Source organism: Scophthalmus maximus, chromosome 15 (assembly GCF_022379125.1).
Source record: "Scophthalmus maximus strain ysfricsl-2021 chromosome 15, ASM2237912v1, whole genome shotgun sequence".
NCBI lineage: Eukaryota > Metazoa > Chordata > Actinopteri > Pleuronectiformes > Scophthalmidae > Scophthalmus > Scophthalmus maximus.
This window is the reverse complement of record NC_061529.1, coordinates 19,050,843-19,165,068: the sequence shown is the minus strand read 5'-3', so window position 1 is coordinate 19,165,068 and position 114,226 is coordinate 19,050,843. Positions and strand designations below refer to the sequence as shown.

General features: G+C 41.5%; 6 protein-coding genes across 15 annotated transcripts; 3 read left to right on the top strand and 3 right to left on the bottom strand.

The window, feature by feature from the left end:
* Positions 1-4,386: 4,386 nt before the first annotated feature.
* ccr6b (chemokine (C-C motif) receptor 6b) lies at positions 4,387-12,018 on the bottom strand. Of its 6 annotated transcripts, XM_035609444.2 has the most exons (5): positions 9,444-9,970; positions 9,198-9,309; positions 8,999-9,091; positions 8,470-8,548; positions 4,387-6,480 (listed from the first exon to the last, which is right to left on the bottom strand). In XM_035609444.2, exons 4-5 carry the CDS (start codon positions 8,500-8,502, stop codon positions 5,383-5,385), a joined length of 1,131 nt encoding a protein of 376 aa, XP_035465337.1. In that variant the 5' UTR covers positions 8,503-8,548; positions 8,999-9,091; positions 9,198-9,309; positions 9,444-9,970; the 3' UTR covers positions 4,387-5,382. The 6 variants fall into 6 exon arrangements, with proteins under 6 accessions (XP_035465337.1, XP_035465336.1, XP_035465338.1 ...); XM_035609443.2 differs by lacking the exons at positions 9,198-9,309; positions 9,444-9,970 and adding an exon at positions 11,879-12,018; XM_035609445.2 differs by lacking the exon at positions 9,198-9,309.
* Positions 11,873-57,966, top strand: crybg1a (crystallin beta-gamma domain containing 1a). 3 transcript variants are annotated; one of them, XM_035609437.2, is made up of 23 exons: positions 11,873-12,332; positions 34,698-34,839; positions 38,039-39,408; positions 40,949-42,057; positions 42,452-46,818; positions 47,591-47,629; positions 47,736-47,854; positions 48,195-48,372; positions 48,871-49,010; positions 49,432-49,558; positions 49,645-49,680; positions 50,327-50,484; positions 50,593-50,719; positions 50,967-51,112; positions 52,164-52,290; positions 52,676-52,705; positions 52,828-52,940; positions 53,778-53,910; positions 54,005-54,144; positions 55,202-55,325; positions 55,637-55,795; positions 56,622-56,784; positions 57,146-57,966. In XM_035609437.2, the coding sequence occupies exons 1-23, from the start codon at positions 12,004-12,006 to the stop codon at positions 57,232-57,234; spliced, it is 9,465 nt and encodes a 3,154-aa protein (XP_035465330.2). In that variant the 5' UTR covers positions 11,873-12,003; the 3' UTR covers positions 57,235-57,966. The 3 variants fall into 3 exon arrangements, with proteins under 3 accessions (XP_035465330.2, XP_035465332.2, XP_035465331.2); XM_035609439.2 differs by lacking the exons at positions 11,873-12,332; positions 34,698-34,839 and adding an exon at positions 35,932-36,084; XM_035609438.2 differs by lacking the exons at positions 11,873-12,332; positions 34,698-34,839 and adding an exon at positions 36,813-37,027.
* A 632-nt stretch (positions 57,967-58,598) lies between these two features.
* Positions 58,599-68,986, bottom strand: rtn4ip1 (reticulon 4 interacting protein 1). Its single transcript, XM_035609441.2, has 9 exons — positions 68,440-68,986; positions 66,983-67,134; positions 65,536-65,604; positions 65,311-65,435; positions 64,861-64,909; positions 64,366-64,502; positions 63,823-64,006; positions 59,329-59,421; positions 58,599-58,852 (listed from the first exon to the last, which is right to left on the bottom strand). Exons 1-9 carry the CDS (start codon positions 68,711-68,713, stop codon positions 58,727-58,729), a joined length of 1,209 nt encoding a protein of 402 aa, XP_035465334.2. The 5' UTR covers positions 68,714-68,986; the 3' UTR covers positions 58,599-58,726.
* A 28-nt stretch (positions 68,987-69,014) lies between these two features.
* qrsl1 (glutaminyl-tRNA amidotransferase subunit QRSL1) lies at positions 69,015-74,462 on the top strand. The gene is made up of 11 exons (XM_035609440.2): positions 69,015-69,186; positions 69,912-70,071; positions 70,147-70,245; positions 70,341-70,437; positions 70,649-70,810; positions 70,899-71,074; positions 72,045-72,157; positions 72,647-72,839; positions 72,950-73,067; positions 73,317-73,522; positions 73,656-74,462. Exons 1-11 carry the CDS (start codon positions 69,163-69,165, stop codon positions 73,850-73,852), a joined length of 1,545 nt encoding a protein of 514 aa, XP_035465333.1. The 5' UTR covers positions 69,015-69,162; the 3' UTR covers positions 73,853-74,462.
* A 6,890-nt stretch (positions 74,463-81,352) lies between these two features.
* Positions 81,353-96,472, top strand: iars2 (isoleucyl-tRNA synthetase 2, mitochondrial). 2 transcript variants are annotated; one of them, XM_035610022.2, is made up of 23 exons: positions 81,353-81,844; positions 82,227-82,349; positions 82,496-82,649; positions 82,733-82,881; positions 83,068-83,117; positions 83,218-83,412; positions 84,435-84,550; positions 84,668-84,837; positions 85,292-85,382; positions 85,547-85,698; positions 85,909-86,069; positions 86,258-86,360; positions 86,900-86,993; positions 89,147-89,227; positions 89,896-90,004; positions 92,392-92,494; positions 92,592-92,708; positions 93,209-93,340; positions 93,422-93,528; positions 93,623-93,768; positions 93,891-94,081; positions 94,614-94,758; positions 95,787-96,472. In XM_035610022.2, the coding sequence occupies exons 1-23, from the start codon at positions 81,368-81,370 to the stop codon at positions 95,930-95,932; spliced, it is 3,312 nt and encodes a 1,103-aa protein (XP_035465915.2). In that variant the 5' UTR covers positions 81,353-81,367; the 3' UTR covers positions 95,933-96,472. The 2 variants fall into 2 exon arrangements, with proteins under 2 accessions (XP_035465915.2, XP_035465916.2); XM_035610023.2 differs by lacking the exon at positions 89,147-89,227.
* A 41-nt stretch (positions 96,473-96,513) lies between these two features.
* Positions 96,514-113,913, bottom strand: rab3gap2 (RAB3 GTPase activating protein subunit 2 (non-catalytic)). 2 transcript variants are annotated; one of them, XM_035610021.2, is made up of 35 exons: positions 113,520-113,913; positions 112,333-112,421; positions 111,911-112,028; positions 111,601-111,682; positions 111,304-111,351; positions 111,129-111,204; positions 110,893-110,994; positions 110,223-110,322; positions 109,681-109,779; positions 109,108-109,256; positions 108,921-109,000; positions 108,340-108,432; positions 108,074-108,213; positions 106,219-106,414; positions 105,866-106,009; positions 105,079-105,161; positions 104,925-104,989; positions 104,744-104,834; positions 104,463-104,584; positions 103,000-103,213; positions 102,739-102,836; positions 102,167-102,275; positions 101,802-101,962; positions 101,372-101,546; positions 100,861-101,040; positions 100,532-100,638; positions 100,330-100,396; positions 100,083-100,153; positions 99,955-99,990; positions 99,726-99,800; positions 98,618-98,833; positions 98,247-98,336; positions 97,765-97,989; positions 97,513-97,677; positions 96,514-97,198 (listed from the first exon to the last, which is right to left on the bottom strand). In XM_035610021.2, exons 1-35 carry the CDS (start codon positions 113,626-113,628, stop codon positions 97,046-97,048), a joined length of 4,128 nt encoding a protein of 1,375 aa, XP_035465914.2. In that variant the 5' UTR covers positions 113,629-113,913; the 3' UTR covers positions 96,514-97,045. The 2 variants fall into 2 exon arrangements, with proteins under 2 accessions (XP_035465914.2, XP_047193560.1); XM_047337604.1 differs by having other exon boundaries at positions 103,000-103,210.
* Between the last annotated feature and the right edge of the window lie 313 nt (positions 113,914-114,226).

Sequence of the window (114,226 nt, the reverse complement as noted above, 5' to 3'; positions counted from 1 at the left end):
GAAATTCAGCCCTGGACTTATCTGCAGAGTTGGGTTGTTCGGTTTAGTGAAATGAGCCCTGTCCCGGGACAAATACACACACGCTGTTAGACTACACTCTTGTATCACCTTCAACAGTTCGTCGGTAAAGATCGAAGAGACAGGAGGAAGTAAGTTATTCTCAGGTACTCGTTCACCAAATATACTTAAACACCCATTTGTCTTCATCCCTGTCATATCTGAATGTTTGTCAAAATTAAATGTAGAACTGCAAAAAAGGTATAGTCACAACTACACAAAAAACTACAGTAAACACAGACAGACAGACAGACACACACACACACACACACACACAACCACACACACACACACACACACACACACACACACACACACACATTTAGCAGGGATCCTTACCCAGGCTAGATTATCAAGCATGCAGGTCTCCCAAAATATACCACGCCGCTATAATAAAAACCTTTCAACGGCGATGGGAGAATAAATCACAAGCTGATTGCGGTACAAGAGTTTAAGGAGTGAATTCACTGTCAAATACCAGATGTTTAGCCCAACATACACAAGGGTGGTAAAAGAGAAAAGAACCTTCATGAACGGCGCCAGGGATCCACTTTGAGGGAATTTATCCCGTAAGGAGGACCGCTCTTAGTCACTGCGGCGCCAAAGAATAGTACCCAGTGTTATCTTGTTTTAGCGTGTCCATAACGTGTGAAACTGACAGGGTTGTTTGGAGTGAGCCTGGTGCAAAGGGGTCTCCATATCACCACAGTGAACTTGTCTGTCACGAGGTGTTTTTCTGAAGGTAAATGGACAGCAGTATATTACCTGATGCTATAGATTCTGACCAGACTGGTTCAAATCAGCAGAGAAGCTACTGGCATCTAGGTGAGACATTTGAATGTAGTGCGTAATGCTCCCGCATCCCTCCACAACTACCACCAAAGTGACCTCGAGTGCCCAAACCTTTGCCCCCATTTCCCAGTGTTTCTTGGGCTTGCTGCACTAGTCATTATTTTCATATTGACTTTGGATTAAATCCCCTTGTATAGTGAAAAACCCACAAGGAAGATCAACCAACTCGGCAGCTCTCCTCAGCTCTATGGAACTTTTAAGTGTCTTTCAGCCCAGTATTTTGGGTTTTAACACTTATAACTTGCTTGCAGTGTTTTGGTTCAGTCTTACTGCTTAGGGATCTGTAGACACAAAAAACAGAGCTCAAAGGGGAGTGGAATGGACTAAAGGTGTTTCATTGTCACTTATGACGTGCATGCATATATATATATATATATATTGAGCAAAGCGTTAGTTCAGCACATCTATGCAGCACATCAGCTGACAGTAGAGATCTCTATGCCAGCACACATTAGTTGACCGCTCAGCTGTTTCCTTCTACACATCCAATTGGCAAAACTCATATTGCACTCACTATTTAAGAAGCTTTAACCTGCCTACTCGTCTTGCTTGCTGCACGCCACTTCGCAACCCGCCTCCACCCCAACATCTCCTTTTCATACTGTCTCCGACTTAATCATTGTCATTGATGACTGCTCCGTTCTGCACTGGTGTTTTTTTTTTTTTGGCTTCTGCCCTCCCTGCCTCACATTCCATGATGGCTCATGGAATGGTAGGGAGATGTGCTCTCCCTATCTCAGGCTTTCCATGTAGGCATGTGGAAGGGCAGGGGTGGTCCCCAGAACAGAGCCATACCACCAAATATAACCATTCACTAGTATTGAAATGAATCTATTTTGACTATAGTGGTCCTGACTGAAATATATATATATTGCAAGATGAATGCAAATTAGCAATATTAGATCATTTGGAAAGAACACTAATCTGACATGTGAGGGAAGCTGTCACTTCCACTTTGGTATTGTTCTAGCCCTGCTTGTCCTGACTGCACGCCACAGTTCACCGCTGAAAGGCGACTACATGTCAGTTGTGTTGACACCTTGTTCTGCTACCCCAAGAGTCCAAAACAAAATCAAAAACAAGCAAAAAGCAGAAGAAGAAAAAACCCAGCTGACGCAGGTTAAAATTAGATTTTTGCCACCAATCACGAAAGTAGACACATTAATCACTTTTCAAATTCTAGGTTTTAGGAAACGTTTGAGTCTGCGACATTTCACTTGGCAAACATGCGCAACTAGCAACATTGCAAATGGTTCAAATTCCATTTGTACACCAGGGCTCTGGTGTCGTGCATGTTCAAACACCATGGTTTCTGAGTTCTGCAGTGTTCTGTGAGAGAGACACACGTGCACGGAGATCATGTATTGGTCGATTCAGATTTTGTTTGCTTGTCTATATCTATCATTCCTGCCAATAAGCAAATAAGGAACAGCTGAAGAGGGAAGTCATGGCTCTTAAACAAGGCCGGGTGGGGTGTTGAGACAGTAAACCCTCTGAGGACACCTAGTGGGCAAGTGGTATAACAACAGACCTGACAAATGGCTACATAACCGTGAGAAGGTGTGTAGGTGTTGGCCTGACACCTTTTGGGTATATTGTTTTTTCCTGTATCTGGGAAAAAAACAAGATAATTCCTAAAATCATAAAGGTTTTTGAATTGAACACCATGAAATGACGGTGCGTGGTGGATCCTATCCTACCCCACAGCTGAGGCCCTGTTCAGACCTGCAATCTTGTGTCCAGATGTATCCAAGGTATATGCCTGATCTAGGATCCAGCTGAGTTTAACTGCAGCTCACATCTGGCATTTCGATATGTCCAACGTGTGTCTCCAGTGAAATATCATTTGAGACACACGTTACAATCGACATTGTACTGTATTTTTTACATTGTCCTCCATCAAAATGTTGCTAAAGAGGCCCAATAGGTTTAGTGGATTATTAAATGTCTTACAGCTGCCAGCTGTGAGCACAAGACATTCAACTAGATTAAATCATAACAGTAATCACTTGTTTTTGAGATGAAGAACATGAAATTGGTTTGTACATATCTTTGTACAATCTTCAAGTACACTCATTTTTTGTATTGCAGAAAGGAAACACAACAGAATCAGGTCAGGGTTGAAATCACCTGAGCTCTTTTGACCAAAATACACTAATATCTAATGACTAATATCTTTCTTATAATAGCAAATTCATATCTGCAGCCCAAAATCAACAAAAGAAGAGCAACAGGATGCGGGGGAGCCATACACACAAAGATTATATTGTATATTTACTATGTGAAGAATCTAAATTACTTTTTTTTTTCTTGGCGCTTAAAGCTGGAGCATGAAAGCCATGCTGCCAGCTGGCCTGTGCTCTTTGCTCTTTCCTGACTGACACCTGCAAGCAGGTAGTGGTTCAAAATAACTGTCCAGGAAAGAGAAATGCTATGCTTAAAAAGAAAAAAGGATCTAAAACAACAACCAGACTGTGAACAATGTTGGTTTCTCAGGAATAGAACAGAACTCCACCGGGTTATCTTTGATAGCCTGTCAGGTTATGACAAAGCAATCCGCCCTTGCATTTACCGCTTCTGCTTGCAAAACTGAAGATTTTACACTTTCACTCTAGTAACATGTGGTGGCACTTATCAGATCTGATCTGAACTGACATGAGAACAAAACCGACTACAGGATGTGACCTCAAAGTGTATTGGCATACACAGGTCAATTTCACAGTCTTTCAAATCTGTATTATGTCCCACAGAGAAGATTTTTACGGAATGCAGTGAAGTTAATCATCTTCTTTTAAAGCAGATTCAATTCGTCATGTGCATTCTTAAAAATGTCACAGGAAAGAGGACGTATGTATCTGGCGTCTTTTGCGTTGTCCAACTGGATGAATTGAAGCCAACGGAGAGAGGACTGTCAGAGTTATTTGCAGATCAACTAGAAGTACATTTAAATCTAAATTATCTGAAGGTAAAATTGCTCCCTAGCTAAACAACATCATACCGTTTTTAAAAATGCCTCTCTGGAGGGCATCGTCCAACAAGGCAACTTTGGCTCAGTTGCTCTGTGCTGAAAATGAAAACCAGATCAGGCATCTGGGAACGAAACAGAAAGGGAATGGCTGATGATGAAAATGCTAACATGCTGATATTTGGCAGGTTCATTGTGCACGATTGTCACCAGCTTAGTGTAGCATGTTAGTATGCTAACGTCTCCTAATTGGCACTTGGCAAACAAAGTGTACGGCTTAGGCTGTTAAGCTTACTTTTTAGTTTTAGTTTATGTGGTTATTCACTTTACAATAAAGTTCAAATATCACATTGTGGATGTTTTATGTGCAGTTAAATCATACAAAATCTATTTTACAGCATTATTTGTGTCATGAGTAAAATATGATGAAACTAAACAATTAGGTACAATCTGCTAACATCTGATTCCCAGGAAATTTCTGCTGCAATTTTCTGATTGATCTGATGATGATACATTTTCCAGACAGACTGTTTATTAAGACAATATGGCAGACAAATAAAATCTGATTTACATTATACACACTGTCAAAACGTTATAAATGCTTAATACAACAGGATATATGGTTCTAGGAAATTAAAGTGACAGAATTGTAAGATCAGAAATAAGAGGAAGCTTCTTCTCTGTAAAAAAAAGTAGCAGACTCAGTCAACAGCATATAAATAGGAATACTAGAAAAGAAGATGCTGTCACTATGGTAACATGAGTACAACATCAAAGTAACCAAATGTGTTGCAGTCATCAGCAGTCTCTCCACTTTTATTATTTAAGCCTCAACTAGAGAGAATAATGTCATCAGCAGAAATATTGACTCCAACATTTGGATATGCTGAAATCTATAACCAATTCAACAATGGGAACAAAGAAGAGAATTGTAATTCCACAAACCAAGACATGTGTTCTTATTAATGTATGGGTGTCATTATAGGTTGTACCAGGTTTTTTATCGCTAGGGTTTAGCAGACATCCGTTCTGTGGTCAATTACTTAATCGTCATATGTAAAATGCTTTTTAAATTCCACCATATTTTTTCAGTTACAATACATTCTGCATTTCTTTTTCTGGTTGTTTTTTACACATGCAAATAAATGCCACTTTATCATGAGAATATAAAATATTTATATATAAAAATATATATTTAAAACATATAGAGTTTGCCTCACAGTGTGTGTCTTATAAAAATGTCCTATTGGTTGCATTATATGAAATTAGCATATCCAGCATTTTCTCAGCTTGACCCATTTTTTGTATGAAAGTCAGTCTCTTTTTCTTCGATTTCTACCTTTTCTTTAACCTTATTTCGAGGTCACTTTATCTTCTTTACTGAAGTACAATAATTATTCACCAAAGGAACCCATTTCAGTATTTTTTTAAGCCAACAACGTTTAACCCTACTCACTTGGGAGAATAAGAGAGTCCAGGAGCATTAGCATTTTTTCCCTGCTGCAGCATCATGCACTGAAGGATGACATGTTGTTGGAGCCATCTGCAGATTTGAAGCCCGAAATGCAAATATCAGACGTCCCACGTGACGAACGAGCAGAGTAGATGTACTTTTTGCTGAAGCACCAAAGATCCACGATTATTTGCCGGAAGTGGCCCCTGAACTTCACGCCGATGAAGGCGTAGAGAATAGGATTCAGACAGCAGTGGAGGTAGGCTACGCCTCTGGAAATGGCCAGAACTTGGAGCTTGATCTTCTCTGACTCACAACTCCGCTCCTTAAAAAGAGACACGGTGTGTTTCAGCAGAGTCATGTTGTAGGGAAGGTGGCACATAATGAAAACCACAACGATTGCCAAGACCACACGGACAGCCTTGTGCCTCTGGCTGCTCTGCGCTCTCAGCAAGGTGCACATGATGCTGGAGTAGCAGAACACCATCACCACCAGAGGCAGCAGGAAGCCAATGGCCATTTGCAGGCTGGGAACCAGTACCTTCATCAGCTTCGCTGTCTCGTTCTTGCTAAAAGACAGCTGACACGTCACAGTGGCGGTCTCAGACCCCAGATTCTGCTCTTCAGAGCGCTCAGTGTGAATGAGCGTGGGCAGAGTTAAAGCCACTGCAAACACCCACACAGCAGCGCAGATGAGGCGGCTGTAGATCAGGGTGTGTGAGCGAGTGCCAAAGGATCTTCTAGCCTGAACTATAGCGATGTACCGATCACCACTAATGCACGCTAGCAGCAGCATGCCACTGTAGAGGTTGATGCTGTAGGCCGAACTCAACATCTTGCACGCCACAGGACCCATTAACCAGTTGTGCTGCTCATTGTATATGATAAATGGCAGGGCCACCACAAAGATCAGGTCAGCCACAGCCACGTTGTACAGATAGACATCCGTCATCGTCTTAGTCCTCTTGTAGAATAAGTAGGTGATGATGACAAGAGTGTTGCCGATCAGGCCGAGGGCACAGATGATGGAGTGGACGTAAGTTTGGGTGATGACCTCCGAGGGACTAGGGTCAAGGTCGCAGAGCTCGTCATCGAAGATGTCTTCCGTTGTGTTGAATTCATAGTCTGAAGTCGTCAATTCCATGTTTATAATCTTGATGAGAAAAGACAAACATCAAATAATTCATTTGACAGCTACAGTAGATTCTGCTTAATTTACACATTGGGATATTACTACAAAATAAAGTAATAATAGCCTATATTACTGTTTTTGGTTAATGTAATGTTGTTATAATGTTGTTGTTATTTTGTGAAAATATAATATAGAATATGTGTCTGCAAAATGGTATCATACCAACAATACATTTTTGCTTATATTTACATTACTTTTAGTAAATATTTATATTATTATAACTATATTCTGGAAAATGTACACATTATTACATGTAAATATTTCTTCAAAACTTACAGAATATGATGCAGTTTTAAAGCATCATATAATAATAGTGAATATATAATATACAGTATAAATATACAAAATAAAGTATTAAAATCCATAATTACCATGAATTTGTGAAAATGTAAGCCTCTGAGTATTTCTGCATGATGAGATTACTACTGATACCAAAAATACATTTAAATGATAATACGTCTGTATATTTACTTGTCTAATTGTACATTATTTGTATCAAGATATACTAAGTAAGTACGTATACTAAATAGCAAGAATAAAAGTACAGCATGCTCCACCTCACACTAAAACATATGATTATTTCTTTTTCGGTAAAATTGTGAATACCGTTAAACTGATAAATGAATTATAAATTGATTTATCAATGGCAAATTCCCGAGAGCACACCTCACAAGCACATGCTGCATTTCTGTTAAAACAAAAACCCAGTCGGTTCGTTTCAATCCAGACATAATGTTTGGTAACGCTGTGCAGCTGCCAAACCGGAAAAACAAATCTAGTACACAGTCTAGGCAGTTCAGTGAAAACCACACAGGGCTGAGTAAAGTTCACTCACAATTAGAGCTAGTGTTCTAGTTCAGCTCTTCCTCTGGTTCAAAATGACCCAATTTCAGCCACATTTGACATTAAGCATATGCACGCAAAGGTATGTAGGCTGCAGATGGGCTGCACTCTGTGCCTTGACTGATCTCAAGAGGTGATAAGATCCTCATCAGCGAGGATCTTTGATGTATCACTGAGAGTCAGCATGAAGGTCACTGACATGTTACAATGTCTGTCAACACCAACAAAGTCACTTGTAAGATAAAAACAAATGAGGAAATTATCAGTGTACCTCTGCGTGACACTAGATCATTAGACTGTTTTTTTCTGTTCTGTTACTTCCGTAACTGATGAATATAATTTACACTAATTGTAACTTGTAGCATCGTGTAAACGATATTTCATATGTGCAAATAATAGCATGTGAGAAACTTTTACTTCTTCAAAACCCTGATTTAAGGAACCAAACCTGATAATGGGACGTATCTCTTGCTTCAGCAGTTTCACTTCTCACATGATCACTATGTTTAGATTCTACATAGTATAGTGCAGTAGCGTGAGTTGATAAGGAATACAATACAGTTGGTCATGCACACACAGACTCTTTTGGGAAACAAAAGGGACGTGCGTATCGGGTAAAAACATTTTGAGAACTAGTGCTCCGCAAATATTGTTTTCCATAGCTTTACTTTTCTGTTAAACCGTTCAGTCTCTGTCATTTTATCTTTGGTAATTTAAACTTTTGTTTAAACCTAAGCTGTGATTTTAACGGTTCAAAGCGGATCACTCATATTAAAACTTTAAAACTGATCATTATCAAAAAGTATTATAGTATTTTTATTTACATAGCACCCATATGCTATGCCATGTTTTATGTAAATCACTTTGAATTGCCTTGTTGTTGAAAAGTGCTATAAAAATAAACTTGCCTTGCCTTGCCATATGACTCAAAGGATTTTACTGTAAAAAAATAAAAGCTTAATAAACTTTTAATGACAATGCAATGAAAATGAACATTGATCAAAAGAGAGAATATTAAATAGTAAAAATGGTAATAGAAAAAGTTTAAGATAGATTAAATATATATATTTATATATTTTTTTAATGTCACTGGACAGGTAAACCCACAGTCTTGGAGCAAACTGAGAGCATTCCCCACATTTCCTTCTGCCAGACGCCCTAATGTCTCTCAATGGTTGACAAGTAGCTGTAAGAAGGAAATACATCATTAGTAGCTTTGTATGTGAGCACAATGATGTAAAAATGAATTCCAAAAGAAGAATCTGTGAGTAACGAAAGCATTAGACAGTTTCTCTGCATCCTGCTTGGCTAGAAACGGCTTATATGGTGGAAGAACACTTTTCCTATCGGGTTGGAAATGTTATCTTCAAACATTAAAAATGGCATCAGGATATTTCACTTCTGATTTGGTCTGCTGGCCCAGGAACCTTTTAATTGTCTCTCTCTCTATCACATGCACTATGTCAAAGAAATATTAGGATTTAATTATTGCTAAATGAATATTGCAGATTCTGTAGAGACATCAAAATACATAATAAATAATGCAATAACCAAACTAACTAAACAATTTAATTAACAATTTGATACATTTAAAGCTTATGTGCATTTGCATTTTTACAGGACATACAGTACATACCTTGTGTTGCTATTAATTTCTGTGTTTTCTGGATATGATGTTGCCAGGTGAAAAGAAAGTACCAGAGGTGCCAGAACTTCACCAGTCTCAAAGCTGCATATAAAGAAAAGAGCTCAGTGTAGGGGCTTTATGTCACAAAAAGAAGAAAAGAAAAAAAAATCAAAAGAAGAACAAGATAAAGCCAAAACCGCATTCTCACTTGTTCTGCCACTGCTTGAGGACAATGTATCACTGAGCTTCTTGCTTTTGATCTCAGACTCATCCATGTCGTCTACCCACATTTGAACACACATCTCCCTTATCTGATGGTTCTACAAAGAAAATAACAGCTAGGATAATTTTTCTTGCAGGAACACCCCCGCCTGCATGCTCAGTGCACACTTGGGGGTTTCTTTTGCGCTCCAGGAATGCTTTGATTTAAAGCCAACTTGACGAATTTGCTTACCTCCTTAAAGGTGTCTCAACAAAAAAGGATTTTTTTTTCGAGATCAACTTCTTAATATGCCATCAACAATTCTGCCGATTTCAATTCAACATCATCAAGGACATTTGCAATATCTCGCAAAATGGTGCTATTGTTGCATTATGTGAAATCGTATAAAGAGGGGTAAGAAGCAGCTCCTTGGTTCCGCTTTGCTGTCTCAGCCTCCAGATTCTGCTCTTCAAAGCGTTCGGTGAAGGTGAGCGTGCGCAGGGTTAAAACACCCAGACAGAAGCGCAGATAAGGAGACTGCACGGGCTGATGCTGTAGGCTGACTGTATTTCGCTTATCTAGTCTCATCAACCAATCGAAGCGCTTTACAGTACAAGTCACAATCATCGCTTCACACACTATGTCTGTCACTCTGATACACTGACGGAAGAACCATCAGAGGCTATTAAGGGGTTAAATGTCTCAACCCAAGCCCCCAACCCCTCACAAGTACTTTACTATGGTTAAATGAGGTTTGGTAAGATGATCATGCTTAAGAGAATATTATTTTCTTCATGTTTATGTAAGTATTCCTGGAGTATTATTATTATAATCATTACAAAAAACAGGTCAGCCAGAGCCACATCGTAGAGATCGACATCCGTCACCTTCAGGGCTTCTCTTGCTTTCTGTCTTTGAAACCCCCCACAGAGAAACCCTTTTTTTCTGTTAAGACCCAAAATCTAAAATCAAAGTCTTCCTTATCATATAAAGATCTTGTCTTTTCTCCCCTTTGTTTTCTCTTTCTTTTTCTCTCATTTACATTCGCCCATACACTCTTTCTTTTTAGTTTTAGTTTAGCTTTTGAGTTTTAGTTTGTGTCAGGCCAGTGGTTTAACTGACAGAAAAATGGGTAATCAGGAACCTGACTGCAAACGATTTGATAATGTAGACTGTTGCTGCTTTTCCCTAACGCGACCAGCAGATAGAGCTGTGATTCCAGTGGAAACATGATAATGAGTGGAGTTTCTGAAGTGAAAGACACGTGGGACATGTTGATTTTCGAATAATCATTTGCAAGGATATAGTAGAGGGTTAAACCATCTCAGCTCAGCTTTTACTTCATGAAACATCCATCCTTTGCATCTGAAAGCTTATTAACATACAGTGCATTCAAAATCTACACCACAGCAAACTGATGTAAGTCACATAAATAAAGAATCTTTTGTAGGAGAAAAAATATGTTAATGTTAAATAAATAACTGGTAAGTAATTAGTAAGTAATTTAAAACAAAAGTATAGGAGCTTATATGTAGAAGAAACACATTGTTAAAATATTTGAAATTAAGAACCAGACCCTAATTATCATGATTTTCTACACAAATGATTTCTTTGAATGTCATGCAAGGGAAACTTTTATAGACTTTTGTCGATAATCATACTTTTTCTTTTAAAGTAAAAGCTGTTTTAGAGCTGCATTCTCAACCACTTTGGTTACATGGACATTCAGGTTAGGGTAAATCTGTTCCCATCACCCCCAGGGACTGGTGGATCAGAGGACCAAGAGATAGTGATGGTAAGTCGAATCAGTGGTGACCTGTGTGCATTCCATAGACAGTCACCCTTGTGGGTCGGACAGGCCATGCCAATTTCCTTCAGCTTAGACATCTGCATATTTTTAACCACATTATGCCTGCAGCTAACACTCCACTCACTTCACAGCACTTCACCTGGTACATGCAGTGAACTGGGTCTGTTGTCATGTGTAATACATTCCATGTTAAATGATTTGTGACCTTTGGCAAATTCTTCCAATTGAATATTTTGGATTGCATGCATTTGTATCAGTAGAACATTTTGACATATACCGGGACACTGCTGCCATGACCTTTTAATGTTTAAGCAACCTGGAAGGAGCTGAGTAAAAACAAAGATTCCTTCAATTAAAATGTCCACATTTTCCAGGTCGATACATCTCAAACTTAACAAATTAATGATTTTCTTCTTCCACATACATGAGAGTGAATTGAGTGTCTTTGGATTTTTGTCAAATTTTTAAAAAGCTATTTGAGCGTGTCACCTTGGACATTTGAAACTTGAAATGGTCTAAGGACTTGGTGATGAATCAAGAAAATATGAATTGGAAGTAAATACAGCAAATGAACTGTTGGTTACTGTAATCATTAGTTGATGCCGTACATTATACAAAAACAAACAACTTGGGTATGTAACTGTGAGACTGAATTGTTTAGACTCAATTATTAGACACGGTAATTTTGGTGTGAAATAGGTATAAGTCAATTTTGTACATTTCATAGCTGGTGTCGTTTGTGAGACTAGATCTCACTGACAGCCACCTCAGGATAGTCATTGTACTGTAGCTTCATGGGTGGTTTTATTTTGAAAGGTCACAGTCGGAAGTGCGGCAACTGCTGGTGTCTGACTTTACACAGCTGCACCTTTCTCACCTGGCGGAGCGCGCGATGTGTGTGGACAGCTCCGCCAGTCCCGCGGCCGCAGCAGCAGCAGCAGCAGCAGCAGCAGCTCTCCTCATGGTCCCCACCTTTTTGCTCTTCTTTTTTTTCGAAATACCATGAGTAAGTCCGGCACTCTCAAAGTCAAGTCTCTGTTCAAGTTGAAGTCGCCCGACAAGGAGAACAAGGAGCTGAAGCGGTCGGCGACCCTGCGAGATGGAGCCGCCACCAGCCCCATCGACGGGCCGGGGTCGTTACCCACGAGTCCCGAGCCTCTCAGCCCGCGGGACGGCGCCACGCCGCCCGCCGACGCCTCGGCCGCGCACCCGAAAGAAAAGAAGGGACGGCGGCTGCTGTCGTTCAGGCTGAAGCGGAAGAAGTCCAAGCGCAAGACAGAGGACGTGTTCTTCCCCGACACCGACGAACTGGACAGCTTCAGCAGCCACCTGTAAGACGCAGACGAGGTCATTTGTTCATCCCGTTGTTTTCTACTCTTGAAGGGCCACGTGTGGTCTGAAGGTGTCACGTGTAGTCCGACGACGTCACTAGAGTGTGAAAACACTGCTCTTCAAAAGCCTTTGCAGACAATATCCCACCAGTAGCCTACATTAAATCCATTTCTCCTATACGCTATAAGTTATTGAATGAGGAAAGTCTCCTTGCAGTCCCCGGATCCCTCCACTCCTCATCCCCGGAGTTCACAGGCAGGGTTGTAGTACTCTGGTTGGTATCCAGTTTGAAAAAAAAAAAAATATGCTGAGAGGTTAACGTACAGTGAGATCCAGGACTTCACCAGATTTTTTAAAAGAAATCATTAAAATGCTATTGAAATAATATCTATAGGAATTTTAAAAATATATAAATGATTCTAATAACGTTACCAGTCAAACTTATCTGTAACCTTTTTTTTGCAAGTAGATTCTACCCAAAATACTGCAAAACAATTACACCTACTGTATTTACGGACATGTTTTTCAGATCTTCTTATTTGTTTATTTTTTTTCTTCATTTTTTAAATGTCAGTTATCAAGGCCGGCACATTCCAACACCCCTAGTCACAACCGAGTGCAGGTTAATTGGTGTCACACGAGACATGTGAGGTTGTTGTGTTGCATTCAGTTCAAAAAATTATAATTTTGCAAATAAGCCCCCCACTCTGTTGGGAGTTGTGGAAAGTCAATGTGAGGCGCAGTCTGACCCCATTCTGTTAAGGTGCACTTAAGCAATATACTATCATATTTATTCATTTATTTTTGTATTCATAGCACTTCACAAGAAGAAAAAACATTAGATGTTTGACCCAATGTAGTTACGAATAAAACTGTGGAACATAAGTAAAGAATACAGATATAGTCATGAGTCAATGAATTAATAAATAAAAAATATGGTTGTCAATGTAAAAAAGCCAATGTCAATCATGAAAAAGGGATTTAAAAGAAGCAGGATACGTTTTCTATCCAAGGCTACATCCACTTTACTATGTTTTCATTTAAAAACACGTCTCTTCTGCTACATTTACGCCTGCTGTACGCACTGCTCCAGAGGTTCCGAGCGCCTAGAATGGATTTTAGGCCAGATTTTAGTTTGACATCTCCAGGGCTGCGTTGTAGCAATATAAGGTGAGACCTGGGAGTTACTAGCAGGACTCCATGGATCCGCTGAAATTATGAATGACCTGGCCAAGAGGCGGCATGTGAAGCACTGAGCACAGCACCCTTATCCCGTCTATGTTGCTGCTCACTGACTTGCAGTGCGAGGCCATGCTCGCTCTGGATAGCTCCCTGATGGGAACTGTGTGTGAATGTGAAGCAGAAAATATCCACACTGAGTCACTCTACCCTGGATGAATTAAAGATTCAAAAGGAAGGTGGTGAACCTCAGGCGGTCACGATAATGACAGAGACATTTCCAGTGGCTTTCCTTTTTATTCCAAAAATTTCCAGTCGTCTTTTTATTTTTGTTCAAGCGGTGCTCAGATCCACATTGTCCTTTCTCCAAAACCAATCAGAAGCTGGGTTGAGACCTAATGTCTCTGGCACAGGTGTTGTTGTCACACATTGTCAGGTTAACCTACATTGACAATGTTGTTGTGATGAGGAAGGCAGGCATGGTGTAACATGTAAGGCTGGAATTGGAAAAACCGGCCGTGCAGGTATGACACATTTACCTGCTCAGTCGAATTATGTGTGGCTCAATCAAGCTGATATTGTTTTGAACTGGTCTGGATCTCAGTAAATGTGACTCGTACAAAAGACGGAGTGACTAAGTGTTAATTTTGTCAGCTATTATTAGTCTTACTCTTAGATAAAATTCTTAGATGTCACTTGTCCTTTTCCTTTTTAGTCAGCTTTTAGTCGACTTAAACTTGGGACGTTTTAGTCTTGTCTTAGTGAAACCAAAAGGTCTGGACAGATGCCACACAACACAACACAATATCAGTCGATCAAAAGGAAACCGGGAAAAAGAAACCTGTACAACGGCCCTGCAATAAATTATCCTCTTATAATGTTGAGTTGTGTCAGGACTGTGCCAGGAAGGTGTTGATTTTGTTCTGATATTTTGTCTGCCTGTGTTAGTGTTAGTCATACTGTACAGTAAGTGTTTTTATTAGGTGGTACACTTACCATTTGAATACATTTGTTAAGAACATTTTTGGAAGCTCTTTGCACATGAAGCAAGCATTGTAACACACACCTGCTGCCCAACATCATCTACAATAACCAGCTGTACATGTTGCATGGCCATGTTTGTAGAAATATTAATGGAAACCTTCAGTTGGCTGCATGTACATACATACAGTGTATCATGAGATGATATATAAATGTGCCTAGTGTCAAAGATTGAGCCTTTTACTGTAAATGCTGCAGAAACTCAGACTGCATGAAATAGCGCACTGTATGTTTTGTTGCATTAGACCACTGTAGGGAAATTTGCAGATAGATGAGAGGGAATTTCCTTATGGTAATATTGGATTTTTGCTATATCATGAAACATATTGGTACCACAGTTTAAAATTACAATTCTTTTATCACCCAGAAAGTATTCAAACTCTTGGCTCCTGCTAAGAAGACAACCAATGTGGTTTATTGTGAAACAACTCTATGAGGGGGTTTTTTCAGTCTGTGCACTAATAGATGTGGTAGCCCTCTATGATGATTCATTTTGCACAAACATAAAAGGTGTGTCTGCTTTGGCAGATTTCAGTAAGTTCTTATTCTTTCACTGGTTAAGGGGGTAAAGGATATTATAACCTATATTGCTGTAAGGAGACAACTATGAGTGTGTTGTTTTGTCAGTGACAGACTAGATTAAACTATCTTTAACCTGTGGTAATCGTTGATAACGATATCAGTATTTTCAGTAACATAAACTCGACTGCACATGATATACACAAACTCATATTGGTTTTCAGTTTAGTCAGTGCCAAACTTTGTGTAACTGCACTCTCAATAATACTGTTTGTTTTCGATAACGGTGTGAAAGCACGCGGTCCATTCCAGCAGGTGCTCCATATTGTTTACCTATGGTACAGAAACAGATCCTGATGACGAAGCTTATTAGTGGAAAGACTGTTTTGTAAGAGGATGAGATCCCTTGAGTTCGAGGCATGTTTGCTCTGTCAGAGGCGACTGAAGTGAGGTTTCAAATGACGTAGGTGAATTCTGTCAAAATTCTTTTGGATTTCCAGGCTTGTGACTTGAAGGAATCTGACCTGGATGGCACTTGAAATGTTTCATGTGCTGAGCGAGCAGGGAGAGTACAGCCTTTTCAAACGTACTGATAACGCTGAAGTTTGGAGAAGGTTCCAGTGTTTGTGTGTGACGGCTTGTCTGAATGCTGAGGTGTTAGGATACATGCTTGGGCGTGTGTTCGGGATGTGACTCCACCAATAGAAAAAGGTCTGTCAGGTTCATTAAAAATAAGCTATCCGTTTTACTGAAATGCGTTGACCAAAGTAGTGGAGAGTACAGCATCTGAAAACAAATCCAAAACAATCTGATCTTGCCGACTAGATCGGCCCGTCACACCCTCCAAAGGAGGCAGTGGATTCCTGCGCTTACAATTTCTAGACAATCCCTGAGGTGAGGGTGTGGACACTGAAAACCAAAATGAACAAGTCAACATTTTTTAAGAGTCTGGTCGCATAGCACTGCAGGAATTAACAAGTAAATCACCTTTAATGCAATCACTCACAACAGGCCTTTATTCAGCAACAATGATTAATTGATCACACGTTTTAGGGTCGCAAGTTTGGGGGGGGGGGACATCCCATAGTCAGGATGGGTATACCACAGGGCTGACACAAAGCTGCTGATTTTCCTGAACTTTTCTGGAAGGGCTGTATGTGAGAACGCAAATGTTGCTCTTGGCATTTCTTGGAACTTTTGAAAATTTCAGGAAAATGTTCGAGTGAGCCCATGTGCAAATGCAGCAGCAGGAAACAAATTTCCGGAAGATTCACATAGAGCGATTGAGTGGGCGCTCTACCCAGGCTTCACCCCTAGACTAAATGTTCAGGAAACTTTCCTGCTGTTGTGAAAGTGTCTGACACGGACAATCTCCCGCTGCCTCCTCAAAGAACAAATTGGGTCTGGAAAATGTCCCGACTTCATGTCTAAAAAACAGCTGTAGACAACCAACCATTCATACTCACATTCACATCTACAGGCAATCTAGTCTCCACTCAATCTGCATGTTTGTGGACCCTCACGTACAGAAAGCCCCCGGCCCAATCAGATCAAAACCCAGCACCTTCTTGCTGTGAGTCATTTGATCATGACTCAGGGTCATGTGGTACTGTAGGTATGGTTAAGCTTCAAGATTGTCTTGTTATTTTTTGTTTCTTTAACAAAGAATGAGTCATTTCTGTTTTTTTGGTGCCTGTTATGCTCCCTGACATCTAAAGGTCATCAATATGTCATGTGAGGTTCATATTGTCAAATATTCAAGAAACAAACCTGCAGGAACCACAATATTCTACTTGAACACAGTTTTCTACTTCAGAAGTTTCTGTAGATGGGATTTAGTTCTAGTTACCTTTGTCAGAAGATTGTAACACGCAGCAGCACCAAGATCCCTGAAAGTTAAAGTTTTCCTGTTCGTGACAATGTTTAATGATAGACATGGGAACATGTGAAGCAAGTTTTATCAGTTGTGCGACAATGAGGGTTTTGTGATGTGATGACAATGGAGATAAAATTCACCAAATGCTTATTGTGATCAAAAGTTCTTATCACAGTAATGGCCAGGCTGTTGAGCAGATTCACCGAGAGATAAAGTCTCACAACAAGCCAGATGCTCCAGACAGGTGTTGTCAGCTCTGAATGCTCAGACTGTCTGTGAAAGTGAAAGTGTTTGTGAGCACAACATGGAATGAGGAGCTGTTGATCGGCTGTTATGAGCTGTGGCCCAACCATATACACACAGCTGCTCATTCATATGCAGACATGTACGAGACTGGTGCCCATAGGAAGATGCACTGCATCAGACTCATTCTCAAGCAATCAAAGATACTTCCAGATGTTTATATATTCAAAAGTAGATATTCAAGATTGAGCATAAACGTACTCACTTTGGACCCTACTGTAAATATTCTGTATATGTGAAATGAGACACTAGCTGCAAGGAAAAAAAACATTGTGGAATTATATATACATTTGTTAAATAAAATATGGTAACATGGTCTTCAACTAAGCTAAACTAATGGACAATCTTTTTTTAATTAATAGCAAACTTATCATTGTACTGTTCTTGTTCCTATTGTCAGTTCAGCTTCCGTTGGAAAAATTAAGATGATAGATTGAGCTGCAACAGTTAATCCATTAATCGATTAATAATCAAGTACTAAATTAATCGTCAACAATTTTTTAAAATCTAAATGTTTTTTATTATTAATTAATTAATTTATAATAATAAAAAAATGTAAACAGACAAATGCACAAACAAACAAACAGCAGCGCTACAAGACTGGTCTGTGTAGTAAACAGAAATGTGTCAATTGTCCATCATATTATCTATCCATTCAATTCCAGATTATAGTCCATTCCCAAAAGTTCCAGTGGCCTCTTCCACTTGCGCAGAAAAACATGAGTCCTTTTCTTGATGTAGTGTCCAAGTTTTTCCAAAGTCACAACTAGGGCTGGGCGATATGGCTGAAAACTGTATCACGATATAAGTGTTTCATATCGGTCGATATCGATAATTATTGATAATTTTTATGACCTAAGAAACACAAACACGAGCCAATGAGACGGCGCAACCAAACGTGATACTGTTACATGATTGGCTATTAGGCGTGTCACTCCATACGTTGCTAGGTACCAGAGGACGAGTGCCGGCGTATCTAGCGGCCGGCGAAGCTAGCGGCGTAGCTAGACTCTTTTCTCCGATTTCTTCCAACGAGGAAAAAAAAATTATCGAAAGGTTCTATTGAACTAATTTTCTATTGATATTGATTACGTGTATATCGCAATACATATCGTTATCGTTTTATTGCCCAGCCCTAGTAACAACCTCTGAAATAAGAGATTTCCACATGGAAACAGTGGGAGGGTCATCACCGACCCACCTGATCATTATGGCTTTCCTGGCTAGTATCAAAAGTGACTGAATCACATCTCCATCTTTTTTAAGAGAGACAGGAAGCTTCCCAAACAAGCAAAGAAGTGGTTGTACTGATACCCGCTGACCTATTGCTGTACTGACATCTGTGCATACCGCCCTCCAAAACATTAGTATTTTGTTGCATTCCCACAATGCAGCCTGGTACCTACATGAGATTTACATTTGGGACAATTTGGTGAGGCACCATTTGTATACTTACTATAAGTATATGGTGATATGTAGACCTGGTGCAAAATATTATATTGCAACTCTTTATATTTGTTGCAAATCGAAATTCTGGAGGGCAATCGCACTATCTCATCCCACTCATCATTATCTATTACACAGTTCAGCAAGGTACACCATGATGTTCTTAGGCATGTAAGTTTATCTAGGTTAAAGCTTAACATCTCCTAATAGAACTTAGATAGAAAATGCTTGTGCTGCTTATAGTTAAGCAGAAATCTGTCTACTGGATGATAATCATGTGGGGTTTCCAGCGAGTTGTTCTTCTTATACACAAAGTGTCTGACCTGTAAATATTTGTAGAAATCTTTGTTTGATATATGGTACTGAGCTTTCAGTGATTCAAATGTTTTGAATCTTCCATTCTCAAAGAGGTCAAAGATTCTGACAACACCTGCTTTTTGCCAAGGTGTCTAATTTGGACCCATTCCATGTGGGGAAAGCTCAGGATTATCCTTCAGTGTCGTGATAAGATTGAAAGGCTGAGTATTATGGAATATTTTCGTAAGTTTTCTCCAAGCCCACACAATACATTTGTTATCAAAAGGTTGTTTTTAGCACTGTGTGGCAGTTCTTTCTGCCACACAGTGCCTTTACCCAGCAGGTTCACAGGAGAAAAGGGTTTACAAACCCTCCATATCAAGCCAAGGGGAGTCTGAGCACTCATTCACCCACGAAGAGATAAGCCTGGCTTGTATGGATAGTATATAGTATTCTATATTTGGTAAGCCCCATCCACATTGGTCTTTTTGAAGCTGTAATACCACTAATTTGATTTTAGGCTTCCTGCCATTCCAAATAAAGTCTGACATTGCTTTATTTATAGTTTTAATGTCATTTGTAGTTAGAATCATAAACAGCATGGATGTGGGATATAGTATTTTTGGGAGGACTGTCATCTTGATAAGGTTGATTCTGTCAAGAAATGATACAGGGGGACTCTTCCATCTTATTAGCATTTCTTTGAGACTTTTAACCAAGGGATTCATATTAGCTGCATTTAGTTGGGTAATTTGGGGGGTGACCTTAATTCCTAAATACTTGAACCCAGACGGAGCCCAACGGAAGGGCTGAATGTAGTCTGGTTCAGTATTTATGTCATTGTCCAGGATCAATATTTCTGACTTATCAAAATTTACTTTATACCCAGATATTGGGCCAAATTCTTTAATACATTTAGTCACGGCTGCTAATGATTTAGAAGGGTTTGTTAGTGTCATAAGGATATCATCAGCATACAACAGAATTTTATGTTGTTTCGAAGCAAACGTCACACCTTGAATATCTGGGTTTTGCCTGATAGCCAACGCCAGTGGCTCTATCGCCAGAGCAAACAGAACAGGAGACAGCGGGCTTCCTTGAGCCTAGCCCCTTGTCACTTTAAAGGGAGTGGACAGCAGACCATTAGTCAGAACTGAAGCTTTAGTTTCCTTATATAACAGTCTGATCCAGCCCAGAAAACCTGAGCCAAAACCAAATCTCTTCATTACATCAAACACATATTCCCATTCAATTCTATCAAACGCCTTTCCAGCGTCCATAGAAACAATAGCACTCGGCGTCTTCGAAGTATTAAGATAATGAATAATATGGAATAGACCCTTGTGTTGTGGTAGGAGTTTCGACTCTTAATAAATCCAGTCTGGTCTGCATCCACAATTGAGGTTACAACCTTCTATAACCTGAGAGCCAGTATCTTAAAAAGTATTTTGTTATCCACATTGAGGAGGCTAATGGGTCTATAGGAGGAGCATAACTCTGGGTTTCTATTTTTCTTTGCTAATAATATTATATTGGCTCAATACATAGATTCAGGAAGTTTGGAGTCCTCAAATGATTTATTAAAAACTCTTAAGAGCAGGTTATCAATTTTACCTTTCATCATTTTAAAAAACCATCCTCTCCGGGACATTTGCCTGATTGAAGTGAGGAGATAGCTTTGTTTATTTCCAACAAGGAAACAGGAGATTCCAAAAAGTTTGACTGTTCCTCATATGATTGTGGAATACATAAATGATCTAAAAAAATCCCCTGCCCTGAGCCTCTTCATATCAATCTCTGAACCATATACATTTGCATAGAATCTTTTAATGTTATCATTAATTAATTAATTAATAATTAATTTCATTAATTAAAAACGAGAATATAATCAATCCGCGAAGCTGACGAATGGGGCTGAGAGTCAAATGTGTATTGTTTTGAAAGTGGGTTACAGTGCCTCCATATGTCTAAAAGATCAAATTCCTTATTTAAATTTAAAACAGCCTTGGCATTTTAAGATGTGTTTGTCTGCGGGCGGGGGGGGGGAGTCTATCGTTCATTGGGCATAACGCACAATTGAAGTCCACCCCAATTATCATGTTGGGATAGTCCATGTCAGCTAATTGGTTAAGTAAAGATGCATAAATGGACTCATCCTGGGAATTAGGGCCATATACATTACCTAGTAGAACATTTTCACAATGTAATACCCCTTTAACTAAAACATATCTGCCTTCAGTGTCTTTAAAAGAATCTGTGACAGTAAATGAAAGATTTTTATGCAGCAAAATTATAACACCTCTCCTATTTGTTGAGTATGATGAGAAGAAAATTTGACCTACCCATTCCCTGCGGTATTTTTTGTACTCTTCATCGTTTAAATGCGTTTCTTGGAGAAAGGCTATTTGAATCTTGTCTTTTTTTAGAGTTTAGAACGGATTTCCCTTTTTACCACATTATTAGAGCCCCGAATATTCCATGTGCATATCTTAATAGTCATCAACACCAAATTATGTAATGTCACAGCTAACTTTAAGTATTGTATGTGAAGTGGACCATTCTGTAGCCTTAACTGGAAAATAAGTTCTGTTGAACACAGAAATGTTTTCCGAGCAAAAACTGACCATTAACACACGGGGAAGGTGCATTATGAGCACTCACACCAAAATTTTGTCCGGACATTATTACTACGTTAGCGATTATACCTGTCAGCAGGCTATTTTGATGCAGTCGGTTTGCCGATGTATTCATTAACTTCTTTGATGGTGGAGAACGAGGAGCTGGTGCCATTGGGATGGAAAACTTTGATGACAGCAGGGTACAGAAAAGAGTACCTTATCCCAGCTTCTCTCAGTTGTTTACGGGCATTTGCATACTCCTTTCTCTTCCTCACGACCTCCGTGGAGAAATCCTGGTAGAATGAGACGATGATGCCGTCGATGTTTGATGTGCCTTTGTTTCTGGCTGCTTGCAGGATTTCCTGTTTGTCAGTGTAGTCGTGCAGCCTTACCGGGACCGCTCTCGGCCGCTCTTTACCGGCGAATCTTGTCGTCGGGCCCATGCGGTGGGCTCTCTCAAGCTTAATGCTTAATGCATGTTTGCATATTCAACACATGTGGTATCCACTTTACAAAAAGGTCGACCGATGTTTTGCCCTCCATACCTTCCTTCAGGCCAATGATTCTCACATTTTGACGTCGACTTTGGTTTTCATAACTTTCCAGGCGATCTAATGCCTTCTGGAGTTGAACTTCCACAGCTGTCACCCGGGGTGCTGTTGCCGTCGACAGGTCCTCGAGGTCTGAGACCTGCTGTTCGACAGTTCCCATCCTCTGTATTAGGCTGTCAAGCTTCTCCGAGACTTCACTTACTGGTTTAAATATGTGAGCTAGTTTGCGGTCTAGCATCTTCTCTACATTTGCAGTAACACAGTCCACGATGGCTTTGTCTCGTTGTTCACTTAGCTCTTCGTTGTGGGTGGGGCTGGTCCCGTACTCTGCCTCATCCTCCGGTTCCAGATCATTGTTTTGGCTAGCGTTAGCACGTGCAGCATTAGCTTTAACGTGAGCTTCCCTTTTACGTCCTGGTCTCTTCTTTCTGCCCAACTCAGGGTGTGCAGAAAATGTGTCAAGTGACATTATGAAACGAACGTACACCCGACAGAACTGTCCACTGGTAGGAAAATTAGTTGAAAAATAGAGTTTAAGGCAATTCAGTTGGGAACCGATAACTTTACGTCTATTCGGGTCTGTGCATCACGTGATCCCCCAAAAAGTAGTTTTTATGAAAAACAAAGTAAATATTCTCAGATTTCAGCTTCTTAAATGTGAATATTTTCTGCTTTCTTTGCTCCTCTCTGACAGTAAACTGAATATCTTTGGTGTGTGGACAAAACAAAACATCATCTTGGGGTTTGGGAAACACAATGGACATTTTTCACCTTTTTATGACATTTTATGGACCAAACAACTAATCGATTAATTGAGAAAATAATTAGCAGATTAATCGAGAATGAAAATAATTGCTATTTGTAGCCCTTGATGGATTTCCTATTTATAATAGCATATTTCAAGTTGTCTTGCTTGTTTTATCAAAAAAAAAAATTCAGATTAAGATATTGCTCTGCAATGACAATGATGGAGAGAGTGAAAAGTTCAAAAGTGTGGTTCCACACTGCTGACAAGACTCTTTGGCAAAAGTGGATCAAGTCTTTTGCATGTAAAGACAAGACATATGAGCAAACGGTGGAAACATCAAGTGAAAGTCCATCACATACATACAGGCAGAGAAATGTGATGTGCTCATAGATTCAGTCAGAAATCGTCAGAGTATCATCTGAACTGTGGTTCAGAAATTCACTGTAAAGCTAGGCTAATTCTGTTGTTATTATTTTTTCTCTTTAAAAAAAAAAAGATGTAATAAGTACTGTTTAAATACTGCATCAATAATCAGTATCAGTGAGAGTACCAGGTGTAATTTGACAGTTACCGATCAATCGTAAAGGGAAAAGATGCATATCGGTGAGGATCCTGGTGTGTGACAATAAGAATATGACAGGGAAGGGGAGCAGGGCTTTTATTGTTTTTAGAGTGAGGTTGCAAACTATTGTTTATAACTGGTTATTATTAGAAAGTAGAAAAGGAAGACACCGTGTAGTAGACAAAACCTGTGTATGAGTTCCCGCTGTGCTCCAGGATATTCATGCGCACAGAGTAATAATGATGTAGTGCTGATTGATTCATTACTGTTGTCAAACCTTAAACAGACATTGTCTCGTGTTACTCAAACAGGAATGGCTTTGAAACTGTTTGTTTTTTTGTCACATGGTCAACCAGCCAGCAACAGTTATAGACGTATCTTTAGAGTAATCATATCTACTGTTGTATTGATTATGGCACTGTTACTGTGAGTGCTGACTGTCTACCCAGCAGGACTTTTGAATTATAGCTATTGCAGAGTGATTTGGAGGGGCAGTTTTATGTTTTAACCATTGAAAGGGTTTTATTTTCTGAAGCTTGAAAAAGGAGTTTGGAGGTTGAGAAGTTATTATCTTTTCACACATCTGCATCTGTGATGTCCACATAGAGCTGTTCATTCCTATGATGTTATGTACAACATAAGATTCTTATCTTTGTTATGAATTATTGAAGCATACTGTATGTTTCATTTTATGAGGAATGCCACCCAGCATTGTGACTGAGAGGTGCAGTCAAATATTCTCTGGCTTTGTGTCTTGTTCCTTCTAAGTGACTTTAGTTGAAAGAAATGCCTACAGATAAATCAGGAGGTTGCATAAAAGGCATTTAAAACGCACAGCACTTGGGTTTTTTACTGATTCTTTCAGCCTCGGTTGAAGTATTTTAAGTATTTGCTAGTATTTGTACACGCTAGCACTGTTTATATAAGAAAGAAACAACCTTACTTGGTTGGTGAGTCAACAAATTGAGCTCAGAATGAAATATCTCATCAAATAGATGATTTTGGTGATCCTCTGACTTTTCCTATCGCATCTCAATGAGGTAGACATTTTCGGTTTGCAGGGAAATGTTTTCTCAATAACAATTGGGTTTACAGGCCTAAAATTGCATTAGGCATTTGTGGCCCCCAGAGGATGAACACAAAAGAATATATTCAAGCAGCTACAATGCACTTTAAACGGTGAGAATTCTGCGGTTTCAGCCCGGCCAAAATGGTTTAGTGTCAGTCCTAAGAGAAGAAATCTTTATATCAAAGATGCAGAGACACAACTTTTTCCTCCAAGTTGCAATGCACCAAAAAAGTTTCAGTAGGGCAAGTCCCCTTTTGTCAGCTGGAAAAAAAGTAAAGCTCTCTTTGTGTGTGGTTTTGCCAGTACATGTAAAATCCACAGCTGTATACAGCACTAGAAATTACAGTCCTTTCATTCTGGTTATAGCCTGTGGTGTAAAGTCATTTTGGAAAGGGCAGGAAATCAGTGGTGAATCAATACAAACTTTTTTTTTTATTTATAGCTGCAGAAATTGAAAACCATTTTTTTTTTTTAATACAGTAGGTTAGAAGCGGGCTCTGTCCAAGAGCAGTGTTTATTTTCTCGACCAATGCTAGTTTACTGTTGGTGACAGATATAGTAATAACTGAATCTCATCACCCCACCTTCAGTTTACGGCTACAATTAAACGGAGCACAAGTAAAAGCTACTTTTTTTCCTATCAACATTGTTCGGCCTGTGCTGAAAAGGGGTAAAATAATAATTGGAGGGTTGTGAGGCGGTGATTTAATGAGCTCAAGAAGCTGAAATCTGTTGATCAGAGGGAGTGATATTGCATGTGGGGAAGGAATGTAGTTTGGTTGTTTGGCTGCAGATTTAGTTGCTTGTCTGTGGTCAGCCGTTGGAGCTGCAGCAGTGGCTTTGTCACATTCGCTCAGCTCACTGAGACCATTAAGCTGCTTCAAAACACTCGCCATCCAATTGTCAAAAATTGTACTCCACAGATATCAGTATAATTATAGCTATTGCTAAATCTGCTCAGAAATAATATGAAAAAAAATCTGTGTGTTCCTTGTACAGTAACTCCAGAGCTTTTACTGAGAAACGTCTAGTTCTCCTCAGTGTCAAAGTGGTTGTTTGTGCATCACTGGGTTCTTTCCAAAACAGGAAATTGCTACTTATAGCTAATTCATGAAACGTTTAATGGTGCCAACTTGCAAAATTATAACCATGTAAAAAAAAATCTGTGTTAAGTTGCGGCCAAAGACTGTATATAAAAATGGACATAGTCACTGGGTCCTAGTGCTAGCAGAGGGCCCCCCCCTGTAGTCTCCCCTGAAGTCTGTTTCTATAGAAGTCTATGGGAAAATGACTCTACTTCTCACGTGATTTATAACGTCAGTTATATTTTCCTGAGGAGTTTATGGTCTCAGTCGCTAGTTTCAAGTCTTCTTCAATACAGCATGATGTTCATTTTGTAAATGATGGTCTCATTTAGAGTAAAATAGACGATAAAGCACCGTAGCCTGGATACAGTGTGATTGACACCTGGTCCGTCCAGTCGGTGCATGGTTGCAGGTGAAGGTGGGCCCGCAGTGGACGAGCTCTAAGTCAGACCACTTCCCCTAATCTACATCCGGTTTCAAAAAACCCAACGATAGCGCTGGTCAAAATGTGAAACTCAAGGCTTAAAAAACAGCAGTTCACAATGGCAGCCCACAGCTAAGTAGCTGACTTCATGGACACATGATACATTTGGTTTACATCCCCCACCTCGCCCCTTCTTTAGATGTTACTGCACATGCTGCTATCTGCTATGCCGGTTGGCTGAAAATACAAACAATAGATCAGCCTTCATTTTAGACAGGGTCCAGCTGGATTTTAAATAATGTGATGATAGGTCTGTGTATTTTGTAATAACAGCTACTGTAGTTAGTACTATTATTCCTGCCTTGGTCTTGTATGTGGCCTGATATACTGCTGGATAAATTGGGGTGATTAGTCGCCTTGATTGGTCATTTGACTGAAGAAATGTCAAGTTTATAAGAAGGGTTGAGGTGGTCCTGTGCTCCTAGATCCACAGTGTGTGTGTGTGTGTGTGTGTGTGTGTGTGTGTGTGTGTGTGTGTGTGTGTGTGTGTGTGTGTGTGTGTGTGTGTGTGTGTGTGTGTGTGTGTGTGTGTGTGTGTGTGTGTGTGTGTGTGTGTGTGTGTGTGTGTGTGTGTGTGTGTGTGTGTGTGTGTGTGCGTGCGTGCGTGCGCGCGTGTGTGTGGGAGCGCGCGTGGTTTTGTTTAATTCATTATTTTGACTTAGTGATTAATTTTATACAGTGTTTGTATGCCATCATTCTGTAGAAGGACATACAGACCCTTTCATTATTACTGCAGTTATAAGGACAGTTGCAGAAGCTGAATAATGTAGCCTAGTATGCAATATGTGCATATTTGTTTTTGTTTTTGTGTCAGATAGTATTTGCATGACCGACACATTTTTGAGTTTAGATGATGGGATTGCAGTGAGGAGTGATGCCTGATAACTCCAACATATGTGCTGTGCCTCATTGTTGACCTTTTGTGTTATCATCATTAAAATCAAGGTGAGGGAGCAGCAAACAGGCTGGATCGACTAAAGTAAACATGACCTCACTTTTGGTCCTCAACAACAAAGTGCTGCTGTGCTGTTTGCATTAATTCAATGGTGGATTTTAAACTCAAAAGCTAATATATACAGTGCAGCATACTGCAAACATTCATGCAGTTGTGACAGAAACACACCTCGAGGACTGGAAAATAAGTTGTTAGGATTAGACAAGCACGGCTGACTCAGGTTTTTACTTGTTGTTAAGGAACATTCACCACCATTACTGCAACACATTGAGGACAGGAGCCAGCTTTGGGAAGACATTCAGTTTTTACTGCCACACTCATCTTCGAACTTCTTCTCTTCTTGCCTCTTTGCATTTTTATTTTTGCAAGAAGAAACCAGGTAGTTTTATTAATTGGTGAGAATATTGTCTTACACGTACTGTAGAAACGGAGAATGCTTTCTCTACATACAGGAAACGGAGCTGTTTAGAATTTCATGGTAACATATATATGGAATCCCATCACTGTCAGGAAGATTAAATGCAAGGAATGAAAAAATAAATTTTTTGAAATTGCAGGTTTTAATTTTATATACCAAATCAAACATAATGCGAATTAATAAGTCAAAAAAGACATGACATTTTATCCTAGTGAAATTATTGTATGTACTAAAATTGGAAGTTAATGCAGCTATATTTCCATTTCCGTCTCCCCTTCCAAAGTCAACATATCAGCATTATGAGATGTCATCATCACATTGTCATCCACATGTCTTTGTGTTGACATCACATCACACATGTCTTTGTTCCTGTTGCTGACTTTGACAGTGATATACTGTACTGTGTGCATTTTATTATCACTACCCTTTGCTTGCTGCAGGTCTGAGCACACACACGCACTTGGCTCTGAACTGCAAGTACAATATTGGCTGTGGTTTTTCAAACAATGTATCATGGATGCACTCCTCAGTTTAGGAAAATGCTAGGAAGTATTCCCAAAGTTGTTGGCTTGGTTTTCATCGTACTGGTTATTGGTCCAAGTGGAAATGTAGGGGCTGCAGCCTACTGGTTGTTTCAGACCCGCCCAGCATCTGGCAAACACTCGGCCCTGCAGCAGTTGTTCAGGGACTCGCAGTGCCTCTTACAATCCACTGCTGTTTTGGATTCACAGTGCGACGCTAAGTCAGACCCCATTTAAATCTTCCCATTATCACTTCAGCTTATTATAGTTTTGTTTTATGAATGCAGTATTTGTTGCACATCAGGGTGGTTTCAGCCCCAAAGGTATCTGCTGTGTTGTCTAAACATGAAACTGTAACATGAACAATTACAACCATAGAGTGTGACAACTTTTTGTCTGCTCAGCTGCAGGTTCCAAGTTTCTTATTGGGCAATATGACCCCAGAACACACACTTGCATCAGGCAAATATATGAACAAGATCTCTTCCATCAACAGCCTCTAGTGACTCAATATATCCCTCATATAGCCAACAGAGGATGAGTCAGTGTTTGAAACCATTCCATCCCTTGTTTAAGTTTATCCAGTAGCTCCACACAGGGCTGCAGCTTTGCTGAGCTAACTGAAATGTGTTTGTTTTATTTGCTGTGTTGAGAAATGAAAGATGAGTGTGTGTTCATAACCCTTTTCCTGGCACCAGCATATAATGTCAAAGTGGTGCTAATCTCTGGGTTGCATGAAAACTTACCCTGGTTTAGGTCTGGTAGTTTGGTGTATGTTTCAGAATGAATATGCCTGTATAACATACCCCTACTTAATAGTTGACATGGTTTGCATACATGCATGTGTGCAGCACTTAGACTGGAGTTTTACTTTTCTTGGAGACAGAGTCTCTGGCTAAATGATGTTAGAATGCAGCCCAGTGAAAAGACAAGTGAGTTTACCACTCTTGTTTTCTTGGTTAGTTTATCTTTGCTGACCTCCAATGTTCAGATTATCTGTCAAGGGGGAAAAAAGTCCTTCAATCAAGAGAAAAACAACTCATATAATTGTTTGCCAGCTCACCCAGAATTCAGAACTTTTCCTAGTTCATGTGGAGTTTTTTGGGGGGGAAAAACTTTAAAAACTTTATTTCATTGGACACTGCAAAACACTACAGCTCTACTCTTAACATAGACTGTACATAAAGAGGTACTTCATTTGGAGCCAGTCATAAGAGGAGAAATATGTATCTTTAAAAAAAAGGTATTAACGTGTACTTTGACATTTTAGTTTGGTCCATGTCCCATCTGGAGGGGGGTCCCATCTAGGGGCGTCATAGTCGCAGAATTTAGGTCACATATTGCAAGAAGCACAGCGGTAATTAGGCGTGGGCGATCTGGCCAAAACATAATTTCACGATTTTCTCACCATCTAGGCAATCCCCCTAAAAAACAAGTGAGCAAAAAATAAAAAAAATAAAACAACAAGTGAGTTACTTATGTCAGAAAAAGACAAATAACAATAACATGTATTTAAAAAATACCAGCAGTAGTAGAGGGTACTTTCACTTTCACCTAATGCTTCGTCAAATCGCTCATGTTACCAACTTAACTTGCAAAACATTTGCTACACATGATATTACACACAATTGTCTCTTTTGACTGGTTCACACCTAGCCGGTCTGTCTCTGTATCTCTCCATGCTGCGTGTCGGGTCGGGCAGTGAGAGCTAGACACGCCCCCTGCAGCAGGCAAGCTCCAAGGCACAGACACAGAGCGCTCAGGATTGGAGAAGATTCATCATAGACGAATACGTTAATTTCTTCAATACCATTAGCAGCGCCAATATGATAATACATAATAAAAAATTAATATGTCCAATGGATGTATGTGCAGTTTTCTGTAACAAAAAAAAAGCAACTTCCTGTGTGCGATCTGTACGATTCCTCTGAGTAGCAGATCATATGCCAAATGATGATCGTCCACAGTATAAAATCGTCAGATCGCACACCCCTACGGTAAATAAAGAACATAGTCAGACAGAGACAGTGTTACTATGGAGATAGCCATTCTGTTTGTGAGATGACAACATTATTCTGAGAGATCCAAATATACTCACAGGGACCGGGGTTAGACAAGGGTTTTTTGGGACGCCATGCACTGACCACCTGTTGATCTGAGTAACTAACCTGAAGTCTCCTCAACGTTTAGCTTCTTGGAAAAAACACTTCTGCTTGAAACATCCACGGTCTCTGTCTTCCTGATTCAACTGTCAATATTTCCATTACACTCTGTATGTGTATCTTGAGCCTCACCTACTGATTATTTCTCACTGGATTGTGTTAAAATTTCCACCCAACATCCAAGAAAGCCCAAGGAGAATTTGCAATGGTTGTTGAATGCTTGACGATAATAAAATATATAATTTTTTAAATCTGAACCAACAATCTTTAATTTTAAAACTGATTGTGTGCACTAGGGCTGCACGGTGGTGTAGTGGTTAGGACTTTCGCCTCACAGCAAGAAGGTTCTGGGTTCTGCCCCCCCCCCCCCCCCCCGCGACCCTCAAATGGATAAAGCAGTAGACGATGAATGAATGAATGTCTCCACTAGTTTTCACATTTTTGCAACATGTTAATTTCTGTATAGTATAGATATAGCTCTATGAACACCAAAAGTTATTTGGTCCTTCATTAAAGTTAGTGTGGATTTGGAGCTGAAAAGAAATCACTTTTTAAGATATTTTGTCTGTATATTTTTTCTTAGGTTTATTTCAATTTCCTTGAAACTTTATTTAGATTTTTATTTGCAAATATAAACAAATTTAAAGAGGTTACAGTACTCCATCCTTTATAATTTCTTCGCACTTTTAACTGGCTGTAGTACTACATTTTGTAGATTTGTGCTATGTTGGCTTAAAGCTTTTTTATCTCTGTGTGATACCTTTTGAGCCTATTTTTCATTGGCTTCAGGAATTTTACAAGTTACGGCTTGTACTGGCTCAGTTTGTTGCAGACCAGATGATGTCATATGTGTGTCAGGTCATATGTGGAAGCCTGTTAGACATAGTATAGAATAGAAGAGAAAAGAATAGAAGCCCGTTATACAGAGAGAAAATAAGGAGAAAGCGAGTGAGAGGGGTTTAAATGTGAGAAATCTCACTGGTCGAATTTGAACAGGAGACTTGGTAGTGTGCTCTAATATTTTGGGAGTAAATCTAATTCTCTTACTTGCAGAGAATAGAAGAAGAGAAAATTCGATAACTCTCCATGTTTGTATGTCAAATGTGAAGCTAACCATGGCGGCATCTTGGCTTAGGATAAAAACTCTTTTGTTCTAAACTAAGAGAATATGCCTAGGAACACCTTTTTAGCTCACTAACTAATGTCATGTCTCTTTTGTTTAATCCTTAAAAAACGAAATATACAATCAAGTTGTCGCTCTGTGCGTGGGCCATTTGCTGAACAGTTGCTGGAGTCCTTAACCTCACAGTAACAACACTCCATAGGAATAATAAGCCAATAATAATGAGCCTACCACTTCAGGACTTCAAACCTGTTGCTGTGGTATTGTTACTGTAAGGCAACTGCAGTTTTAAGCAGACCAAAGTCGGCTCCTTCAAGGAGTCGGCTTTCTGAGGGGCCGTTGGAAAGATTCTTTATTCTTTTCTTTTTATTGCTGGAGCACAACAGCTGTAGAGGTCAGTCTCCAACCTGACCTTCCCACATCAGAAATACAGAAATGAATTCATGAAAAAAGTAATTTTCACTTGTTGAGTGATTTGACAATATGTGATATAAAGCTGACTGAATAGGTCCTTTAATATATCTGTCTATATTCAACATTGTGAGTAATGTTGTTAGAAAATGTCTTGGTTATATTTCAACCCAAATTTCCTTACATGGGGATTAATAAATTATTATTTTACCATATCTTATCACTAGAAATCAACTGATAGCATGGTTGATCATAATGGTCAATGTTTAAAACCTCTATCCTCGGCTGCTTTTCATTATTTCAGAAACTGATAGCCTACGGTTTGCAGAGTGGAGATATAAAATCACTGAGGGGACTGGTGTTGAGAATGTAGACTTGCAACATTGCAACACTGATACAACCTTTATCCATCATCCCTGAACTGAAATTGAAGGATTAGATAAGAGGCCTGAAACAGTGAGTTCAAGAGCAGCGTATCAAAACTTACACTAAACTTTGCCATGGTGCCTCACAGACAAAACAGCAAATGTTCCTCATTAAACTCTCACAAATGGTGTGCTCTCATGAGTAGAGCTTTTGTCTTTGTGCAACAAAGACGTGGTTCAGGCAAGTTCCAGCTGGTTGGTGCCTGCGTGTTGAAAGAGTGTGAGAAAGACACACCGCACATAAGTGACTCTGTAACTTTTCTTTACCAAGGTCAGGGGATATTTCTCCAGTACTCTTTGGATGCGTAGTTTGCATTTTCCTCTTACAATTAGCTTTCGTTAGTTGTTTTGAAAATGGCACCTAGCCTATAACTGCTTCCAAAATCTTATTAAACTCAGCCTAAGGGCTGTGCCAGGGTCAAAGGTTGCAGAATGCATCGGCCACTTTTTTTCTCCTCACACTAAGCGTCCACTGAATTCAAAGCTGCCCAACCCTAATCCCCAGCCCTGACTCGCAGTGTTTGTATTCATTTCATTTTTTTGTTGACCTTTACTTCAGGTTTTACTTTTGAAGTTGAGATGGTTACAAGGCAGTGCAGCACGATCTTGGGCAAAAACAACTTGACAGGAAGCATCAGCCGTTTACCTCTCTCCACCGACATGTACCAGCATGATCACACTCTGGCGTCATTTGTATTCCTATATATGGATTTGATTTAAAGCAACAAGTCGTTGCTTGCTTTTGAGGGGTATTTTGGGGAAATTTGTCATCCGTTCCCACCATTTTCCCCTCCTCCTTTCAACTGCCACTCTCCTTCCAAATTTCAGTTTAACGGCAGGTTGAGGATCAGTCGGCTGATCCTCTTTCCTACTTCTAAAGTCCTCTCCCTCCTCCACACATAGACCATCTCTGTCTACCTGTTCTACCTCGTGGTTTTGCATTATAATACAGCAAATCTTCAAAACGCCTGTATTCTGTCCTGACAAAGTGCCCATCTTATGCTCTATCCTCTATTTATTACAATGCTTTCTGAGTGCACGTTAAGTCAATGTTAAATCTTGCTTTTCTGATGAAATTATTTTTTGAACGACATGTAGCAAAAGAAAACATTTGCTCTGTCTGTAACTGTGACTGTGCTACACACACCTGTGTTAGGTCATGTAAAAACCCCATTTGAGTTTTTAATACCTACAGCAGAGTCTCCCAACCACACACGCCCACTCAGGTGATCAGCCTGTTTTATAAAGCATGGAGCTAAACCTAATAAGGCTTCATATCAGATGAGGCGTGGTTGGTTCATCCCGCAGCTCAGCCTGCACAAAGAATTTAAACAGGAAGGATGAGATTTTCCTCACAAAACAAACTTCTGAATCTTTATTACCTAGCCCCCTGCTGTGCAAAGGAGAAAGAAAGACACCAAAGAGTAATTCATGTCAACTGACTTTCTGTTAGTGATCCTGGAAAACCAATCTTACTCTGCCCCCCTGTGGGCAAACACAGTATTGCAAAGTGGCTGGCAACATGGTGCTACCATGGGGAGGTTGCGTAAAAGTTACTGACACAGATGCCAACAATAAAGTTTTGTAATAAAAACTTTGTCTTGTCGAACAACGTCCCGGTAAAGTTATTTTCTATCTCAGCTGCTCCCAGAAAATGAACATGATATGTGCACTACTCCTGCAGAGGCAAATTGGACGTGCTGCACGTGCTGGAGAATTAATAACATTACAGCTGGAGGCTGTCTTTGTGCACTTTGTTAACACCAGCTGTCAGAAGCCCTGATTGTATGTCGCATGACGTGACACTACCTCGCATGTGTTGTTCAGGTGAGGCGGAGAGCGCCGTCTGTCACTCTGCCATTGTGCTTGACTGCTCACTACGCAGAAGAGGATTGTTTGGTTCCAGACTGGGTGTGATTCGTCTGTGAAATCCTCGAGGCGACAGAACTAACTTTGGCAGCGTAAGGAAACCACTCCTCCGCTCCGAGCAGACGCACCTCCTCATGCCTCACACGTGCTCGAGAATCCTCGCTTGCCCTCTAATTGGTCAGTGTGCGCGGCTCGCCGTTCTCCCTCAGGTGTCATACTCGCCGCCCGCTTGTTTTTCCAACTCAACGCAGCATCACAATGAGAAAAACAACATCGCTGCGTTTAAGAACAATTAGAGGTGTCAACATCTAAGAGCACAAACTTCCCTCTCTTTAAATGGCTGAGTCAGCATCTGAGGTTATATTTGTATATTGATCAGGATATTGCTCAGCCCATGATGCTATATGCAACTTTTTGACTCAAACCAAAACAGCAACTTATGTTGCAGCTAAACCTTTAACGTGTTGGGGTCCATGTGCTCGTGTTTGTAATCAGAAGCGTCTATTCCTACTCAAAGACATATCAATCCAAATAGTTGTGAATTGCAGTTGAAAGGTTTAATGAGCAGCTGTTTGGTGAATTCATGATGAAAACATGAGCCTTGTACAGTGAGAAGTGAAACAATAGCTGCTAACATAACATCCTCTCTGTCCCTCTCCCCCCCTCGTCTCCCCCTCTGTGTTTCCTGCCTCTCTTTGCCAGGAGCTATGACCAGATGAGCATTTCCACAGAGTGCAGTTTCCGCACAGAATCGGACTGGGACCCTCATTGCGAGTCCACCTCCATGATCAACTTCGACATGACTCAGCCAAACACCCTTGCTTCACCCTCCAGATTCTTCAAGGTTGGTTTTACTCACATAGATTTTTCATCGTCAGAGTGATTTGCGCTTTTTTACTTTTACTTGTACTTAACTTGAGTATTTGCATTTTGTGCTGCATTATACTTGTACTATTTTGCAGAGGGATATACCTAACAGCTACGGTAAGACTTAACTTTTTTTTTCAGGCTAAGAACTAACATCAGGACATTATAAAAAATGTGATGCACTGATTGAGATTCGACATGACAGAAAATAATTTGAAATAGCTCTACCTCAACCAGCAAAAAACAGTAAAATGCTTCTTACACATTCATGCATCAGCAGGTATAATCTAGTGATGAGATTTTGTGTGCTTCGTACTTTGTACTTTTAGTTTGATTAGTAAATGAGAAAAAACAAATCTGGATTATAATCCAATTAGAAATCCCGGAAATACCCATTGTTCTTACAGTGAGCGACTAACAATAAGTGAAATCAACCATGAATGTATTAACCAAAAAGTGCAAGACTAATGCAAGTACAGAAAAAATTATGCGACGGGCCAAACGGCTTCAAGTGCTCCATTTTAGAATTTTATTTCATTCGATTTTTTCTCTCTCCCTGAAGTCGCCGCTGCTGTGTCTAATATAGTCAGCTGACCAAGGGCATAAGAGCTTTATACCATGGCTCGATGATAAAAGAGAGCTATCAGGTCACAGAGGAAAGAAAGAGTGACAGCGTACAGTAAATGGGTACATTTTACATACCTACATATGGATACAAAATCCAGCTCAGGTGATCACTGTACTCTTTTCCATAAGCTGTCAAACCTGCTCGCCTTGATATTTTTGTTTTATACACATTAAGTTTGTCGCTGACATGAACTCCGTTTGTTTGCATTTCGGCTCGCAGGCTAAAAGACGGCAGTGCCCTGCAGCGTTTGACAGTAATTAGGACAACATCATTATCCCTGTTTCTACCTCCATTATTATCTGCTGCTGATACGAGAGAATGAAGCAGAGCTTTGGCCGACAGATAAGGAAGTGGGCCAACATGCTGCACAAATACGGTGTGATATCTCCACCTACCTGACATTTGACATTGCTATGAGTAAATACAGCCCAGCAGAGAGCTACATGCGCATGTAGTGGCTTTGCCTAGAGGGACGACAAGTAGCCATTCCAGAGTTGAACACACACCGGACACAGGATATTTAATTCATGCTTTCTTTTATGTACTCTTCGCCTCAACACGTTGGATTTGTGAATGAGTCAACAGAGCCAGGAGGTACTGTACAGTGTCACAGCTTTGATCACATGATAATGACGGAACAATGTTCGATCCGAGCGAGGGCTTCCAGTCGGGTTTTTGTGTGTTTCATTCTGTTTAGACACGAACTGGAAAACCCGGCCACACGCCGCCTTCGCCCTCTGTTTGCTCAGTGAAATTACGTGAATGTTTGAGAACGCCCGAGAGTGTGTTGACTGGCTTTTCTAAGAGAAAGAAAACTTCAGCCCTGAAGGAACTCTGGAAATACTCCAGTTTAACTCTTACACCAGTTAAGACAAATACAAATTGGATTGCAAATGTATTTTCTTACTCTTGCTACACCGGGTCGTGGGAACCTTTGACCCATGTCACTGTGCCGTCCCTATCTGAGTGATAGGTTTCATCTAGTGATCTTTACTGAAACAAAGTGAATTCCTCTTTAATAAAAGGCTCAGTAGATAACAGACGTCCTATTGATTTTCTCAGCTTCAGAATTTGAAAGGGTGGGGTTGTCGCCAGCACTCCTATCCACTCCCCACCCTTTCAGTTTCCCTGGACTGAGTGAATTTCTTTGGCTCGTTTGCCATGTGATCTGCGTTTCACAATTTTTTTTTTTTTCTTCCACACTGTTGCTCTGATGCAAATGGCCATGCCCTCAAGTCAGGCACTTTGTTCAGAGCTGGGACGCTTTAACTGTAGTAACTCACAAGCAAGTACTGCTCATAAGAGAGAGCTTTTTTTTTTTATATAGCTCACTTAAGAAAGTAGGACACTGGCTTTTATATTGAACTTTACAAGCACCTTTGTGACTTCCTAGTTTAAGGATCTTTCTTAAGATCATTATGTCTCCTAAAAGACGTCAATTTAAGCTTCTTTAGTCTGCTATTTTTACAATCCTAGGCATTAATCAAACACCAACTCCTAAGGAATGCGACAGGTTAGACTCCTGGAAGTCCAAATGGTATGTAACTGTTTTTTATCTTACAGGGGGATTTTTGCCTCTTGTCTTAACATGTGCCCTTGATGCTGTGACTCATTTTGCCAGGTTTTTCAAGGTGTGTCACGGCGGCATGGTGTCTTTTCCTTTGCGTCAGCTCTTCTTGAACTGATTTAAATCCTGTTAAAAAAGTCTCATGGAAACTAAGATGTGGTTTATATTTGACTGCAGAAGTATTTTGAAGTCACAGCTGCTGTTTCAAACTCTATCCTACTTGTTGGACTGTTTATGCAAAGTTAGTAGCGCTGGTGAGTGACCCTTGAGCTAAGCATCGAAGAAGTTATGCATCTGTGTAGTTAGTCATTAGTGTGTGTTCTTATTTACGCCAGGTTCTCTGGATTTTTAAGATTAGAATATTGAATTTTGCAGAAAAGTAATTTATGGTAAAAATGTGTATATGTGCTTTTTACTGTCATCTTGGGAAAAAACACTAATCTACAAACACAATATTTTGACAGTATAAGCAAGTTCAAAGAAGAAGAAGAAGACATAAAACTTAAGTATTTGAAAAAAACAAAACTGATCATTCAATCATCATTTACATTCTTACATAATTCATCTGTTACAAAAGTTCAGAAAACACTTCCATCAATTTTTTTCATATATACATTTTTTCTAGATCCATCTCTTCCTTACATGTACATCTTTATATTGTTTTTTTTGCAATGGATTTATTTCTGTTTTTACATAAGTTAATGTATACATTTTACAGTTGAATAGGACGGCGCAGGACATTTATTGACTGTGCTTGTTAATTATTGACTGTGAGCTTAAAATGTGTTAATCCTCATTTGTGTGGTAAATTAAATTAGGTATTGTTTGTCCCTTTGGGTCTCGGCTGTGTATCTGGTGAAGAGCATACTTTTAAATTTCATTTACTTTTTTCCTTTGATATGAGAGCCAGAGACAAAATTGTGTGCTGGCTGCTGTCCCCACCAAAACATTTGTCTTTCTGTCTGCTTCTTCTGCTTTCAGAATTCAGAGGAGAAGAGGGGAGTGTTAGATCGCCTCAGCAGCTTCTTCAACCCCAAGAGAAAGAAGAGCATTCGCAGGCAGCAGTCAGACTCCTCCAACGATGCACTTTCCCCAACATCCCCTCTGTCTCCACGTTCACCCCAGTCTGAGGAGGAGGAGGAGGAGGACGGGCTGAAGACTCCGACTCCTTCTCGAAAAGGCAGTGAGCTGACACTTTACGGTGAGGCCAGGACAGGAGCAGAGCGGGGCGACGCCCTCAGCCAGTGCTCCAGTCCCTCAAGCATAGTTTCCCTGTCAACAGATGAGCTCCCATTCGCAGACAGCAGCAGCAGTGGTCGGAGCAGCATGAGGGAGACCTATGTGTGCAGGGTCAGCACAGCCAGCGTTGAGAGGAATTCTGGGAATGTGACTCCCACATCTCTGAACCTTGCTACTACCGCTCATCCAGGCCCGGAATTAGACCTTGTAGAGTCAGTATACAAGGAGCCGCAGGTAAATTCAGACAAAGGCGTCCGGACAAATGCAGAGGTTTCCACTGAGGGCACTACAGTCAGCCCGGCCACGCTGTCGTCATTTAAAATCCCCCTTTCAGCTGAGATTCCAAAGTCACCTAACCTAATTTCTATAAGCTTAGCATCGAAGAAAACCTCTGTGAAAGTTGGAAAGAAGGGGCACAGCACTGCTCTGACAGGGATAAGATTAGGCTCCCAGTCGTCCACCTCACAACTCACCAAGACTCAACAGGAAGATGAAAAGCCCGTAGATGAAGAGAAAGGAAACGCCGAGGCCAAAAGGAGAGCTAGGTTATTCTCTGGGGAAGCTACACATATGGCATGGGGCCCTTCACCTGATAGAGGGGAAATAGCCAGAGGTGATTCGCCTGTCCAACTCCACAAAGCCATATGGATGGAAACACACCTGGGAGAGGAGTGGGAAGGGGAGAAGGAAGGGGATGTAATGGAAGAAGGGGAGGAGGGCTTCAGAGCAGACTCGCCTCCGGTGTTGGCTATACCTGTCACAGTAATTCCTGAGGATGACTCTGCCCCCTCAGAGACTTTGCCGCCCAGTGGCAGCTCGCCAGTAACAGCCATCTCCCTGGTGCTGACGGCAGGGGAGGGCCAAACAAACTTACCGCAGTCGGAGGAACCTGAGACTGGCACCGACTCACAGAAAAGTCCCCCTCGGGAGAAACGCAGATCGAGAGAAAGTCGCGTGACACGCAAGACTGTGAATCTGCCTTCGAAGCACAAGGTTTTTGCCCATAAGGTGTACGTGAGCCCAGAGCCGGGTTTGGAGGGGAGTGGCCCGGCAGGAGAGGAGCACAGCGGGGATTCAACTTCAAAGATTTCAGATCCAACAGAAATCAAACAGTGAGTATCTGTTTATTTTACTCTTCTGCGGTCGTTGTTTAATAGTCCCTTTTGATCCGGGGAAAAGCAGAAAGCAGGGGAGCTAGAGAAAGCCAAGCTGACATGCAACCTGAGATCTGAGTTCCCATGCTCCATTGTACCGGAGGAGAACAATACGGGCTAAACCTGCACTTAGGCACTGAAATATTCATACACAGCCCATCTCATCATCCTAAAAACACTGACTCTGTTCCATGAAACCCTGAAGATTCTGCTCAAAAGCCCTAAAAAGTAATTGTCACTTAAGAAACAATAAAGGTTAGAAGAGTAGATCACCTTCGCTGTGTTTACCTGTGGTGTATATTCACTACCTGAATAAGTTAGTCATTGCAGAACTTGACGAGCAACCGGCGACTACTGCCGGCACACTTGTGTTTGAGTTAAGGATTACGTACGTACATGGCTACATGAAAAAGGCATGGAGCATACACAGACGCAGCTCTCAAAAAGAATAAGCAGTGAGTAATCTGTTGACCATGGGAATGCCCTGTGAATGTTTCGAGTTTCTGTGCCCCTCCAGGCTACAGATGTTCATGCATGCCTGAAACATTCCAGAATACTGGAACTAAGTTATGATTTCAGAAACTACTCCAGGGTAGTAAAGTTTAAACTCCAGAGCTAAAGTTTAAACACAGAATCTTAACTTTTGTTCTGTAACTCTGCCTTCGAGTTTGGTCTGAAATAGAAATACCAATCCGAAGTTTAAACTTCACCAGAGACTTCCACATGTTACAATAAAAACATAAAGAGACAATTGCTGCCAGTTAGATGAGAAGATTGATACCACTTTCATATCTGCATAAGTATGGAACTACAGCCAGCAGTTGGTTAGCATAGCTTAGCATATAAACAGGAACGGGGGAAAACAGCGGACCTGGCTCAGCCCAACGCTTAAAATACTTTTTTGAAAATAATAAAAAATCCACCAACCACCACAGTGGAAACGTTTATAATTAACCTGATATATTTTTGTTTTTTCATCTTACAATAACTACAGTGTAAAAGTGGTTTTGATCTTATGGCAAGAATAATAAAACCCAAACTTGGAGCTTCTTGCTTAGAACAGATTAGTAGTTGCCCTGTATCCAGTTAAATGCAAATCATTCGTTAAGTGTAGCATCATTCTTCTCATCTAACTCTGCCAGAAATCAAAGGAAGTCAGAGTAGCAAAACTACGCCATGAATATACTCCATTGCAAGTAGAAGACCTTACCTTTACTTACTATTTACTGCTGCTTTGTTATGCAGAATAGAAAGCAACTATTATCTACAGCAATCAAATGAATGTAGTTGAGTACTAGTGCAATATTTCTGTCTGAAATAGTACAAGTAAGTGGTATAAAATTGAAATACTTAAAGTACCTATTACTTGTGCTCAAGTGCAGTACTTTATTAAATGTTATTATCTAATTTACACCACTCATTGTTTCTTATTGTGCTTATAAAGTATTTTTTTTAAATTTCTATTAATGCTTAACTTTCTCTGTCTCTCCTCTGACAGACTGCCAAGCCTCCAAAGCAACAACCATGCAGAACTCAAGGAAGCTAACCGTGAGCCATTCACAACAACAGATGAGACGCTCACTGACTCAAATACTCCTGGGCTTCTAGGTGAAGAAAAAGCAGACTCTGAGGCGTCTGACTTTGATGATACCTCTGCACCCTCGGACATGTACAAAGCAAAGTCAAAAGACTTGGGGTCTGGGATAAGAGGCAAAGAGACCAACAAGACTATATCTTCTAAACCAGGGCCTAAAGCAGCGACAGAGAGTCGGCATACCACAGCAAGTGAAGCAAAGACCCCATCCTCAGCAGCTGGAAGCAAGGCCAAAAATGTCACAACGAAGGCAAAGGGCTCCACAGAGGGCACAAAAGTGGGAGCTTCCGGTGATATTCCACAACAGAGGGAACAACGTAGTGAGAAAACTGTTTCTGTGTTACCAACATTAAAAGACCAAAGCACCAGCGCTTCCTCAAGTGCAGAGAGTTCAAAGTCTAAAATTCCCAAAAGGACAACATCAGATGTTGATGTGAAATCCCCAGGGACACCAGATAAAAAATCAGTGTCTGATGCCTCAGACAAACTGCAAAAGCATCCTAGAACCAAAGAAAATTCTAAATCTGCTGTCAGCACATCCAAAGTTGGCAGGAAACCAAGTTTTGAGGAAGCTAAGGGAGGGAAATCAGAGACACGAGACATTTCGCCTACAAAAACCCCACACAAGACAGGAACAAAGCTTATTAAAGAAAAGTCAAATGAGGATGTTGGCTCTAATAACCTGGTAAATGGCAAGGAGAAAGATTACAAGGAGGGAAGTGTTAAAACGGAACACACACTTGAAAGGAAAAGTCTGAATATTGAAAAACTGCCACAGAACCATCTGGAGAATAATGCCTCCTTGTCATCAAAGAGTCGGTTGCCCATTTCATCTCCAACAAGAAAGAATAATGATGATATAACACAAACCGGTGGCACCAGCCACAAAAAAATTCCATCTGATCTGACAGACTCTGACAGACCAAACAAGAGCTCGGACGGGCAAGAAGTACCTTTCCGAGAGAGACCTGGAGGTGAAAGACCTTTGCATGTACCTGGAAGTCCCACAAAAGGTAAGACACAGTCACACCGACATTGTCATATAACTAAGTTCTTTGAGTTATTTTTTGACAGTGAATGAAAGACCAACTTTTTAGAAACACTTTTTGAAATGTGTCCATGTTTTGAGGGAATAGTTTTGTTTTTTGACTTCTCGCCAAAAAGTAGATGAGAAGATTACCACCACTTTCTTGACTGTATGATTGACATGCATCTAGCTTGGCTCTGTCCACACATAACAAAATACACCTACCACCCCCTCTAAAGCTCACTGATTAACACCGTATTATGTTGTTTGGTTAATCAATGCAAAAACCATTCCTGGCCAAATTGCTGAACTATTCCTTGAAGGCGTCTTCATCTTTTTAGATTTTTGTTTCATTAAAACTGTGTATTTGTTTCCAACAGGAGGCATTTTGTCAACAACACCATCTAAACACCAGTCTAACAGAAGCATTAGCCATGAAGAGAGAGACACTCCCACCTCGTGTGTCTCTCCACCTCCCACAGAGCCAGATGAAACCTTAAGGCGTTCCAAATACAACAAGAACATCAACCAACGTCAGAAGAGTCCAGTAAAGGATTCAGCTGATCCCTTAGTATCTGTGAGCAAACTACCTACATTGGGTCAGAGAAGCTCCAACAAAATAAACGTCAAGAAACCTCAACATTCTGAGAATTCTGCAAGCACTTCTACGTCAAAGCAGGACTCTGATATGAACGCTCAACCAGAGGAAGCTGTCAAACCATCTGACAGAATTGTAGCAGATGGAGCGAAGGACGGAGCCAGTGATGACAGATCCAAAGTCAAGACTGTGTCTACAGAGGAAGAGGAAGACATTATAAAACCAACAGACAAACAGTCCAGCACCAGTGCTTTCAGGCTGGAAGGAAAAGAGATGAGCGAATCAGAGAGCACAACCAGTCCTGCAACTAGAGAGATTTCAGAAATCCAGCCAATACAAAACAATGATGCGATTATCACAGCAAACGCTCAGGAAGAAGTTACACTAGAGGCAGACCCAGCATCTAAGTTATTGCCAAGCAGTGGGGTCGTTAAAAACATTCCCGCTCATTCACCAGTCGCTGATGTAAACAATGCTGAGGCACATAGTCGCGGAATACAGCAGGAAGCTCAACAGCAAGTTAAAGTGGAGTATTCACCAGAAAATGAATCTTGCGTACAAAGTGACAACAATGCGCAGGGACAGCAAACACCGCTATTAGTAGGAGACGTTTTAGAGACAACCCATGTAATAAGTAACATAAAACCAGATTTAATTCAGGAGAATGAGCCAAAGCCTGCAGTGGTGGCTCAGGACACAATACCAGCGCATGAGGATGTAACTGATATGTCAGCCAAACCTGTTGTTGGTGACAGCATACACTGTGACATAATGACCCACTCTGATGAGGATGGTGTTTTGCCCGATAATGTTTCCGTTGAAGCAACAACTGAGCCCCACACTGCTAAAGAAGAGGATACCACAAAAAGTCTTCCTGCTACATTGGCCTTGAAAGACCAAAATAATGGGCCAAAAGATGCACTTTCGGCTGTTTTAGTTGATGCTAGCCTGGCCAATACGGAGCAGCGAAAGGAAAATGAGTTATTAAAGGATCAAACCACAAATATAATTTTTGAAAATGATAGGTTGCCCTCTACAATAGGCAGGGAGTCAGGGAAAAATGTTGAGGTGGAAGAGATACATAAAGAGGAGGTTGGCAGGAAACCACCAAAGGCTTTGCACATTCAAACAGAGGCTGTGACTGTTTGTGAATTACCCAAGAATGTTGAAAATAAGCCGGACAAAGAGCCTCTTTTACTGGCAGAACAATTTGAAAGACAGCAGAAAGACTCAAAACCAAATGAGCAGTTGAATGGCGCAGCAGTGGAAAGCGCTAACTCACAGAGCAGTTGCAAAGAGGAGCTCGAGGGCATAACCATCGAGGATAAGGCAGAGAAAAACTTTACAAAACCAGGGAAGCCATATCATCCATCAACAGAGCAGAAATGTGTACAGCCTGACTCAAAGGAGGGACCACAGACGGTAGCTACAGATGCCCTGGAAGAGAAGAGGACAGAGGCAGAGCAAGCAAGAAGTGTTCCTAATGAAGCTACATCCAGAGTGGTTGACACAAAACATGAATGTGAGATCCTGATAAAAGAAAACGCGAGTGGCAGCGAGGAAACCCAGCCAAATGAGCAGCAAACGATGGCATCAACAATGAAAAGTGAACAGGAGCCCAAACTGCTTCTCACCAGAGATGAGGTCAAGGACGACATCACAAAAGAAGAGGAGAAACATGCAAATGATGTAATGGAAATCCAAACATCAGGAATGAAAGCCATTGGAACTAAAATGTCGGAAGATGCAGGTAATGAAATACCAAATGAAACTTCAAATGAGACTGCTGAAGCTGACGCTAACAATCAAGCAGACAAGAAAGCCTTAATTGCCAGAGACTTAGATGAAGATATTAAAACAACAGAGGAAAATGCGAATAGCTCAACAGAATCCAAATGTCCAACTGCTAACGTAGAACAGAAACCGGAAGCACAAAAAGCTCCAGAAATAAAAACTGAAATGGTTGCAACTCATGAACCGTCAACAGCAAACACTGATGCTCAAAGTGGCAAAAACACTGAAGAAAAGACTGAAACAATGAATTCATCAGTAAAGAGTTTGGTAAATGACACTGCAATTGTGACAAGTGACACTAAAGTTAGCATTCAACAAGACCTGGCGTCCGGAAACAAGGACATTTCAAAACCAGATAAAAACAAATCAACAGAGTCCAAAGGTCCAAACTATGTGTTAGATCAGGAGAGCCACGACACTCAAGAACCCAAATCTGTAAGCACCAGTGCTGAAGATACCAAGAAAAAGACCGAAATAATGGATTCCTCTTTAAAGAGTTTGGTGAATGAAAATGAAGTTGAGACTGCTTACTTAGACGTTTGCAACCCAAAGGACCGAATGTCTGTGATTGGTAGAGACCAAATTAAGGACATGGAAAAGGAAGAGAAAATAAAAACATCAGAACCTGAACATCCAAATTCTAACCTAAAACTGGAACCAGAAACCATAAAAACAAAGGTGTTGGAGAAGATCAGTGAGAACCAAAATATAAAAATTTATACAACTCAAGAAATTGACTCCATAAGCACTGGTGCTATAGATACCAAAGACAATACTGAATCTGTAAAGAGTTTGACTGCTAATAGCAAAGAAGCAAAGACTGTAACAAAGGAATCTGTAGAGATAACAGAAGATGCCAAATTACCTGCAAACTCAAGTCTTTCCACAGTAGCTAGTAAGAGTGATGAGATAAAGAAACAGAAAACCATCACCAAAGAATGTGTTCAAGATCAGGATGAAGTGACGAAGCAAGAGGCTGAGCAGAAAATCATTTCAAAGATAGATGTCAAGCAAGCATCAGAACTTATTTTTGTGAAAGATGCGTCCACCAAGAAAGTTGGTGGAGAACAAATGGACAAGTCCAGTGTTATGTTAAATAAAATTCCTATTAGTAAAGATGCTCAGAAGAATAATGAAGGTAAAAAAGAAAATATATCAAAACATGAATTCCAGTCTTTAAGAGAGGAGAACATCCTGAACCTCACTGATCCACAAAAACCTGCAAAGCCAAAGCCCAATGGCAGTTTGTTTCCTCCTGCCACAGCAAAGCCGTCCACCTCCTCTCAAAGTCCTCAGCTGAGGAAGGAATCTCCATCTAGCTGGTTGGACGTGGAACATCGTCAGAAACAGAAGAAGGAACACAAGAGAAGACTAAATGCGTCCGCCAGTGAAGATGAATCGGTGGAGCCTGATGACTTTGATGATTTTATCAGCAGCATAAAGAGGGGTGGAATTCCTTTCTCAGTACCTACAAGGAGGAACATCCGTAAAAAGTCCCCATCTCCACCTTTTGCTATGCCCGCCATCAAGGAGGACCGTTTTGAGAGAACATTTGATCCTGCAGAATTCCAGTTTGGCTTAAGGAAAAATGGCAAAATCTTTAAGGATCCTTCACCAGCTATGGCGATGAAGCAGAACGCAGCCAATAGGGAAGGACGGACCCAGGAAAAACGCGCACAAGACAATGCCCTGCCCACATCTAGGGACAAAAATAAATCACTTGATGAGGTGGAAGGAAAAGAAGGAGTCAAAGAGGCGACCAAAGCTGAAGCAAGAAAAGAAGAAGGACAAGGCAATGGAGAGGAGCCTGGGAAGTTAACGTCAAGACTTGAAAGGATGTCCATCCTCTCTAGCTTAAGGAGTTACTCAAGGAAGACCAAAGAGGAAACAAACTCTGCCTCAAACAGCTCATTTTCATCGAGCCAACAAAGAGACATGCCTGCTCTTGGAAAGCAGGGTGCTGCTGATTCACTTCTGCCTGGTGCTGGAGCAGATAAGGAGGGCGTGAAGAATATGGATCAAGGCCCACTAGTGGGTGGTGGTAAAGGTACAATTAGTGAGTCAGCACTTAGCCCTTCCTCTCCTCCTCCTCTGCCACAGTTCGCAGAGATAAAGCTGCCTGATCATTTAGATAAATACCTGAAGAAGAACAAAACAGAATCTGAGGCCTCCAAGGGCTCCACACAAATGACTAAAACTGAACTGAATCCTGAGGGGAGCGCTGTTATGGACCAGGCCTTGATATCAGGAGTACCCACTGTGGATGTGGGCCTGAAGGGCCCTGCTGCTCCGCCTCCAACCACCAACTACAGCCAGCAGAATTCCCAAAGAAGACTTTCGACTACTAAGAAAAAGGCAAGTATTTGAATATTTTAAATGAAGAGCTCTGTAGAAATTATGGAGAAATAATAGCCCAAAGCCAAAATGGGTTTTGACTTGCTGGGCTGATACTGTATTTCCTGGTTTCCGTGGTGATATGTGCCCTAGTTTCATATCCTGTTCTTTTGTTTTGCCAAGAAAGTTGCAGCTAAGTGATGAATCATTTGCATGTGAGGACACGAGAAAGGCACATGTCCTCAATTTTGAATCCTGCACAGGAAATCTTTGCCCAGATCAGCTCATCTGAAGCTCTGCTGTCACATCATGATACGATATTTGCATCAACATGCAAATAGAGCAGAGCTATGCAAAAATAAGTTTGTTTAGATGAACACAATGTACAATACCTGCTACACATAAAGGGTTTATTTCTCTGAGTTGTGCAGTCTGGTGTAGAGGATTTGTTTCCTGTACCAGAATTATTTTTTTGAATTACATTAAATTTTAAATTAAATAAATTTCTTCTGATCAAAATGTATATTTTACCTTGGTAATAACCACAGAGGGGTTGTTGTACTCCAGTGGAAATTAGTTTATATTTGATTATTGGGGGAAAAAAAGTTTTTAGCCATATCAACTGAACTACTGTGTTTTGCCTTACAGAGCATGAAAACGAGCAGAGTGGTCTAAACATTTAGCTAATAGTAATGGAAAGGTGTTTGAAATATTTAGTACAGTAAATCGTCAATGGTTGAAATTGTCATTGATGTATTCAAATTCCTAATTGAAGTGTTGCATCTCCTCACAGACACCTGTAGTGAGAGGGGTCCACAAAAGGCCCGGAAAGGTAAGATTCAATGTTGTTTGCACACATTTTTGATTTACATTCTTGCATGTAATAAACACATGCACATCGCTCATCGCTGCAATGACACGTCTATTTCCTGATCCAGATTGTCATTCACGAACAAGCTCAGTTTGGAGGGGAAGCGTTGGAGTTCTGCCGCGATGTAGAGGATGCCACCATGATGACGCTGTCCCCCGTCATCTCAGTCAGAGTCATCAGAGGATGGTAAGGGCCTTCTTGCCAGTTAAAGACATTTATTTTATGTTCTTAACTGTGTAAGTGTCACTTATATGCCATAATTGAAATAACTATTCAGGTAACTGAACTTTTACCAGCCAGTCTGCCTGTACTTCTTATACAGTAATCAGAATAGTCAGAGTTTCCTGATCCTTTCACCTCTAAAAATGCCTGTTTTTTGTCAAATCCAATGTTTCCTCTATGTTCTCATAAGCATGTACAGTATCTTCTGGAGCCTCCGTGACAGCGACGTAGCTATTAAATTGTCTCCTCAACTATAAACACATTAACATTAATGGGAACATTTTCTCTCTTCATCTCCCTTTAGCTGGCTTATCTATGAAAAACCTGGCTTCCAGGGGCGTTTAATCGCACTTGAGGAGGGTCCCACAGAGCACATAGTGAATGTGTGGGCAGATGAGGGAACTCCAACAACACTGGACCAGAATGGTCAGCCTGTTCCAACCACACCCATGGTCATAGGTTCTCTCCGATTGGCAGTTAAAGTAAGTCACCTATAGTTCACTTGTCAGTTTGTCATACTGCATCCATATTGTTCTTGTTTGTTCTAAAAAGGTGGTTCATCACCTCATGTGTGAATTTGGAAGTATCAACACTTCTTTGGTACCAACCAAAAAATTGAATGTGGCACCATCTATTACCAAAACATGGCACTGGATGCTTGCTCAGTTCCATGCTTTTTTAATTCTCCTTTTGATTAGACGGAGTCAATTGTGCCAGTTTTACATAGTATTTTATATGGGTGGAGTTCTTGTATTTAGATGTAACATTAGAAATGTTTTTGTCTTCAATCATAACCTTTGTATATACTTCAAAAAGTAAGTATAGGAAAAATTAAAGCTCACTATGCAAACTTCGGTAAAGCACTGTTACTGAAATTTCTAATGCCCAGCCTTATTTGTAAAGATGTTTGTTTGTTGTTTATTTAAAGTTAAAAACTTGAAATTCTCTCAAAATTAAATGTTTAAATTTGTGTTGTACAGGACTATAGCATGCCCCGGATTGACCTGTTTTCAGAGGTTAATGGGATGGGGAGGATGTCATCTTACTGTGACGACACTGTGGAGATCGCCTCCTACGGGATCCCACAGACCACTGGCTCCATTAAGGTCCATTCTGGAGTGTAAGTTCAGTACTTTGCCATGTCACCCATTTAAAGGAACAGGGATCGTGTGTAAAAAAGGCATTCTTCATCATTCATTTTCATTTCGTTGCTGGTGGCAATTCTGCAGCTAACTAGTAGAGGTCACTTGAGATGTAAACTTTTTGGAGATTGCAGCATCTGTTTTCTGTCTCTGGGGGAATGCAAGCTTTAGGGTAGGGCATGTGCTCATAATACATCACATGTGCTTTTACACACGTGAAAGTTCAGTCTTTTTTGTCCATTCACTGTGTAATAGGATGAAACAGTTTTGTCCCTCAAAATTACTGTGAAAGGAAAAGATCACTAAAAGGTTTTTACACTCTGTATGTTTCCCCGCTCACCTTTACTCTCCTTTTTTTTTTCCCCCTCTCTCCCCCACGCTGTCTCTGTGTATTTTTAGCTGGTTGGTGTATGCTGATCCAGGCTTTGGAGGTTTTATAGGCGTGCTGGAGGTGGGCGAGTACCCCTGCCCAGAGAGCTGGGGTTTCTCTGAGCCCTTCATCGGCTCGCTCAGGCCCCTCCGAATGGTACAGTACATGAAGTATAGAATGTTGTAGCACACTGTCACTTGTCTTTTTGTCTTTGACAAATGATGTGGGCCTCTGCATTTCAGGGAGCAATAAAGGTGGAGCATCCGCATGAAGTCAAGGTTTGTTGCGCATTAAATCACAACTTCTGTATTTATCAACATGCGATGTGAATAGTAACTACAGTCGGCTTCTCCTCTTTCTCTCTTTTTCTCATAGCCCAAACTAGTAGCCAAGCCTACAACATAAGTAACATTTTAATGTGGCCTTGTCCTTTTTAGGAGCACCCTCTGTGTCAGTGTTTGACCGATCAGACATTTTCAACACTGCAAACTAGAGCCCGGCCGATATATCGGCCAACCGATATGAGCCTTTTACAGATATATCGGGATCAGCGCTATCAGCTTACCTATGTGAAATCTTTTATTTCACAGAATAAACAATGAAGAAAAAAAAAGCATTTATGTTTACATTTTATGGGGAAAAAATAATTCAGGTTGTACATATTTGGTTGTAATTTAGTTTTGTCTGTATTTTTAGTTATTTATGATAAAGGTCATGGCTAAACTAAAATATCAAGCCTCAATTATATTTTTTTGTCACAAAGGATTGATAATGACATCTTAGGAATCATTGACAGATAATGAAAAAAGAAAAGCAATTGGCCAGAAACAAGTGCAGGAGAATTAACTCATGTCAACATGTAGAGGGGCTCTGTGAATACTATAGCGGAGAGACTCATCTTCTTCCTCTCCATCCCTCATCCAGGCCTTAGTGTTTGAGAAGCCCAACTTTGAAGGAGAGTGCATACAGGTGGACAGTGATGTGTACAACTTGCAAGAACAGGAAGAGGAGGAAACAGAAAAACGTGACGAGAACAAGAAGACTTTGCCTACAGTCGGCTCTTTAAAGATACTCCGTGGTCTGTGAGTATCTGTCTGAGTTAATATGAAATCCAGCGTGTTTCTTTATTAGGGCTTATTGTATAATTAATGATTAATATTGGATAATATTTCCTTGTTCTGTGCTCGTAGCTGGGTGGGCTATCTAGAGGCAGACTTTGAGGGCCAGCAGTACATTCTGGAGGAGGGGGAGTATCCTCACTGCAGTGACTGGGGAGGATCTGAGGATGGGCTCCTGTCCCTCCGGCCTGTGTGCACAGTGAGTATCAACTTAAATATCGAACGGCAAGATCTCAGTTTAGTCTTATTTCTTATCTTATATATTTGGCACTACACAAAGATTTGCGTTTCTCCTTTCATAGTTCACTCATCATTTACTGTAAACGGTGCCCAACCTTCTTCTTGTGTCCTCAGAGTTTTTTTTCCCCTGGACAGTGAGGCACTGAAAATCAGAGAACTGCCTTTTAACTTACTAATGTTTTTGTTGTTTGACTTTCTTCCCCAAGGATTTCCTATCTCCACATGTTAAACTGTTCAGCGAGCAGAACTTTGATCAGCTGGGGCTCAACGCGGACTTGATGGGTCCCATCCTCAACATGGAGGATATCAGCCACGGTGTCAGGTCCCAGTCCGTTGACGTCATGGGTGGAGTGTAAGTCAAAAAAAAGAGAAAGGAAAAACAATAACAAGGTTTACATTCACAAGGAAGGGAGTGTCCTGGTAGCCAGGTGCTTGCAATGCATGCCACAAAACAGCAACGTCCGTGGTTTCCAGATAGGGATCTTTGTTGCCTGCCTGTCACACCCATTCTTTCTGTCGCATGCATCCTGACTTCCTTTTTACTGTCAGATGAAGGCAAAACACCAGACAACAGTAAATAAATAATCCAAGAAACCTTTTGACTTTTTTTGTGCACACCCTCGGAGTTTGTGGAATTGTGCTTCTCACCTCACAGACATGACTAAGTGTTTTTTTGACTAAGGGTGAAAAATATCTTCTCTCAAAGGCAAGGATTTACACTGATGACATACAATAAGTGAATTTCTAATTACTATTAAAGATATTCTATTAAAAGCTTCTTTCAGAGGTTTCAGCAAAGAGAACCAGGCCTTGATTCAAGTACAGAACATACTGTCAGAGACGTTTTAAGAGAACGACAAACCTCTGAAAGAATCCTGCGAAGAAATGTCAATAGTACCAAAGATGCCGATTGTATGATACATATCTCAGTCCTCCCTCCAGCAAGCCAACCATCTGCTATATTAAGCAGCTTGTTCAGCGGCTGAACAAGAAACATGTCCAACCAACTGTGTTGTTGCAACGACACAAGCGGAACCTTGTACTTGCGTAGTAGATGAATTGTATATCTTGGGGCAAAGGGGAAACACATTTTCTTTAGCCAACAATTAATCAGCCACATGCAAGTTTGAGCTTGAACATCCGTCGTACCTTTTATGTACCATTCTGTTTGCTTCTCCTCTGCCTCGCCTGCTGAATTGTTTTACAACCTTTTAAAGGCATGAACTTCCTCTTCTTGTAAAGATTCACAGTTCAAGTCAGTGATTTAATCAGAGAACCAATCAGATCGGTTTGGTCTGCTGGTTGATGGTTTGCCGTGATTGTGAAGTGACAGTATTATGTTTTTTTTTGTCTCTAATCAAAGAGTTATCATCTTAGCATGTTGTGTTTGGTGTTGCTGGCAGATGGGTGGCGTTTGAAAAGCCTGGATTCAGCGGCGAGCTTTACGTGCTGGAGAAAGGCCTGTACGCAAACCCAGAGGACTGGGGAGCCCAGAACTTCAAGATCTCCTCCATACAGCCAGTCTTCCACGTGAGAAATGATCTGTAGTAAAGCTGCTGATTGGTCGACTGAAAATTCTTCTGCAAATATTTCATATAATTAGTTAATCATCATGAATAAGTCATTTTAGAATTTTTACCATTAGTGGGACAAAACAAGACATTATGGACTAAGCATTTAATTGAGAGAGATTCATCAATAATGAAAACAGTAGTTATATATTTGCATCGTCTGTTGGATGAGTTAAAAACAGGATTCTGGGTTTTACATAAGGGATATTTTACTGTGATGTTACTTTAAGTAAGTGTAATGTTTAGTGATTAGTTCAAGCTTTAGAATTGACGTTAGCAACAGCTAGCAGCCCTTTCAGTGCAAAAACTATGTTCCTAATGTTTTCATCCCCTCTGTTGGATAGGAAATGCTGATGGGATCTACAAAATTCAAGGTATCGTCCATCCATTTGAGGTTTTATGTAAAACGGATTAAATCACTCCTTTAAAACCGCCCTGGTTGTGTGTGTGTGTTGGCTGGGCCACTCAAGTTGTTTGGATGCACTGTATGTTACAGGTGCAGCTGTACTCTGAGCCAGGCTTCCAGGGGAGGCTGGTGGTTCTGGAGGAGAGCACAGCAGCTCTGGATGACGACTTCATGCCCCGGTCCTGTAAGGTGCTGGCTGGCAGGTAGGCACAAAACACTGACTGGGACTGCCAGTGGCTTCCTGTGTGTAAATGTGTTTGTCAAAGTTAATTAATGTTTAACTTTCACATTTATCTTTGAGTTGTGGACATTTTATAGGCCTCTTGTGAACAAGCCTTTTTAATTCAATTCAATTCAATTTTATTTGTATAGCGCCATATCACAACATACATTGTCTCAAGGCACTTTACATAGTGAGGTCAATATTACAATATTACAGGGAAAACCCAACAAATCCCACAATGAGCAAAGCACTTGGCGACGGTGGAGAGAAAAAACTCCCTTTTAACAGGAAGAAATCTCTGACAGAACCAGACTCAGTTGTGGGCGGTCATCTGTCTCGACCGGTTGGGTTGAGGAGAGAGAGGAGGAAGAGAGGAGAGGTGGGCAGAAAGAGGGTGGGAGGAGAGACAGTAGGAGAGAAGAGAGAGAGAGGACAGTTGTACAACCGCCGCTGTAATCTCTACCAGACTGATACTTATAATTAAAAAATACAATTATGTTGTTGTCATTATTAGTGATGATATTAATATTAATATTAATAATAGCAATAATAATAATGACGGGTTTGGGTCCTGCAGCTCTGGGGTCAGAGATACACTAGGAGAGATAGAAAACACAAACAGGGTTAGTGACATGTACTGTAAACATATCGGGGGATGGGGGGGTAGTATAACAGTTGCTTTAATTTCTACCAATTTCTTTTTAGAACCACAGTGTATGGTAAAAAATGTGTTATGAAAAGTAATTTGACATATACATACCATGTCTTTGGCAAAGGAACATTCTTCACAATAATAATGTGTGTGTCTTTGTGTCAGTTGGGTGGCCTATGAAGGAGCCCAGTTCACAGAGACCATGTATGTGCTGGAGGAGGGAGAATACCCCAACACTGTGGCCATGGGCTTCCTGTCCTCAGAGTCTACCCTCCGCTCCATACACACCACTGGACATGTGAGTACGGTGTATGAGTGTCTATAGAAAAGAAAATGTATATTTGGGTATGAGAATATCAGGGATTCAAACTCTCTCTCCTCTCGCTCTCTAGGAGCTGTCTCTGCCCTCCATCACCCTGTTCAGTAAGGTTGGCCGTCGGGGTCGCAGGGTGATGCTGACCAATGGAGTTGTGAATCTGCTGCAGGCAGGCCTGGACACACACATACGTTCCCTGGTGGTGGAGGGAGGAATGTATGTCACCATTTTCAAATTTCCACAAATATATATTTGGTATATTTAAAGGTGCCATATCTAAGTGTTTGCTCTCACTACATTGCCATTGCATGAACAGGTGTTTACTTCAGCCATTGATATTGTTAAGAAGACAAGAGGACAAAATTCTTCCAAACAAATTTAGCTACTGGCCAATTTCCGTTTGTAGTTCTTGGGCAGAAACTACACAGGTGTTAAAGTCTTCACCAGCTGCCAAAACAGATTCAGTGCATCTTAAGCATAGAGTCTCTGAACACTAAGGGATAAAACATCATTCTTCCAAAAGATATTTGCTCATTTGATGTTTTGATGATTGTGGTTGAGAGCGCTGTGCAACACAACAGTCCAAAATCCAATCCAATAGGTGTTCCATTGGGTTGAGATTGGGTTTAAAGGCTATAACATAAAAGCTATACTGGCCGATGTATAAATATCTGAATTTTTTTTACCCCCATCTATCAGTATCAGCATTTTAATGTAATTATAAATATACATAAATATGAATTATATTATATTAATATTATATATAATTATTGATACTGCTTTTAATCCCATCTTGATTAATATTAAGTAATGTATTAATGTTTTATAGTTATCTTAAAACATTGTCTCTTTTAGACATTTTAGCCGGTTCTGTAAATTCAACTCTTCCCTTCTATACATGAGTATAGCATACAGTTCAAATACTTTTTGAATAAGCAAAGTTTTTGCCTGAACTCTTTAACCAACCTCATAGTCACTGATATGTGGAGGAAATTAAAAAAAATTGAGCTTTCAACTTATCTTCATAGTACTGCAAAAGGTTTGACTCACCACATTCCCAAAATGCCCATGATGTTCTAGTTAAGAGCGCTCAACATGTCAAAGACATGAGGAACCCACCAAGTCAGTAAAATGTGTTAAAACAGCAACTGTGAATCATGGAGCTCAGCCTGGACTGTCAATGCAGACTGATATTTATTTGACGTTATCCTACATTTTATATGCAAATTGATGAAGCTGTGTTAACGCACATGGCTGTCCGTCTTCCCTCCAGGTGGGTGTTGTATGAAGGCAGTAACTACCGTGGTCGACAGCTGCTTCTTCAGCCGAGTCAAGTGACTGACTTTTGCAAGTTAAGTAACTGGAAGCAAATAGGATCCCTGCGCCCGTTACTCCAGGTAAACATGGAAAAATATGTCCCGTAAGGAAATGATAATCTTCGAATGGGTCTGACTAATACTTTATCTTTCCTCTACCTGTGTCTTTGGGCTTACAGGTCAAATACATCAAGTTAACACTGTCTCTGTCTTGTTTGTTTTTTTGTTTCACACATAGAAATTAATTTTAACACTGAGTAATACACAGTATGAAAAATAAAATACCAAATAAAACATGGTCACATTAATAAATAAATGAGTTGCACACTTTGATGAGATGTTTTCATGAATAAAATCAAACACCGTGTGTTCTGCATGTTTGCCTCCAACAGAAGCAGATGCACTTCCTGCTGCGTAACAAGGAGACAGGATGTATCATGTCGCTGACAGGAACTTTGGATGACATTAAACTGATGAGAGTTCAGGCTGTGGATGAGACAGGAGGAGTAGAGCAGGTCTGGCTCTATCGGGACGGACAGCTTACCTGCAAGGTACTCAACTATAATATCAGCACTTCAAAATAACTGCTAAAACACTGGTCAGGGTTAATGTAAAGGAATCTACTCATCTTCTAACCCTCATGTCTGTGGGACGTTGCATCTAGACCTACTTTAAACCTACAGAAGTGAACAGGGCCGTCTATTTATATCTCTGCAAACATCCAAACAGCTCAAGTGTGGCCTGAAAAACCTAGTGTTGCCCACTCACCTCAATGACTAGCAGTCATCTGCAAAAAAAAAGAAGACCTGCACTGAGCAAAAGATGAAGTGTGGTTTGCAAGTGCAACAACAACGCAGAGAACTTTCACCTACTTTCCCCCAACAAGCGCAGACGATTGTGCTCACAGGAAAACATGACCTTACTTAGAGGTGCTGAGTTAAAATCTGTCTCTCAAGTGGAATCTTGCCGCCATATGCTGCATGCAAAACAGGAAATAACGTGTATTCCCAACAGATCTCATCCATTCCACTGGTTAACTCCGCCACAGAGGCTGTTTCCAGTCCAGTTTGTTGTCTATTAGCAGGATATATTAAACTTCATCAGAAGTTGGATGATAGTAATGCAACAGAAGCTATTTCATTCAATAACTCACTAAGGGGTTTGTGGTAGCTAAATCAATGTTTTCAAAGGCATACACTATATGCAAGCTTCGTCATTTTGAGTTTGTTTGCACTCTGGAAAATGGCAGAAGAAATTAATGGTTTTCATCGTAGATTTTGTTGAAAACTAAATTGCTGCAATATTAAAACTGGTTAAATAACCCTAAAATAAACCAGCACTTACTAATGCAGTCCTAATCCGTCCTCCCCTCCTCAGCTGATTGAGGACTGTTGCCTGGAGACCTCAAGCAGTGTGGTGATGGCGGGCAGTCGACTCTGCGTATCCCCAGAGCGGGGCAAGGACAACCAGCTGTGGAATATCACCCCAGATGGCCTGGTGCACAGCCACCTACAACCTGATCTGGTCCTGGAGGTCAAAGGTCGGAAAGCTTTGTCTTCACATACTCACGTCACATCATTTTTACAGAATACATACAGTAAATGATTAAATAGCTCCAGTATTTGATTGAGTCAGTCCTTAGCTAGCAGCTCCATCACCTGGTGTATCTAGGAGGTGCAGATGTCTGTTTTGTCTTTTGTAAAAATCACAGTTGTCTTTTAATGGTTCAGGGTTTGTTTTTTTTACCAATGCATGTTGCCCAAAATAGATCAGATTGCCCAAATTACCACGTTCACAAACCTTCTCTGTGCCACAAAATATAATTTTATCAGATAGTCTAAAAAGTTTAAATGTGGTTTACCATGTAAAACTATCTGCGTTTTACTGTATTCGTTTTCCAGGTGGACAACAATACGACAAAAACCAGGTGATCCTCAACACATTTGATGACAGAAAACTGAACCAAAGGTGGACCTTGGAGATCCTGTGAGAGGAGAAGCTCTGCTGTGGCCACCCCACAGGTCCCTGCTGCGGCGCTGCGAGAGCACTGGGCCCTGTGATGTGGCTGCAACGCGGAACCCCCTCTTATTGAGGAGTGTCAACATTGACTGGACCAAATGCTAGTTATTAACCAAAGTTTGGAAAAACATGCACTCACATAGCAGCTGATGAAATAGTTTCCTCTTTTTCAGAATGAATGTGTAAGATAAAATGCTACAAATTGTTAGCCACTTGATTTTTGAACACTGTTCACCAAAGACTTCTCCAGGCCTCTCCATGTTTTAACTGCACGTAGTGAAAACTCAGCCCTGTCTCAATGCTGAATACTTCTCTTTATTTCACGGTACTTTTCTATTGCATGGATTCAGTGTGTGTTCTCTGATCTTCGTGGGGACAAATATGAATGTATACTTCACACTGATGGCTGCAATATGAAGTCGGATGTGACTACACTCCAAAGATGCATTTAGATGAATTCTTTTTGTAATTACCGTGGATCATGTAAAGTTTTGATATATATTTTTAGGTCTTTTTAGAACTTAGGTTTTACACAAACTGTACTTTAATGCATTAGGTTGTACATAAGCGTCAAGTGTATAAAGTTTAAAATTTCAAAGCAAAACTGCCACAATCATGCTGCCCACTGTTAAATGTAAATATATGAATGTATGAGTCAAGTGTTACACTAAAAAATTCAAATAAATGGTTTTCTCTGCTGCAACCTTTTTGTAGAAAATAAAACTGTTTTTCTTAAAGGTTTCAAAAACCTGTTGCAATGAAACTAGTTTGTTAAAATAATTACTGGGTAAATAATAGTAGTAATAGTAGCTGTAATCACAGTCGAGTGACCAGTTCCATCCCCAATGTATTGTAGATGGACCAACTGTCACTACAGTGAGCTACTTATAGCACAAACCATTCAGTATGATTCCTGGTGCAAAAAAAAAAACAACTAATGTACTGAGATCACATTTTCTCATTTTGATTTGAACACTCATCTGCATGTATTTAAATGCATTGCATTGCAGCCAAGTCATTGACTGATTGGATTATTGCAGGAATGAGCAGGTATAGAAGTTTTCTTAATAAAGTGCTCAGAGAGTGTATTCATACAAACTTAAGCTGCTTTCGGACATGGACTTGAACTTTTCCGGAGGGGCTGGATGTGAGTAATAACATTTCTGGAAAATGTTAAAGTGAGCCCATGTGAGAATTTCCCTGCTGGTGTGACTCAGACGATCATCTGCTGAATTCCGTCATGTATGGAAAAAGTCAGAACCCAATTTCCGGACAATAGTTTTCATGTCTGAAAACAGCTACAGTAAAGCTAAAAAATCCACACGAGGGGAGCAATAACTGTAGTAACCTTGTTTACTGTATGTATGTTTGCATATATAATTGGCTAGGACCTAAATGTTATCAAAGTTATGATTTCAAAGTTGTGCAGAGGACAGTAGTTGTACAGTATCCAAGAGTCAATGCTATAAGTCATTGCCCTCCTTGATGATCTGGACCACAGTCTTTCCTCTGGCGTGACCCTTCTCCATCTTCTCAAAGGCCTGGGGAACCTGGGAAAAGTCGAACGTCTCCTCCACCACAGGCCGAATCTGACAGAGAGGAGAGGGGGGAAAGGCCGAGCAGAGGTCACACAAGCAAAATTAGCTGACGGCTTTTATAGCAGTATGTGAACTTTCCATCATGCCATGTTCTCCTCAGTGAGCCAAGAATTGGGGTCTATAAACAAAAGACTACATTAAATTCGGAGTTCAAATATGCTTTGTTCTTCCCACCAACTTTTTTTTTTTCTAGATGCTGCTCTATGTCCTTCATTTTAAACAATGAATAAGAGTATGTTCTGATAAGAAACCCATAAGACAAGCGGGATGTTGTTTGCATAGAGGTTATGATAACCCTCAACTGCAAAATAATTCACAATGTAGTCTAACTAGGGAAAAAGCAACATTCATGCAAGATGTGAAATGCATTCACTATTCACGTGACCCCTAGAACTAATGCTTTTGTGACCCATTTTGTTGTGCATTTCTCAATCAATAATTTCTAAAGCTCCATATAACTGCCGTACCTGTCTCGCATCCACCATTTCCCTAATTTCATCCAGTGCGGGACCACTCGGTGCAAAGAATCCCCAGCGGTAGTGAACTCCTTTAACAAGGTGCTGCAAGAAAATGTATTGAGAGGAAAGGAAAGGCATGAAGATTAGAATTCCTCCACCTTTTTTCACTGAGTGCAAAGCAAAAACTTTATTTTTGATGGTTTTAACTTGACAGTGCATGATAATATGGTCTGTCTGACCAAGGATGTTAAATAGTCACAAAGGAAGACATGAAGGCATATGTAGAACTGATTGCTGCAGAGGATCTAAAATAAACTCATTAGAAGCTTCCTTTTCTCACCACTTGTTCATCTGGCTTATTATAGAGCAGTCTGACATTATGATCTCAGTGCTAATAATATGTATCATTAAAGACACAATTATTTATTTGATTATAGGTAATGTTCTTCAGCCGTGTAATAAATGAATGTCATGTTCTACAGATCCCTGTTGGAGCTTTTTTATTCAATAAATTGATCCACAAAATGAAAAAAAGTTCTACTGAGCTTATTCCCATTTATGGTCAAGTTTCCTGTGTAGTCCGCCCCATTACTGAGTCTCTCTCCACCCACTGCATAATTTAGAAAAATATTTTTTTTAAACTGGGCAAGGGGAGACAAAACCTCCCTTGATAAAACTAGAATGGCCCAACAGTCCCTCATAATAAATCAAGCTGCACCAAATTGCACACATTTATATCAGTTCCCTACATATACCTTTTTCAACATGATCAATGCAAATGTAAAGAGACTGATGAACAAATTCCTGGATCCGCCCCTTTGTATGGAGCCGTGGAAATAATGAAAGGGTTCTTTCTAAGCCACCTTGTTTTGAGGGAATTTGTTCATTGGTGTAATCCTGCTGGAAAACCAACTAACTGGCATTAGGTGTCACCCATCAGTGAACCAAGAAGGAAGTAGCGGTGTTACTTGTTGGCGCACCTTTTTGTACTTCTCCAAAAATACTGCAATCCACAATGACACATGTTTGAGTCTATTTGCTTTGTGAATTTTGTGGCTCAGACTTAAGTGGAAAAACGTAGGGAAACGTAGAGCACTGCAATGACATGACAGGATGCCACTAGCTGCGTGCGTGCGTGTGTAGGGATTTGTGATACAAAGGACTCGCTGAACATGTTTCCTTCAGGCCCCTTTAGAAAATGAGGACACTGCGATAACCAAGCCAGCTGGGGGTGCCCTTTTTTCTTTTTCTATCTAAGTACACCATATGGGCGTGAGCACACAAGGTGGCGCTCTTTTTTCTTTTTCTATCAAAGTACACCATATGGGCATGAGCACACAACGTGCTTATGAAACCTGACGGTGCCCTGCATGTTACTGCTTCCTGTTCTGCAATACTTCTCCCATTCGTTTTACTTTGAAACATCATTCTGCTGTTCCTCCGGTGTCTTTCTTTCTGACTGCAGTGACATGTAGCCATACAAGGCTCTATGAGAGAATCTCTCAACCGACAACTCCTCATTTCGGGGACAAAAACAAATCCAGTTAGCATCACAGAAACGAAGCAACTGTGACTGGGAAAAAAAACACCTCCACTGCATCAATCTGAATAATCAGTGTCAGATTGTAGTTCTGATTGGATAGTGTTGGTGCAAATGAGAGACAATGCTGTTGTGAATTAGATCCTCCCTGTGGTAGCTCACCTCTCCTGGCCTCACTTATATTACATCGTCTGAAGAGCGAGTTGTGACCATGGAAGAAAAAAAAAAAATCAACTAAGCCCTTCACATTTTTATTCAGGGAGTTCAAATTAATTTGAGCAGGGCGTATATGGACTACATGGCCGTTTATTCCATTTGTATGGAACAGAGTGAACATTTCTACGGCGCCACTAAGGCCTCACAGTACGTGACACACTATCCTATCTGGTTACCCTTTGCACAAAGAAGGTGGAAATGGTTAAGGACTGGTAGTAGAGGCAGAAGAAACTGGAAACTTACTTTATAGACTGAAAGGGAAGTGAAGAAATTGAGAGCCTATAGGAGTATAACGCAAGTGCATGTGTCTCTGGGGCTGTCCCGCAGCATTCAAATCCTCCCACATGCCAATTTGTTCATCAGTACATTAAATTCAGCTTTACTTTGTGAGCTATAGAAGAAGTTAGAAATGAAGATTCCTATGAATCACTCATCCTTGCCGAGTTAAATGCTGCATTAACACCAACATACTGATATTAATCAGGTCGCATATTTACCATGTTTACATGTTCCTAGTTTTCCATGGTAACATTTTCGAATTAGCGGCAAATAAAAAGGAACAGTGGCGTATCATCGCATTTCATTTGGAGTTGTGTTTTCTGTCCACCTGATGATTCAAGTTATCTCTCTGTCCTTTGAGCTCTTTTTTGGTCTCAACCAGCTTCTGACAAACATCCCAGATAAGTCTCTGACTTTGTCTATTGTTTGGTGTTGGGCAGCTAGTGGATTTATTTTTTAAGCAGGTAAAAGCTGCCTTCTGCTGGTGGAAAACAAGGCTGATAAAAGTGGAGTCGCAGGCTAGAAAACCAAGACCAATGAGCTAAAAGATGCTTAAACGCTCATCGGAACTAAGAAAAACGGCATAATTAATTCGATCATGACTTGTTTCAGGTGGAAATGTATCAAGACACAGTTTACTTGTTGCTTTGAGAATGTAATGGAAATAGTTTGAGAACCACATCACTTGGTGTTCTCAACCTCAATGCCCTCAACTAGACAGAACTTTCCTTTAGAACTCCTGGGTATAATACAGCAACAATACCAATAATCATAATCCAACAAAACTCCATTGATAAAACAGTCCCTCATAATAAATCAAGCTGCACCAAATTGCACACATTTATTTCAGTTCGCTATATATGCCTGATTTTTTTTAACTGGCATTAGGTGTTACCAATCGGTGAACCAAGAAGGAAGCAGAGGTGTTACTTTTTGGCGCATCTATTTGTACCTGTACTGCAAAAATACTGCAAACCACAATGACACATGTTTGAGTCTGTTTGCTTTGTGAATTTTGTTGCTAAGACTTAAGTGGAAAAACGTAGGGATGGGAATGCACACTTATGACACCACAAACGCAGTGCATGCAAGCTCTGCTCTGCTGTTAACCACAGTCGGCACAGCAATGACATGACAGGATGCCTGTGTGTGTGTATGTGTGTGTGTGTGTGTGTCTGTGTGTGTGTGGTAAATGAGGTTATATTTCATATTTGCTCTAAATTTGTCTGACATGCACCTGGATTAATGAAGTTAAAAATATAAGATATATAGTAGACAAGATGGAGAGGAATCTTTCTATATATAATATAATAAAAGTATCTCTATCTTACACACTGGAGACTGAGACTTTGTCGTAGCATGTACAACTAGAAACACCCTGTAACCATGGTAACTGGAAAGATATCATTGCATGTGGTAATGGCAATGTATTATCTCCCCTCTTGGCAGAAAGAAATGACTGAGAGCTTTTTATTTTCAGTGCAGGTCAGCTGGTATTCGGACTAGATTACTGGATGTAAAAACAAGCGAGTCACACTTCACCAGCCCAAGATGTAACATCATCAATGCTATAGTTTAATACTGGTCTGTCACATGAACAAAGGTTTAAATGATGTTGAATCACTGATGCCGTAAACATCCAAAGCTGCTGCCTTTCAAATTAACAGTTTGGGCTTTTAATTTCATAACATACTGTATCTGTGAATATCTGGCCAAAAGTATGAGGATGCCCCTGTTCAGAACCTGAGAATTTCTTCTACTTACATTTCTAATTTATTTTATCTATTTATTTATCAAAATCAACAACATCTAACCATGTCGATAACACAGAACAAAAAGTGCTTGGGAGACACGTTCACAACATTCATTCAGTCCTATTGATGTCAACTGACAATTGTCCATTTGAATATCATCCACATACTCCACTTTTATTGCTTATTGTAAATGTTTAATCCTTGGTATAATGTCAAAATGTGTCTTATGTTACTCTCTTTGTAAGATTTGATTATGACTTGAATCATAATGACTTGGATAATAACATTCACTTCTTCGGACAGATCTGGCTGCTAAAGAAATCTGTGAAATCAAGTGTCACCAGATCTTATTTTCCTTTCAAATTCTGAAAAATCTCCAGCTGTCCGTTTTCTCAGACACACCAAGCTGCCTTTCCTTTGCTGCCCAATGTTAAAAATACTTGGTCATTGTTTGAAATTGCTATTGTACAGTGTGTAACCTCTTTCTGAGTCTCTTAATCTCTTTTAATATCTTATAAACATACATTAGGTATGTAATGTTATTGACCGCATGTTATTTTTTTAATTTCTTGTATCACTAACATGTTTCCAATTGGCTGTTGTTATAGTTGGCATACACCAACAATAGGTTTTAAAATTCCATAGTATTTCATTCTGCTATAAAAATGTACAGTAATAGATCAATATGCCTCTGTGTTATTCCAGCATGATTACCTTGAGGGCCTTGGAGGCCACTGTAACAGCAGTCTGCATCATGCCATCAGCAATACCCAGCCTGTCTGTGTTCTGGAGGAAAGGTGTTACCAGGGTGACATACTTGGCGCCACTCCAAGGCTTAAGCAGATTCAGCGCCCAGCGCTCTGCGTCCCCCCCGACATTATCTAGGATCAGGTCAAATCTTGAGGTGGAGGGGTTGGTGAAAACAACAGAAAACACAAGCGAAGATATGTAAGTGTGGGGTGAGCGTGAATAAAAGAAAAAGTAAATGAGAGGGAGAACTTGTAAGTGTGAAACGATAAGGACACTTGGGCACAGGATAGACAAGGAGAGAGAGAGAGAGATTAAGTCTGAAGGTGATTAAGTTCATTAGAAAATTAAAGGGCTCAGTTTTCCCACATTAATGAGCTAGGGGAACAAGGTTACCGTGGTAACAAGGGCAAGCCATTGACACATACGAGACTCCAACTCGAATTAAATACCAAAATGAATGAAAAATGACTGTAGATGTGTGTGTGCATGTGTGTGTGATTAACTCACTTCTCTAGTGCACTGAGCGGCTCCTCAACAGGCCCGGCAGTGTAGTCCACCACATGGTCCGCCCCCAGCCCCCTTACGAACCGCTCGGCATTCTGGGAGCAGGTAACAGTCACATGGGCTCCCCACGCCTTCATCATCTGGACACAAAATGATAGTTCTTTCATCACATATGGGCATCTTTGATGCTGTAAGTAGACAGCACATGTACAGTATATTTGGGTTTTGTGGGCGGCTGAATGGTATCCAGTGTTTGAGGACAGAGGATGTATCAAATGTTACATGTGTGTAATGTGAGCAGCAGCACTCAGGTCAGCAGGAAAGGTGGCCTGAATTTTGGATTTCCTTGTTCTTGCTTATTTTCATAATGCTGACACCTGGTATGGGTGAACATGTTCATTAATGTATTTAGAGTGGGTAATTTTTTTAGCCTGATGCACCTATAAAAAAAATGATGTCACAAACACAATAATTCATCATCCACCTTTTCATCCATACCTGTATAGCAAATGTTCCCACTCCCCCAGATCCTCCGATGATCAAAATCCTATGGGTTAGAGGAGAAGACATATATGATAAATGTGATAACAAGGTTGTTTTTTTTATAAACTGTTGAGGGACAGACTCTGCCTCATTAGGATTCATGTCAAATGCAGTCCAGGCTTTCGCAAGGTCAGGTAAGTGAGGGAACGTTTGAGCCGCTGCCAGAGGAGCAGAGAACCTCACCCAGAAGCTAATTACAGAGAGGGCCAACTGAGGCTGAGCTAAGAAGGAGCAATGAGTGGAATAATTTACTAGATCAAAGACAGGGAACTTCGTTGGGGTGGAGAGGGATTAACAACAAGTGTAAAGTGTGTGTCTGTGTGTGTGTGTGTGTGTGTGTGTGTGTGTGTGTGTGTGTGTGTGTGTGTGTGTGTGTAGCAGCAGTGTGTCACTGTGTTCCCTCACCGCTTCTTGGCACAGTTGTCCTTACTGAGCCCACCGGTGTTGACCAGGGCGGACCAGGTAGTGGCTGCCACGTAAGGAATGGCTGCGGCCTCTAGGTGGCTCAGTGACTTTGGTTTGTGAGATACCTGGGCACAATACAAAATCATAATCATAGTATTCATAATGAGATCAAGGCCACCTTACAATAATAACAGCTCCATCGGCCATTTTGTTATTTGACAATACCTCGTTGGCACTTAGAATCACAAACTCAGCTAAGCTGCCCTGCTTCCATGGTGGGATTGCTGCCCAAACCTCGGGGGAGACACAAACAACACAATACTCATTATTAACCAAAGATGTAATGATAATGACATTCTGAAGTAATATTCTCAACGGTAGCACATAAGTGTCATCACACTCCTAACTAGTGAGATGAGTCACAATGAGTCACTGCCGAGTTAGTCAGAATATGTGTGGTGAGAAAAAGCAGAATATGATGACAGGGAAGAGCTAAACAAGGCCTATTTAAAGTCTGTTCACCTTCACTCGAGCAGTATGATTGTAAACCATGGTCATTTAACATGTATGTTCAATCTAAATCATACCTGCGATGAAAACGTGGGTGTTAAACACAAGGTTTATACACTAATATCATGAATGAATAACATTTATAATTACTATAAAGTAACTGTGCGGTGGCTGAGGACAGCTGAGGAGGATGAACTGAAAACAAGAACTGACAGTACTCAGGTTTCATTGTCCAGGAATCTGCCAGTTGCTTGTTCCGTGTCCCGTTCAATATACTAAGCAACAAAGTCTTGCATTTGACAACCTTTCTCCCTTTATTTAAATTTTTATTGTACATATATAATTTCCTTTCAGTGAACGGAAATCTACTTCATGCTCTTACAGATGGTGCACCAAAATGTTCAGCATTGAATCAATAATTCTGAAATAGATACATCAATAAATTATGTAAAATGATGAAATTGATTAAGACTCCAATGAAAATTATTCAAGGTTCTTTCATCTCTCTTTGATTTTCATAATGACAGCTTTATAAGCTTTTTTTAAATTTTTCATTTGAGATTTATTCTTTTCTTTATTTGGATATTTCCTTTTTCAAAAGTCACTTTATTTTGTAATGCTCTGGCTCTGGAGCTAGATAACACCGGCTCTTCGGTTTAATTACTATAATGCAAGCACACGTTATGTTTCACGGCCGAGTTGAGCTGACAGTGCATAATCCTGTTCGAGGGCTTGTGGTGACACAAAATAAACACTAATGCCTGGAATGGACGGACTATTTCATTCACGACGCTAAGGCACACTGTGGTGATGATACTCCGGTGGTATTACACAGCCTAACGTAAGCCAAGAAAACACTCCCACACTGTCACATCAGCAGTGACTCTGCTCAACACTACATTAGAAGAAAATATGTTTTCACCCTTCACTGATGTGTCTAAATGATTCCTCTCCATCTTGTGTACTCTATTTAATCAACAAGGTGTTTCACGCACTGTTATTGCAACTACATGTTTTTTGTGTTTATGGCACCCTGGCTACACTTTATTCATACATGATGCACCGTACGGGAACAAGCGGTTTCCATAAACATGGGGCTTCCTGTGTGTTCAATGAAGTGGGTACACACGTGCACACATCTTTTTTGTCTGCTGTATTGTACCTCATCCCCTTCTCTGAAGTACTTCACATCCAAGCCACACTCCATGATGACCCCTGACACTTCCCTCCCCAGAGTGACCGGGAACTCGCTGCCAGACTGCTTGATATTCAGAGGGTCCCTCTTCATGGAGAATGTAGCTGCACCATAGCCACCTGACAGGGAGAGAGTTGGGGATTAAAGAAGAAATTTACAGTAGATCATTTTCTGTAGTAAAAACTCAAAAATTAAAATGGAAAGAAAGACGGGTTGGGACACCACAGTAATTATCTTCTTGGTTGAAGAGTATACAGTAGTCAGAGTAGTTGAAATCTATAAAAGGAAGTTATAGAAAGTAATCAAGTTTTACAAATGTGGAATCCACCTGAGGAAACTCCTCATGACATGTACACTCATCTTTTATAATATTGGTTGTCAGAGCCAGATCCACGCCCACTGTCCAATGTTCACACTCCTGCGAATAATGATGAATGTAAGATATTTTTCGATGATTGATAAATCTGCCAATTTTTTTTTATCTACATCCTCTTAGATAATAATGGAAGATTCCCCTTTCATACTTGTTAAAGCCAAAGATGTTGTTTGGACAAGGATTGTGATATTTGTGAGGACTACCTTCGTCATTGTATGAATTCAACGGGAAAAAAGTCTTGAAGTGTCTTACATTAATGAATCACATAACAAGAGGTGCCACGGAATAAAACAGAAATTGTGTTTAGGTCCCTGTTGAGATTGTTTGTCCCCACTTCACTTGACATATGATATACAAGTTTAACACAGGAAGACTGTACATGATAATGATGATGATGATGATGTGGTCATCATCTGAAAAGGGATAGTTTCTTTGTGTCATTTCAAATTTCTTTTTAACACGTGGTCACAAGAGCATGACAGTGCGATATCAGGAATAGTTCGGAAGCCAATTGTGATCTAATTTTGCGACTTACATGAGCTTCGAGGCGAGATGTGAAAGACACCGGATTAAAGAAGTCAAATTCACGTATGTCAGTCATTTTTCACGAAATGTATGTCATGTGAAATAACACTTGCCAACATACGCAACCCAACAAGTGCAACTTGCATTTCCATAAAGTTGCCACAAAACTGTCACTGCTCTTGCCCCCTCTCTGTCCTCCCCCACACCACCACTCACCATTTCCTTGCAGATCAAAGAGCGGAGCACTGGCTGTGTGGGAGAGGACGATGAAGTTGTTACAGCCATTTTAAACAAACATCGAGCCACAGCAGAAAGGCAGGACAACAAGCCTGACTCCGGCTGACTGTGTTTTTTAACATGAAGTGGGAATTCAAATTTAGATCAAATTCAATCAAAATGCATGTTCATCGTCTAAGCCTTGACATACAGCCACGTGTCATAACAGATCACCTCTCTTAACTTCAGCCTGCAGTGTTCAAATCTGATGCCACGCTCTTCAAACACACACAGTCCTGTTACTCACCCCTCATGCTGACGTCGAGCGGGTTTAGTCCTGCCGCAAACACTTTGACTATGACCTCATTGGGGTAGGTGATGACGGGGAAACTGGCATTTTTAGTAAACCGTAAAACATCGTTGCTCCCATATTTGTCCATGACCCAGGCTGGCATGACAGTCCTGCGTCTGCTGCAGGTGCTGAACCGCTTGCTACGCCTGAAACCTGGCGTGTTCACGGTTGGCGATTTGCTGAGATGACACAGCCACCATCTGCAAACTAAATGTCTAACGGAAGCCATCTTAAAACTCAACAACAACCAAAAAAAATGTGTCGAATAAATCTGTGCGACTGTAGACTAGCGATGTCGCAGACAGCACAGTTAGCAGGCTAAATCACAGTGAAACACTCTTTTGCGCTCATTAGAAGCCACCAGTACCTTCTGACTATAAACATTTTCCTCTACCGCAAACATAGTTTCACCAGTCGTTTACATAGCTGCAAAAAAAAAATGAATCTACAGTCAATTTCAAAACAACGTCCTCTTCCGTGACATGCTTCTTCCATGGCCGGCGTGTTGGTCACCGGGGCTCTGAGCCCTGCCAACACCAATCAGAGCGCGGTTTACTGCACGGCTGTCCAATCACAGAGCGCGCTGTTCGACGTCGGCCACCGAAACAAACATGGCAGCCCGCTGCCGCCGTTACCCACCGTGCGAAGGTTAGGCTCTGACAGAAACACACAGCGAACATGCTGAGCCTGACAATACGGGAGGTTAGTAAGACGGGTTTCTTGTTCTCTGACCTTAGCTCTCCTTGTTTGTCATCTGTCGTTTGTGTGTGTGTGTGTGTGTGTTTGTGTGTGTGTGTGTGTGTGTTTGTGTGTGTGGGGGGGGGGGGGGGGGGGGGTTAGGGTTTGGTTCTCCTGGTTTCTTTTATAAAAAAAAGGAATCCTGCTTGTATGCATGGCCAACCAAGACAGCTGCTAAATGATCTCACTTTATAAACTTGTATGCAAAAACAAAGAAAAATAATGTTGGCTGAATTCCATTTTGCTGCTTCAGATTTAGGGTGTTTTTATTGTGCAGGCTAGCTCACTGTCTCAGCCATGGCTCACCGGGACAATTGAATAGGAAAGAGAGTTATTTTCCCCCTGGCACACAATGTGGGGGGAATATACTGATCCGTTCTTTCCTGCGTTCGTCATTTTTCTGAGCAGAACTTGAAAAGCATTTGGAATTCTTTTTTCAATGAAACTTCACAATTGTGTTAACCAGGTAGTAAAGTGATAGGTTGTGATAATTTGGGTTTCAGGAGAGAAACATTTACAACCTCGGTTAACTGTGATAGCACCAAATGATCTGCTCTGGCAAAGTTTGTTGGTGCTGGGGGGTTTTGTAATATCCTGATGGGCTCTTGTTGTATTGTTAACTAGAAGTACAAATGTTTGCTTTTTGAGTAAAAGAACTGAGTAAGTGGTGTTTCTTCATTGTTCTCCAGGTGTCTTTGGCGCTCAGGGAGGGAAGGATCTCCCCAACAGAGCTTTGTAGGAGGTGTCTGAACCGCATCAAGAAAACTCAACATCTTAACGCTTACATCACAGTGACAGAGGAGCTGGCACTGAAGCAGGCCCAAGAAGCAGAAACCAGACTGCTGCAAGGTGTGGAGACAAGAGTGAGTATTTTATTCTGTCCTCTTGAGTGGAGTGTTACTGTTTAACCTTGTCACCCATCAGGTGCCCCCAAAGGTCCTCTGGATGGAATCCCCTTTGCAGTCAAGGATAACTTCTGCACAAAAAATGTGAGGACCACGTGTGCTTCCAGGATGCTCAGAGGTTTGTCTTCGCCTCAATATAAAGTACCCTGTCTCATATTTTCCAGTACATCCATTTAATCCATTAATGATAATGTGCCACCGTTTTGGCTTCAGACTACACTCCTCCGTACAGTGCTACAGTTGTCCAGAAGCTCATGGACCAAGGAGCTGTTCTGGTGGGGAAGACCAACATGGATGAGTTTGCTATGGGGTGAGACCATAGTTTAATCATTATTAGAATAGTTAGAGCACATTATTCACAGCCTGCCTATACTAACAGAATGTTACAAATCCCAGTATATTATCCAAATTGCTTGATAAAGCTTTTACAAGGGACAGAGACACACATGAGTACATGTTTTAGTTTTTGGGTCGTTATTGTCTTTTTTATCTATTCATTTATTAATTTATTTATTTCACAGGGCAGGAAGCACAGATGGGGCTTTTGGACCAGTAAGGAACCCTTGGAGCTATGCTGTACCCTACAGAGAGCAGACAGGGGTGGCACCAGACTCTGACTGGGTCATCACCGGAGGAAGTTCAGGAGGAAGTGCGGCAGCTGTGTCCTCACTCACCAGCTACCTGTGAGGGAACACTTTCATGTTCACTGGTTCGGGAAACTTTAACACCAACATGTTTTTGAAATGATCTGTTTTGGTAATTACTTGACAGGGCTTTGGGTTCAGACACAGGTGGTTCTACTCGTAACCCAGGAGCACTTTGTGGCATTGTGGCACTAAAGCCAACCTATGGCCTGCTGTCCAGACACGGGCTGATCCCTCTGGTCAACTCCATGGACGTCCCCGGCATTATGACCCGCAGTGTCAGTGATGCAGCCATTGTCTTAGGTAGGAAAACTTTTGATGACGTGTAGCCTCCCACTTTCAACATTCATAGTTTAACATCTTTCGGTCCTCCACAAATCCTTTTCTTGCTCCTTATGAATATGGCCATTCTACATTCTTTCTCAAAGAGGGCATTGAAATCATTGTCTTATCTTGTTGAATACAGGATACAATTATTAACTCTATAGATGTAAAACACTTGTTTAAATCTATTGACAAATTTATTTTCATCACAGTCATTGAGTCCACTTTTCCAAAATGCTTGCCAGTCCATATATAGTCACAAATGAATGTGCAATAAAAGTTGCAATTTATGGGTGAGTTCAGAAATCAATTGTTGGATTTGGTGTTCTAAAGTTTAAAAAAACAATATATATATATATGTGTGTATATATATATATATATATATATATACATATTATTTTAAATATTTCCATACCCAACTGCCATTACATAAGGCTTCCAATCAGTAGTGGGACCTTTGCTTAATACTACAAGGGACAGTGACATTAAAGGTACACGGTGGAGATTTTTGCCCTAGTGGCACTATGGAGGAATATCTTTACAGGTGGATCATCATTTTTGTTTGAAGCTTGTGGGTGATACAGTTCACATCACTAGTGTCACATTTAAATGGTGATCAACCTACGACGACGCTAACACACCAACAGACATAGCTGTGTTCTAACAAAGGCAAGCAAGCAAAAAATGTATATTTATTGAAAAAAAACTTGGAAAAACAAATCTTTCATAAGGAAGAAAATGTTTTTTTGTCAGACCTTAAGGATTCATAAAGAGCAACACTTTGAAATACTGAAATTGAACAGAACTTTTGTTTGTATACAAAATAAATCTCCATAGGGCACAATTACATCTGTATTAAACAAATCAGTATAGTTTTTCCATATTGCTGTTCATTTGACATACCTTCCTCAAATTAACTCACCTGACATCTTGTTGAAATGTTACACAGGTATCCTCCAAGGCCTTGATGTGAGAGACTCCACAACAATCCCTGCCCCTTCATCCCTGACAGAGCTACCTGAAGACTTGGATGTCAAAAACATCTGTATCGGTATCCCTACGGTGAGATTAACTCTGTATTAAAGTCCTGATTTCTTGTCTGCCTTAGCTCAGCATCATTGAAATTATATTTTCCTCACACATTCATAGTGGATTAGTCGAAGACCGCAGAACATTTTGAGCCCTTAACTTAAGTTTTGCCCTAAATATTAAACACTTTGGAGTGAATATCAATTTGCATGCTACCAGAACCAGGGGAGTCAAGACAAGGATTTAAAACAGATTTGGATATACATTTAAACAACACATGATCAAGAGACAAAAATATTAAAATTGCTTAAAAAAAATAATTTCTTGAACAAAAACAAACTGTTGATAGTATGATACTATCTGTATATCCACAGTTTTTTTTAACTGGTAAAGATGTTTTAATCTTTTGTACTTCTGTACTGAATTTTAAATACATTTGAGATAACTCAAAATAATAATAATACTTTCATGAACACAGTGTCATACATTTTCTGAAGCTGCTTGTCCTTCCTGTCTTGTCAGGAATATCATGCCCCAGGGCTGTCTGAGGAGACTGTGGCTCAGTGGAGTCGAGTTGCTGACATGTTTGAGAGAGCAGGGGCGAGGGTGCAGCAGGTATCCCTCCCCTACACCCAGTACTCCATCGTGTGCTACCACGTCCTGTGCCATGCCGAAGTGGCGTCTAACATGGCCCGTTTTGACGGTCTCGAATACGGTATGAACCCGCCTACATATAATATGGTTTACTTGTGGTGTGGAGCATTTTACAGTAGGTTAGATGGTGATGACGGTAATGTAATTGATATGGGGTCCCTCTTCTGTCAGGCCACCGTAGTGAGGAGAACAGCTCAACAGAGGCCATGTATGCTTCCACTCGACATGAGGGCTTCAACGACGTAGTGAGGGGGAGGATTCTTTCTGGGAACTACTTCCTGCTTAAACAGTAAGACCACAGACTGAAACCTCTCACACCAGTATACTTGAGTTCTCCTGACTTCAAACCAGTTCATAACTTGTTTCTTCTCTCAGATCTATGTCAGCATCAGACTTTACATCTACAGTGTAGTACTTAAATTGTTGTTCAAGTTGTCTTTCTTTACTTTTAAGAGGGAATAAAAAAGTGTTGTGGTGCCATTATATTTCAAAAGCAGCCAGGATTGTCTGATTGACGTGATCATCCTGATTTTTCCAGAAACTACCAGCACTACTTTGTAAAGGCCCAGAAGGTTCGCCGGCTGATAGCGGACGATTTCAAGCGCGTGTTCAGCTCAGGTGTTGACGCACTGCTTACACCCACCACTCTGACCGATGCAGCCTGTTACTCCGACTTCACGCAGGAGGACAACCGAACACGCAGTGCACAGGAAGATGTCTTCACCCAGCCTGCCAACATGGCAGGTACAGAGAGAAAAGAAAACTTTGGGCATTCTCCATGCATTCATTGGATGTTTTGGAGGAGAAACTAACCTTAAGAACCTTGATCGTTGTACTTTCCATGAACCTTCCTCAACTCTCTTCTTCTTCACCCAAGGTCTCCCCGCTGTCTCAGTGCCAACTGCATTATCAAGACGGGGGCTTCCCATTGGCTTACAGCTGATAGGCCCTGCCGCCCAAGACAAGAAGCTACTAAGTGTTGCCCGATGGATCGAGCAGAGGGCTGGGTTTCCCTCCATCAGTGTCTATGAGAGCGACACACAAATGACTAAAAGGGAGACTTCACCTCTATGAAGAGAACTGAAGACACAAGTGAACAACTGTTGACAAAGTCACTTACAGGCACATTACGCTGTGGACTGTGTAACCATTATGGACATAATTCGCTTGTGAGATGCTTTTCAAGACATTTTCAATGGGGTAATCTGAATTAATCACATGCGACAATGCTTTCATGATTGGAAAAAAAATTATTACAGATTGTAAAAACATCACTTTTGTACAACATGCATCATACGTCAAGAGGAGGAACATGATGTTTAGCATTAGGTGTCAAATGCTGCTCTATTTGTTGTTTTTAGATGGCACTGTTGCTGTTAAATACATTTTAAAAGTGGGGTTATTTACATTGACTTTACTAGGTGAGTGCATTTCACTATATGTAGGCGTTGTTTTCACATCCTGATCTCTGCCGCCCCCAGTTCTCCAAACTATCTGTTCTTGCAGGTTTAAAATCAGCTGGGTCTGCATTCTCTAAGTTTAACTGAAGTCATCAGCAGTTAGTATAACATACTTAAGTGTTCATTTCACATCTCTTTATGGCTGTTATATGTCTTTTGGTTGCCTTTTGTCATTTTTTTGTTGTTTGAATTACTTTTTAACAATAAATATCTCACTTCACACAGAGGCTCTCCTTCCCCGATCCATTGGGCCCCTGTGCCAGGGCCGTTATCAGCATCAAGTTCTGACTCAAGTCCTGTCAGATGCTTGGGGTTTGCACTTTGGTATGGTGGCACACCTGTATGTATTGCAATGATAGGAGCACCGACAGGGGGGGCTGAGGTGTTATACGGACCCTTATAGGCAGATAACATAGGACTTAATATTTAACTGAAATGGCAGACTTACAGTCTCAGACTACAGGGTGACATGCATGTAGAAATCCAAAGTCAGAAAGTAAGGACAAGAGGAGTAGGGACAGGAGTCTGCCTGATCACCAACTGGAGACGAGGAGCAGGAAGAGGAGTCGGCCAGACCGCCGACAGAGGATGAGGAGCTGCCTCCCCCATAACACTAAAATATTTTTTTTTATGAGTTTTCTTGACAAAACTGATACAATTGCTACTTTTTCAGTAAAAATATTAAATGAATATCTGTTACAGAAATGTATGTATAATTTAATAATCGCATAATTTCAAAAATTACACAATGTTGTACCCTCTTTAGTGGAGAATGAAGGTTAAGGCCATTCACAAGAACATTCAAATTTTTTATTTTTTTTATTTTACAAAACATTGATATGTTTCATATGAAAATGACAATATGGGGCCTCATCCTCTGTTGTGAACTTTGAATGATATAGAAAAGGAGGGGGAGTGCAGACAGAGACACAGACAGTATATTGACAGATATATCCAGTTTGACAGAAAAACTTACAAAAACGGACAGAGAGAGATACAGAGAGACACATACAGAGTATACTGTACATAGGAGCATTTTAAGAAGATGAAGGCTGGTTTTAATCTGCACAGCAAAGAGCAAAAAGCAAGAAACCAATGGCACAGATGTCCACCAGATGTGTTGTGTCCACTTGGATGTGTTTGCTGGAGGGCACAGTTAAGCTGTGTCTGAAAAAAATAACCTGTTGTCTCTGGGATGTTGTTCCCTCTCCACTTGCCTCTTGACTGAAGAGGAAACTGTCTGTCAACACACTCTGTTTGCCAGTATGTGTGGACCAGCTAGAGAAGAAAGGCACAATGGGCTATTTCCATTGAGTTGAGTAACAATTTGGCATGACTACACACCAGCCGACTCTTAAAACCATGTTGGCTCAAGCAGATACTTTCCCTGAGATGCAAAGACAGTCTGCTTTAAAGTGTTGGAGTCGACTCAAGCGAAATCAATCCAGTCAGCCAATTACAGTTCTGGAAACTGGCCTAAAACAAGGTGCTCCGCGAGGTACTTACAGAGCCCACAATAACCTACTCTCAGATGACTCCAGTTCCACATAATCCTGAACAATTTCCCCAGCAGGAGGGAATCTATACCTTGTACAAGATTCATTCTGATAATGAGTTTTTCTTAAAGTGTACAAGTACAAATAAAGAATACTAAGTTATTTTTCATATCCAAGGAGTTTACATGAATGCTGTGCTGTTCTTTGTGCCTTGTGTATCTATGTGCAAAAGCATGGACCTTTGAAATAGTTAGCATTCTGGCCATTTGATCTGTACTGTATATCGAAACAGTGACAGGAACAAAAACAATGAAAATGTATTATCGACAATATAAACATTTAGCAATTTGTATCAAATTTTGGCAGATTTGTTTTTATAATGTCAATGTTGCTAGAGCTCATGCCCTTCCATGACAGCGAAAGGCCACACTGTCAGTTTAGATGCTTACAACATGTTCCAAAAATGGATTTTAATCAGCCTGTAACATCAGTATTTGAGAAAGAAATATGTTGTGATCAGTGAAACCTCGGGCGATAAGTCACTTCTATTGAGCCACCATTGTTCCTTTCAGTGTCTCATATACACAAACACATAGCAGAATGCAGAGAGGTGCCTGGCAGGGCTCTTGTTTCCTTTGACATTCTCCTCTTGGGATGTGTGGATTTCCTTGCTATCCCCTCTCTCCCCACTTTCATCCTCCCTCCATCATCCCACCTGCCCTGCTTTTTACAGTGCTTGTCATTTGATCCCGATCTCTGTGTGCATAACACAAATGTCGCTTGAGCCTGCGGCTGACACCAAGGGATCTGCTCATGAAATCTCAACAAAGTGCAGACTCTTCACATAAAATATGTCTCGACCACAGACATAATTCTGTTACTCCTACATGATAGCAGCATTTCTGCTTGATAATCATGGACGCTGGTCCTTCAGTCATATTCGCAAGCTCTGTCTTCACACTGGACTACAACAAATTAAATAATACACACAGTTGGCAGCGTCTATTCATAATGCAATGGACCACACCGATAATCAGCACCTCTCTAAAACAACTTCAATAACCTTCATGAAGGGAGGATTTATCAGAGGATTGTCGTACTGTATTATAGCTAAGGTGTACTTAATAAACTGTGTGTACATGCCCACTGATGGTGAAGAATGCTACACATCATTACCTAGTTTACTTCAGATGGCAAAATGACCCTCTCAGAGATCAGTAAAATGAGATTAGTCTTCACATGCGAGAAGGCATCTATACTAAAAGTAATCATATTCTTTTTGGTTAGAGAGAGGAAAATTGTACTGCAAATATCAAATCACATCATGATTTTATTATTATTATAATTCTTCTTTTTTTAACACAAACAAAACAAACAAGCAACCTTTCAAAGATTAACCTGTTGTTGCATTACCTTGGCCAAACATCACCAATGTGTCACCTGTGTCCTATGATGGGCTGGTGACTTGTCAAGGTTATGTAACAGGCCACTTTTACTCCCTATCAATAAGTGCTTTTATTTGTTTCTCATTCAGAGATGTTCAATCTATTATTGGCTCTTCTTGCTAACAATTAATATTCAACACATTGGAAAAAAAATTGAGATTGTGACTTTACAGTATCTTATAATCTTGGTGTCAAAAACAGGAACGCGGAAGGACGGTGTGTTGATTTATATGCAGCACTCGAAAACAACCCTCCAGAGCTCAACCAAGACTGAGGACAGCATGGTTGAGAACACTGTGCTCTGTCTCAAATTTCATACAACTGGGCATCATGACACCCAGGTGAAACGGTAGCAACGCAGGAAAAACAGCCCACAGTGTAATAATATATATATATTAATTAATAATTAATCAAAAAGACTTCCAGCCTTAAATGATATGCAAGCTAAATTTTTGTTGTTATGAACTGTAGCTCAAGTTCCACATTGGTGCAGGATGTGGTCACAGCACACATCTGAATTTCCCTGAAGCAGTGAAGCATGCCATGATCGCATATCAATGTAATAAGGGAGGGGATCTGAATAATGACACAAGGTTATAAAACCTCCGTATGAATATGATTATGATGTTGCTCCAGTTGCAGTGCAAAGTGTTTGCATCCTCTGGCTGCTGATAGGGTACCATAGATTTAATTATATCTCTCTCTCTCTCTCAAACACACACACACACGCACAAACGAACACACACACACACACACACACACACACTCAAACACACACACTTCTTATGTCCTCACATGGGCTGAAGACCAGGTGGAAGTGTTTGTCTCTCTTGTTCCCCTTGTTGATGATGTGACTGAACAGACAAACTGACAGAACAGACAGATCTGACCTTTTCTATCTCAGTAACTGTACTTGCAACACACAATACCCAAATAATGCCACATGTAGTTTAGGTTGTGTTTAGGCACAGCAGGCTTTGAATTAAATGCTAACATCATGCTAACATGCTCATATGCGACAAGACCAACATGCTAATGTTTGGCAAGTATTAAGTTTACCATGTTTGGCCGTGTGTGACTATGCCAGCATTTCATAATTAGCTCTACACACAAAGTATGGTAGAGGTTGGTGGGAATGCCATTGGTTTATTGTGTATTTGATCATTACATTTTTTTTGGACCCAATGCAGCTGCTGGATGAACAGCTAAGTGGTGACCAACAATATCACAATTTGTGTGTGCCAATTTTAATAACAATCCCTACAACACTTGTGACTTTTCACTCCAAACCATTATGTGAATTTCATGGTGACATTAGACAAAAAGATTGGGAATCATTCTCGGGTCAATCCTTCAAGTAAATGTTGAAATATCTAGGATCAGGTACAACTTGGACCAGCTGATGACGAATAACCTCCACTGTTGGGATTCATCTGTACAAAATGTATTTAAAGTTAATATTAGCATCATTCTGGGAAACCATGTCACACCAATTAAGGGGTAGAACTGGTTCTAAGAGCATAAGCATTGAGGTAAGATGGTAAAAGACAGTGGTCATTTAGTGGATGACGCTGAAGCACTTCTCAGAGACTGCAACCTCATTGTCTCAACTGTGCACATTCCTGCTTTAAGAGCGAGACAGAGCAAGTGAAGGGGCTGATGAAAGTTCTGAAGTATCCTTCACCTGATCCCCCTTTCATTTGCTTCTTGGCATGTGCCCCCTTCTCCACTGGCAAGATAGATGGAGCAAGTGGCAGGAGGGCTTTAAGTGGTCACACTCTGGTAATCAACAAAAAGGGAGAACTCTCTTGCTCCAACGACCACACCATTAAACTATTATGGTCGTGCTGCAGGAATGTGGCTTTTCTGTAAAGGCCTTAGCTTGGACATATGTAGTGTCAGAGGGAAAGAGTGTAAAGATGGACATCCATGTCTTCAAAAGAAGACTGAGGGTCAAAGCTGAGGTACCTGATGGAGACAGAGATCAGGAGATCCCCTCACCAATGGTTCCCACAGATCAAGAAGGTGTGGTATATCTACAGGTGCATTCCAGGTGTCAGCTCTGAGGCCCTTCTGCACAAGGGATCATTAAGCATAAACTCATTAATTCAGGGGTTTAGCTTTATAGCCAGGTATACTGTACCATTGACTTTTAAACTAGTCATGAGTCTCTATCAGTGAACTCACATTGGTGTCAACTCCATGGTCAAGTAAGAGTAGGACTGTCCAGTCTGAAAGACATTGATGTTTCTACAAGTAGAGTTTCTTAGGGTTCCAGCAGTGGTACTTTACTAATACCAGATTAGGAGATTTAGAGTTTAAAAGCGGCTCGATAACCCCAGGTACACTTGATGGACACCAAGTGATACAGTTCACCTTTAAATTTAACTGCACATTTAGCATCAAGTTAATCACATTTGCCTTCATACCAACAGCCCATGTACCATTTGCAGCAAAGGGTAGAATTTTTTTTTTTTTTTTTTTTTACTGACGACAGTCCATCTTTTCACTTACAAATTAAAGCTTTATTCAACTTACAAAAAAAAAAAAAAAATACATCTAAAAAGCACAACCGTGTTTTACATTAGTCAGACATTTCCAGAATGCAATACAAAATCTTAGATTGTTAACAAACACTTTTAGGCTGGATCAAGTATCCAGGAATCACCAGCAGTGGAAATTGTTGAAGGTTTCTTTAAACTTGTCCCTCATTTTGTGCAGGATGTGGTGTAGCGCACATCTTTTAGACCCCACCCCAGAGACAGCCATAACAGATAGAGCAAGGTGATTTCCCACGTAGTCCACGAAAGAGCCCGTGCTGGGAACCGGGGCGATTCAGCGGGTTGGTGCGCTCTTGGTGAAAGACCGTGAGAGGGGATGTTTAAAAAAAAAAAAAAAAAAAAAAAAACTACTTCAGGGTAACGTTGCGCCACAGTCCAGCGTCTTGGTGCTGTCCAAAACTAAACAGAGAGCCATCAGTCCAGTCATTGTGACCAACCGTGGAGCAGAGAGGCAGCCACGGCCAGCGGGAGCAGCGGGGTGAGGCCGGCGAACGCCTCGCAGCCGTTCTTGTCTTTAGACGGGACGTTCACGGACGCGGTGGTGGTGGCGGCGGTGGCGTTGCCCTCACTCGTGGTCGTGTTCGTGGTCGAATTGGTCCCGGCATTCTGGAAACACAAGGCCACAGCATCCCAAGTTTAACAGGCAAATAAAAGAGTCAGTAGTTGTACCACGAGGCGAGAACAACACCTACACATACCAACATGACCATGTTTCAAAAGGGAAGAATTTAGACGCTCACCAGTAGACACAGGCGGAAGTTACAAAAAACTCAAACCATAATTAAAAAAAATAAATAAAACTTAGTATTGTACAAGTAATACATCATCATAACTGAACAAACATTATATTTTTGCTCTAATTCTCTTGTGTGCAGAGGTGTTCTTTAAAATGCAAAGAATAAATTAGGGAGGCCAGTACTATCCAGCTGAGACACTCGATCACAACTTGTGACAAAAGCACGTGAGGTAGCTTAGGTTATCGTGCATTTCAGGCAAGAAATGCCCATTAACTCGCTGCAATTAAGTTTCAAATGCAAGACAGTTATAAAAACTAGAATAACCTGCGATGAGACGAGGAGAGCCAGCAGGAGAAGTCCGAGGTAGATCGCGTACATCTTGTTCATCTTTGCGTGTGAAGGCCGGCTGTGGGCTGGCTGCTCTGTCAAGGGGTTGAATGAATCGGGCGAAGCGGCGGTGGCCTTTTATACCCCCGTGACATCATCAGCCACTCAATTCCACCTGCTGTAACATTTACCATGCTGCATTCAAGGTGCTGTCGGAAATAGTAACTGGTAAAAACAATTGAGAGCAAACTCAGATCTTTTAAATTTCACTCCCTTTTTGAGTAACGTTAATCATTAAAATGGACTGTCCATCATAGAGAAAAAGTCACTGAATGGCAATTTCTGCATGAACTGATCCACTGTTGCATGTCAAGGGGTAAACAACGTGCTAGGTGGCGTGCTGATACCGGCATCTATATTCCCTCAGCAGATACATTTTATATTTATTACTGTTAGTGTGTATATATTCCATTCCCATGGGAACATTGCCGGTATTTTATTTTTTCTCCAAGATTGATATACGGCGCCCTCTAGTGACCACTTGTGCGCCATTACTGTTAAAAATGCGTCTGGTTGGATTACGGATGACCCCGTTGGGTTTCCGTAGTGGTCCGCTCTATTATTTCTTCCGAAAGAAACACTTCACTCCGAGGAGTGTGGAACGTAGCAGCGCGAGAACTGTAGCCTGTCACAAAAAGGAAACAACAGAACAAATCTCAGTTTTTGTTGTTTTTGCCTCAGGTCTCGTGGCCGCAGAGCTACCTCGCCTCTCCATGCTGCTGTGCCGGGTTTCTGCAGTAAGCCATGCGCTGGCGAGATGGGGACGGAGGTCACAGCGGGGAGGTGGCCTCCTCCACCCAGCTCTCTCCTTCAGCTCCAGCCGCTGTCGTGGTGCCTGCTCAGGAGAAGGCAGCGCTCAGCCCGCGGAGACCGTTTCAGCCCAGGGCCTGTACCGAGACACAGTGCTCCTTCCCCGGACCGAGTTCCCAATGAAACTCACTGGACAGAAGCTGCTGGAACGAGAGCTCAAGATACAGCAGGTACGACGTCGTCACCGGAAGAGGCTGACGAGCTTCCACTCAAAAACTGTCAAGGAAATTGTTTCCCTTGCATGTTGACAGCTGGAAAGACGTTGTAGCTCATGACCAAATACCTCCTACATTTCGTTTGGGATCAGTCTTTAATTCGGCGTTATTCGCGTGTGACTAGAGGTTAATCTTTTAAATTCTTAAGAAAAACAGTCATGAATCTGAATCATGCAAACGTATGTCTACTCTGTCACTCACTTTTCACAGCCTAGTAGGTAGGTGTCTGTGACCCTAGCTGGATGAGTAAACACTGTTACAGACGTCTTCTTAATTATGTTGCCTTGTCTAATGTCTTAAATCAATAAAAAAAAACCTCTTATTCTGTGTATTGCAGGATTGCGGATTTGCACATTTGTACTCCTGGCAGAGAGAGAGGAAGGCCAAGAAGGAGTTCTGCCTTCACGATGGACCCCCGTATGCCAATGGAGACCCTCATGTTGGACACGCACTCAACAAGGTGCTTTATTTACATAGTTCTGGAATTTGCTACTGTGTAAAAAACAATAATCATTGATTTATAATTTGACTGCTGCGGTCAGCTGCAGCATGATCTCAAATACTGCTGGAGTAATAGCTCACTTGGTCGAATCTTGTTTGATACAGATCCTTAAGGACATCCGTAACCGTTTCGAGATGCTGAGGGGCCGACAGGTCCATTACATCCCGGGCTGGGACTGTCATGGCCTGCCCATCGAGCTGAAGGCTCTGGGGGAGCTGGGGACCAGTGGCCTCAGTCCACTACAGATCAGACGGAAAGGTTAGAAAGGCCAGATAGATGCCTGAACTGTGAGCACTGTTAGACACACAGCTGGTAAAATGTTTTGTTTCTTTCTCCTCCAGCGCGGGAGTTTGCAGAGGGGGCCATAGCTCGTCAGAAGGCTGCCTTCCAGCGCTGGGGGGTGATGGCTGACTGGGACCAATGCTACTACACTTATGATGGGGCCTATGAGGCTGCTCAGCTGAAAGTCTTTCAGGAAATGCACAGCAAGGTGGACAATCATTGGACTATTCAGCCAATTTTTTTTTCTTGCCTTGGTTTATGCTCAGATCTAAAATGCTCAATATATATTTACCCAATTAAACAATATATAACCAGGGAACTTCTGTAGTAGTAGTTATTGGATTTGTCTGCACAGATTAATTTAAAGGTTTTTTTCTACTGTGTTTATCTGCAGGGGCTCATATACCAGGACTACAAGCCGGTCTTCTGGTCTCCTTCATCAAAGTACTGAGTTGATATGCATATTACATTTTTAATTTCTCTATTCTGTTTCTGTATTTGACAACCTCTTGTATGCTTGAATCCTGTCCCTGTGTGTCTCTAGAACGGCCCTAGCAGAGGCAGAGTTGGAGTACAACCCTGAACATGTGAGCAGAGCCATTTATGCCACATTTCCCCTGATCAGTCTGCCACCTGAGATGGAGTCAGAGGGTCTGGAAAGCATCTCTGTGTTGGTGTGGACCACGCAGCCCTGGACCATTCCTGCAAACCAGGCCGTATGCTACATGCCTAATGCCCAGTAAGAACCTGCATCAAAAGATTATACTTGTACACTTGAGACATCTCAAACTAACTTCCCTTTCAATTGATTGAGACCATACACTATAAAACAGTGGAAAATGATACAAAGTATCAATTACAGTTCATCTTTAAATATCTTGCCCAAAAAACTGTTTAATTGTAATAGAAAATTAATGAAACCTTTAATAACGTATCTGCGTGCCATGTTCTCACACAATTTGTTTTCCTGAAACTGAAAGTGTTGCAGCATTGCCTCGTACTCCTCTGGTAGTTGCTGCAGTGCATTTGTGTTGAGGCGTCAACAGGAGCTGAGAAACAGTGGAGCAACATTGTGTGTAATCATGTGGAAAGTCAGCACCCTCTTCGTGGGCATCGGAAGCAGCAATAAAAATGTGGCCCGGGCCTACCCCAGGAAATTTTTACTAGTTGCCATTTCCTGTATTCTGGTGCCTTTTAAATAATTGCACTGGATGTCAGCCAGGTATTGGGGGGTGGGGTAAACGGGGGATGCGCTGGCAACTAATATCTGAGTCCATGGCATTTAGCTCCTTCGATAACGCATCAGTGTCCCATGCTGGAGGTTGGGAGTTGCTTTTATAGCCTAAAATGACTAGCAGATACCTGGAGAGGTTTCCAAAAATTAACATAACGGCACCTACTACTTACATGATGCCTTTAAAAGCAACAGGCGGACAATGCCAAGCTTCTTTAGTGACAGTATGTTACCACACAGCCAGACCCACCTGAGCAGCATAAATGCATACGGTGCTCTGTGTAGTTTGCTGCTGCTGCCTCAGTGGAAGAGCGGCCTGTGTGTCTCGGTGTAAGAAGAATGCAGGAGTGTGGGTGCATGTGGGAGAAGTGAAAACGTGGTATGGAGTTTAAATTATTAGGGTATACGGCGCTCTGATTGAGTGAATAGACAGAGTGCTCAATTGGGGATGGTAAAAGTGGGTCTTGTCCCACCCACATACAATTGGTCCAACGCCCATGACCCTCTTCTCGTTTCGTGCCCTGCAGGTACTCGGTGGTGAAGAGGGCAGACAATTCTCAGCTGCTCCTGTTGGCCACTGAACGAACAGCCAGCGTGGCAGCACTGCTGGGCACAGAGCTGGAGAGTGTTGGCACCTTCAAAGGTAATGATCGCATTTACACATACAGATATACAACAGTCTTAACTGTGTGTTTTTTCTCCAGTGTCCTGTCAGTTACAAACATGACCATGCAAATTTCTCCTGACTTTCTCCTCAAAGGCCCCCAACTTGAAGGTGGGATCTGCAAACACCCCACAATTCCTGGCAAGGAAGTGCCACTGTTGCCGGCCAATCACGTGACCATGGCAAAAGGAACCGGATTGGTCCACACTGCACCAGCTCACGGCATGGATGACTACAGTGTGGCATCCCAGTTTAAACTGTCTGTGGTATGTGATGTATTTTTAAAAACTCAGCTTTTCAGTAAGTAAGAAAAGCTTGTTGTTGGACCATTTATAGGTCGCAGTGATCTCCAGACAGATAGATAAACAGATGCTCGGTTAAGTAGCGATACAATTTTGTGCTAAAAATGATTTGTTGTTCAAAAATACCGTCAGTTATTTTTTGAGAAAACAAAAAGAAAAATCTTGTTTCTGTTTAAGTTTTAGGATTTGTTGTATTGGACATTTTATTGATAAGATAGAAGCTGTAACGAAATTGATTAATATAAGAGAATGATATGAGGTTTGGGTAGGCTGCTAAATTTGGCTTAATTGATGCTAAATACCAAGGTTCTCTGCTGATGATTTGTTTTGAGTTGTGAATAGTTTGGTATAATTATGCTGCTGCTGATGTTTAAACATGCGTCAGTCTTTGTAACACTATGTTCTGCTTCTGCTTCAGGAGTGTATGGTGGACGAGGATGGCAAGTTCACTGAGGCAGCAGGTCCTGAGCTACAGAATCTGTCCGTGATGAGCGAAGGCACTGACAAAGGTACAAGATAGATATGTGAATATATGAGAGGTTATAACGCTCCTCCTTATCCAAGGTGGATTTCTGAGTGCTTGTAGTGTTTTTAATTTAGTTTCGTTTTTCTTATTGCATGTGTTACCGTTTATGTATTTCTTTGTGAATTGCCTTCCTGCCTCTGTGTTCAGTGATTTCCCTGCTGAAGGAGTGTGGGGCTCTGATCAAAGAGGAGCAGTGTGTCCACAGCTACCCGTACGACTGGAGGACAAAGCAGCCTGTCGTCATCAGGCCCAGTATGCAATGGTTCATTAACACGGCATCACTCCAAGACAAAGCCAAGGTAAGCTTGTCAGCCACATTATGGTCAAATTACTTTTTATGAAGGTCCTGTTTGCTGTATTAAAACAATAAGCCTATCACTGGTGCACATAAATTGTACTTAATGTTTATCCAGAAGGGGATGTGGTTTATGTTTCCAGGAAAGTATTCATTTTACATTTGCAGTATGTTTCCAAAGAAAAAAAGTCTGTGTGTGTTTGTGTGTGTCCAGGAGGCGCTGCAGAAGGTGCGTGTTTTGCCAGATTCAGCGAAGGGCAGCCTGCTGACCATGCTGGACAGACGGACGTATTGGTGCATCTCCAGACAGCGGAGCTGGGGCGTCCCGATCCCCGTCTTCTACCACAGAGACACTGGAAAGGCTCTCATCAACAAGTGAGCCGATACACAACAAACAGGCAGACAAACAGGCGTGTACACATACCTGGACACACATAAATGAACACATTCTCAACTCTTTTTTTAGTTTTTTTAGAGATATTCCTGACAAACAAAACATTTAGGACACACAAACACACACAAATATGTTGTGCATTGAACACTCCTGTCTCTGGCCTCTGCAGACACACAGTATCTCACATAGCAAAGCTCTTCAAAGAAAAGGGCAGCGACTGTTGGTGGGAGCTTCCCATTGAGACATTGCTGCCACCAGAGGTCCTCAAGAAGGTGAGCAATACGTGTGTGTAAGTGTGTGTGGGGGTCCGTGAGACTTTGTCAACCCTTCAACAGAGTGGAGCACAACTTACTTGCAACTATTTGGCATTCATTTGATGGAATTTAAAGATTTTGACAACTGTGATAATTTGGAACATCAATCAACACAGTTGAACCCTGTATGTATCCATATCCATGACTACTGATTATTTTCTGATGGATTGTTGATTCTACAAAATGTCAAAAGCTTTATCTGAACACAATTTATATATTAGAATAACTTAATTTGAGGTAATCATTTAAAAAAAGTGACAAGCAATGTAACAAGGCCCCCTACATGTCAGAAACTGGCACAGTGAAATTGAGCCACGTGTCTTCAGAAGATATTCGGTCCTAGAGGTTTAATAAAGTAGAGACTATCCTGAGGGCTGGACTGTGAAGTACTGTATCTGTCAAGCTAACTGCTAATATGGTACGCTAAAGCTGGCCACGGTCAAAATGGATCTCCTGAGCTTCTGACACCCACTCCCCTATGTGTTTGTCTGTATCAGAGTAAAGCAGGTCCAGTGACTGACTACGATCGGGGAGAGGACGTGCTGGACATCTGGTTTGACAGCGGAGCATCGTGGGCCGCTGTACTTGAAGGTACTTCTGAAACCTCTTCACTGCGTCACACTGAGAACAAACTGATATTGTTGCTTTTGCGTAAATCAGCATTTGTAATATACTGTTAATTATGATGAAACCTAATAGGAGTTGTTCTTAATAATGGTTAATGCCGTTGAAAAGGGACGGCAAATGATTTCCTATACAAGCTTCATAATCTAAGAAAGTGACTACTTTGATTGAAGTTTTGCATTGTTGTGGTCATTCTGCTCTTCGTCACTTCTTCTCTCTGTCCATTGACACTCAGCAGGGATGTTCTTAACGTATCAGCTTTTAAATCTCTGTCTCACTTCAATAACCCAAGCTTTCAAAATGCCTCCTTTGCCTCTGTGCAAAGTGTATCATAAGCACAAGCAGCAGTTTGCTGACCACAAACCTGGATTAGAAGGGAGTGCAGTCTCAGCGTACCTGGGTCAATCTGCTACCTGTTTTCCCCTTTAACACTTGTCGAACTGCACCTTAAAATGAAATAAGAGTGATGAATACATTTCGCAGCTGCACAGCCAGAGATTTTCTTCTCACCCACGTCGAGCTTCTATTCTTCAAGTCAGGCATCACGCAAGAACAATTTTATTTTTCTTATCCTAAATTTCTCTTGCGCCTGTCTGAACCGTGAGTTTATACGAACAGGCCAGGTCGGATTCAGCAAAAGCTTTGGACTTTAGAAAAGTGTGTAAATGACCCTGTGTTAACTGATGAATGTCACCTGTGTGTATTTGGGGGTTAGCAAATTAGCATAATTGACCCCAATAATTCCATATAAGGCTTCACTTCCTGTCAGGAAGAGTTCATTCATGATCCTTTAGAGAAAAACATGATGTGACCAACAGCCGACTAATTTATGAGACTCCTACGACAGGTGTGGACCGGTCCAGTTGATTTCATACCTCAAAGAAAACTGAAAATACGGTGAATGCGGCAAGTTCTCCGAAATCACTCAAATTACTCTTACGCACTACTTTAGAATAAATCTGTTTCTTACACACAGTTCTTGCATGAGGCCCAGTGTGTGTTTCAGAGGAGAAATTGTACCACTTAACAGGTCACATTTTCTAGTTCGAAAACACTTAATGTCATTGGTGGGGAAACAGCGCGTTCACCTGTAAGGTGGAATTCTGTGGACACAAGTGAGGTCCCTTAAACAGACGGCTCACTTTGCTGCTGTTGTGCCCAGTCTAGGGGTGGCCAATGCACAACATGAACACCCATCTTCCCCAAGTCCCAAATAGCCTCAAGGATGAATTCTATAAATGTTTAACTGAGACATATTCCATTATTCGTTAAAAAACAACAACCAAACAAATCTATGTCAAAACAAATTATTAACTTAAACTATTCGGATCTGAGGAAACAAAATAACAATAACTTAACTTCCTGACTATCACAAAACAGGAGAAAACGGCCGTCCACCCCTACTTATTCTAATAAAACAATAAACTATAAATATGGCACACGCTACAAAGAAGTTCAAATATGGCTGTGGCTGGTTGGCACATGAGGAGGTTGAGTGTGCTCCTGTGAAACTGGGCTGAACACGCCATCTTGGATCTTCACTTATTTCAGGCAGGTCCAGTCATCTGCAGGATCAGGTGTAGTCCACCAATCAGGTCCTCGTCCTGGCACACATCTATTAAGATACATTCACTCATCCATTCCACTAATCACATCATGCCAACATTCAGGCCACAAAAAAAACCACACACAACCACACATAATACGACCACAGTCGTAACAGGGTTTGCTATAAAATTTGGTTCAGACATTGGCAGTCCTCTCAAGGTGAATTGTAATCACTTTGGTGATCCCTTATTTATTTTATTTTTGTCAATTCGTTTTTATAGTTTGTTTTATTATAAAAACCTGCAAAACAAGTGACAATTCCCTCCCAGCCACTGTACTTTGTGCCTAGTGCTAATGAATTTTCTAATGCTAACAGGCTAAACCTGCACTTTGATGCTGCCAGCATCAAAGTGCAGCCTCACAGAGCCACCAGCATAGCTGCAGATACGTGGAGCAGCATCTTATTTTCTGGAAAATGATCTAGAGAGAGATTCCACATCAGACAGAATATGTTACCAAATGATACATTTTTGTGTCACACTGTCTGTGTTTGCTTGTGTTTTCATTTCCAGAGGAGACGGAGGGAGATGCTGTTGAGCCTGAGTCCCGTCTCAGCTGGCTCCCCGCTCCGCTACGCAAACCTCTGGTCGCAGGTTATTTGACCATTCACCTCCCGAGGCCGACTGCGGCTTTCACTTCTGCTGTGTCTCACTCTGCTTTCACTTCCTCTTTTTGCTTTCAGATGCTCTTGGATATGTTGGAGAGTTCAGCAAATTCAAACCCAAAGCGTTTGAATGCGTTTTAAGGAGAATCTGAGAATATCAGACATTGGGAGTCAGAGATTTAAAAAAGAGCATGAATCTCTACTCACCCTCGTCCTCCCTTTCTCTCTCCCCTTTGCATGCAGGATTTAAAAAGAAAATATGTGGGAGTTTGTTTCTTTCTCCAGGGATGGCCCAAACTCTGCTCCCCTTCTTTGCTGTTTGATTTCTCTGTGAAGGGATTTAGGGTGGAGATGGACGAAAGTCGAAAGCTGTTTATGCCTGTGTTGCCATGGCTGCACCAACTGTCTATGTTAACCATATACCCAGAGTTAAATAGATAGAAACTGTCTGTCTTTAATTATTTGGACATGCTTATTAGTAATTGTCCCCTTACGTGGAGCAATTTCCCCACTAACATCGTCTCATCTCTCTTTTCTAGACATTTTCACAACACTAACTATTTGCTTTACCATTGTTTTTTGAATGGTGTGAGAATTGATTAATTTAACATCACTCACCTCTCTGCCCTCTGCTCTCCTACCCTCCATCTCCTCCAGAGTCCGACTCCAGGGCCGATGCATACGTGGAGGGAAAGGACCAGATTGGAGGCTGGTTCCAGTCGTCACTGCTCACCAGTGTAGCCGTAAGGAACAAGGCCCCTTACAAGTGAGTATCCAGTCCATTAGCTGTGGCCTGCACTACGACTACACACAGTGTCAATGGCAGAAAATAATTATTGGTTATACAAAAAAAAGAAATCTATACATTAGCAAGTATTCAGACCCTTTCACATTTTGCTATGTTGCAGACTTTTCATGACATAAAAAAATTAAATTTCCCCTTATCCATCTAAACTCTACGACGGCGTTTTAGGGCCATTGTAGGAAAAAAAAATTACAGGAGCCGGGGAGGGGGGTTAATTCTGAAAATAAAAACTGAATTTCTGACATTAAAGTCGCAAATTTACGAGAAAAATAGTTGGAAATATAATGTTTTGTTTTTCAAGGAACGACATAGCTTCAGGATCACCACAGACGCATGCCAAGTGTGCAGTGGATAACCTAACCAAATTATACTTTATATGCAATATTTCAATCTGCTCTGCTCTGTCTCCATGCAGTCTCTCATTCACCTCCGCTGTCATACACAAACACAGTGCGCTACTCTGCAGATAGCGAAATTGTTAAGTTAAAACGAAAGATGTCTGTATGTAGTCTGACTGTTTTTCTTAGTTTGCCACCAATCTTGCCTGTCTCTACCAGAGGTAGATCAACATGGCTACTTATTATGCAATGACGTCATTGAACCTTGTATGCGTTCTTCACTCTTTCTAAACTTCACTCAGTATTTTGATGTCAGAAATATGATTTATTTCATTGACAGTAGCTCAGGCAAATGTCCAGCCAGCAATTTTTCCGACTTTTTTTCTGGTAAATTTGCAACTTAATGTCAACATAAATTCTGTTTTTTTCTCCCTGAACATTACCCCCTCTGTATTTTTTTCATACAATGGCCCAAATATGCTGTCGTAAAACTCTTTACCCCATAATGACAAAAACAAAAAATGTATTTAAAAAAATTCTCATCTCATTGAATACAACAAGAGCGTAACTGTCATCGCTTGTCATCACGACATGTCATCATGACATGTCATCACGACATGTCATCAGTGATTGACGGGTTTTATAAAAAAAACACGGAACATGGCGACCGAGAAAGAGCTCCGAAACAGCCCACTCGTGTCGTAAATCAGAAAATTAAGTAAGCCGAATTCTACATTAGTAGTCCATGTTATCAGTTAATCATTAAATGTACTGAGAGATATTACAGAATTAGTTAGATACTGAAGACAATCTTAAAACGCGATGTTCTCAGGCAAGTTCTTGGTTCATAAAGTCCTATATACAAATAAGTTTATTATCCTGGAAAAAAAAGACAAGCGTGTTTGGATAAAGTTTTGGACAACGTGATGCATTCCAGCGTCGTGGTGAGTGAGATGATAATAATAATAATAAAATGCTGCTAAAACTACTTAACATCATTGAATATAAAATCAACAGGAACAGATTATTAAAAATTGAGAGCATCAAACCAATAAGAAACAATAAGATGGATAAAATTCAAATTGGCCACAAACATGAAATTAAGGGTCATGATCTTGATGTTATTTTAATTAAGTTAAAAAGGCCACGTAAATACATCGTGAGCTGCGTGTCTTCAAAATTTCTACAGAGGTTGTGTTCAATAATTTAGTAAGGGCCCCCCGAGGGATGATCTAAAAATCAAAATGGCCCTTGATAGGAAAAAGGTTCCCCACCCCTAATTTAAGGTCTCACACCTGACAGTGCATCGCTGACCAAAAGCAAACCATGAGATATAAGGAACTGACTCTGCAGAGACAGGATAGTGTTAAGGCACAGATCTGAGGAAGGCGACATAGCGGCCTAGTTTGGTGCAACCAGGATTCTTTTGAGATCAGGTCGCCCACTCCGATCTCCGTAGATCCTGTGTGGAGATGGGACACGGGGTCTGAATACTTATGTCAATGTAGTATTTCAGTTTTTACTTTTTAATAATTGGTCTGAATACGCTATTTTAAAATTGACCCTAACATCACAATTGAAAGGTTATAGATTAGTGGAAACACACTTTTTGTTAAAATCATCAAATTATGTTCGAAGGAGAAATCATCAGTTGGACATTGATCTGCCAACAAAGAGTTAAGTGTAGTCACACTTTTTCTATCCACAAGCATATCCATTCAGAGTGAATGGATTTGTTTTAGTAACAACATTAATTTTACTTTCAACAAAAAGCTGAATAATTTTTCTTCTTAATTACCAAGAAAAATATAATAATACCACACATATTTAAAGTTTGCAGCTCCCTGATGTTTAGGTTGTGGTGCATGTGGCAATAAACAAAACAATACACACAAATACTAATTTAATTTTTTTTTTAATATGCATCCATCATAAGTTGAAATAATAATAATAATAATAATTTGAAAGTATTTTTTCTGATGGGAAACTCTGATGTGTTTGCGTGTGTAGTTCTGTGGTGGTCCATGGCTTTGTCGTCAGCGAGAAGGGAGAGAAGATGTCCAAGTCTCTGGGCAACGTTGTGGATCCTGATGTGGTCATTAATGGAGGCAAGGTGGGAAAACAGTGGAATAAATTGTTTAGGCTTTTGAGAAAGTGTCCAACGGTTTTGACCGGTCTCTTGTTTTTTAAAACTTTATTGTCTCTCTCAGGACCTGCCAGCCTACGGGGCAGATGTGCTGCGTTGGTGGGTGGCAGAGTCCAACATTTTCTCTGAGGTCCAGATTGGGCCCAATGCTCTTAACTCAGCCAAAGAGAGCGTCAGCAAGGTACCAGTTCAAACCTAGTCAAATGTTTTTTGTTTTATTTATCAAGCTGAGCTCAGACTACAGATCCAAAAATCTGACCAAGTTTGAAATCGTTTGCATCTAGAGGAGATATTGCAGATATTCTTCATCTCTCATCTCAAACATGCATACACTACAAAATTATTTTTAAAACATGGCACATCACACACTACAGGACAATATGAAGATTATAGCTCCAGAGGGAGAGCTGCACGACCTCATGTCAATCCTCTGATGTGATCTCATGTGGAAGAAGGTGCAATCAAAACAAACATGATGGAGACATCTTGCTCTAGCTGTAATTATGCCCTGATGATGATCTTTATCGGGATGACCCCGAGAATTCTGCGGGCAGTTCAGGAGGTTTAAGAATGTCTCTCTCAAATTTTCAGGGAATCCTAATCTGGGATAATTCAGCCCGACATTCCTGTTGTCTGAGCGCAGCTTTAGTGGTTCTCACTGTTTCGACATTTCTCTCCAAGTTAAGGAACACTCTGAAGTTCCTGCTCGGCAACGTGCACGGCTTCGACCCGCTGACTCAGGCTGTGGACTCCAAAGAGATGCACTACATCGATCAGTACATGCTGCACCTGCTCCGTGAATACAGCATGAAGGTGTGTACAAACAGCAGGGCAGTACAACTTGTTATTGTGTGTCCAGACTGTAGCTGTAAAAGCTTGTGTGTGTGTCTGCAGGTTACAGACGCCTACAGTGCGTTTGATGCTGGCAGGGTCATCCGGGTCCTCCAGGCCTTCATCAGCAGAGATCTCTCCAGTTTTTACTTCAGCATCATCAAGGACAGGTGATCCTTTGTCCACAACATGAAGTTCACACATTGCTTTTAGATTCCCTAAAGCATCTTGTCTAACCTCCGACACACTGTATCTCTAAATCAGGTTGTACTGCGACCCAGAGGACTCGCTGGGCAGAAGATCGTGTCAGACTGTTTTAGAGGAAGTTCTGGACGGAGTTACCAGATCCATAGCTCCCATCCTGCCACACCTAGCTGAGGAGGTCTACCTCCACGCACCTGGACATGACGGTATGTGCCTGTCGCTTTTGTGTCGTGCTTCTTTTGCAGTCTGTGCATTGGCCTCACTGTCCGTGTGGACATGTTACATTTGCTTATGAGCAAAAGTGCTCATAGTCCATTTGTTGGTGCAGAAGGGGAGACGTTATTCAGGAGCGGCTGGATTAAAAGCAGTTCTGTGTGGCGGCGACCGGGATTGGAGGAGGCGGTGGAGGGAGCGTGTGCCATCAGAGACTCCTTCCTGTCGTCCATTCCAGGAAAAAATGCTGCCCGGTACGACCTGACTATCGCCATAGAGCCTGGTCTGCTGTTCGAACTCATGGAGGTAAGTTTACTCTCTTTAAACAGCTCTAAACCACTTAATGTAGGTGTAAGGTGAAGGGTAGTTGGGACATGTAAATCCAACAATTCATACAAAAAAAATAACAGAATTACCAAATGTAAGTAAAGTTACTTCAAGGGTCAGGTTGCAGACCGCTGGAGCTGTGGAGTTCCACGATGGAGCGGAAACACGTGAACTCCATACACTAAGGAAGAAGCTGGGTGTGATGTGATTTTGGTTTTAATTCTAAAAAAGAACTAAAATGAGTGTTATTAAATCTAATGTAATTGAGTAGATATGAGATTATTTCAGGATAGCGATGTTGATCCAAACTCCATACCATGTTTCCCGTCTACTGTGTAGCTCCACAGCTCCAGCGGTCTGCAGTCAGACGCTCATGGCATTTCCAGATTTCCAGGGGTTGTATAGACTTCCACACATTAGATGCCGTCAGTTCGAGAGTGCTTTAACATAATGATTCATAATTTAAATGCAAACGAATACAAACTCCTGCCCCCCACGACTTCACTTCCAGTCTCTCCAAGAGGAGCCCACCTCCACCACCTCCCAGCTGGCCGAGCTGATGATGTCAGCGCGGGTCAACCTGACCAGTGAGCTGCCCCGGGACCTTCCCCCAGACACCACCCTGAACCACGGCACCTTCCTCATCAACCTCGAGGGTGAGGGACGTCCACACTAAGCTTGTGGAATAATGACTTAAATTTGAATTAAGAGTTTGATAGACGTTATGTTAAACCTTGCTCACCTGTCAAACACAGGTTTAGTGCCAGTGTCAGTGGCCTGGGACTGAGTCTGCTATAGTGGCACAGTGCTTTTACATGCACATGGGGAGTTGACCACAAGGCAAGATTAGTTATCTAGTTCTCTTTGGATTAAACCAGCTCGTCTGGCATCACTTTAAACCACGGTTGGTCACCATGGTGACAGGTTTTGGACTGTAAAGCCTAACTACAGCCTCACCATTGACCAATCAGATCACTGAAAAAGACGAGGAATCATCCCGAGACCACTTTCCCATCATTTTGGACCCCACTGTAAATAGTTTACAATAAAGTGTAAAGTAATACAAAGCAACAAAAACAAATCATTCACATATATCTGAATATTTTCTTTGATTTTGTCAGAAATAGAGGCAAAAAAAACAAAGTGTCTACTCCTACAAGTTTAAAACAAGCTCTCTGACAGAAACATTATAGTTCACCACCGAACACAATGATGAATGGTGGTGATCATGGTTGCAATTCAGCACAAAGATAACCAGCCAAGTAACTTCCTCATCAGGTCGTCTTTATAATTTCAGACTGCAGCCTTGCTTTTAAGTGTTCACAAAATACATTCATAATAATAGGTTTGTTCACCACTACAATTATTCCTACAATTTCATAATGTTATTTTTTTGTATTTTTTTTAGCTTGCTGAGATGTCTATTCTCCTCCAATAACCAAACTGCAGCATGGCCATTTCAGCAGATGACATACTGATACTACAAACATTAACACTCCCCTCATGGTTCTGACTCAGAAAACTTCAACCATGTTAGTTACGTTCACTTTGTGATACATACTCTTCTGCTTCCTCCGGCATTTGGGCAAATTTAAATGTCTGCGATATCGATACCACTGAGGTTGAAAAACAAATGTGATCAAGCGACGACATGCTCAGTTTGTGTGTATATCTGTCCTGTCAGGTGGTGTTATCCGCGAGGACAGTGCCTACAGCATCGCCGTGGTGCCCACCTCTGCTGCCCGGTGCCCACGGTGCAGACGCTACTCCGCCGAGTCGGCAGACTGCCTTTGCCCACGCTGCAACTCTGTTGTCTCACAGGCTCACTGACCTGCCAGACGCTGTCACCGCGACGACCTGTGGTCATCACCGAGACTGTTCTGGTTGGCTCGCGTTTGGTTGAAAGTACTGAGGAGCTTCCGCTCGTTCCCCGTTAATATCAGCCGACAGTAATGAACACTGACACCGAATCAGCTGTTACCTCGGTGAGATTAAAACTTGGCACAGGGTTGACATGGGTATAGAACCAAGATGTCCCAGTCTGTCCTGGTCACTCGGCCGTGGCATGAATATGTCGGCAGCACATTTGATCTTCTACCAGCAGGCACTCTGAAAGATTGTTCACTGTATCTGTATATGTCATTGGGAACTGAACACACTGACTTGATGGTCAGTGGAGGAGTGATGCGTTTCAGAGCACTTGCTGTTTTTTTGGTTTTGTTTCTTTTCAATGTGTAAATGTATAGAAAAGTAAATTAACTTAGTCACTACGTGACAGCAGCATATAATCTATAATCCCCAAAAAGATGATATGGGTGAGTTTTCGTGAAAGGGCCTATCTTTGTATGATAAATAAAGTTTTATCTGGAACGTGTAGTGATGGAATGAAATGAGCAGCAGGGGACAAAGCATCAGAGTTTTACACAAATCTCTTTATTCTGCGTTGGATCAGCCCAGTGGGAGCAGCTGGACGTACGACTACAGACAAGGTGGTGTACAGGCACAGCTAGTACAGTACTGTCTCTATATATAAATAAAAAATAAAGGTCCTTATTTCTTTATGATACATCTCTTGTCTGTGAGAGGGGAGAAAGAAGGAGAAACAGAGCTCTAATATGGCACAGATGACACCCACGCACTGACACCTGATTCTGAAGTGAAACGGATTAAAAATGAGGCAGAAGTGATTCCCCTCAACACTTTTCAATAACACAAGTAGTCAATTTAATTCATGTTAAACGCAAAGAAATTATGGATTCCCAGAATTAAAAGCAAATATTGACATGAGTTGAATGACAAAACACAAAAGCTGGGTGAGCAAAGAGGTGAGAAGGCTGTTGATTTCTTTCTCTGTGTTGACAGTCTCGTAGGCTTCACCACAATCTGTCAGTTTGAGGTGGGGCTGGACGGGCTGCTCCACCTCCTGACCTCTACCTCTCCAGGTCAATCCTCGGTGGTGAAGGCGTCCACGGCCTCCTGCAGGTGCAGGGCCAGGCTGTACTGTGCATGGTTCTCTGGCAGGATTTCAATGAGACGGCTGACCAGCCGACTGCTGTGGGACAGGGGGACCAGGGGGCACCGCAGCTCACTGGGGTCCTGCAGTACAGAAAAAAAAATTCCTATTTCAGGCAGCTTTATTTCTTTATATTTCTCAGGCTCTCTCTTTTGGGGTTGGGTAGTTTTTTTTCCACCTTTTTTTCCTAACCTTTAACTTATAACGCTTATGGTTTATGACTGCTCTGTCCGCTCAAGCAGTTTTTATTAAATAAAGTAATGCTGGTTTGAGGATATGTAGTTTTCACACGAGGATCGAAAATAATGAAAAAAATGCTGCGTCTAAAATGCATTTATGTAAATAAACAATCTGTAACGGAAATGTCAGAGGTCGGCGTGGTGCTATGGAGTCTCACCATAGCCTTGAGCCATGTACAGAGGGTGGGGGGAAGCCGGGCCAGGAGTTCCATGGCAGCCTGCGTCTGGCTCTGGCTGTGCAGCAGCGAGAAGCTCAGTCTCTGTCCGGTCAGCACCAACAGCTGAGAGCCCAGCACGTCCTTATCTTCCACTTCCAACATCACCTGCAACAAAGAAAAGAGACGAGCAGTTATCCTCCTGATTTTAGCTTCCGCCTGCAGCACATAAAGAGCAAACGGCATCTCCTTTACTTCTTCCGCCCGGGGGTCCAGTCCTTGGTTGTAGAGCTCACAGACGAGGTGCCGCCGCAGAATGTCGGGGTTGACCTGCAGCAGAGAGCCCAGCTCCAGGCACAGCGCGGGCCACCAGTCGGCCCTGGGGCCGACGGGCGGTAGAGGGGAGCACTCGGTGCCAGAGGCCGAGCTGGAAGGATCATCTATAGCCTGCACCCAGCCAGTCAGCACCCGCAGGAGGAACTGAGGCAGAGAAGGGGTGTGGGAAACGGAGGAGATGAGGAATATGGAGAATCATTTTTTTTTTTTCTTCTCATTCGCTTCTGGACACCTTCCCACAGAGTTGTGCCGAGGTGTTTATTTGTGTTTCAGAACATAACCGCTGTGAAACAATCACAGAGTAACATTTTGTCACTGCTTTGTTCTCACTATTCTGGCTTCCTCCCTTTCTTTCATTCGAACGCCCTTCGGGGAGGAGGGGCCGACACTGCACTTCTCACCTCTTGTCGTAGTGAGACCAGGCCTGGGTCCATGTCTCCACTGGGCATCAGCTGGATTGTCGTCAGATCTCTGAAGAAGGCGTTCTTACCCTAGAACAAATATAAATATATGAATCAGGACTTCATTGTTAAGTTTTTTAAATTGGATTTCCACATTTCTTTCAATAACAACAGCTCTATAATAAGGCCATGTGTGTTATATTAATTGACGTATTCATTCAAGACATATAACAAGATCTACAATATTTACACAGAAGAAGAAAAAAGAAAAAGCGTAAAAAACGTTGTTGCGCAACATCAGCACACTTAGGGCTGCCTGGACTTGTTGGACAACCATTGTATTTGTGTGTTTGCCTGTGCAGTTCCCTCACCTTGCTGTCGAACAGGCTGAGTGGTTTGACCTTCACACTGAAGGTCATAGCAGCGTTTAGCAGGGAAGCTAACAGACAGTGGTGTTGGACAAGGGGGTAGTGTACGCCCCTCTGCTCCAGTGCCAGCTCGGCTATGGAGGCGGGGCCTTCTGCTCCACACCATGCCTCCTCTATGGACAGTTCCGGAGGGGACACCTCCTCCACTGCCGAGTCGGCCTGCGTGGAAAAAAACCCAAGAGATGTCAAGGAGAGCACAGGTGGCTGGTTTACGCTACGATCTCAACTCTCAGTTTAGGTTGTTACGCACATGCGCACATTTTAAACATCCCCTCCAGTCAAATGGATTTTGCTTATCGCCACTACAGCTGGCAGACTGATGCATGTGCACTTTGACTCTAGCAGCTTGTTTTCACATTCATCTGCTTCCTCTGTGCTCAACTTAAATCTCAGTTGACTTTTTTAACGTCACAAATAGTCTGGAAGTCAATCACAGTTCAGCAGCAACGAATGATGTGGAAAACTGAAACCTCCAGGTGACATATACAGTGTTGGACCATGATCTTATGTCAAATCTTTTAAATGAACAATATTCATAGATTCTGGATTCTTTTCATTGGAGGTGGAGGAGGAGATGAAATGATCAGACACAATTATTTTTTTTATATTAAAAAATTCCTGAAGGGGATCGTCAATAAGCTAGCTGGCTAATAAATTAAATGAGTGCAGGAGTTTATTGGTGGTAGTGATAGTGCTAATAACTTATGTGAGTGTGGGAACAGTGATAGGATGTGAATTAGTAACAGTAGTAGTACATTAGTAGCAATGGTTGCAGCAGTTTTTTCAAAATGCTTTGGGACAAAGAATAAGCTTTACTTTAAAAACTGATATATTAGAAAAAACAAAAAACCTTGACTTCCTTCCACTGCGAGTCGATAAGATCAACGCGCATTCTCACAAAAGGTGTAGCCGCGCTGCACCGACCATGCTTTGTGCTGGGCTTATGCGAGGCGCTGCTCATTCTCCATGCTGTTTTTCTGGAAATCTTTTTACTTACGTAGTAATTTATAAAAGACAAAGGGCTTTGATTCTTAACCAACACTTCAGTCACCTCCATGAGGATCTGCAGCAGCTGAGCGCAGCAGCCCAGGAAAGAGGTCACGGCTTTGTCTCCCATCCCGACGTCCTGCGCACAAACACACACACATACATACCCTTAATATAGCCAGTGTGCAGCGTTATACAGTTATTGCACTCTGAATAACCTTATCAAGGAATCAGATACCAAAATTGGTATCATATATTTTAAACTAGGGTTATATTTCAGAATCCGTACTTACCCGTCGACATAAACGATCTTTGGGTGCTTTCCCCACCTGGGAAAAAACAAACGTAAACATTTCATGTACTGCCTCACAGACTCAACCACGGCCTCCACGACACACATGAATTCTGGAGACCGACTGACCTTCTCCATGAGGAAGGCCGCCGCGGAGAATCGCTTCACAATGAACGTACTCCACATCATCGCAGAAATACCTGTGAGGAAGAGCCAGAAAAGTCCATTGACAAACCAAGGAGACTAGTAGGGTTCTTGTTTACAAAGCAGAGACATTGGCACATTACCTTTACAATTATATATAAAAAATAATATAAGACCAATGGCGGACATTGTTAAATAAAAGCATTTGCTAAAAAAAAACTGAGCCACTGACCAAGTTGAATGTGCGGACTGGAGATAAACTTCAAATGTTCCACAGCCGAGCACAAACATCGACTCTCCTGGGAATAAAAGCAGGCGTGAGAAAAAAAGACTTAATTCAAGAAAATCTGCATCTCCAAATTACGAAACATTTCTTTTTACTTTTCCATCATATATTTGTACACTATTTGTATGTTTGTGTGTACTGTATGTACCTCAGGGTCTTTGTTCCACTGCACGACATATTCCCAGCAGCAGTGGGCGAAGAGCAGGTCGGGTGAGAGGGAGTGGGGGAACCGCTGGCACACGGCCAACAGCAGCTCTGGCAAAAGAAAAAAAAACAGTGTACAGTGTAAATACTTTCTATGAAAATAGACCGTAGAGCTCAGTTATTTCATTGCTCATAAGGCTGATGGCTAGAGCACAGACAAGTTATGACATGGGAGCCGATGTGTCATTTAATATTAAAAATGTATGTACGTCAAATGCCGACACTTTTTTATCCCGACTTCGTTCCAGCTGCCAGATGTTTCCTAGTCCTGACCTGCTGTCCGGTCCGTGTCCTCCGGTCTCTGCTCCTTCTCATCATTTCCTTCTTCTCCTGACGTCTGCCCCAGTTCCACATCTTTATCTTTGTCTTCTGTCTCCTGGAGAATCTCCTTCAGTCGCTGAGGGGCCAAGTTTTGCCTGAACACCCACTTGGCGACATTGTCGGCAATGCCGCCTTCACGTGAAAAGACAACAATCAGAAATATAAGAGAGTGTGTCTTATGCAGCCACAATCATAACATGAGTCCTAAACAAAGATAGAAGACGAAAAACTAAAGAAACAAAGAGGAAGAGAAGGATTTTCAGTTCTTAAAGAAAGAAAGAAAATAAATAAAGACATACAGTAGCCCTGTTTGTGGGAATAATTCTTGGATGACAATATGACCCCCTGATTTTCCATTTCATTTAAACAATATTGGAAAGCAGAATTCAGATTTTCTGAATGAATTGATGTTTTTTCCATTGAATTTTTGATATAGGTTGCTGCATCTCGTTTTACTACCTACCTGTGCCTCCCTCCAGCAGTGTCTTGATGGAGCACTGTGCTGCAGTGCCCGCCGCTGCTCCCTGGGGAGGAGGCACCAGCAGCAGAGTCTGCAGCACCAGCACGTCCTCCAGCTGGCGAACACACACCACCCACTGCTCCAGCTCCAGGGACACCGCCTCCCACTCTGAATGCAGCTGTCTCAAACACACACACACACCACACACCACACACACACACACACACACACACACACACACACACACACACACACACACACACACACACACACACACACACACACACACACACACACACACACACACACACACACACACCTGTGGTTTTAAAGGGGGGTTGATGAGGACACTTATGCTTTCTCTTTGTGTTTGTGTGTGTGTGTGTGTGTGTGTGTGTGTGTGTTTGTGTTTGTGGTTTAAAAATGAGACTACCTTGCTGTCTGCATGGCTGGTGATGCTAGCCTTTGCAGCACGGTGAGCAACAAAGGCAGCCAGCAGAGCAGCGGCAGCATTGTGGGACTGAATACATGTGGAGCGGACTTGCTGCCACCAGGGGGAGACAGACTGGGAGTCCCACGACTCCTCAACTGCACCTGAGGAGAAGAAGAACCAGTGGTAACTCTCTTCTCATCCATATTTACTGTATTCACTTCCATTGGCTGCAATGAATTGTAACCAAGACCAAGCCAATACTTAATGTGACCGAAGAGAGCGAGAGAGAGAGAGAGAGAGAGAGAGAGAGAGACACACACACACACACACACACACTTAACATGGGATAGGAGTACAGGACACACCTTTCATGTTGCTGAGGGCGCTGAGTAGTGTATGTAGGTTTCTGACAGTTTCCTCTGATTTCTGCAGCACCTCCTTCTCCCTTTGCAACCACACGCTCAGCAGCAAAGACTGACACAAAGAGAAAAAGGACATGTCCAAATGAAAATAAAAATAAAAAAGATAACATTTTTATCGGGGGAACCTACAGCTATGGATAATTAGCCCATCCTGTTAAGTAGAAGGCAATGTGAAGATGCACACTTCTATACAGATTTAACAGAAACTAAATATTGTCAGTGTTTATTTACAATATTAACCATTATTAGATTTGATTATTATTTAGATTATTATCTGGTTTCTGTACAATTGGTGAGGGATAACTAATGGACTGCATGTTTGTTTTATCCGGTGGTATACGGGATACTAATATATATGGGCTATCTTTAAAAAAAATTTAAATGACAGGTGAATTTTGATTATTCCTGTCTGGCGCCTCAATCTTATTTTTCCTGAATGTTTCATACGCTACAGCACTTTTTTTCCTCTACTGGCAAAACCCTTTCCATCATTCAGTCTTTTCCTTCCATCTTACCAGTAGCTGCTGTGGACTGATACCAGCCTGCTGCAGTGTGTCACAGACTTTATGGAGTGGGCTTTTTCCACACAGGGAACCCCAGAACAGAAAGTTCCCTGCAAAAGACACAAAAGAGCAAAGTCCTCAGTCTAGATTTTTTTGGCTTCCCCCCTCCTTGTCTGATTTGTTTAATTTGTTTTCTCCTCCTTGGTGCATGTATCTATCAGGGTCACTGCGTAAATGTCGAGGCAAAGACGGCGCAAACTCATGTTGCCTTACCTAAATGATTCCATTCGGTTTCAGCCCCGCGGATCACCTTCAACTCCCCGCCCTCCGTGCACTCCATCTGGGAGAGGAATGCTTGGGCAGTCATGGGCGAGTCAGGTGAGTCCTGCGCAAAACTAACACTGGGCCTCGAGGTGAGCTGAGCGTAGCGTTGCAAGATGGGACCAACGCGGGACAGTTCATCAATCATGCCTTCTAGGGAGTCCTGCTGGGTGGGGAGAGGATATAAAAATTGGAGCAGAGCTATATTAGCACAGCAACGTACAGCATATTACGTAGTAGCAAAAGAAAAGTAGAGCCCGGGACGCGGGGTTATATTCAGAGTAAAAAACTGCATATCCTCCTTGACGGAGGTAAATATTGAGATTCTGTTGTTGTGGGTGTGGCACTTCTCCCTCCCTCCCGGCTGCCTGACAACCAGTCTATCTACACATGCCACTCATCACTATCATCAGGCCTGTAATATATCTACTCTGGTTTTTCAGCCAGTTTGGTACGACACAATCTCTACCACTTGGAATTGTTTATTCTATACTTTATTTCCTTGAGCTTCAGGATCACCTTATGTCTGCCAGCTTGACTTTCTGCTCACCACACAACACACCTCTCCGCCGGTGTCAAGGTTCACTCAACCTCCTGTCTGTCTACCAGCTCATTCTCCTGGCTGATCAACGAACCTGGTTCACAAGCTCAGCCTTTATTTCCTGCCCAGCAAAGCACCATCCCCTCTTTGTTCTCAGCCGTCACCTTCCAGAACTCTCATCTCCCCAATAAACCTTAAATTTATCACATGTAGCCATGTTCTGCATTTGGACTCACCTGTTCATACTTATTGGACAAATCCTAAAATAAAATTATGAGTTTTACCACATATGTTAATCTGAGGTTGTTCCTCGGGAGACATATTATGCTTTTATAGTTTTTCCCTTTCCTATTATATTTGTTTTTTTGTGTATGTAAAAGGTCTGCAAAGTTAAAAAGCCCAAAGTCCAGTAAAGGGAGCTCCTCTCCCCGACAGAAAACAATGGTCCTTAAGAACCTGAAACGACTCACCATATTACGGATGTGCATAACACATGTCTAGCAGCTAATCTACGCGCTAGATGCGGTTGACCAATCTCAAGGGGCCAGTTGGCCAATCTGGGCTTTATTGGGAGGAAGCATTTTCTGAAAGAGGATGCAAAGAGGAGCTGCAGGAATGGACAGTCTGATGAAACTGATGAGTTTACTGAACAGAGCTTGTAAACCTTTTCAAGGAATAACCAAAATGTAATATAATGAACCTGAATATGATCATAGTCACCTTTAATCTCAGAATTTCTACATGATTTAATTTTTTTTCTTGTAAATGTATAACTTTAATGTTAGAAAGTTTAAGTTTTTCTCGCATAAATACGGCATTGTGTAATATAGTTTATGTGAGTTTATTAACAAAGTGTGTGCTTTTGTGTGCTCACATTGTCAGAGCAGGCCTCTGCGTCTGCAGCAGAGTGCAGCTGCTGGATGTCAGTGTAAAGCTGAAGCAGTTTCAGCTGTAAAGAGCAGAGCTGGAGTAAAGCTGCGTCCACGTCCTCGGGGTCTGTTAATACAGAAATAAACCACCATCAACAAAGAGAGAAAACCTGATGACATGTATTATATGAACATATCATGAACAAAGAAGTTTTAATATGACAACTTTAGATCTACAGATCACAATAATCTCAACAATGGTTTCTCTTCATGAACTGACACTTACCTTGTTGCTTCAGAGTGTCATATAAGGTGCTTGTGATGTTAGTAAGACACGAGACAAGGACATTCTTATTTGACAGCAGAGACTCAAGAGCCTGGAAGGAAATGCAAAGGTTGCAGTTAGTATTTTGACCGTGGAAAACATGTCAGCGTTCATAAGTGTGTTAGGGCAACTTTAATCCCACCTGCTTTTTGATGGCAGGGTGTTTGATATCCAGCAGCACAATTTTGGCTTCGTTCTCCAAAATATCTATAAAGAAAAAGGCGAGTAAAACTCTTCATCTAATACAGTTGCAAGTGTCTTTATCTCCATTCAGCTCTCACTCATGTATCCCTTACCAGGCTCCACCTCTCTGCTCCTCAGTATAGTTGTCAGTCTCTTCAACAGGTGCATATCTTTGGCTCGCTCGCTCTTCTTGTCGCTGAAACGGACAGGACACAGAAAGATGGGGTTTGGATGAATTATTAGCAAGCGTTAATAAAAGATAGCCTGACATAGCCAGACTGATACTCAAATGCATATTAGTCTCGGTTCATTTCCGATTTCCAAGCGGCATTACCAATGGATGCAGACCCAAATGTACCAGTACATAAATAGCCCTAATCAACATCTGCAAACAAACATAAAAACACTAATTGAAGTTAGGGTCAGGTGTTATTCCTGGAGGCCTTGAATCTTGTTGTCACCTTCGGTTTGCCTTGCAACCAGCAGATACAGGAAGTAACTGCTGCTGGCCAAGAAATATGTGTAGTCTGGGACATGACCCCCCTTTAACACTGCAACCTGTCATTTAACAAGTGTGATACAATGTGTTATTTGCTGAGCTTTAAGGGGCTGATAGGTTGATGGTGTTACCCTTGGACAGAGCCAGGTTAGCCAATTACTGCTTTTTCCAGTCTTTATAATAAGCTTAGCTAAGCTAAGATGAGCTACCTGTCTTCTGGCTGTAGCCTTGTATGTACCCCCCAACACACACACACAAACAAATAATCAAATTTTTCTCAGCAGGAAAGCAAAGGAGTGCAATTCTGAAGAAGTTGGACTACTCCTTTAAAAATGCCAGTATGTCAAACAGAATATATCTATAACACTTTTAAGATGAATGTACAGTATGTTTCTACCAACCTAAGGGCCAGGTGAAAGGGGATGTTCACAGTCCTCAGTGCTCCTGTGATGGGATCCAGCAGACACACCTGCTGCGTGTGGAGCTGCCAGCCCTGACTGGTCACACTGTTCACGCCCATCAGACGGTAGCCAGCATACAGCAACCTGGATGTGTGCACGCACGCGCACGCACGCACGCACACAATCACATCCACACGCACACACACGCACACACACACACACACACACAATACATTGCATAGATTGTATTGTACAGCATGATACATACATTATATGATTGTGATTCCTCTGATGCTAGGAAATAGATGTAAGAAAAAGTGAACAGCTCTATATGGAGGGTGCCTTGTGCTTACCTGCAGTGTTTACCCACAGTGAAGGCTCCGACTCGAGGCCCCTGCTGCATTGCCCAAACCTCCAGAATCCCCCTGCGGGGAGCGTAGATGACAAGGAACAGAGCGTGACGTCTGGGGAGGGAAGCAGAAGGGGAGAACTCCCGGTCACCTCGCTCCTCTGGCACCTGCAGCCATCCCAGCTGGGCGTCTCGGTAACCTGCATTCCAGTTAAACTGATGAGTAATCTTTACATGATAGGGACAAACTACACAACATTTAAGCTGGATGTACGACTAGGACTTCAAGGTTTGATAGAGCATGATTATGGGTACAAATCAGTAGCGAACCGTGGGGTCTGGCACTGGGCCTTCAACGTCGCAAAGTCAGTCATGTTTTTTTTTAAAGATGTGAACAGCTCTAACACGCTGCACAACAAGAGCCGACAAACATCTCCAATACACACACACACTTTTACCGTCAGCACCACAGAACATAAAAAGCTTCGACACATAGCTCCAATGTTCACACACACACACACACACACACACACACACACACACACACACACACACACACACACACACACACACACACACACACACACACACACACACACACACACACACACACACACACACACACACACACACACACACACACACACACACACACACAGACTTTCATCGTCACACCACAAGGTAAAAAGTTCCGACACACAGAGCACAACAGCAACGACACACTGTGGGTGCGCGTGCACACACACAGGCACATACGCACATAATCATTTCGATTCTAACAAATGAACAACTTCAATAATTGCATCGAAAAACTGAATCTGCATACCATAATTTGAAATTTAATTGTAATTTATAATTAGTAACTTTCCAAATAGCTCAAAACTGGATGTTATATAACGAAGTTAAATTTCTGAAACTATATAATCGTCGCTTCCACATTTGAACATTCAGTTCACAATTTTGTTCTTGAAAGTAGATTTCGGTTTACTGTCATTCACATCCTCGTCACTGAGGAAGAGCAATCGGATGAAGATTAAGCAGAGCCGTTGACTCATGTAGACTTCAGATAGTTCACAGAAGTTCTTGGCGCGCAATTAGAATCCATTATTCAGAGTGACAGAACTGCTATTTTTGGTAATTAGTCATCAATAAATGAATCAATTTACAATACAGCAGACCATCATGCCTATGTAGTTACTCTATGTAGTTAGTCAATAAGCTTATTTAAAGTAAAATTTAATTAATAATTTAATGCTTTAATGCGCTTGTTGATTTGATTCAGATGTGCTGTTAATAACAATCTGATTATTTAAACGTCTTACCCTTCATAAGTGGAACACAGACGGTCCATTTACTTGATTCTGCTACTCTAATGCGCTGCTGCTCACTTCCGTGAACTATTGATCCGCCATTGCTGCGAAATAAATGGTCCATTGGAGTGAACGGTGTTGTCGCTACTCTCTCTCTCTCAACAGCTCTGAGATTGAGGAAGAAGACCCCCCGTCTCTGATTGGTTAATCGCTTCCAGGGGTCTGCTAACTGCTAACCTTTCCCAACTATTATGATACGAACTTGACAGCGCCGGGAGGAGAGCAACCCATTGCTATTCCAAATTGTAGCAGCTTCTAATTACTCAGCTACTTATTCGAGGTGATCGATCTAAAATTAGTGACACATTGCTGTGCATACATGTTTCATTTGAAGATGAAACTAGAGACAAGCCAAAGGGATGACACAAGAGATATTACCTTCTTAGCGCAGCTCCATGCTCAACCTATTCAAATCTTAACAAGGATCGCTTTACAAAACATCAATTTTATTTCTTAGTCTTTGTTAGTTTTGCTCTACTTTCCCTTCACCTTTCCACATGCGGATTGCGATGCCCCTGGCCAGGTCCAGCAGTGTGACTCGGCCAAAGTCATCAGTCACTCCGGCCAGTGTGTTGCAGGGGGACAGGCAGATGGACTCTCCGTGGCGACGAGAGTCTGGGAGACCAAATCTGGAAGAGATAGGTCGGATTTCATAGAAAGGACAAGGGAAGGACATCAGCAAGCTCCTTATTGCCAGTGTCAATAGGACACGATAGATGGCCGCTGCATTTGTGTGGAGATGTCATGATTGGTACCTGATTCCTAAGGGCGTTGCAGGTTCCACCTTGGGCTTCTGTTTCTGAGCAGCGTCTTCTTCATTCTTGTTCTTGTTCCAACCAAGCCACCCACTGACAGGAAGACGGGGAGGATGATAGAGAGAGTGAAGAAGAGAAAGGGGAGATGATGAGTCCAAGTGAAAATATATAGGAAAACAAGAGTATATGAAATGCAATAAAGCTGAAGGAGGTAAAGAAGCTAGAAAGCTGGTGAAAGTAGACTCGAGGGAAGGTGAAAGCAAACATCCTCGTGTGGATTACACAGGCACGGAGAAGAGAACAGGATATAATTCAGATAATTGATTCTGCTGCATTTTTACAGTTATAGCAGGAGAAGACTCAACAGTGTAACTTTCAGTCAGAGTGTGCACATGTGTGCGTGCATGTGTGTGTTGGTGTGTGTCAGACAGGAATCAAGGGCACACAGAAGACACAAAGACTGAGATATGGTAGTTGGTTTGCCCTGCTCCACTGGTGTTTGAGTATCGTTGGTCTTAAGGCTATGCTTTAGAAAAGTGTTATTCTTCCTTATTCTACACACGGACACAGACATACTGTACCTGGCAGCATTGAAGAGGGCTGAGGTGAGTTTACTGGCCACAGCCATAGCCACATGAGAGAGAAGAGGCTGGGAGCTTCCCTGTGAAAAGACCCCAGTAATAAACACATTTATTCAAAATCAGGATGTTTGCTTGTAATGTTATTTGAAAGTCAGTGTAACACAAATGCACGCGAACGAACACACACCTCTACAGCATAGTAAAAGCCTGTGTAAGGCCCGCCTCCCACAGCGACATACTGGCTCATGGCAGGGGGGTTGCCCTTGACGGAAGCATTAAATCCCCCCAGGATAGATGCATTCTTCATCTGGTCGAACACACACAGCGTCATAATTCCTGACGTGATGAAGAATGGACAAACAGACAGAGGCGGCGAGGTTGAACAGAAGTGTGGGATAACAGCACAATACAGACAAAACAATACAGTACTTTCTAATCCTTTCTTCATCATTCATTCTTCTCAGCGTATGACAAATCTAGAGTGAATCTTCACTTTTTCTTCATTACAATACATAAACAATTAAAATCCACCTTGTTTTCTGCTTCTTCAGGATGATTTTGCTGTGGAAACACTTTTTGATAAGAGTTACATCTGCGGTGCAAAAACGTTTGAATACCAAATTCAGAATGAACGAAACCTTGTGACGGAGTCGTACATCCAAAGGGGGAATAAGCTAGAATCACCAGTCAATCTGTCATAGGGCAATCAACCAATAATGAAGACAAAAAACAATGACTATTCCAGAAAACCATCTCTTACCCACACTACTGTGGTCCACGACGGTGTCCATCTCCTGCAGACCCCACTTCTTATAGGTCAGGGGAGGAGGCTGGATCACATCACTACCTGCTGCTGCGGCTGAATGAAGGTGGATACAAAGAGCAACAACTTCAAACAGCTGTATTTTTTTTTTTTACAAGGGACCTCATTATGTATTGGTTGCTTTCAACCAGCAGGCATGACTTACATTTAGCTTCATTTGAAACTGTAGCACTGTCCTTAGTAACAGTAACAAGTGTTCAGTCAAAAAGCATTTAACGGGTAGGGTTGGTTGCGGGTGCATGTGTCTGCGATGATAGTAGTGCAGTGGAAGGAAGTGCATGTTTCCTTTGTACCTGAATGTCTTGTGGTGACCACTATACACCCGTCCAGCAAGTGAAGAAAATGTTACGTTAACGCACCGCAGCAATACTCTATCAATTCAAAACTATTGGAACCCCTGGAACTCTGATCCAATAGTGGACACACATAAGCATGAATACACACACACACACACACACACACACACACACACACATTACCTCTCGCCACCTGGTTCCTGCAGGCACGCAGGGACTGAAAGAGGCTGAAGCCATCGATGGTGACCAGGGCAGCAGGGTAGAGGATGCTCAACTCCTCATGCTGTGGTGGGACAAAAATCAATAAACACACACGTACTCAACAATATGGTGGGATAATGGTGAAAGCTCCAAGAAAATCTAGTAAGTAAACCTTGAAACGTAGAATAGTTTATTACACACAATTGGAAAAAATCCAATCCGTAATCAGACAGTTTAAGGAATGGTTAGCCATTTTGGGAAATATGCTTATTCGCTGTTGTGCTGTGAGTTACATTATTAAAAAATACTCTTATGTCTACAGTGAATACTATGACTCTGAAACTGAAAAGAAACTGACCTACGAGCTACTATTAATGTCACTAATAAACATGATATAACTCATTTGTAAAATTTTCCCAAAAACAGAAGTTTTAAGTGTCAGAACAACACAATTTACAAGCCAGGCCAACTGGCTGCTGGCAAAACTTTATCTACTTTACAGGTCTGACAATGGTAGTGAGCTACACATCCATTTCACCCCTAGACAGCAATTAAGCTTATTTTAATAAAATGTAATGTAGTTACAATTAATCTAAATTTGAATATATATCTCATATGTAATCCTGACAGCAGAGTCCGGTGTATACATGACCTGCTCAGAAACTCCAGGATGACGAGGAATCTCGTATGTGCGACACTTGAGTCTCAGTGCGGGGTCCTCGTGCAGCAGCTGGGCCAGGAGCAGAACCCCATTCTGATGGGATAAATTCAGTTTTACTGCACTGAACGGTTTCTGGAGTAAGACACGCGTTGCACAGTTGCTACAATAAATGTGTGGTACAACAACAACAAGGAGAGTTCAGACAGTACTGTTGATTGATGAGGTACCTCTGTGTAGAAGCGAACATAGCCAGAGGTGAATCCAACTACTACACAAGTCCAGTCAGGCCGCCCCGTGGAGCTCCTAGCGATGCAAATGCAGACACCCACAGTTAAAAGGAATCATAATCACATGTATATTTCCATGCAAGCATTGGGCGTCACTCACACAAGTTTTTCTTACCTCTTCTGGCTTGCCAGAGGGATACAGACGCAGCTGCTCACACACTCTCTGGAAAGACAAAGGATAAACAAAAAAAACTCAAAAAAATACTGCACACATTACCATGTTTCCACACTGTCAAACAACTGTTAATTTGTGTCATAAAATCTGTAATTTTCCTTGACATCCTAAACTCATCCTAAACATTTTCCTTCCTGCCTGTGGGTTCTTCTCCAACGTAGTGTCATCCATCTATTTAACTCGCCCTTAGATATACTCATTCTCATCCCTTCACATATAAAGCGAGTTTTCTCTCACCCTTCTTCAGTACAGAGAATTCCAGTCCAAGCCACATCCAGAGTCATCTCCTCCCTGCCACTGTCATCAGTGTGCCACTTTGCTGTTGGAAATCAATAAGCATCAGTGTTTCCTCTAGGATTTTGTTCAGCAGCCAACAGACATTTTATAAATTCTGTAGGAGTGGCGGCAATTATTTTGTGGCGGTGGGCCGCCACCACAAAATGAACATAGCGGAAACCCTGAGCATTAAGAGCAATATATAATTCGAATTTCAACTTAAGAGATGAAGATTGGGTGTGTAATGTATGTGTGTGTTTGAATATCTGACCTGAGAGAAAGACAGCCTTCTGTTCACGGGCCACCACTAGCAGATCGGAGCAGGGTGAAAGGGCCACGACACAGTCCTGCAGCCAGGGTCCGGTCTGCCCTATGGTCTCTTCCTCCACCTGCAGAGAAAAGAGGAAGGTTAGTCGGAAATTAAGGATCAAATATTCAATAGTGGTTTCAACAAATGTCATTATTTTTTAAACGTTGCTTACAAAACACACAGTAATCATGAGATAACTGAGCAATATTTGTATGATTTAAGCGAACAACAATGAAACATCATTAATTATTATCGTCCTTGCTAGCAACCAATACAACTTTTTAAAAACCAAATGACAACTGCAGACGAATATTGTAGAGGGGAAAGTGAAAATAGAGAATGAAATACAGCTATAAAAATATATATTTTTCAAATTGACAGACCGTTGTGGTAGATGTGGTTTCCTCCTCTTTGTTGTCGCCACCATCCCAGGCCGACTCCCAGTCAGACGTGTCCCAAGACAGCTGATTATCTGTTGGGGGGAAAAGTTAACAAACAGGGAAATCCAATGAAAAACCAGGGTTTAGTTTGTCAAGTCAAGTCTTGGTGTACTAGGGAACACATCACTACATGAAACTGATAACTTGGAAAACTCTATGTAGCGTCTTTATTTGAATTAGACAGAGGAAGGTCTGGCGAAGCAGCAAAATCCTGGACAAATTCCTGTTGCCATTGACATTAATAATTTATTAGCCACATTGCTTTGGTGCAGTGTGTGTGTGTGTGTGTGTTTGTGTGTGTGTGTGTGTTGGGGGGGTGGGGTCAATGTCTGTGTGCCAAAAGACAAAGACATATTCAGAGAGTCTAAATTCATGCACAATAAACAATGATGTGTGAAAGTGTCCCTTCAGGTGAGCATCCTGCAGCAATGTGCTCAGGGGCCTTGTGTGGGATGAGTCACAGGAAAAAGAGCAGACGGATTTCTCCCACTTGCCCCGTTTGTTCCTGAGGTTCCATCCAGAATAGTACAGTGATGTTTTTGAAAAACGATAAAAACTGATTCAATCATTACCCCACAGAAGAGCACATTCATTAACCATTTGTGGTTGATGTTTGTTGAAATATTGCTTTTTTTTTTGTACCTCATACCACTTATTATATATGATAGAAAAACTTGCTTCTTTTACCCTCATAGTAAGTTGTTGCCCTGAGGCAACAAAACAATATGTGGTCTGGGGGGGACACCAAGTTCCCAAAACCTGGGGTGAAATATTTTTGACTATATATATATATGACTTTAAGTTCGTGTCATACCATTATGGCTATAGTTTGGACTATATATATATTTTTTTTAAACTGCTGTGAACTAAGAGGACGACTCCCCAAATGTAACCAGAAAATTTGACTTAACGTTCCTTTGAGATGACCCCACCTACCAGGTCTGGCTCCCTTTAGCCTCCTCTGCTATACCGTTTTTAAGCAATGTGCACAGCACTTCAGTTAGTTAGCAATGGACCTGTTTAAACTGATGCTATGACAGAGTAGTTCCACGGCTAACGGCAACTGCTCTGACTTTGTGTTAACAGTTACAGTTGGGCGCTATCTAATGTTGCTGTCGAAGCCGCGGTACCTGCTTCATTGTTCTCCTCCGCCGGCTCGGGTTTCTGGCTCTGGAACAAATAGTCCCGGACCGTCCTGAGCTCCTGGAGCCGACAGAACTCCCACAAGCTGCAGGACATGTCTCTCCCGTCCCGACAGCAGCCGAGCAGACGGGGAATCGGCCAGTTAGCCCGATTGCTAACAGTCCAGCTGTGGGAGACCAGCGTAGCTTATCCCGTCGGCAAGTCCTGCTACCGTGTTAACTTCGTGACAGCGTATATGCAAAGACAGTTTCCCTTACGTGACTGAAACGGTCCCCTGCAGAACAAAGTGTAAAAGTCTGGTACTCTTATTTTCCCCAACATTTGCAGTTCCCACCCGAGCCCTGATGTGCTGATGTCACATCGTTAGCATAACAATAACTTCTTCTTCTACGGAGTTTCCGGCAGGCTGTACACTGTAGGGCGCAATGCTGCCCCCAGAGTCTAAGTATGGCTATTTAATCTATATTCTTTTATACGGCCCAGTGAGGTGTAGAAACCTTAGGGCCGCTCTGCCTGCAAGTTGAAAATGAGTTCCAGAGGACAATATTGCCTTAAAAGAGAACGATGAAAGCCCAGATCTGACAACTGTTGTCTTTCACTACTGTATTTATTACAAGAGAAAACCACCTGCTGGACTGATCCAAGTATCCACACAGCAGAGTCTCTTCCTCTGAACAGATGGCTGCAGGCAGTA

Excerpts from the sequence above, each read along its gene's own strand:
- crybg1a (XM_035609437.2), top strand. The coding sequence starts at position 12,004 with ATGAGTAAGTCCGGCACTCTCAAAGTCAAGTCTCTGTTCAAGTTGAAG. Across the intron at positions 39,409-40,948 it reads GATCCAACAGAAATCAAACA|ACTGCCAAGCCTCCAAAGCA; the intron begins GTGAGTATCTGT and ends CTCCTCTGACAG. Across the intron at positions 55,326-55,636 it reads CCCTGCGCCCGTTACTCCAG|AAGCAGATGCACTTCCTGCT; the intron begins GTAAACATGGAA and ends TGCCTCCAACAG.
- iars2 (XM_035610022.2), top strand. The coding sequence starts at position 81,368 with ATGCGTCTGGTTGGATTACGGATGACCCCGTTGGGTTTCCGTAGTGGT. Across the intron at positions 84,551-84,667 it reads GAGTGTTGGCACCTTCAAAG|GCCCCCAACTTGAAGGTGGG; the intron begins GTAATGATCGCA and ends TTCTCCTCAAAG. Across the intron at positions 90,005-92,391 it reads AGGAACAAGGCCCCTTACAA|TTCTGTGGTGGTCCATGGCT; the intron begins GTGAGTATCCAG and ends TTGCGTGTGTAG.
- qrsl1 (XM_035609440.2), top strand. The coding sequence starts at position 69,163 with ATGCTGAGCCTGACAATACGGGAG. Across the intron at positions 69,187-69,911 it reads TGAGCCTGACAATACGGGAG|GTGTCTTTGGCGCTCAGGGA; the intron begins GTTAGTAAGACG and ends ATTGTTCTCCAG. Across the intron at positions 70,246-70,340 it reads TGCTTCCAGGATGCTCAGAG|ACTACACTCCTCCGTACAGT; the intron begins GTTTGTCTTCGC and ends TTTTGGCTTCAG.
- rtn4ip1 (XM_035609441.2), bottom strand. The coding sequence starts at position 68,713 with ATGGCTTCCGTTAGACATTTAGTTTGCAGATGGTGGCTGTGTCATCTC. Across the intron at positions 65,605-66,982 it reads ACTTCAGAGAAGGGGATGAG|GTTTGGGCAGCAATCCCACC; the intron begins GTACAATACAGC and ends GTCTCCCCCGAG. Across the intron at positions 59,422-63,822 it reads TGGCCTCCAAGGCCCTCAAG|CACCTTGTTAAAGGAGTTCA; the intron begins GTAATCATGCTG and ends ATTTTCTTGCAG.
- ccr6b (XM_035609443.2), bottom strand. The coding sequence starts at position 8,502 with ATGTGGGGAATGCTCTCAGTTTGCTCCAAGACT. Across the intron at positions 6,481-8,469 it reads TCTCAGTTTGCTCCAAGACT|ATTATAAACATGGAATTGAC; the intron begins GTGGGTTTACCT and ends TTTCTCATCAAG.
- rab3gap2 (XM_035610021.2), bottom strand. The coding sequence starts at position 113,628 with ATGTCCTGCAGCTTGTGGGAGTTCTGTCGGCTCCAGGAGCTCAGGACG. Across the intron at positions 109,001-109,107 it reads GCTTTTACTATGCTGTAGAG|GGAAGCTCCCAGCCTCTTCT; the intron begins GTGTGTGTTCGT and ends GTCTTTTCACAG. Across the intron at positions 97,990-98,246 it reads TGGTCTCACTACGACAAGAG|TTCCTCCTGCGGGTGCTGAC; the intron begins GTGAGAAGTGCA and ends TCTCTGCCTCAG.